Here is a 103,394-nt window from a genome sequence, read left to right on the forward strand (position 1 = left end):
TACAGTGAAATTCTTTTTTTCACATATCCCAGCTAAGCTGGGGTCAGAGTGCAGGGTCAGCCATGATACGGCACCCCTGGAGCAGATAGGGTCAAGGGCCTTGCTCAAGGGCCCAACAGTGGCATCTTGGTGGTGCTGGGGCTTGAACCCCCAACCTTCTGATTAGTAACCCAGAGTCTTAACCGCTGAGCCACCACTGCCCCAAAACAGTATTTGGGGCAGTGGTTCACTCTCAGTATAACAATATAACAATACTGAGAGTGAAGGGGATATTTCCCATTGCTGTTCCATTGAATCAAACTGCAGAGATACAAAGGCAAAAACCCCAAAATATCCTTGTGAATAGCTGAATACCAATGCATTTCTCTTCTAGTGGACAAAGAAGGCCAAGCTACTCTATTATACAAAGTGCAATGATGTGTTGAGGGTTTGCAATTCAATATGAATCTTAAAGCACCGTGATACACAGCATCCAGAGAAGAAAGAAGATAAGATGGAGCAAACTGATACACAACATACCCATAATCAAGTACTGGTAAAAAAAAAAAAAAAGTAGCATAGACGAGTTTCTTTCTTACATTAAATGAAAATCAAAGCTTGTTTCTAAAATAAAACCCTAGCTTTATTTTCATTTTTTTCTTTGGCTGAGTAATGTGAGAACTAAAAGATAATGTAACGTCAATAGTAATGTCAAGATATTTGTACTCTTTCACTGACTCAATCACATTGCCTTTTAAGGACTGAAGAGAAGTGAGATTATTTACTATTTTCTTTGAACTTGAAAACAACGTTTGGTTTTATCAGCATTCAAAACAAGTTTTAAATTGTAAAGCCGTAACTCAATGAACTGGGTGTACGCATATTATGCCAGACATCAAAATTCCAAAACAAATTTGAAAGTCCAAATTATTATTATTATTATTATTATTATTATTTCAGAATTTCAAATGCATTACGATGGAGGCAAGAATTAAATACCACTGTAAAACTGTACATGTTAGAAGCAGTGTCGCAATAGAATAGATTAGATTGTTTGACATAAATGCAAGTGTGTAAGTAATAAGTGTGATCACAGAAATAAAGTTTAAAGAAATTACTTTTATTTGACATGTCTATATCTGTTTTAATGAACAAGGATTGCCAGAATCAAAATGTTCTCGAAATTCCCTCTAGATCACCTGTAATGAAATGTTTGTGTTCAACATGTTTTAAAAGCTGAAAACATACTGAAATGTGATCAGTATTGTGTTTATCATCTTAGTTTTCTAAATTCAGTAGCTATTGTTGTTCATTTTTGAACAAGTGTAAAAGTAATCGGTTGCAACAGCTATATTAAATATTATTGTCATTCTAATTTTACAAAGTTATCCAAGCATACAGAGATGCTTGGATTTGGATTTTAGTCCTTGACATGTCTAAAAGCTTTTTTTTTTTTACACTATAAATAGTGAATTAGGTTAAAAAGATAATACTTTGTTGAGTAAAACATTTTTAATGTATTTTGTCATTTTCTGAGACTAAGAAGAATCACTCAGTCAGGAAGTAATGTGTAAGGTTTGTGTGAAACGAGAACAACTAACGACATTGACATTAAACATATGCACAAAGACCCTAGTATAATCACAATGGAAGTTGATTTGGTCTTGCTGAAGTCAACAAGAGGTCTCCTGAAAATAGCATCTAATAACTGGACATAGTATGTTAGACAGATTCTTAAAACAACAGCTATTAGGAAGGATAACAAACAGTCAGACAAGATTGTTTACTTAATTAAAATTTGGCATGGCCAGAATGTTGAAGAAACATAAAAGTAATCCATATAACTTCAGTGGTTAAATCCATGTCTTCAGAAGTGATATGATAGGTGTGGGTGAGAAACAGATCAATATTTAAGTCATTTGTTACAAAAGAATCTTTAATTTATTTATTTTGTATTTATTTTTTTTGTATTTGTATTTGGCGATTCACATTCTTCATGCATATCACTACCTACTGGGCATGGAGGAGAATTTATAGTAAAAAATGACATATACTGATCTGTTTCTTACCCAGACCTATTACTTCTGAAGACATGGATTTAACCACTGGAGTCTTATGGATTTCTTTTATGCTGCTTTTATGTCTTTTTTGGAGCTTCAAAGTTCTGGCCACCATTCACTTGCATTGAATGAACCAACAGAGCTGAGATATTCTTCTAAAAATCTTTGTGTGTTCAGCAGAAGAAAGAAAGTTTTACACATCTGGGATTACATTAGGGTGAGTAAATGATGCGAGACTATTCATTTTGGGTGAACTACCCCTTTAAGTGTGTAAAAGAATGAAACCTATCCACAAATCATCATCACTCAAATTCAAGTGGTCTCTGTAAATCGAGGACAATGTCATTGCTATCTCAACATAGAACTATACCATTATGCTGTTTTGAGATTGACTTTATTTCCTGATTGTTTGGGGCCCCAGAGACCCCACTAATAATTATTGTAATTTCATAACTGATGTACTGTTTTCCCTTCAAATTATTTTAATATTTTCAAATGACTTAAAATGAAATTAAGCTTTCACTATCTGTTTTACCACAAGTAGGCATGCACTTTTTTAGAAAGATAACTGTTATCCAGGGCTGTTATGCTATTTGTGCATGGGGGCAATTTGACCCCATCAAGAAGAACACATTACCATAAATACAATAAACCAAATCTAAACTAAACTAAACAAAGTAAGCCGTGTACTGCTGGTGTGTAAATATGGAGATACTGTTGTAGCATATTCATGGTCAAACAAACCAACCAGAGAATCTTTGCATGTAAAAAGTTATAGCAGTCTTACCTGCAGTCTCTTAGAACAATGTAACATTTATCACGGAAGACTTTTGAAACATTTGGCGTTTTGTTTATAATCAGTTTTCATAAAATGTGCAGAAGATGAAGAATACGTGCACTGTAACATATGCTATTGTTACCTTGAGGTGCTTTCTACCTAATCTAACTCATAAAAATAGGTTTGTTGATGTTGTCAGGTCGATTGTTAAATGGTAGGCCTACCACTGATTTAAATAAAACCAGTTTATTTAGATGAAGCACACATCATAAAGCAATTTGTTTTCTTCTGTGTAGCTACCCTCAGTGTTGTGAGCTATTAAAAGGGGCTTGTGGCTACACACAGAGCATATAAGGGTTGCAGGGTTGCATTTGTTCAGTCGTACAGATGGAAATAAAGCGCAGTTGTTCCATAAATATCTGTACGGTTTCCAGTTCTTCCTGTGAAAGATGTAGGCAATCGCCCACATTCTCTGTTCACTTATTAACCATTTCTGGAATCCAGATTTCGGGAATGCAGATGTTGTTCTTTTGTGCGCTTCGTTTCCGCACTGTCATTATTTCCGTTTCCACTCCGTGCAAAGTTATTTCGATTTTCGAAGAGTAGCACTGTGGTCGCGGACAGCAGGAACCATCACTGTGAACTTTATTGGAAAATAAGTGTTTGACGAGCGCGATGGGGGACATCGAGGCTCCGGAGAGTAACCGATCACGGGAGGCTGGAGTTCGCTCTCTTCTCCCGAGTAAAGAGTTCATCTCCTCCCGAAAAGGACAGCTTCTGATCGGTGAAGTGGTATGCTATTCATATTTTATTATTTTAAAAACATCCATTTGAGCGCATTAGTCATAATAAGGCTATGCCTTCCATTTGCGGCATCTGCTAATTGTTTAATGTATTGTCTGATAGCTCTCTGCAGAGAATGGAGCCACTTAATATATATATATATATATATATCTACGACAGAAACGCACATTGCATTCATCCGATGTGTTGTATTTTTTTCCGTCGGATTCGAGTTTCTTTTTTTAATTTCCGATGTATTTTTCACTGATATTCTGTGTTCTGATTCAGTAATTGGCTATTTATTTGTGTGTTTTGAAAAGTTTCTGCTTCATTGTTGAATGAATGAGCGAGTGAACGAGCTGTTTTCTATATAGGTCAAACTCATCACTCTTTCCTCATTCAGCTTTATCAAGGTTTTTTTTTTTTTTTTTTTCTCTCCTCTCGAGTTTTATGAAGGCTGCAGTTGAGTCTTTAGAGGTTTAGATAGACCTATCATATAAGCAAAATAATTTGATGTGCAATGGGAGAGACATCTGTTCCTAATCTATGATAAATATATTTCAGAATATTTATTTTTTTCTACACATAACAGTTCTATTTTATATATACTATATATACATTAAGTGTAAATTATATATATATATATATATATAGATTACTATATTACTGCATTTCAATTTCATAACAAAATTCAATCAAATTGAATTGAGTAACCTTAAGGAAAGAAAAAACTTATTTTAAGAATTATTTATTTAATGTTGTAAAATATTAAACAGTTCAATTCAATGGAATTTGTTATGAAATTAAAATGCATAAATCTTTTAATTATTTTTGAACATACATAGTGGAATCCACCACACACACACACACACACACACACACACACACACACGAATGCTCTAGTATGTGATGTTTATATATACATTTATTTAAGCAATATCACACAAGCAAGAGTGCGATATGGCCCTACATCAGCACTGCTGTGATTCGACTGCAGGCCGAGTGCCGTAGGTAATCACAGCAGTGCTGATGTAGGGCCATATAGTATAGCACGATTGCGAGTGTGATATTGCTTATATACAACAGTTCAATGAACAAGTACATTTTTAATGTACTTGTTCATTGAACTGTTATATATAAGCAATATCACACAAGCAAGAGTGCGATATGACCCTACATCAGCACTGCTGTGATTACCTACGGCACTCGGCCTGCAGTCGAATCACAGCAGTGCTGATGTAGGGCCATATCGCACTCTTGCTTGTGTGATATTGCTTAAATATATATATACATATATATATACATATATATATATATATACATATATATATATATATATATATATATATATATATATATATATATATATATATACATATACACACACATACACATCGATCAGCCACGACATTAAAACAACCTGCCTAATATGGTGTAGGTCCCCCTTGTGCCGTCAAAACAGCACCAACCAGGGCCGGGTTAAGCCTCCCCGAGGCCCTGGGCTAGCTTATGAATATTAATTAGGCCACGTGATCTACAGCTCTACAAAGGTTAACGTCATATTAAACTAATTAAAATTCATGAGCCACGCCCCTAAACATTCGCTCATGACCCATAGAGTCGCAAACTACCAACATATAGTAGGCATATTTGATCATAGAAGACTCGCCAATGACACATATGTCGAAGCTTGTCCAATAAAGAACAAATAATAAACACAACAGCCCTTGAATGGCTCTTAGTAGGCTATGAATGTAACACAGACAGAAAAACATTTGTTTAGACTGCGGAATACATGTAGCCCACGCCAGTGAGGATAGATAAATTTACTATGCAGTCATATTAAAACTACTAAAACAGACAAGCAGAGATCTGTATAAAATTAAATGACACTCACCACGATCATCAAAACACCTAAAGTGTCCTCTTCATGGCGTTCTTGAAAGCAAGCCCTCAAATAAGTCTTTGAAACCCAAAAGGTGCAGGGGATTATCGTGCTCTGTTTACATTGTCATCATCGTAAAGTTCAGTCTGTTACAATTCACTGACGTCCTCAGCTGATTTTGATTAGGCTGATCTCCGAAAACAAACACTCTCCGGTTTAAGGATGAATTAAATTATAAGCGCTAAGGGTATGGAGCCAATTCAGACTGTTAATGCATATACATACATTTTTTTATAATGTGAACCAACATCCTAGTGTGATTTTTTTCTTATGTTAAAATAATGTCTCTTATTGCAGAGACAATTATAGCCTACAGTAAGTAAGCCATTTGTAGGTTGATTTCCCCCGAAGAATGTAAACATTGGCTCTGTAGCGCTTTCAAAAATGTGTTCCCTTAGTTTGAGTGACATTTCAACTTCTGGCTCAACCAATTGCGTGACTTTGGGGCGGGAGTACCTGTAATACGCTGTTCAGCTGTGAATTTACTCATTTTTGCAAACAATAGCAGAAAAAGTGTGGCAAGAGTGTTCAGAAAAACAATTTAGAAAGAAAAAATGTTTTTTTACAGAGTTTGGTGGCACCTGTGGTGCTGAAATTTCACAATTCATATTAAAATTAATATTTGACCTCGTGTACCCATGCAGTGGCAGGGCCCGGGCTGCAGCCCATGTTGCCCATTGGGTTAACGCGGACTTGGCGCCAACCTGCATCTCAGAATAGCATTCTGAGATGCTATTCTTCTCACCACAATTGTACAGAGCGGTTATCTAAGTTACCGTAGACTTTGTCAGTTCAAACCAGTCTGGCCATTCTCTGTTGACCTCTCTCATCAACAGGGTATTTCTGTCCACAGAACTGCCGCTCACTGGATGTTTTTTGTTTTTGGCACCATTCAGGCTAAATTCTAGAGACTGTTGTGTGTGAAAATCCCAGGAGATCAGCAATTACAGAAATACTTAAACCAGCCCATCTGGCTCCAACAATCATGCCACAGGCCAAATCACTGAGATCACATTTTTTCCCCATTCTGATGGTTGATGTGAATTTTAACTGAAGCTCCTGACCCGTATCTGCATGATTTTATGCACTGCTGCCACACGATTGGATGATTAGATAATCGCATGGATGATTGTTTGTACCAGATGGGCTGGATAAACCAATCCTCAGAGATAGGGAACATTGTCAGAGCAGAAGGAAGCAAGTTTTCTTCCAGGGTAACCTTGTAGGTCACTTTTTGTAGGTCACTTGATGTCATCCTACAGACATTGAAATGAGTTGGCGGTCATCCTGGTCAGTGGAGAGTCGTTTTTGCCCTTTGCCGGTCTGTAGCTTTGTTGTCCCCAATGTCTGCTGCTTGACCTTTTTCTTATGAACCGCCATCTTTGAAATTTTAAAGATGGAAGCAGCCTGACACTCACTGTATCCCTCTACCAGTAAAGCCAAAATTTAACCTTTCTTTTCCTCAATGAAATCATTTCAACTCTTTTGGCATGGTCAATAGTTATTTCTTTTATTCCAATTACTTATGGGGTACTACTAGCACTGTTTTTGCCATCCTGCTGTTTCTGTTGCAAGAGGATAGTGATGACCACAGCAGTGGTTTTTATACTTTTCCTCATTAAATAAGATATGGTTCAGGTGATCACCTAATCAGTACCTCGTTAAGTAGAATGATGTGTGCTTGTGTTGGAATTCAACAGACACTGGAATGGAATGGCTGCCATACATGTAGAGATGCTGATTTAAGAAAAATTTGAAGGGGTCTCTTAATCTTTTCCGTTATATACGGTTGTAAAGGTTCCAACAGGAAGGAAGCGGGAAGCGGGTTGGCAGTCCAGGTAAATCAGCTTTTATTCAAGCGTTCAGCTTCACAGACAAAGTATAGGCTTTTCAGCTTCATAAACAAAGAGCAGGATTTCAGATACAGCCGTGGATTTTCAGCTTCACGCAACTCTCTCTGCCTCACTGGCGTTCTCTGCGGCCTTTTCAAGCCCATCTCCATCGTCACTGTAACGAGAAACAGGTGTTACGCATCATTAATCACCAGGTGATGGTCCTTACCGCTTCCTCTCTCCCCAGTGACAGACACACGACCACATCCCGCTCCACAACAGTATATATATATATATATATATATATACATGCATACATACACACACACACACTGGAATGCTGTAGTATGTGATATGTGTCATACAAATTTAGCATTACTTTCTTCTGTTAGCTTTAGACTACTTACAGTATATGCCCTTGATAAACCTGAATAAGTTAATACCTAAGTGCACCTTTATTTAATGCTAATTGTTTTTTATAAAAAAAAATATTATCCTTGGTATGCCTGTGAAGTGGCATCTTATAAATCCAAACATTGATTTTTTTTTTTTTTTTTTTACAGAAAAAAATAAACATGGTACATTTCACTCAAAAGAGACAACTGATGAGTCATAACTAGCATTTCAAGGCCACAGTAGCTGAATATTGTAACAATCTTTATTATCAATGGCTGTTATCCATTGCAAAGTTTTAACATTTAGTCATTTAGCAGATGCTTTTAACCAAAACAACTTACAAATGAGAAACATAGCAAGCAATTTGTCATGCAAAGTTCAACAATATCTGCACAGTATTGCACTGCCAAGTTCTGAGAATAGCTGGAGTAGTATAGAAGCTAGCGCAGAAGAAAGAGACAGACAGTTGAAGATTTTGTTAAGGCACTCACCCTATTACAAATATAAAATATATATAAAATGAGTGAAATCAATATCCTCTTCTACCCTTTCTTTCTCAGGTGCTATCGTTTATCAGTTTTGTGTGTTTTGCTGCCTCAACAGCAGCTGCCTTTGTCACAGCTCCCTTCATTGAATTCTTAGCAGCCCTCTTCCTACTCTTTGCTTATTCTACGAAGTTCAACGAGAGATTCAAGGGCTTTCACTGGCCCCTCATGGTAAGTTAAGTGACCTACATAATGGGGGCTGTCTATGTTAGATCTTAAAGGTCATGTACACAATCTCCATGACATCAGATTATAACCTTGAATACAGTCCTGTCCTGCTTTCTAAATCTCCATGTCTGTTGTTTCATCAAGGACTTCCTGCGCTGTGTCAGTGCCTCCATCATCTTTTTCATAATCTCTATAATATCTGTGTCAAAGTATCCGGATGGAGCCTCCAAGGCTGCTGGGGTAGGCTTTCATCGGTCAAGTCTAAATCTCTCCCATCTCTCATCGTTCACCCATGACGTGTTATGTGTTTTATGTGATGTTTACACTGGTTTGTTTCTCTTTCCCTCTTTATTTCTCTCTTTTTCACTTCTTAGGTCTTTGGCTTCATTGCCACAATAATTTTTGCCCTGGATTTTTATTTCATCTTTAATGAACTGGCCAACTTTCTCAAAGGAGGTGATCCCAATGAACCACCCAATACACAAGGTATCTCACTGAAGGGCTCTTGCATATGCTGGATGATAAGTCTCTCAAAATATTCTCAATAGATATAGATTGCATGACATTGTAGCTTTCCACATCACTCTAAACCACCAAAACCATTAGTAAGACTAGTCACTGAAAGTCAAAGGGTGATATGATTTACAATCAAGTGAGGCTTTAACACTTCATAGAAATAATCATATACAGTTTAGCTTTTACTTTGGGTTTGTGAGCAAGCAGATTGAATTGTCTTGCATTGTCATATTGCTAGTGCTTCTAAACATTCACAGTGTAAAGCAGATTGTTTTCATGGGGAATTTCCCATCTAATACTTTTTTCCTTTTATCCTTCAAAGACTGCACTGCTTCCTTTCTCCTCCAGACTAACATATTCTTCTTCCCCACAGATGATGACTCAGACTCAGACTCTGACTAAAGCTGTGATTGTGTCCGAGACAGGATCTGGTATATGTGGCCTGATTTAAAAAAACAAAAAAAAACAACAGACTGTAATTTTTTTCTTCTTTCTCCAGCCCCCACAGCAGAAACTGAATTGTTCAATATGTTACATGTCACAGCAGTGTCAGAAATGAACTTTTAAGAGTCAATATTTCCCACCTGAATTTGATTTTCAGGGGCATTTCTACCTTTATACAGGCTAATAAAAAAATAAATAGAAATAGAAATAAATATAAAAATTAAATATATATAATTCAATTTATTTATTATGTTTCATGGACTAATTTGTATACCTAAGCCTAGAATAGAATATTAAGAAATATATCAGATGTTACAAATAAAGCACAAAAGAAATCATTAAGGGGCTTGGGCATTTTTGCCCTGAGCTACCGACCCTGTGTCTCAGAATATGAGCTATAGTGTTCATAGAAAAGTATATACTTTTAGGGATTGTGAATTTCCATGCAGTCTATGATATTTTTCCAAAGCTGTGAACAATTCCAGTGATGGAGCTTTACATCAGTCAGCTTGTTGTCTGTTGTTTTTTAAAGAAAGGGCAGAATTTTACCATTTATTATGTCTATGTGCTGCCTGTAAACAGCTTAAGCGTACTTATTGTATTGTTTACATATGTGTGATTGCTTTAAACAATTGAATGTGTTTATTTTTATGTGTAAGCCTTTTCTATATCTAGACTCTGGAGGTTTTTTTTGTGTTTTCTGAATTTAGAGTTGTATATTTCAAAATACATTCTCTTAAAACTGACACTGCATGACCTTGGTGATGATGCCTGGTACTAGGGATAATGTTTTTTATTTTATTTTTTTTTTAATGTTTTGCACCGAAAAAAACAAAACAAAAAAAAACAACAAAAAATGTTTACATCATGTAGTAAATAGCAGGTGGTTGGCTGGTCACAGCTGCCTGTCTCATTTCCACAGGTCTATAACTAAACTTATGTCTTGCCAAAGTACTGCAAAAAAAAAAAAAAAAAAAAAAAAGAAACATTTAAAAAAAACTTGTAGTGCCTAATTAGCAATATACTGTCATTACATGTGCACTGCCCTGCAACTGATCATGTATTAACATTTAAATGGGGGCTTCAGCAGTGCTTTAAGGCAGTGTCTCCTGCTTTCTTATATTCTCAGGCATGCTACGTTTATCCACATAAAATATATTCGAGTGTTGATATGAAGGATTGATAAGCTTCCAGGATTGTTTTGGAAACTGTCAGATTGCCACAACAATAAATATCTTTTGTACACCATGGTCTTAATGTTTATTTTTTAACAAATAATGACATTGTAATTTTGTAAATTCTGACATTATACAATGTCAGAATCAACATATAGTTTTTTTTATTTATTTTTTTTTATAGTGACAACATATATGGTGCATTTCCTTGAGTGAATCTAAATCTAAATGCAGTGGGTGCCAAAGCAGCAAGACTTTTGTCACTTATTCAACATGGTCTATCCAGATCCGTTTATTGGGAGGAAAAGATTGCCATCACAAATAATTAGCATTTTTCATGTCTACACACAACTCTATAAATACAAATATACAAATTTAGAGCACTGTTACAATGAAGTAAAACTTTGCTTTCTATAATAAAGGAAAAGTCAGCAAGAAACAAAACAGTCATCAATTGTAATCACACAGTACAAACTTTATCAAACTTTTGAGTCCCTTAAAATGTCAACAGTTCATTTTGAAATATATATATATATTATCAATGGTATACTTCAAATATCTAAAACTGAGTAATATGATTTGTAAGCTGAAAATACACAGTCCAAACCATATGGTCAAAATCAGGAATTAGTTTGATGCTAAAATCTTCTAGTGAGAAATTTAGCATCTATTGTCAAAGCACAGTTAAAGCTGTTACACATTATTAAAGCATAACACACAGTATTGCTGTCAATATCGGAAAAATGAACACTGTACCGCAGAGTCCTTCATTAAGACATAAATTATTCTTGTGATTCAACATCTTCAAACCCACACAGTCTTTCTAGAAAATTCCACATAATGTGATGAGTCCAGGGTTCAAAATTATTTCATTTCAATGTTGGTCTCATGCTAATAAGTAACAGTGACTTCAATTAAAAACTTGAGTAAGACACAAAGGTAGACTATGAATAATATGAGGAATGATTTTAATCAAAGTTACTTCAAGAATAAAACCATGTGCAATTGCACTAGACCATAAAATTGGTTCACTGATTTCTGATTAAAAATAAATGTTCTAAAACATCGTACTAGGGATCAGAATTTCACCCACTGACATTTTAATACAGGTATTCTGATAATGCTGACATGACATTTTGTCCAGTATTTTGAGCATTTGGACTAGTCTAGCCTCTATGACATAAGGCACACAATATTAACTAATGCAATCATATATCGCACACTTAGTACAGTCATTCCTTAAAATACAGTTTATAAATGTAAGTCATAAGAATTTATACAAACAGGGACCCTTCATTAAAGTAATTTCATATCATACACACAGCTGCTTAATAAATATACCTTCATCAAAACTCTATCCTTGGTTAAATCAACATATACAGATAACTGGACAGAGCTGGTGTACACAGTGGAGTATAGAAATCATTACAAACAAACACAAAGACACGAACAACAACAACCAATAGACTACACACACAGGATTTAGTCTCTGAAAATATCAAAAAATTTGTTGTATACAAAGATTAGTATCAAAATTTCAAACAAGTCATAAAACTCACACACTCCAGTCCTCCACACACATAAACACATACTGCCATCATGTCCTGTTTGAAAGCTGTTGCAGCGAGTTTTAATACAGGGTCACATTCCAGCGGTGAAATGTTATGTTTGGTACAGCGTAGCTACCAAAGCAGTGGTATTTAAAAAAACAAAACATTAAAATAAATACTGGTGCTCCCAGTGACCCCTTCTCTACAGAGAAAACTGCACAATCTAACGGCATTTTACTCAGATGTGTTTGATACAGGACGATCAAGGCAGAGAGAAAAACCTAATTGGTTGCTTACAAAACACTTTTCCATGAGAATAAAATACCATGAAATTGTCCAGAAAGAGAGGCCCACCAAATGCCATTCCATTTTAGTCAAAAATACGCAAAATCATTAAAAGAAAGGTTAAATCAGTCTATTAAAGGATTAGGTCACCCAAAAATAAAAATGCTCTCATCATCTACTCACTCTCATGCCATCCCACATGTGTATGACTTTCTTTCTTCTACAGTACACAAATTAAGATTTTTAGAAGAATACCTCAACTCTGTTGGTTCATTTAATGCAAGTGAATGGTGACTAGAACTTTGAAGCTACAAAAGCACAAAAAGGCAGCTTAAAAGTAATCCATACAACTCCAGTGTATTAATCCATGTCTTCAAAAGTGATATGATAGCGGTGGGTGAGAAACAGATCAATATTTAAAGTCCTTTTTTTACTATAATTCTCCACCAGCCCAACCAGTAGGTTGCGATACGCGCGAAGAATGTGAATCGCCAAAAAACAGAAGAAGAATGTGGATGTAAAAGTGAAATTGGAGATTTATAGTAAAAAAGGATATAAATAATGTTCTATTTCTCACCCACACCTAACATATCATTTCTGAATCCACTGTAGTCGTATGGATTACTTTTATACTGCCTTTATGTGCTTTTTGGAGCTTCAAAGTTCTGGCCACCATTCACTTGCATTGTATGAACCTACAGAGCTGAAATATTCTTCCTAAAATCTTTGTATTCAGCAGAAGAAAGTAAGTCATAAACATCTGGGATGGCATGAGGGTGAGTAAATGATTAGATAGTTTTTGGGTGAACTATTCTTTTAAGCATCAATTAATTTTCAATACTTAATTTCCACAAAAATCAGAACATACAGTTTATCTTTCACTGCTAAGATATGACACAGTAGTGTTCCTTTCAGGCTGGCAATGGAGTTAAACAGAAGTGTTTTCAAATGGTGGCTGAAAGGTTCTGTCCAACTTAGTGCAGACATTATTAAAACCAGCTGATCCTGGCTGGGACACAACATAAGACCACTCAGGCTCCCCACTGGGAGAAGTTTAGGAGCACTGTGGAGTGAATTTCTGTCATCCCTAAAGGCAAAGCCCTTAATTAAAGGAAATATACAGTATTTTAGTATTCAGTCAAATGATGATGGCCTGAGGCTTGAGATTCCACTCCACACAGAGTATAAGCATTTGTTTGTATGTACATAAATATCATAATTGGCCAGTCATCAGACTCCCACTATAAGGATGTGAAAGATCAAACTGTTAGAGGAATGTAGACTGTGTGGGTGGGGCTTGACCTGTCTCCGTTTTTATTGGTCCGACTGGCTTTTACTCTAGCTCACGGCTTTTACTCTAGCTCAGGCTGTGACTCCACCTCTCCTCGTGAGGCTGTACGGGCACGAATGTACTCATTGGTTGGCAGGGCTCCGTCACGCGAGTCCCCGAGACGCCACCTTCGCACAGCCAAATATGTGTTCAAACCATACACTCCCATCACAAGGAACCCAAATATCTGTGGACACACACACACAAAACAACAATTCAATTCATACTCAAAGAATGTTTACAGGTTTAACCCTCTAGTGCATTAATTATGAAAACTTAATTATGAAAAAAAAAATTTTTTTGATTCACTAATCTTGCATAAAATGGACCTCATTACAAAAATCAAAATCAAATTAGAAAAATTATAATTGTATAAAATATACATCTATATATAATTAATATATAATATTATATGTAATAATATTATACATAATTGTGTATATATATATATATATATATATATATATATATATATATACACACACACACACACACACACACACACACTGTATCTGTATATACATATATATATATATATATATATATATATATATATATATATATATATATAATCATATACAATCGAATATAATTGTCTTATTGTGAGTAACTTTTTACCTAAATTTAACTAAAATATACTAAAAAAATTAGACAGCTTGATAATGGATAATACATATATAGAGTGCATTCATATAGTATTCAGTCCACTTCATTTTTTCTTTTCACATTTTATGTTGCAGCCTTATGCTAAAATGCTTTAAATTATTATTATTTTTTCACATCAATCTACACTCCATACCCAATAATGACAAAGCAAAAACCAGATTTTTGATAATTTTGCAAATGTATTAAAAAGAAAAACACCAAAATATCACATTGACATAAGTATTCAGACCCTTTGCTATGACACTTAAAATTTAGCTCAGGTGTATCCCATTTCTCTGGATCATCTTTGAGATGTTTCTACACTTTGATTGGAGTCCACCTGTGGCAAATTCAATTGATTGGAAATGATTTGGAAAGGCACACACCTGTCTATATAAGGTCTGACAGCTGAAAATGCATATCAGAGTAAAAACCAGGCCATGACGTCAAAGGAACTGCCTGCAGAGCTCAGAGACAGGATTGTGTCGAGGCACAGATCTGGGGAAGGCTACAAAAATGTGTTGGTTGCACTGAAGGTTTCCAAGGGCACAGTGGCCTCATAATTCTTAAATGGAAGAAGTTTGAAACAATCAGGACTCTTCCTAGAGCTGGCTGCCCGGACAAACTGAGGAATCGGCAGAGAAGGGCCTTGGTAAGAGAGGTGACAGAGAACTCGATAGTCACTCTGGTTGAGCTACAGGGATCATGTGCGGAGATGGGAGAAACTTGCTGAAGGACAACCATCACTGCAACACTCCACCGATCTGGGCTTTATGGCAGAGTGGCCAAACAGAAGCCTCTCCTCAGTGCAAGACACAAAAAAGCACCTAAAGGACTCTCAGACTGTAGGAAACAAGATTCTCTGGTCTGATGACAGGAAGATTGAACTATTTGGCCTCAATTCCAAGCGACATATCTGGAAGAAACCAGGCACCGCTCATCACCAGTGCAATACCATCCCAAAAGTGAAGCATGGTGGTGGTAGCATCATGCTGTTGTGGTGTTTTTCAGCAGCAGGGACTGGGGGACTGGTCAGGGTTGAAGGAAAGCTGAACACAGCAAAATACAGAGATATCCTTAATGAAAGCCTGGTCCAGAGCACTAAGGACCTCAGATTGGGCTGAAGGTTCACCATCCAACAGGACAATGACCCTAAGCACACAACCAAGACAACGCAAGAGTGGCTTAGGGACAACTCTGTGAATGTCCTTGAGTGCCCCAGCCAGAGTCCGGACTTGAACCCAATCGAACATCTCTGGAGAGATCTGAAAATGTCTGCTCACTGATGGTCCCCATCCAACCTGACAAAGCTTGAGAGGATCTGCAGAGAAGAATGTCAGAAAATCCTCAAATCCAGGTGTGCAAAGCTTGTCGCATCATACCCAAAAAGACTTGAGGCTGTAATCGCTGCCAAAGGTGCTTCAACTAAGTACTGAGTTAAGGGTCTAAATACTTATGTCAATGTGATATTTCAGTTTTTTCTTTTTAATAAATTTGCAAAGTTATAAAGAATCTGGATTTTGTTTTGTCATTATGTGTTATGGAGTGTAGATTGATGTGAAGAAAAATTTAAAAAAGCAATTTAAAGCATTTTAGCATAAGGCTGCAACATAACAAAATATGAAGGGGTCTGAATACTTTATGAATATATATATATATATAGGGACATATATACTGTATATACATGAATGACAGCTGTGATATTATCAACAGTGGCTGCATGGGTGACATCACTGGACAGGTGAGCTGTACACATTTCGATGTTGCACAATGTTGCTTCTAGGCAACCAACACATTTAAGCAATTCCTCATAACATACAAATAATACATAAAACATTTAATGTTTTAAGTTTACACACTAACAAAATTATGCTTTTTATGGGTGTAAAATCAATTAAAATAGATTTTCTAAGGGCAGTTTCCAGAGTAAAAATGTGCAGCCGTCACACAGTGCACAATGCCAGAAAAGGATATTACAATGACCACCAGGACATATTTTGACCAAGAAAAAGTTCATCCCTTCATTATTAAAATTTGTATTGCCATCCTACATGCACCATATGCTTGCAAAGTCAAGAAAATGGGTGGAATAGAGAGTTAACCTATGAATGTACTGTGTCTTTAAGATATGAATGTCATTTTTTCTTTACAGTATTAATGTTATGTAAGGGGTAGTGTACTGTCAGCAAGTCATTATTGCAAAATAAATATCTTGTATCATCCTAATGGGGTTTAATTTGTGATAAATGTAGCGGCTACTTACCAAAAAAATAAATACATGTATATGAAACAATTATTTGACTTTCACTTACTTTACTGTATAAGAAAAAAGAGATCAACATGAAATAGAAGACAAGTGAAGAGGCATAAACTAGCACAGTATATTAAACTGGTTGCCAGGGGAAATGGTGAAATATACATTTGAAATGTCATTATACTGTATAAAAATATTTGACTGCAGAATGCCGCAATAGACCAACAAGAATCAAGTATTCCAAAGAGCCATGTAAAAGTGATTGTTATATACAGTGTATATATATATATATATATATATATATATATATATATATAGATAGATAGATAGATAGATAGATAGATATAGAGAGAGAGAGAGAGAGAGATTTCATTAAAGATACTATATTTCTAAATCATTTGATCATGTTTATGGGAACTGACTAAATTAAGCCAAAATGGCTGGTAACAGCAAATAGTCTCTCTCTCTGTCAGGCTGTATGAGCTGAAGGAATTTTGCAGTGCCCTGTGGTTCTGAAAAATCCCAGGGTGTTAAAGTGGTTTCCCACTGAGAACATCTGTATCATAAAACACACAAACACAGCTCAAATCCCCAGCTTTTAACTTCCAGAGTGTTGGTGGAAATTATGCTGATCTCAGGTAATTTTTGAAATGTCTCTAATGGTTAAGGTTAGGATTTAGCAAAGAGAACCTGATCCTGAATCAGCATAAAGAATGGGCCACCTACAACAAACCTTTTCACAGCCACAAGCAGGACTGGGAGGGTTACTTTTGTGTATTCCACTACAGATTACAGAATACATGCTGTAAAATGTATTTGTAACATATTCCGTTAGATTACTCAAGGTCAGTAACGTATTCTAAATACTTTGGATTACTTCTGCAGCACTGGTAGATTTTTTCAATTGTTTTGACAATAAAACTCTGCCAGTACAGTAAGACAAAATACACGTTAAAAATACATTCTCTGAAAAACCTAAATATCTTATGCAGTGTTGTTTCTAAAACAAAGTAAATCTAACTGATCTTGTTTTAAGGATTTTTAGATATTTTTACAGGAAAACAATAAAAAAATTATTATCAAGAATAAGATTTTTGCCCAAATATCAAAGGTCTTACTAGAAAAAAAATTATTATGATCCAACGTGAATTTTCTTGATAAAAAAATATGATCGTGCCTGGTAACATGCATGTAAAATGGCTAGAAATAGCATTTTAGCTTAGCGTAAAGCTGAAAATTTACACAAGGTATTTTCTATTTCTTCTGCTCCAAACTTACTTCAAACTTACTTCTCTGTCTGCTCGTATGACTGTAACACATCATTAGAAAGTGTTTCACTGCTGCTCAAATGCACTTTGGATCACATCATTTATATGTATAAATGTTTTCCATCTGAAAGGACTAAATATTAAACGAAACAAATGACAATAAAATGCAAAGTAATCTCTTCAGTAATCAAAATACTCTTTGAATGTAACTGTATTCTAATTACCAATGATTTAAATTGTAACTGTAGTGGAATACAGTTACTTATATTTTGTATTTTAAAAACATAATCCCGTTACATGTATTCCGTTACTCCCCAACCCTGGCCACAAGAACTAAGCAGGTTGGCTCAAAACAGACAAACTTAATGGAAAGTTATGTGGGTGTGAAATGTTTTTGGCGGCTCCAGTTACACACTAACATGCTCAAATGAGCAAAGCAGCAATGCACTGACACATATTCAAAGTCCTGAGGTAAAAGAAAAGCAGAAGAAAACAAGACAGATAGAGGCAAAGAGAGAGGTGGGATGGAATAAAGGCCGATTTATACTTCTGTGTCGAACCTACGCTGTGGGGTACACGTACTGTAGCTAAGGCATTTGCGGTGCAGCATTCACCGTAGCCTGACATGTACCTATCCAAAAATGTAACCAGGCCACAACAGCTCTAATTGGACCGCTTTGTAACCACAGACCCCAGGATGATGGGGGATGGCTAGCCACTATGCGAAGCCTACGACGTGGAGTTGGCGCAGAAGTATAAATCGGCCTCAAGAGAACAAAATGTAATCAATGCTTTCTGAGTGACAACACAAAAGGAATGAAGACTAAAAGAAACTTAAAAAGCAAGCTTTTCAATTTTGTGGAAAGCCTACATTTTTAGTCCATGTCTGTTAGCTTTATATGCAAGTGCAGGGGCAGTGCTAGGGTCAGTGTATATTCAGGGCTTAGCCCAGAGTATATGTATGGGGCCATCCTTTGATGAAATATCAGAATATAAAAAGATAAAAGTTTAAATGTTACATTTGTGAGCTGTAATTTATAAATCCTGAACCTTAAACTGAAAGGTCCAACTAACTTTTGTCTCGGCCTCAGATACTGTATGCTCAAAGACCAGAAATTGTGTGCTTTTAAAACTATGTACTAAAAACAACTCTATTTTGTCCCTTTTACTTTCCGTAATTCAACACACATTGTGTACAATTAACAGTTTAATAGCCTTTTACTGATTCGTCAGGTGGTATTTTAGAAGATAAAGAAGGTTGGCAAAAACGCAAACGTCCTAACTCGTGACTTAAAGTTTGCAAATTTCTCGAGCACATCTGTATATATTACTCTTTGTTTTCAGGGATAAATATCAAAATATTTGGTACTTACTGCATCTGAATGAACCAACTCAACACAATTTCCCATATCTCACCAAGACAGGCATTTCGACCATTCACACACAGCCGCAATCGCGAGTCACGGGCGCTCTTCTTGCATGTGCGCACATAAACAGCAGCTGCCTACAAGACAGTGCATGGGTACCGAATTGAGTTAGAGTAGTATTTGGTGTCAATTTTTTTTTGAGGGGGGCACCAAGGTCAGCCACCGCTACCACTATTCCCCCAACCCAGAATAAATTACATACAAAAGTATCACTTTTTTAATATAACAATTAAACTTGCAGTTGTTTAGTTGTTGTGGAGTGCATATCTGACATCTTCAGGCAGTTTTACATAATTTTTAGCCATCTTGCCACCTCTTTTGTGCAGCCACTTTCCATGCACGACATGAGAGGAGGTGCAAAAGGTGGCAGCACAAATGCTATGATGCCCACAACTGCTTCATCTCAACAGAGAGTGAAAACATGTTTCCTATCTCTGAATGATAAGATAATAAGGAGCTGCTTTCTTTAAACATGAAGAAAAAAGTGTGTAAAGACAGCAAAAAACCTGTCAAATGTATGCACCAAAGTAAATGAACAGAGACTGATCAAACAAAAAACATAAACATAATCTATATTACACTATTCAAAAAAAAAGGTTGACTGTTCCACAGAGATCACACATAATGGGCAAATGTTAACTGCACTGAAGTTGATGCAATTCATTCGTTTTAATTACCATAACACCACGCTTTCCCATGCTGCTCGACCTTCCTCGTGAATGCGATCTTCACGGGAGTCATGGGACGCTACGCATAGAACATGTGTGACTCGATTAGATTTGGACTGACAAAAATTAGACATGTGAATTAAGATTTCTGCCACAGACATTATTTTGTACATGCAATAATCATTTAACTGAATTATTGAAGGGACAAAAAAGTTCCTGGAAGTTCAAATAATCAATTCAAAATCCTTTTGGCTCAAAAATCCAAGGTCCCCCTCAGTCTTAATGAGCATGACACCTCTGCATACATTACTTAATATTAAAATATTACATTTTAGTATCAACTTGTTATGAAGCTCTGGTACTTTTGACATCACTACATGATGATAAAAACATTCGGTGCTTTACTGAAAACATTCGTGGCTAAAGCCCCGGTAGCCCACTCTTAGCGCTGCCTATGTGCTAGTGCACTCCTTACAAATTTACCTAGCAAAAATGAACCTTTAAGCTGCTTTTTCACTGCATCTGACAAATGACAGACGATACAACGGAAGTCAGTCATTTCCAATGGAGAGTCGGAAGGGGGCTGAGTGGGGTTCCGACCATCTCTGGATGTGACATTTTCAGATCTGATTTGAGCTTTGGCTGTATTAAAATATTTCAACTCATGTGATTAGACCATAGGCGACCGCCCGACCGGATGTCAAATATTCGTGCAAAACTATCAGCGCAAAGTGAGAAATACAGTATCAATGTATTTTGACCTAAACTTTATACTAAACACCAGCTACTTCTGAATTTTGCACAATTGATTTTTTTTTTTTTTTTATAAACACAGAAGTCAGAAATGATTGTTTATGTTGCAAATATATCACCAAAAAGCTTTCTTATTACAGTAATTGTGTGATTAAATGTGTACATGTGTCATTTATTTCTGCACATGCAAAATCTACATATTTAAAATCGCATCTATGAATTTCTGCTTCCCATTTGCTGAATTATGTTTATTATTGTTTCTGTTAACTATCATACTATTAACTATAAAAACAGTACTAATAATAAATAATACTATTAATAATAAATACTGAGTAAATAATAATAATGTATTTTTTATTATTTATTTATTTTTTATCAGCTTTAGCTGATACACCAACATTCTTTTTCAATATGAAATACATTAACACAGGTAAAAATGCACTCATCAAGCCAATGCATGGGGGCTTTATCACACTCTCTCTCTAGGAACTATACTGTTACTCCATTTCAGTCACAAGAGGGCAGTAGATCCCTGGCAGATTAAGTCCCACTTAAAATACTTCAGAAATGACTAAACATTTGAAAGTGACTACAACCACAACTGAATATTAGCCAGAATTCATTAAATAAATAGCTGAGTAAGGGGATAGATACCACAGCTGCAATCTCTGCTCCAGTTTTATGGTTGAAAGCTGCCAAAACCACTGAAGCCAGAAAGAAGAATAAGGTGCTGGTGGCAGTGTTGATTAGATCCTGCAAGAGAGAAAAAGAGAGAATGTGATTAACATGTTGTACACCAGCTGTTATGTCTGCAACGAATTGCTGATCTTTAAAAACATACAAGATACTGAGTTCACAGGGGCGGATCTACCAAGGTGGTATCGGGTGGCAACCGCCACCCTTAAAAAAAGCATTGCCATCCCATCTGATATCCCAACATTTAGTATACTTATGTATAAAATCTACTATGTATACTATGATGATGACATAATGTACAGGAAGAGTTTATTCATGTCGAACTGCTTCAACTCTAACCAAATGCATAAATGACTACAGCGGGCCGATCGCGTGATTGATTTTGTCAGCGGCCAATCGCGTACTTGCTACAGGACTGTGCACAGTGTTTGGGTTTTCGTCGTTTGCATTTTTTTTGGGCTTGGATTTCCTCAACCACAACAATAATGACAACAGGGACAGTTACATGAAAAAACAGAGGTAAAAGGTGAATTTCTCAGTTGTTTTCAAGTCTTCACTGAATACTTTTTTTAGATAGGCATCGGTTATTGGTGGAGACAGTTGGTTGGGACATGTCATCACCACTTCTTCTATAGCTTTCATCAGGTATGTGTCTATGATCTCCAGTTCTAGAGCAAGAGTTTCTATTTTATCTGTATGTGTTTTGAGTGGTGATCCGGCACTGGAATGTGTTATTTTGAAAGTTATTATGAGTGTTCACGCTCTACTCACTTTGCTTTTCCGCAACTTGCACTCCTTTCCAGTGGAATTGCTAAGCAAAATGCTATCAAATTAAATACATCCACTGACGTATAGATGCAATCGTTGGTTTAGACAAATAAAGAGCTATATATTAGTACCCAGAACCGCTTAAACTAGAGGCAAAAAATTTACCACTAGACTAGACCAATCAACTTATGTTCTTAATTACAGTACTGATCTATGTATTTATGTACTAACTATCAAAATCCCAACACTGATAGTGGCCTGTAGATATGAAGATATTGATAAAAAAATTGAGTGCTTGAATTGGTAATCAAAAATTACTATTTATCAAAATAGATCATTTAAAATATTTTTTTACTGTGCATAACATGATTATTATTAATGAGTTTTGCCACCTTGCACTCATGTTGTATGTGTATGCACATCACTCACACATTTAACAAAATAAAACAATTCGGCCTGTATAAGGTAACATTTAATCCAATCTTGCCCTCAACTTAAAATAGGGTTTACACCCCTGCTCTACATAACATGTCTTTATTAATCACCATAATTTGTACCTCTTTATGCCCTGTGATTGTGCTTTTCCCAGTCCCTACCCCAATGATGCTTAATAAGTGTGATCTATTCATTGACTTTAGATTGCTGGTTCTATATGTGGAGCTAAAGAACATTTAGAATTTGTTGATGTGTTTAACAGACAATGTCTTGGTGCTCTGGAGATATATATTTTGTTATATGTTTTATTGTTATGTAAAAATACAAACATAAAAAATCTAATATATATATATATATATATATATATACACTATATTGCCAAAAGTATTCGCTCATCTGCCTTTAGACGCATATGAACTTAAGTGACATCCCATTCTTAATCCATAGGGTTTAATATGACGTCGGCCCACCCTTTGCAGCTATAACAGCTTCAACTCTTCTGGGAAGGCTTTCCACAAGGTTTAGGAGTGTGTTTATGGGAATTTTTGACCATTCTTCCAGAAGCGCATTTGTGAGGTCAGACACTGATGTTGGATGAGAAGGCCTGGCTCGCAGTCTTCGCTCTAATTCATCCCAAAGGTGCTCTATCGGGTTGAGGTCAGGACTCTGTGCAGGCCAGTCAAGTTCTTCCACACCAAACTCGCTCATCCATGTCTTTATGGACCTTGCTTTGTGCACTGGTGCGCAGTCATGTTGGAACAGGAAGGGGCCATCCCCAAACTGTTCCCACAAAGTTGGGAGCATGGAATTGTCCAAACGCTCTTGGTATGCTGAAGCATTCAGAGTTCCTTTCACTGGAACTAAGGGGCCAAGCCCAGCTCCTGAAAAACAACCCCACACCATAATCCCCCTCCACCAAACTTCACAGTTGGCACAATGCAGTCAGACAAGTACTGTTCTCCTGGCAACCGCCAAACTCAGACTCGTCCATCAGATTGCCAGATGGAGAAGCGTGATTCATCACTCCAGAGAACGTGTCTCCACTGCTCTAGAGTCCAGTGGTGGCGTGCTTTACACCACTGCATCCGACGCTTTGCATTGCACTTGGTGATGTATGGCTTGGATGCAGCTGCTCGGCCATGGAAACCCATTCCATGAAGCTCTCTACGCACTGTTCTTGAGCTAATCTGAAGGCCACATGAACTTTGGAAGTCTGTAGCTATTGACTGATATCGACCTCTGCGCACTCTGCGCCTCAGCATCCGCTGACCACGCTCTGTCATTTTACGTGGCCTACCACTTCGTGGCTGAGTTGCTGTCATTCCCAATCGCTTCCACTTTGTTATAATACCACTGACAGTTGACTGTGGAATATTTAGTAGCGAGGAAATTTCACGACTGGATTTGTTGCACAGGTGGCATCCTATCACAGTACCACGATGGAATTCACTGAGCTCCTGAGAGCAGCCCATTCTTTCACAAATGTTTGTAGAAGCAGTCTGCATGCCTAGGTGCTTCATTTTATACACCTGTGGCCATGGAAGTGATTGGAACACCTGAATCCAATTATTTGGATGGGTGAGCGAATACTTTTGGCAATATTGTGTATATATATATATATATATATATATATATATATATGTTAGAAAATCAGTAGCAAAATGGTTACTATGTGGTTCCTCTATCTATGGAAATGCAATTGTTTCACAAATTCATGGATATGTGTAATTTGATAGTGATTTCAACAAATAAACTATCAGCTACTTGTTGCCACGAAGCTTGGTATCTTTAATCCTTTAAAACTATGCATAGGTGCTTGCTTTGTTGTTGTCACCCCTCATAGTCTTCATGCCACCCATTTGCCACCCCATAAAAAAAAAAACAACAACTTTCTTTTAGATCCGGCCCTTGGAGCTTAGCTCATGTAATAAAACTAAAATGAATAGAATTAGGTCTTTAAAAAAACATATTTAAATATGACATATTTAAAAAAAATAAAAAAATAAACTAAAATAAATTTCTAAGAATTTAGAATCACATGGTACTTCGGACTACAATAAGACAAGACTGGAATGACCAATGAGTCCAAACAGAAATTCTGAAAGTAAGGTGTGGTCATGTTGTCATTGTGCCGAGTGCAGTAATCCAGTTTTACAGGCAGGGGGAAGCCAAATACACCAACAATTCACTACCTTCAAACAGTGGACTCCAAAACACCAAACTCAGTGACATGTAGGCAACTTAACTAAGCACATTTTGCAACATTTAAAAAGTTTGTTAGGTTTGAAATTCTAAAACAACAGATATAGTGTTAAAAATGAAGACAAAAAGTATTTGGATAACTTCTGGTTGTCATGTGATGAACTACACATGTGGTTACTCTGCTAGAGCACCTGTGTGAACTTGAGGGGAACCAAGTTCATACAACTATTTAAAAAATTGTTTGCTGATGCCACCTGGTTTGATATTTTGTTATATATGCAATGACATTAATATATTTATTAAGCATGGCTTAAGTATGCTGTTTGGTGCCGCTGTTTATAGTGTAACTCATTCTATAGACATTATTATTCATTTACACAGATGCCAAGTAAAGTTTGGACACTGTTAAAGGTATGGGACTCTATTTTCCATTTGTGTTTATTGCTTTTATACTTTAAACTCTGTGAAGTTGTTTTAAAAAAAGTGAAAAAATGAATATGGTCATAATGGTAATACTTTCACAAATCAGGGTTAAAGCTTTCAGGAGAGAGCGAGGTTGAGAGGAACCAGTTGGAGAATGCTGACACAAGGCCAAAGCCTCCTCTGTGCACACCTCCAGCCGACCTGAGTGCTTAGAATCTGGTATAAACGTGCATTTTGTCTGAGCCATCGCACTGCGGGGGATGAAATGTAACAAGCCTTTCAAAGCACATCACAAAGTAAACCTCACTGGCTGGCACCTCAAATTTCACATCACAGGCTAACACAGCACGAACTGCTGCCTTTGATGTTGCCAAGTGAATACAGACTGCTTTCTGCTCTCAGCTCTAGAAAGAGTAAAACATGTTGTACATAAAAGTATGTAGCTCGTGGGCAGTAGGGGCATCTTTATTTTGCTAATGAGGATGCATTAAAGGAAAAATTCACCCAAAAATGAAAATTGTCATCATTTGCTCACCCTCATGTCATTCCAACCATTTAATTTTTTTGCTTTCAAGGAACACAAAAGGAGAAATTTTGAAGAATGTACTGCTCCATGCAATTATAAGGAATTGGAACTAAAACTTTCAAACTACAAAAAGGATGCATAAGCACCATAAAGGCTCCAATATACTCACAGCAAAGTTCTTCTTCGTTCTTCGCACAGAGCTAGAGAGAAGGTCGAAACAGCAACGCTATACTGTTTGCGAACATTCGGACACTGAAATTGAAATATGAAGCGCACACTGTCCTGTCAACAGACTACATGTAAAACATTAACAAATGTGACATTAAAATGAGACTTTTATGTGTTATCAGTTACTACACGCCTTATTCAATGATTAGAATTCACACAAGATCAGTAAAAGAAGCTGTTTTAACCACTCGAGGATGATTTGTAGTAATATATACAGCATATGCAGTAGATAATGTGCAATTTGTCATTTTTACATTCTACATTCATGGTGCTAATGCTAATGCTAACCCACTATACGTGGCCATAATATGCACAAGTTACCATCTGTTACTGTATTTTAGTGTTATTTTTTAAGATGAATATAATTCGGTTTCACTAGAGGTATATTAGTGCCTTAAAGGTATCATAGATCCACCTTAAAAATAATCCTTAAGATTTTGTGCCACTGCAGCCTATATTCCAAGTGCTCCAAGTGTTAAACTTAATTTCCAGTGTGTTTCTCATGCAAAGCTATCGTAAGATTTCAGAAGACTTGGAATATAGCACAAAAGTGGTATGAACTATTTTTATTTTATTAATTTTGAGGTAATTTTTATGGTAATTTATTTGAAGCTTGAAAGTTAAGTCTCCATACGTTGTAACTGAATGGAAAATAATGACCAGTAAATTCTTTAAAATGTATCCTTTCATCAAAGAAAGTCATATAGGATAAGGACATGAGGGTGGGTAAATCATTTTTGGTGAACCATTCCTTTAATGTGATGTTGTCGATATCCATCAAAGGAACAGTTCACCCAAAAATGAAAATTCTCTCATCATTTACTCACCTTCAAGTCATCCCAGATGTGTTTGACTTTCTTTCTTCTGCAGAACAGAAACGAAGATTTTTGGAAGAATATTTCAGCTCTGCTGGTCCATTCAATGCAAGTGAATGGTGACCAAAACTTTGAAGCTCCAAAAAGGAGATAAAGTCAGCATAATGGTACGCCATAAGACTCCAGTGGATAATCAATTTCTTTTGAAACGATCCAGTTGGTTTTGAGTGAGAACAGACCAAATGTAACTCCTTTTTCACTGTACATCTTAGCATTGCAGTCTCTAAGCACAGTCATGATTTCAAGCTCGATTACACTTCCTTGTGCTCGATGTATGCACAGATAGTGGTAGATGGCGCTATAGGAATTGTAATCAAGCTTGAAATCATGAACGCCAAGGAGACTGCTGTCAAACTTTACATTGAAAAAGGAGTTATATTTTGGTCTTTTCTCACCCAAAACCAACTGGATCACTTCAGAGGTCATTGATTAAACCACTGGAGTTTGATGAATTATGTTTATGCTGACTTGATCTGCTTTTTGAAGCTTCAAAGTTCTGGACACAATTCACTTGCATTGTATGGACCTACAGAGCTGAGATATTTTTTTTATAAAAATCTTTGTTAGTGTTCTGCCGAAGAAAGAAAGTCATACACATCTTAGATGGCATGAGGGTGAGTAAATGATGAGAGAATTTTCATTTTTGGGTGAACTAACACTTTAAATAAGGTAACAGCCAGATTTCCCACACTGTACAAAATTAAAGTCTCACTTTCACTCTCCTTATCCACAAAAACTTAAATAAATACACACTCAGCGAGGAGAGAATGGATAAAGCTGGGTGGCTTGTCAATGTGCAGCCAATAAGCACTCCAGCGTGACTTAGGCATGGCCACCCATGTGACAGAATGCATGATAGGAGAGATTGGCCACACTGTCTCGCATGACACTCTCATGCTTTTACTCACACTCAAGCAAAACCATGCCCATCTTAAACACAGTATTGAGCACAAAGCAATATGCGATGAATATTAATAATCACAATAGCCTTATTTAATACAAAGTTTATATGCACGCAGTGTAGGTAAGAAGAAAATGCATGCAAACAAGAGGAGAGTCATGAGTGCCCTTGAAATGCACTCTCAGGAATGCGTGTGTTTTGGCGGGCTGTGTTTAGAAAAAGCAAACTGGGAACCATGGTGTTCACCCTGGGTTCAGATCTCCAAAATACTTAGCCACTGTGGCCCTCCATACTTTTTATGAGAGATTCAAGATCAGATCTACTGTAATGCTTCTGTTCTTCTGACATACATCTAACTTAGGGCTGTTGATTTAACATGTTAATTCAATACGATTAATTATATAAAAAATAATGCGTAAAAAATGTAATTAACGCAATAAATCATGTCTATGGACCGTAATAAGGAATATTCCTACCATCGGAGCAATTCAAGCTTTAAGATGCTCAAAAATCTGTTTTGCAGCAAAATTGCCACACACTTTTCAGAAATGTGACTGGTCTTCATTCTGGTAACATTGTGTCTGTTTCTCTACATTGTGTACACAGGTCACAGAATTCTAGCATGTACTAAATTGATTGCAGTATTTATGTTCTATGTATGGGGTTCTGAGACCCCAAACATAAAAAATTTGACATTTAAAGAGTTTTATCAAGTTGAACTTTTATATATTATCAGTTCTCGTAAGATTGAGAAAAGTTATGAAGTATCGACCAGGTTGATTTAAAGTATTTTTCAGTGTATTGTTCAATATATTAAAATGGCCTTGGGGTCTCTCAGACCCCAAAAATAATGTGTGGGTTAAGCTACACTTGTGCAACATCACCTGCAGGATATGTCTTTAAATTAGGATTTGCATTTTCTAAGGCCATTGGTGTATGTTAATGAGGTGCAGAACAGTTACCTGCGGTCCATTCAACATGCTGTCAAAAAGTTATTACACACATGTGGTGTATTCATGGAGAGACAATCTGCCAATGTGAAACATGTATACATAAATGCATATGTGTCTAAGAGAGAGAAAGAGATGGAAGAAAGAGAATTAGGTAGGGTCTCGACAGAGATAGAACTCGCTTCTGTGGTGTATATGCTCTGCGCCAAATATTCGCAGTGGTGCGTTTATACTGAGTTACACACTGCTTTAGGCAACAGGAGGCCAATAGATTTTGGAAATGTGCAAGAAAAAAGAAAAAGAAAGACTGCTTCCATTCCAAGTTTACTGGGCAAAAACAAAACTTAATCCTGAATGTTCAGCAGTATCTCTTTATCTGCCTGTGGCAAGATTTTGAGCTTCATATAAAGTTGCTAAAAAGCCTTTCCTCGCTGATACTGTATACATGTTTGTGTGTGTGTTGAGAGCATATCACACTCTGTATGTACTAAATGTGGGACAGGGAATAAGAGGTTGATTGGGCTTCATTACAGCATAAACTCTGATTTCATCTTTAATAAAATGTAATTTAAGGGGTCAAATCCCACCAGGTAACAAAATATGAATAAACACCCCTAAAAGGCAATTGAGGATTAGATATTAAAAAACCATTAGTCATGTGCATCTTGGTCATTTTGACTACTCAACATAAGTACTCAACATAAATCAACTGAACTTTTAAGACGTGTATAGGCCTATAGTTACAGCTAGTTTATAGCAAGTTGAAAGTTTTACGCTTTTTAAGCTTATGCATTTTAACACCCTGTGTTCCCTTCTGCCTTTTTTTAAAATCAAGAACAGTCCTGTGTGTACATACTCTAATCCACTCCACACAGTGTTAAATGCTTCCTGCAAGGCACCAATTACACTTTTGTCATCCCCCTTTGGGTTTTGGCCAAAATGACAACAAATGTCAAAATTAAAAATGAGGCCCCATTTTGCCATTTTTGTGTATAGTATTTGTGTATAGTATTATTTTAAACTTTGATCAATATGAAACATTCTGAAGTTTAAAAAGAACGTCCCACAACATGATCTCATTGTGGTCACTTAAAAGAACGCCAAGTTCTAGCTCATAACTTGCAAAGCAACAGCACATAACTTGACTCAAGGATTAAAAATGACTACTACACATGCAGGTGAAATGCTTCAAGTGGTTATGAGTAAATCTGAGGAACTAAATCTTGTAATCCTGTAATTGCCTCACACACATACAGACATTTGCACAGGACTTTAACTGATAATATTGTAGAATATGAGAAAAAGCAAGAGAAACAAACTTATTAAATCTACAAAGTCTCCATGATGATAACGCCACTAATTTGTAATTTTTAACAAGTTTAATAAATCCAGACTTCCAAATTACATTTGTGCATCTCCAACCCTCTCATACATGTCCTCTGGCTCATGTTCAGTCATATCACATAATCACAGGTTCACTGCATGACTTCTCTGAAATGCCATTCTATTAAAGCATGCAATTTAAAACCAATCAATTTCCCCATTACCTATTTTTTTTTTTTTTTTTAATAACTATCCCCTCATTTTGAACAAATGTTTTTATAACTGGTTGTTTTCAAGACCTATGAAGGCCATGACCATGTTTTTTTTTTTTTTTTTTTGAGAATGTGTGTGTTTGTGGTTAAACAGACAGTGTCAACTGGCAGAGGTTTGTGAATGGGTACAATGGTGCCAGCTTACCACTGTGAGCTGAATGTACTCATTCTACTGATTTATCACGTTCAATGATGTCAGTCACCATGCCAGCCCCCTTTGAGCCAGTCACAGAATCACACCATGAAAGCATTCTGCGGTAATAGGGTGCTACACAATAAACTAACCTTCCCACACAACTACCCCTCTGGAACCAACTAGCAACATCACAGAGTTGACAAAAGAGCTCAGAACTACCAGCTAGCTTTGTGTATATGCTCAAAATTAAACCACTTCAGCAGACATCAACAGATTTTGCTCAAAACCCAGAACTACTGAACATGAGCAGCCACATTTCTGCTCTTCATAGGCAGAAGTTTAATTGGTGCTGAGTTTGAGAGAGCTTTATCTCAAAGCACAAAATAAAAAACCTTCTTCTGGGACAAAGGCCAAAATTACAGGGCCAAACTCATGAGAGCGTAATTTCAGCAACAAAAAGTGCAGATCACTTTTAGAGCTCTATTATGTGAAAGTTCCTTAAGCGCAGCAGTGAAGTTAGTAAAGCCAGAGATATAAATACAAAAGGGAAGGACAGGAGAGCCAGGCTGTTACAGAACGGCCGTCCCAGCGCATCCAACAAATGAGAGGCCTGGGGCTGATGGGGTCCGTCTGGCAGGAGATGGTGCTAATTCCAAAACCTCAGCCCCACCACAGCTGAAATGATCCTAGAGATCATAGTTCTTCTAATGAGCCATGGCAACACTAACAAAACCCCAACCCTTCGGTATTCACAATAAACACACAAACATTTGCAAACATACACACTCACATGCATCAACTGCATGTCCCCTAAACCCTTTTAAACATCTTGGCGATAAACCAAGACATGTTGACAGTCCATGAAGTCATTAACCTCTTCTTCACAACACATGCAAAAACTCAGTCGGAGACATTGCCTCGCAATTGCACACGTCATGGAGATTTCTAATCCTGTTCCCCCCCTTCTTCTCTCCACCATTTCCTGTCATTTCTCCACTATCCCTATAAGTGGCAAAAGAGCCAAAAGAAAACAAAATCAACAAAGGATTTCGACAGAACCAAGGCTCTGTCTTCAAAGGTACCTTAAGGGGATCGTTCACCCAAAAATATACTCATTCCAGTTGTTCTAAACCTGTACAAAAGGAGATGCTAGGTGGAATGATAGCCTCAGTCACCTTTCACTTGCCTTGAATGATGAAAGAAAGTTAATGGTGACATTAACAAGGCTAACATTTTGCATAAATATAAGAGTAGTTACTTTAACACTTTTGAAAAACAAGTTTGCAAATAAGTGTCCCACTGTGTCCATCTCCTTTTGGGTGGGTAAATAAAATATTAAAGGAAAGAGAGAAGCTCAAACTTAAAGCCAGTTCTCTGCAGAAAATGGTAGAGGCACTTCCTCGATGTCTGTGTGAGGTAAAGTACATATTCTTGCGTATACCATAACGCAATGCTAGTTATCATTGAATGTGGGTCGCTGCTACTACTAACAATCTTTTACTTTGCTTGGTATGTGCATAGCTCTGGAAATAAAACTCTGACAGCCTTTTCCATCATAAGCTCTGTAATAGACCCACTACACTGAGGTCCAATTATGCTGTGCTTTGTGTGTGAGTCAGTGTGTGTGTGTGTGTGTGTGTGTGTGTGTGTGTGTGTGTGTGTATATATATATATATATAGGCAGGGAGACAAAGGGAATCATGCCTTATTAATTTTTCAGTGAATCAGTAAATTCATCTCCCAAGAGAGGCCACTCATGTTTGCTAGAATTGGGTTTAATGAGAGCTGTGAGCATACGAGCTCCCATTCTGAGGAATACAAACCTTGTGTGCATGGCCTCGACAGTGCTAAACACAGCAGAGCAGCTTATTTTTCTACAATATCATGGCAACGGCAAAGCCCTTCATTTTGTAGGCAGCTGATCATCAGTGACAGCAGATCAAATAACTTTCGCTTTCTCATGGTTTATCATCACTTGCCCTTATTGAAATATGATGCCATCACAAATTGGATTGAGTGTAAAATAGTCAATCACAGTCACAAACTGTTTCCATAGCATTAGGGTGACTAGATTTTTTAAGTTTCAAACCAGGACACATGGGTCAGGATGGATGGATGGATGGATGTCATATTACATATATAATATTGATATGACTTGCCGGTGATTGAGACTTCAATTCAACATCTAATTTTAGTGCATGTACTATATAAAAAGTGCAGTGTGTCTGTCTTAGCTGTCTAAATGTGAACTGCAATGTCCGATTTACCTTTGTTGAAACACACAACCATTTACAGAATTGGAAAAAATAACATTGACAGTGACAGCAAAACAACTTGTTACATTTTCAAGTGTCGTGCAATGAAATGGATCTGTTTTTTTCGAATTGCAACTGAAAACACATTTTCATTTCGGCATTTCTAACTTGTGCTGGCTGACAGGACAAAAGAGGGCAACAACGAGCTGCAAGCCCATGAAGTATTCGTAATGGCACCCAGATACATTGAAAGCTGATTTGCTGAAAGACTAGACTGAAGTATTGTCAAATCAACATGCAATAGCAAAGAAACAGATATCCTTCATTGCAAATGATACCAGATATAGCTAGATGGACCTTGAGGATATTTTAATGCAAAGAAAAAAAATCAGTGAGCCTAACAGCTGAAACTGGGACATACTTCAATTTTTTAGAGAATTGTCAGGACACATCTCATGAAACTGTAACTGTCCCGGATAAACCGGGACATCTGGTCACCCTACATAGCATAGACTTTCTTTCAGTTCTCAGATGAATACTTAAACGCTCCATGTTAGAAAATGTCAGAAATTTCAATCCAGTAGATAACGACATAGATATTTAAATTAAACAGAAGTCAATTATGTTTCAGTCTGTTTCTAATGCAAGATATGGTATGGCTTTTTAGAAGACTAGGAATATAGTCTTTGTGTTTTTTGTCCTTTTGGAGCTTGACAGTCAGTCTGGGTCACCCGTTTCTTTCATTGTATGGAAAAGATCTGCCTGGACATTCTACAAAACATCTCTTTTTATGTTCCATACAGGACATTTATGTTCATACAGGTTTCGAAATGGGGGAATTAATCCTTTAAAAGGCTAACATTGTGAAGGATATTGCTACTTTGTGTGGAAAACACAATCAGTGAGTCAATAAGAATGACATACTGTTAGACTCCAGTTGACATGCGGCACTTTGGTGTGCAGGTTCAGACTGAAGATGAGGAGCAAGACGCCTGTAACGACGAAGGCACTGCAGCTGACAAACTCAAAGAGGTAGATGCCGGCACAGGGCGAGCACGACATTATGGTCTCGATGCAGATGAAAGAGATGAGAGCCAGCACCTGCAGCAGAGAGACAAATAAACAAAGCAACAGATAATCAGATCAAGCATTGATCCCAGCGGTAGACAACATGCTTTGTTTTATAAAGCGAAAATTCAAAGGTAGATCTAAAGACAATGCCTGATGTTTGCATAAAAGGTAGACGAACTCATAGAGTCTGATTAAAGATAACAATATACAATATGCTCCTTTATAAAGAGCAGTCAAAAAACCACAAGTTTCAAAAGTAGCTGGGTTTCCATCCAACTATTTTTATGCATATTTGAAATTGCGCATAAGAAATCCTGAACGGTAATGCTTGATATGCGAATAAACTTTCTAAATCTGCATAAAATTTAATGCGCTAGGAGGACATGGATTTGCTAGAGTTTCGCATAAGTTAAAATTCATATTAAGGTGATGGTAACAGTTTATTCACAAAACGATGATGTGTTTTGACCATTCGTGAGTGTGTTATGAGCGTGCGACAGCTTGATGTGACTGGCCCAATGAAAGATAAGACCTTGGCACACAATTCTTTGAATATAGCCCTTGTCATTTGGCAGTGTTTAACCCACAGCTGGTTGATAAAGTTGGTCCTCACAATCTGCCAGAACAGTTTTAAGAGCGGGTGCTCCCAGGTATGCGGAAACTGGTTGCAAGTGGGTATCGCAGCCATTTCAGCCCCATTATATCAAATATTAAGAATTTTTAGAAATTCGCTTAAAATATGCTAAACATTTCTATGGAAACCCAGCTAGTGTATTTAAAGGTTTAAATGACTCTACATTTAGGAGGTTTTGTAATGCATTTTCCTTATGGTCATAACAGAGCCTTGTGGAGTATGTTGAACCCTGTTGAAGTCGCAGAGGGTTCACCAATGTTTTCCCGCCACCTTCATCTGTAGACCACAGCATGGGAAGAATTTTGAGGTTAACGTGCTATTTAGGTGTAATGCCGCCTTGACTCTCCAGCACAAAACCTCAGACAGATTACAGGTTGGCAAACAGGGGAGACAGAACCACTGCCACGAAACATTCCAACATCCAGACGGGGGCCATTTCCAGCTGGCCCAGAGCGGATGCTGTCATACAGCAGACACTAAATAAAGTGTTCAGCACATCTAGGAATGAAAGCACAATCAGGAAACCTCCATCTGAAATTAATGATTTCTGTGATGATAAAAACTGGAAGTAGGCTTGCTAATGGAATGACAGTGATAGTCTGCCAACAAATTCATCAAGATGGTGAATTATATAAGCAAAACAAGAGTTCATTGGTGGATCTCTCTATCATTCCCATTGGTTACTGAGTTTTTAGTCCCCCTCTTCCCATAGCAGCATCCTACCATGTCAGGAGACACTGGACATGCTCAATTAAATTGCCTAGTCCCCATATAGAGAAATGTCCCAAGTACACTTGATATGGACTTGTGGTCTCAAGGCCTTCACCATATGCATGCATGTCTGTGATGTAAACAAGACCACTGGGTGTCCGTGATGTAAACAAGACCATTGGGTGTTCCATTTGTTATTTATGGTTCAAAAGGGTGCTCAAGCATGCCCCCTAGGTGGCTCCAATGTGCCCTTTAGTGAAGCCTGAATTGGATTGGACTTTGCAGCAGTCTTTAACTGCACAGTCCATGCCCCTCTATGTCACCAAAGGGTGGACTCAGAGGAGGACTGCAAAGGCTGAGGGGACCATTTGTGACAGGGCCAAACTGTCTGAACAATATTACTGCATTAAAAGTTATTGTTGATTTTGGACATTCACACTAACTTGACACACTATGCTATTCCTAGATGTGGGTTGGCGCTGTTTTGGCAGCACGAGGGGGGACCTTCACAATATTAGGCAGATGGTTTTAATGTTATGGCTGATCGGTGTGTACGTATATATATATATATAACATACATACATACATACACTCGCGGCCAAAAGTTTGGAATAATGTACAGATTTTGCTCTTATGGAAAGAAATTGGTAATTTTATTCCCCAAAGTGGCATGCAACTGATCACAATGTATAGTCAGGACATTAATAATGTGAAAACTTACTATTACAATTTGAAAAAACTACTTCAAAAATTCTCATCAAAAAATCCTCCACGTGCAGCAATGACAGCTTTGCAGATCCTTGGCATTCTAGCTGTCATTTTGTCCAGATACTCAGGTGACATTTCACCCCACGCTTCCTGTAGCATTTGCCATAGATGTGGCTGTCTTGTCGGGCACTTCTCACTCACCTTACAGTCTAGCTGATCCCACAAATGCTCAATGGGGTTAAGATCCATAACACTCTTTTCCAATTATCTGTTGTCCAATGTCTTTGCCCACTCTAACCCTTTCTTTTTGTTTTTCTTTCCAAAAGTGGCTTTTTCTTTGCAATTATTCCAATAAGGCCTGCACCCCCGAGTCTTCTCTTTACTGTTGTACATGAAACTGGTGTTGAGCGGGTAGAATTCAATGAAGCTGTCAGCTGAGGACATGTGAGGCGTCTATTTCTCAAACTAGAGACTCCGATGTACTTATCCTCTTGTTTAGTTGTAAATCTGGTCTTCCACATCTCTTTCTGTCCTTGTTAGAGCCAGTTGTCCTTTGTCTTTGAAGACTGTGGTTTACATCTTAGTATGAAATCCTCAGTTTTTTGGCAATTTCAAACATTGAATAGCCTTCATTCCTCAAAACAATGATTGACTGACGAGTTTCTAGAGAAAGCTGTTTCTTTTTTGCCATTTTTGACCTAATATTGACCTTAAGACATGCCAGTCTATTGCATACTGTGGCAACTCAAAAACAAACACAAAGACAATGTTAAGCTTCATTTAACGAACCAAATAGCTTTCAACTGTGTTTGATATAATAAGTGATTTTCTAGTACCAAATTAGCAATTTAGCATGATTACTCAAGGATAAGGTGTTGGAGTGATGGTGCTGTTTTTTACATCAGTAATGTCCTGACTATACTCTGTGATCAGTTGAATGCCACTTTGGTGAATTAAAGTACCAATTTCCTTCCGAAACAGCAAAATCTGTACATTATTCCAAACTTTTGGCCGCCAGAGTAAGTCAGGATGATGTCTTTGGCTGCAGCATTGCATCTCGTTGTTGTTCCAGTGTCTCGCAAATTATATAGGCTGTTATAACATAGTCTGTAACAAAAAGTAAAAAACAATGGCATAATCAAAATATAATGCCTCATATTTTGTCATTATGTGAACACTCGCTGGCCAACTCGATGAAAGAATATTCAGAAAGCACCTCTCTCTGCTCTTCCTTCAGGTTACCTTAATTATCTAAATAGGCACCACCGTTTATTTCATTGTGGCTGGCGAAACCGTCTATTTTCAAACCGTGGTTGGCTTGACAGGAGACGCAATAACTACTTAATTTTTAAGAGTTTAATAGTTAAGTTGAAAATAGTTTAGAAGACCCTGCATTCTGTTCCATTCAGCTGAGCTCCATCTAGCTGTTTGAAAGGAAGAACTCACCTGGTGTGTGTGTGTGCACTTTTACAGAGTGTTAAGCACCATCTCTACCCCGGAGAGAAAGTCACGGTGCGCTGTGTTGGAGTTTGTTGCTGTGATGATTCAGATGGTACTGCCAAACATCAAGTCCCCATAGCACTAGATTGCTTCTAAAATGTATTTACACTTCAATTTAACTTTCACAGGTTGTACATCAGATACATTTCATCTGCAAGCTAAACAGGCTTTATTAGTAAGGGGTTGGCCTCATGTAGCCTAAGCTTGTTACCCTACTGATAATTTCTTTCTTACTAAAACACACAAAGCCATCTTTATCTAATCTGGTTTATTTGCATTAACCGCATTAGAGAAATGTGGAGCAAAGATAAATGACAGCTCATGTCATCTTGCTTCCTGTCACAGTTCCAGCAAAGCCACTATCACTTCAGTTTACTGTGATCCCCTCCTAATATCATAAAGAAGAACAAAGACATGTATTTGGAGATGAGGTCACTGATCTTAATAATCACAGCACAGCCCATGGTCCACAAGCAGCAGGTGTCAGCTGCAAAGACAACCCATGCTGGGTGAGATTTTAAGTAGAGATTAAAATCTCTACTTAAAATCCCCCCCCACAACTGAGACATTAGGCAATCAGCAAGGTCCTTGTTGTAATGGCCACATGGAGTCAAATCTCCAGTTTGTACAGACGCCATCTGTTGTGCCCAGAAAATTTATTGAGGAGGGCTTGGTCTGACAGCTCGCATTGTGTTCCAAGCACTCCTCCTTGAACGGAAATGAGCCTTCCAGCTCCCATCCAACAGTCTTTTCCTCGCCTGAAGGGAATTGCGCTGGTTTCTTACGCAAAATTAAAACCACTATTCCAAAGCTCCTTAACCTTGAAGATGTTTGGAGACAAGCACTCTCCACATTACATTAGTTTTGCGAGAGTGGCTGGAGAGAATGCATTTACAGATGTACATGTGTGAAAAGCATCTGGTAAGTCCATCAAGCTCCCTACATTGCAGAGAGAGTTCTTCCAATAACATTTAACTTTCCTATATAAAATATATCCTGAAAAACTCTATCCTTCAAGGTAAACTGACACATTTATGTTGCATCCATAATATTACACTTAACTAACATGTCTGAATCAGAAAACTATAAGCTGGCATCACCAAAATCTTGTGGCAAATGCTACGTTCATGTTGTGTCAGAATTACTGTAATTACGAGGTGGCAACTCTGAGATTCTACTTTGAGCTGTTCCGTTATTTACGGAAGAACATTTATAAGGCTAAAACGGCTTTGTTATTGATAACAGCAAAATATTTATCACTACATTAATTCAACTCTATACATGTTCTTGCAAAATGCAATTACTAGTTCTACAAAGACATGAATGTTTTTACAAGTCGGAATCTCGGAATTATAGTAATTCTGACATGACGTGAATGCACCATAAAGCCCCATTCAAAACATGACATTAAGTCGCTAGTGGGCGTTCCTTCAGCTGTCGCTCTGACATTAATGGTGGACTGCACAACTGGCCATAGCTTTAGAAAATCTGATCTCAGATGAGATTTACTGCCGGTAAAACTAAGATATTGTTCTAATTTGACAAGGAATCTGTTCTCTTGCTTCTAAAAGTAAACATTCTGCATGTGTTTTATATAACCTGCAGCAGTGCTCGTTGCATCATATCATTAACAAGATGATCAAAATATGAATCAAACTCACACAGAATGCCGACAATATCCAACACGGTTTTCCACCCATCAATGTTTAATTATATCCATGCATTAGTTTACAGACAAATGATACAGAACAGTAAATCCCTAACAATATTATAACTTCTCTGTCTTGTCTGCACTCGACACCAGTATGTCACAGGAGACAGATGACGTAACCTCCACCAAAGTCTTTTTAGCAAGTCAGTTCACTTTATCTAAAAGGTGACTGGCTCTTTTACCTGTAAGACGGGACTTCCTTTCTACATCCGTTGACCACTGGGCATTCCAATTTCTTCCATTCATTTTAATAGAAGTGATCCATCTCTGATACTGTAAGTAGTCTCTGCCTCCACTGCCTTTTCTCCCATAGGTAGTCACTCCTGAATGTCGCTCATAATTTGCATAAATTTAAACTTAATTTTGCTACGTTTATTCCTCTCATTCATCCTGGAACGGCGTTTTCTCCACTGAAAATGGAGCGTTCCGAAAACACTCACCATAACCACATACTTTGGAAAATGATGACGTTAGGAAATTGAAAACTCAAACAAGTTTTCAACTCAAAACAGATTAGTTTGGATGAGGCCTTAATTTCTCAGAACTTGCACAGGACAACAGCTTTTGCCCTTCAGGGAAGAAATTATAGGGTCTTCTAGTCAAACTGGTTAAGCAAAGGAAGCTGTATAAAAACACAGAAACATAAGGGTGCAGCGATGGTATTTGTGTAGCTCCTAACAAAAGACATTTCAAGGTGTTCAGTTTAATGGAAAAAACTATGAATGTAAACTTTTGCAAATGATCTGATTAAAATACACTTTTGTGTATGTCTCAACCTCACATTCATTATTACCCTAGTAATTTCACCAGACAGACCACAACAGAAGGTTTAATGGAAAACCCAAATGGAATGACTACGATTGAAGAAGGTGAACGGATCCAGTCTAATAGATCATTTTTTTTACAAACGTTAGAATGGGATGATCATTTTATATGAACGGTTTAGCCATGAAAACGGCATCTGTATGTGGACAACATTATCTTCACAAGGATTAAACAGTCAAAAGGACTCCTCCTTATTCCACAGGGGCCTTAGGTAAATCATTGGTTAATGTAGTGGTTCCCAAACCTTTCCTGGAGGCCCCCCAACACTACACATTTTGGATATCTCCCTAATCAAACACACCAGATTCAACTCATCAGCTTGTTAGTGGAGACTCTAACCTGAATTGGGTGTGTCAGAAAAGGGAGATATACAAAACGTGCAGTGTTGGGGGGCCTCCAGGAACAGGGTTGGGAACCACTGGGCTAATGCATGGAGAAACAGCCATGGTTGAATATCCTTGGCAAGCTGACAGCAGGAAACATGCAGCCATGTGAAAAGTCCTGTGCTACAGATCAGTTTGCTCTCTTTTCCTTAAAAATAATTCCAATTACCACTCAACTTTGTTAACAGGACACAATGGGGACATATCCAGTACACAGGGCACTGAGGATACACCACCAAAATGTGGTAATGTGAGACAACAGAGGACCTATAAAAGGAACTAAAATCTAACCAGCTAGATTCAGCCATTTCAGGCATTTATTATACAGTTAATATATTACATATCTGTTAAACTTTGATGAGGTACAGAATGACTTATCACAAGATTTTGAGCAGCAGCTCTAAACATCCCAAGAGATATCACTGGAACGTTGCAATTTAAAAGCAATGTGGAAACTTTCTGTATCATATCCTGTGTAGTTTTTTTCAATCTTATATTTTACTCACTAACTTGCCCATTTGAAAATTGCTGAAATACTAAACGGTCCACACCAACTCTCTTCCCATGTCTACCCAAGCAAAGAAAGAGCTCATAGTTCATGCAAGGTTTGACCTTCAGTAGGCACTATGAGAAGTAAACATTTCAGGTTTGTGATAAAACAAACTATAGAGGTCCATTCTTAACCTATCATTTCTGTCTCTGATAACCCTGTGGAAGACTTTGACTTTTTAGCTGATATGTGACCAGCTGCAGTCTTTCTCAAAACAGTCAAAACTGATATTAAGGTTGACAAACAGCCCATTAATATTTCCCTGCCAGCAAATTGACTCCCTATGAAAATGCAGTGACTGGCTTCACATAAGACACTACAGTGTTATCTTCATAAAGACAAAACTGTTGCATGTAATTGTGTCTATTATCTTAGCTATTGTGTGTGCTTTCATGCATCATCACAAAATGAATCGGATTAAAATGAGGCTGTGCAGTCATTTGTCTCAAGAAGCACATGAAGACATAAAAACCTAAATAACTCATTAAGCAATCTTTGAGCAGACATGCTGTCTTCTGTAGTTGGCACACAGGCTGTTTTCTTTGGCACTGTGCTCAAGCCCTTGTTTTACCTAATGACTTCCTTTAGTTTCACTCATTTTTCCCCATTGTGCATGCAGTTTCTTAACAGTGCATCACCATCAGGTCTCAGTCTGAGATGCTTTTCTTTTGCTGAGCAAGCAGACACCTCTTAAATGAGTTTCTGTGTTCTGTTTGACCATAGTGACTCCACAGGTTTTAGGGTTTTGCTGATATTACATCATGAAGACATAAAAGTGCAATCAGACCATCTTCTGAAAGTTAATTCAGCCAGACTTCAGGCAGTATTTCCTCAGTCAATGATGCATTCCAGACATTTTGACGCCTACATCGGCACATACCCAACAGGAAATATTTGGATTTCAAATACAAAAAAAAAAAAAAAAAAAAAGGAAATCTGCCCTACGCACACTGATCCAATTTAATATTAAAGAAAAAACTGAGAAATAAAGAACAGACTCACATTGCTAACTTCACATATGACTGCTGCCAATTTGCTTTACAGTATGGATACTGTAAACCTTTCTTGGGTCAAAAAATGAGTTTGCCCTACTCACACTTCTGCAATTTATCAGAGAAAAGAATATAAAACAAGGTGAATATATAAATGAATCAAAGAAAGAAAGGTACACTTTGTATGATATATACATATATATGTACTGTAATATACAGTATATACAGTATATATATATATATATATATATATATATATATATATATATATATATATATATATATACACACACACACAGGGTTGGGAGGGTTACTTTTGAAATGTATTCTACTACAAATTACAGAATACATGCTGTAAAATGTAATTTGTAACATATTTCGTTAGATTACTCAAGGTCAGTAACATATTCTAAATACTTTGGATTACTTCTGCAGCACTGGTAGATTTTTTCAATTGTTTTGACAATAAAACTCTGCCAGTACAGTAAGACAAAATACACATGTTAAAAATACATTCTCTGAAAAACCTAAATATCTTATGCAGTGTTGTTTCTAAAACAAGATTAATCAAACTGATCTTGTTTTAAGGATTTTTAGATATTTTTACAGGAAAACAATACAAAAATTGTTATCAAGAATATGATTTTTGCCCTAATATCAAAGGTCTTACTAGAAAAAAAAAGAATTTTCTTGATAAAAATATGATCGTGCCTGGTAACATGCATGTAAAATGGCTAGAAATAGCATTTTAGTTGAGCGTAAAGCTGACAATTTACACAAGGTTTATTTCTATTTTTTCTGCTCCAAACTTACTTCAAACTTACTTCTCTGTCTGCTCGTATGACTGTAACACATCATTAGAAAGTGTTTCACTGCTGCTCAAATGCACTTTGGATCACATCATTTATATGTATAAATGTTTTCCATCTGAAAGGACTAAATATTAAATGAAACAAATGACAATAAAATGCAAAGTAATCTCTTCAGTAATCAAAATACTCTTTGAATGTAACTGTATTCTAATTACCAATGATTTAAACTGTAATTGTAGTGGAATACAGTTACTTATATTTTGTATTTTAAATACGTAATCCCGTTACATGTATTCCGTTACTCCCTAACCCTGTGTGTATATATATATATATATATATATATATATATATATATATATATATATATATATATATATATATATATAAATAAATTAATGATGATACTGATGGACTGATCTGTAAACCTTTCTTTCGTCATGAGTTTGCCCTACACTAATCATCGAAGGTGAATATCTCAATGAAATATGTAGAAACAGCATGAACAGCATGAAAGAAAGAAAGATTATAAAAACAGTACTTTTTTAAATAAATGATAACCCTGTTGATGAAGACATCTGCTGTCCTGCTCAGACTGTCACCTTGCTAAATTCAGACATGACTACAGCAAATTTGCTTTACTACAGTATAGATACTGTAATCATTTATTGTGTAATAACTAGTAGTGTATTCTAGGGCATACGCAGGCATACGCCGTATGCCCACCTATCTTCCTTAGGATTTTGTGTATGTTCACCTAAAATAAGTGACAATACGTATGGCCGCCAGAACAACGACCAGGCTTTTGACCTAGAACTTTTGCAATCTACTAACGCAGTGCCGCAGCACCATTGAGTGAATTGTTTTTTTGTTTTTTTTTAAGTGTACAAAGATTCTCTCTAAATGCGCACATAGCTGTGGGAGGCAGGAGAGCACCTGATGGCACAGGCAAGGCAGACAGTCTGGTCAGAGCCATAGCCTAGTCATGACATGTAGTATTGATGCATTGCGGGTGACCTGAGTTCGAGTCCCAGCTTGTGAGATCTTATCCTATTCCCATTCTTCTCCTTCTCATTTCCTGTCACCTCTCTAATTTCCCTATCCCATTAAAGCCAAAAGACCATAAAAATAATCTAAAAAGAAAGACAGTCTGACTAAACTGATCCACCAATCAGAATGTTCATTTCAGATGCAATTGGATATTTGCTAACCAGTCATACTTTCCATTTTAATCAGGGTCGGGACATTTCCAGCATCTAATGCTGATGCAAAAGCATCCCTGGAGTAATCATAACTAGCGTTGTAAATGTATTTCCCTGCTAAATGTAAATACATATATATACCAATCAGCCACAACATTAAAACCACCTGCCTAAATATTGTGTAGGTCCCCCTCATGCTGCCAAAACAGCGCCAACCCGCATCTGCTATTCTTCTCACCACAATTGTACAGAGTGGATATCCGAGTTACCATAGACTTTGTCAGTTCAAACCAGTCTGGCCATTCTCTGTTGACCTCTCTCATCAACAAGGCATTTCCGTCCACAGAACTGCCGTTCACTTAATGTTTTTTGTTTTTGGCATCATTCGGAGTAAATTCTAGAGACTGTTGTGTGCGAAAATCCTAGGAGATCAGCAGTTACAGAAACACTCAAACCAGCCCATCTAGCACCAACAATCATGCCACGGTCCAAATCACTGAGATCACATTTTTCCCCATTCTGATGGTTGATGTGAACATTAACAGAAGCTCCTGACCCGTATCTGAATGATTTTATGCACTGCACTGCTGCCACACAATTGGCTTATTAGATAATCGCATTGATGATTGCTGGTGCTAGATGGGCTGGTCTGAGTATTTCTGTAACTTCTGGGGGTGGGGTCCACACCTCTTCAGACACAGGAAAGGAGAAACACTGTGACGATTTGAACTTACCACTTCGATAACTTTTAAAATACCGAATTGAGATCTGACATAGTCCGGGTCACACCTGACACCTCTGAAGACGTTTCTGGAGTGCACGGGCTCGGTGGTCGGCTGATACGGACTGTTAGCCCCTGAAATCATCGAAGTGTTCGAGGCCTCGCCATCAAAGCCCTCTGTCTCCTCGTTATTCCTCATGCTGAACTCCCAACACTTTTATCCTCACGTCCCGCCCCGATATGAGAGCAGATTTCGGGGGGTAAAATGAGCAGCGATCTGCTGGTTTTCTAGCCAGGTAGAAAACGACACTCGTCACAACGATTCAACAACGAACAACCCTCGTTACAAAACGATCAGCATTAACACAGCAATGAACACAAGTCGTGTGTAAGACCTACAGATCCCGAGTCCAAAGACAATTCAGACTATATCCTCCTCTCCGTGATCTCAAATCCCATTCCTCCCTTTGTGCTGTACTCGTATATGAACAGAGCTGAACGAGCCCGAATGATCATGCTTTTTCTCAAGGCATTGTCCATATTTCACCGTTTCAGGACGGGGATGCAGAATGTTATGTTGCAGAGTTGCGAGTCTCCGCCCTCCAAACTACATTCCTCTGAGGAAAGAGGGTTTGACAGAAAGTCTTGTCGACTGATGTCAGAGAAACAAAGGCACAAAATCAAATAAAGACCTCATAAAAGTGAAGCCTGATGTTCTTATCCTCTCTAGTGGAAGTGAAGAAGATATGTTTCATCAAATGCGAGACGACACACAGCAGTTTAGTGCGTGGGCGCGTTTCAAACTCTAGCGAGCTGCCTACATAGACAGCAATTCGTGTCGTCAGCTGACTGGGAAGGCGCCTATGAAGCCCCAAAATGCGGTCGGTGCAGGAAACTCGCTACGCTTTGAAACACTTTTTTTTTTTTTTTTGCTGTGTGTGTCGCAGGTTTGGCAGTGACGAACTACACAGGTGTGAGCAGCTTTGTTGAGGTCGATGGGTTTCTAACTGAATTTAACTGACAAGACCTTGACTATAGAAAGATTGTATTGAAACATTATCTTTGAAACTGTCTAGGTTTTCATTAACCAGTTTGAGGTTGCATACAGCTCTATTCTCATTCGAAATTTGTATTTTTTCCTTCTATGATCTGTTACTAATAAATTAATAAAAACATATAATTTTAAAGCTTAGTTTAACTCTAGGTTAGTTTAAGTCTTTAGTGACCCAGGACCTCATTCCACCCCCTGTACATCTTCAGTTTAATTTTTGAAGTTTTAACCCAAACCACTTAGTGTTTCTCAACCTTTCTGTTATGAATAGTGTAAAACAATTGAAATAATCTAAAACTGCAATATATATATATATATATATATATATATATATATATATATATATATATATATATATATAATAATTGCTAGTATACTAAGTGTATAGGGTCATTAGAGACCCTGTGTATTGTCACTTTTTTGCGCTTCAATATAACATATTTTTATGATTGTCATATCTGTATTCATCATACAAATTTATTATCATAGGATATCTATTTCTTAATTTATTACAAGACAAATGAGTACTATCTGTGCAACAATGGTGAATTATCAGTATCCCATATGTGTGTACACATATTATACATGTTATTTGTTATTAAAAAGGTGCTGCTAATATTTCAGTAATTGGCTTGATTTACATTTGATATTGCTATTTAATGAAGAAACAACATGGAATTAAACTATAGCAAGTGTAACACATGAGATTTGGCTACTGTCATTTGGGAGTACTTCTGAAATTATGTTGAGCGTCTATTTAGACTCAAAAAGTGCCTGAGAAAATATATGTGTACAGTAGCATGTTTGCTTATGTGTTATGTGTAGCTATTTTTGTTTGACAGCTAGTTGCGTCTTATGAAATTTCAACGTGAAAGTAATGAATCCTGTTCTGTATTTGTTGCATCATCTCTTTGATATATGAAAATAAAACATAAAAATATATCAGAATATATTATGTTCTATTATTTTCTAATTGTCTTGAAAATACTTTGACATTTTTACACTATCTGGGCATTTTGTTGATTCATTTGTGATAGATATACATGCTGGTCGGATCTCTAAAGACCTGAGTATGTAATAGTGTTTGGTGAAATCTCCATGCATTTAAGGGTTCACCTGATGTAGCAAATATTGTGTCTACCCTTAATTAAATAATAATAATAATGATTCAAACAAAATCAGATTTGTCATAGTTTTCTTTTAAAGCATAACCTGGGTTAGAGGCTGCAAATTAACTATTAGTCTATGTACAGGCCACCTGCTGCATGAAACTGTATACAATTCTGTACTGCCCCTGTCAAATAAACAAGAAAATAAATAATATTGAATATATCCATGTAATATTTATGATAAAATATTGCAATATTATATGTATATTTATGTAATATTTATAACTACTATCATTATGTTATTATTCAACATAACACACATTTTCATATCTGCCTTCAAGAGTGGATGTAGATACTACCCTCTACTGACATGGTTCTTAAAACCATACAAACATTCAATTACTTAGGCATCACTGTAAGTCATGTTTCAAATGATAAGTGCCAATGGATATGATGACTACCTAAAACTTTCTCCAATAATGCAATGATGTAATAATTTCTGTGCAACTTCGAAAATGAACCCAAACAGCAGGCAAACAACTACAAGAAGTAACTGTGGTCTGGATTTGTATTTTTATTGAAGCAAGGACTGAAAAAAAGACATTTCCTTATCTTTGTTTGCATTAAAAGCAAGATTCCACATGGCCGCATACTGCATCAGGTTAAAGCCATACAATCAGACTTTTTGTATAGCACAATAACACAGACCTTTGTGTGTATAGAAAGGTCTTCAGTTCCTGTATAGAAAATTGTGGAAGCCAGAGCTTTTTCTCAACATTTTCTTACTTACAGCGGTAAGTGCATTTCATAAGGATTAAACTGTACAGCACAGATCGGTCAACTTCCATCTTAGTCTGAATGCAATACATACAAAATGTGTTCATTACATAACTGCAATCATCCTCAATTGAGGGGAAAAGTTATTGAAGCTGAAGCCAAGAAAATGTTTCTTTTGGTGGCCACCCTTAGACCTTCTTTTATCTGTTGTGAAGTCTCCTTTGGGAAAACAGATGTGTTCTGAATTAGGAAGCTTTTTTCAAGTACTTCAGGCATTTCAGCAGCAGCTTGTTAGTTTTTCAATTTCTTAACGATTTTGTGAACATTTGCATCAAGCTACTATTAAAATCAGTAACCGTCAAATTTGTGGGGAACTAAACCAAAATGTTTGAAATAGGTGAGAAATGAGTGGTTTTTGACAATTTAACATTTCACTTCCAGTAAAACAGTTGAAACGCCATGAGATAACTATTAGCCCCAAACTGAGTCTCTTGGGTGGAAACAAAGGGCTATGTTCACAGGAATGTGTCAGTGAGATTTAGACAGTGAGATTTCAGTCACATGGCAAGTTCAAAGAATGCAATGAAATACTTAAGTGCATTTCAGATTATATTAGGCTGTTTTGAAAGCAGGCAGAATGTTATATGTGCTCAAACGTTTTAGCCCATGAGATTCTTACACAATCTGAATGGAGGAAAAATCTTAACCACTAAAATAAGAGGTATAATGCAGATTTAATATTGTGCTTAAATATTAGCAAATCCTTTAGCCCTGCCCATCATACAATGGAAACGGTAACGCAATATTATGTAGAATAAAATTTCATTTAATTCGAGTTCCTTATCTCTAGTTTGGTATGAGTTTTTGCTTTTCATCTTTCGAACACAATTTCATGCAAAACAACAGTAAACTCTACACATCTTGAGGTCTACTCCCTTGAAGAGCTTAAAAAAAAGACAAAGACTTAAACTCTAGTGGAATATTCCAACATAGAACATAGACCACCACAGTAAGCAGAGGATCTGTTTTGGAATGATGGCTTCTCCAGGCTCAGCCAAGAACAGCCACCTGGGAGGAATTTAGGGCAGCTCGACATAAACATAACGTGGATTCTACATCTTTGGTTCAAGATTCCAATTATCTGCGTTTTCCTTTTTCATCTGAAAATGTTGATCATTTAAAAGCCACTTTAGCTGCTCCGTTTACTTTTTCTCCATACAAGATTTAAAAAAAAAAATGTTTTATCCAGGTTAAAAACCTTAAGAAATCAAAACCATTACACCATGCTTCTGGATGAATGGTCAAGTTCAGAATCTCACTAACCAATGAATTTCATGTTTTCACAAAAAGATGCAAACAAACAATATGCTTTAAACAGGAAATTTGATAGGTTACAGTATTATTAAGTGAAAGAAAATGTTGAGAAATGTCAGAGTATTTGTAAGCTCACTGTGAAGACAGACAAGGCTGTATGGACTCAGACCAATCCTGAGCGAAGAGACAGAATGATGACAGTGAACACTACACTGAAGGCAAAGTCACCAGTGGGCACTGAGGCAGGGCACACAAAACAAACATATGGCAGAAGCCACCAACAAGAGCATCTACACTGCGCAGAAACCAGGAATGTTTTACATGAATAGCTATACAGTATATAGTTTGTACTACAACAAAACCGAGAGGGGGATTGACTTAAATTATTCAGAATGACATGCAGTCTGTCAGTTGGCCACATGAGAATGGTGCTAGTGGTTTAGGCCACAATTTTTATCTGGGAGGTGGGACGTAATGTCCCACAAAGATGCTAAACACGTTTTATGTGGAAATTTTTAACATTGACAAAAAGGCAAGCTCCCATTGGCAGCAAAATAAAGATTTAGGCCACTGATACAAGCAAAATAAGTAGTTTTAGCAAAATCAATGACCACAGACAATTACAGTGTATATAAAAAACAAAAAACAAATAAATTATATGAATCTGAAAAAAAAAAAAAAAAAGGAACTATTAACTGTTGAAGCTACAGTGCAATTCCTCTTTTGGAGACAAGCACCTCCACTATGACAAACAGTATACTGTGCCAGGCACTTGGGAGTTATGCTAGGAAAGATGCCCTGCCCCTCTCCTCCAAAAACAACCATGCTCAGCCTGTTACTCATCGATGCTTGTTTCATCTGAAATAGTTCGTCATAAATTGATAAAATAATTAAATTTTATACAAAATCAAAGCTCATATAGCAAATATTTTGTGCATATTTACATAATTCAAAGAGGCGGTGAGGCAAGATCGATCACTCTTGCATGCTGAAGGCCAATAGGTATTTTGTCATTAGTGTCATGACTTCAGTGATCTTAACCATGTTAAGTGAATAAACTTAACGTCTCACTGATAAAATACAGAAAGAAAATAAAAGCTTGATTCGCTTTCTTTTTTTATAAATACATCAGCATAAATGCAAGTGTTTTTACACACTATATACTTTTTGCAAGTATATAAATATTTTAAATGAATATATTTAGGCTTTTAGCAGTTTAAAGTGTTTCTGTGCTTGTCGGGAGGAGGGGAATGGTAAACGTGGTTTAAAAAGGTTCCCCAAGCTAAGCAAGGCCCCATACTTCAGAGGTTCTACTGCCTCCTGAGGAGAGAGCACCCATTACCTGCCATGCCTCACCACAAATTACTGACCACAAAAAACAACAAATGCAAGAAGGGCTTCGGAAATGAAAACCAAAAAAAAAGCAGCCAAATCTCTTAAAATATCTACCTCTCTTCCCCCACAACATCAGAGCCTATACATTTGATAGAATCCTAACACTTTAAACCTTGGTTTGTTTGCTGATTGACACACAAGATGGGGGGAATTTTGGTCATGAATAGCTCATTTTCTCCTTTATGTTGGTACATGTGTTGATTTCCAGAGTGAACAATGCCGTTGGCGCGCTCATGCCTCGTTCTCTGTCACTGGGGTATTGTCGGCCGTTACCATGGAATCAGGTTTACGAGTCATTCGGTCTAGTTCCGCCTGGACGTCAGTCAAACCCGGCTTCTGCCCTTGGAAGAAAAAAAAAAAGAAAAAAACAAGAGTAATCTCCTGTAGTTTCTGTGCTGTTATGTATAAAAATAACACAGGGCAGTTATGTGGGAACCAGCTTGTGGATGAATGCCGCATGCTGGTATGCTCACAAATGTAGCATGCTGTGGGGCTGCACACATGCAAAATGCATTGGGAAATAAAATGAAAGAAAAACTGAATAAAAACTGCATGCTGTTCTTAATTGAAGCACAATGTCACAGCAATGAGTTCATGTGTTTTATTAGGGCCTCATGTTAAAAACAGTCAGAAAAAACAAAGCAATGTGAAAAATGAGATAAAAACTGCTATTGGTATGACTTGGACTTCACATGATATTAGGTTGGGAAAAACCAGTGAGAATGAGGTATCACAATCCACGGTGGTGTCACTCGCAAAGGCTTTTCAGCCTGTTCCTCATTGCTACTCTCTCTGGCTCTACAGGTAAAACTCCAAAAAACAGCATTGTCCAGAGGTAACAAAAAACAACAACAAAAAACAACATTACAATAGAAGATGCCTCATGGAGAAATGTCAGGCTAACTTAAAATCAAAAAATTAATTTGAAGTTTGAAACTTGATAAAAGAAAATAAAGCCCATTTTTGGACAAATACAAATTGTTTGCATCATAATTCTCATGATCACACTTAGAAACATTTTATTTATTTAATTGAATTAAAGTTTTTGTAAGAGACACCTTTTCATGGGGTTGAGACTGGCAAAGGACAAATTTACCTGTTTTCTTGGCAGAGCCTTGCACCCCTGTTCCTGGTGTCCCGGGACTGTTAGGCACACCTGTCTTTTTACTCAGGAGACTGTTGAAGAAGTTGGCCAGTACTCCCTCATTTGCTGCTGCTCCTATAAACACACACAGAATAGTATAATGACCTTGGGTGGCTGAGGAGGGAATTCAGGCAATGAGGAGATCCAACCCACTTTCATTTACTCTGTGGGGAATTAAATAGAAACACATCTAGAATTAGAATTACCATCATGATGACATTGGAAGGGCTAACTATGGTTCCTTGGCTTTGGTTACACATTTTCAAATGACTGCACTAACTAAAGGGGTATTTACACTTGGCTGCTTCATGTATTTTTATTGATAAGATTGCTAAATGGATATAAATCCAATTTTAAATAGCAGTGCTGTATGCATATTTATGATTTATTTGCATGATTTGTTATATATTACTTAATTCCAAGAGACTTTGCATTGTGTCTGTGGTGTATTTTTTCCTCAGGGCTTGTTGTATGTAGGCAAGATAAGTCCATGCACAGCATGTCTGCTTGGAGTTCATTTACAACAGTTCATTTTATGATCGGACAGCTATCCGATCAGTAAAAACACATGAATTAAAAATACCACCAGAAATGTAATACCATAGAGAGAGGAAAAGTTCAAGATTTCAATTAAAATTGGTTTAATGAAGCAATAAAATCCACTCCTGCTGGTAAGAGGCATGCTGTCCAGCTGAGCTAAATAATGGAAAGAATTGTCAGTTTGCCCACACCAACTGAAACGTGCGGGAATCCATTGTTTAGGAAATTATTCCAACAGTCCCCTCAGGAGGGCAGCGTTTTAAAGAGGTTAGAAAAACAGGAGAACCAGCAAAATGAGACTGCGCATAAGAAGAGAGGGAGACACAATCATAAATATGTGATTCATTCAACCCTGGTGAATACAGAAGAATGGGATCACAAAGTTTTACTTAGGTTCTGATTCAAGTTGTGCATGTAATCTTGCAAGGTAAGATGTGTTACCTTTCATGTTGGGGTCTGGTTTCTTCACCGCAGTCATGGGTGAGACGCTGGCCACATTAGTGGGACCTGTTCGGCCTGCAGGCCGGGGTGAGCCAGATGCAGTCCGGGCAGGAGACTCCTATCCACAAGAACCACAAAAAATGAATGGTCAGGAAAATACAAAAGCAATTCAAGATTTAGTAGCTTTATATTCCACTGTATAAAATCATCACCAAAGATTCATTTTAAGGCAATGCTAAAATCACATTATCTGGGTTAAACTGTCTAGAATTAGCACAATCACACATAATTCTCAAAGCAGCATAACAGAGTAACACTTTTTTACAAATGTGTGAGATGTACCGTTTCTATAGTCACACTTACCGTTCCTCTTGTTGGTGTGGCCGGCTGCTTGGCTAACAATGACTGTAATAAGGAAAGAGCTGGCATGAGAACCAAAATATATATAATTCTAAACTCTAACTACTTTTTTAACTTAATTGTTGGTCTAAGTAAACATTAATCAGACGTTTCTGGTGTCTTTGGTCACTGCTTTTTTTCAGTGCCATGTTTTTAAATTAAGTAGTTGAGCTTGAAAAATGGTTCAAGAGACCCCTGCATTCTTTTTCTTTCTGTTGCAGTACGTGTAGCTGTTTTTCAAATCAAGAACGCATCCTGTATGAACAGCTCCTAACACCTTCATAAGAAGCATTTGAATTATTTTCTTTCAAATAATGTTTTATTCAAAAAATAAAAAATAATTCATAAGTGATGCCAGGTTTAAATTTTAAACGTATGCAAATTTGTATTACACACAACCAGGCTACGTTCACACAGTCAGTGTCTGGGATTGACAACCGTATTTTAGTGATGTGAAGTCCTATTCTTTTCCCCGAATCGGTTCGTTTCAATGAACTGGTTTAAAAAAAAACGATTCACCAGTTAATTTACGTCATCACGTAATGACGTCACTATATATAATGCTAATACGCCGGCGCCGTAGAATACACGCACAAACACATTCAATAAAGCCATATGTAAGGGCATATTGCGGACTATAACATTTTATTTAATTAAGTTATAATAATAAGGGTGTTTATTGTCATCAGTGTTTCATTCAGTGATCTTACAATACATCCTACATTAAAGTTTTGCACCTAAAGCACCCATTACTGACACTGATATACAAACATGGATGTTCTACAAGTTTAAAGCATAAAAAGTGATGAAACTAGTCTTAATCAACTCACTCTTTTTTTTTACAGAAACCATGATCCAGCTCATCAGAACTTCAGATATAATCTGCATGCACAATACTCAATAGTAAAATCTGTTTACATCTCTCGACCGAAACGTTTCGCCCCCTCATTCAAGTCCTCAGTTCACACATGCTCATCAGCTGCTCACTGATCAGCAGTTCTCAGTATTATATCCGAAAGAGGCTATTCTCAGTTCAGTGTACTGGTAAACTGCTGTGATCGACTCAATGTACTGCTGGCATGAGAACGGCTGTCCTCGGATCAGTGTACTGTTGACTCGAGAACGGCCGTCCTCGGATCAGTGTACTGTTGGCTCGAGAAAGGCTGTCCTCGGATCAGTGTACTGTTGACTCAAGAGCTGCTGTCCTCGGATCAGTGTACTGTTGACTCGAGAACGGCTGTCCTCGGATCAGTGTACTGTTGACTCGAGAACGGCTGTCCTCGGATCAGTGTACTGTTGACTCGAGAACGGCTGTCCTCGGATCAGTGTACTGTTGACTCGAGAACTGCTGCAAACTACTCAATGTACTGTTGACTCAAGAGCTGTAGACTGGATCATCTTCATACGTTGATAAAACAGTAATACAATCAAGTCATAAACATATTTCCAGTATGTTTATTTGTTACACTCTCTGTTATTCAGCAAAATACACCTGAAACATACATTTCGCCCCTTAAATCACACACATGCTCAATATCAGCAGATCATCGGTTCTCAGTATGTCAGACACCTCCAAAAGAGGCGACTCGAGAACTGTTTGCGACCCGAGCGTTCAGTCTGATTTGAACTAATTGGAGTGGTTCATTGCAAAAAAGATTTGGCAAAAGCAGATATAACCAGTTCTAGGATCATATTACTCCCGGTTATCGGCTCATTTCGATTCAGAGTGTCGGCCACATCCGAGACAGGTTAAGAGAGTAACTTGTTCGATCAGTGTTGACTCGAGATGTGAACTGTTCCAACCGATTCAGTCCGATTTGGTGAACTAGTTCAACTCATTCACTAAAAGAACCGGTTGAAAAGAACGATTCCTTCACGAGCTGGACATCACTACCATATTTACTTAGAGGTGTGAGTCTTGAAATGTCCCGTTCATACAAAAGCTTATAGTAGCAGTTTGAATACTGACTATATGAATGACCAACCGAAGTCACAACCATATTCTAACAGCTGTAACCATAGTGACAGTGACTTAAGTAAATATAAAAGATGGCGATGTCCATAACATCAGCATGTCTCATCACAATTGACGCTGCATTATTAAATAAACAAGTCCAGTTGAGGCACGAGTTCATCTATTCTAACAGATCATAATTAACCGACAGCAGCTTTGAATGCTTTTTAACCATGTGCAGAGCGCAGCTTTTGTGTCACGCAGCTCGTGCCCATGAGCAGCCGGTGGAAAACAGCGGCAGAATCTTCGGATGACAAATAGCAAATATCTCCGTCTCCGTGAGTTAACGAAACCCCACATGAAACACATGAGACACACACGTGTACAGTGCAGCGTGTCATATTAAATGACGTGACTAACAACTAGTTGTCCAGTACGGTTCAGTTCACACAGCACAGGTTTGCAGAGAATGCGGTTGTGAGACCTGAAAATTTGCGGGTTTCAGTTTGGTTACAGAATGCGGTTGTCACTCTCGTAAATAACTGAACTGTGCGTGAACGTAGCCGTTTTAAAAGGGATCATTCACCCAAAAATTTAAATTATCTCTATTTACTCACCCTCATGATATCCCAGGTGTATATGACTTTCTTTCTTCACCAGAACACATTAGAAGAAAAACAGAAAAATATCTTAGCTCAGTAGGTCCTTAAAATGGACTCTTTTGAAGGTCCAACGTCATTGATACGACTCCAGCGGTTAATGTCTTCTAAAGCAATACGATTGCTTTTGGTGCGAAAAAGATAACTATTTAAGTACTTTTTTAAACTCTAAATCATGCTTCCGGTAATAAGCAGTACACAAGTGTGACGTAATCGCATTGGCATTTCAAACACATGAGAACTGACGCAAGTGCATCACAGCCGGAAGAGCAGTGCTGTTTTGAGATTACATCTGTATCAATGTCAACACAAATACGTCACACGAGAGACCGCTTGGACTCCACCCTCTCGTGAACCTTACCCTCACAGATTATAGTTAAAAATTACTCAAATATTTATCTTTTTTCACACCAAAAGTGATCATATCATTTTAGAAGACAATAATTTAACCGCTGAAATCGATGACGTTTATGCTGACTGTCTGTGATTTTTGGAGCTTGGAGTTAAAAAATTTACTTGCATTTTAAGGACCTACTGAGCAAAGATATTTTTGTATTTTTCTTCAAATGTGTTCTGGTGAAGAAAGAAAGTCATACACACCTGGGATATCATGAGGGTGAGTAAATAATGAGAGAACTTTCATTTTTGGGTGAACAAACCCTTTAAGCACTCAAAACTGGACTGACAACCATATTCTGCTGCTGTGTGAACAAGCCCTATAGTTATCTACACAATATACAGCATTTAAAAACTGTTACTGCAATTGAGCGACCAAGATCACGGTGTGTGAAATGGCATACATAGTGTATGCCATTTCACACACAGTGATCTCCTTGCCAACACAAAAAAAACGATGTGCTTGGTGAAAACAAGGTCCTGTATTTGGTCGCTCAATTGCAGTAACGGTTTTTAAATGCAGTCTAATACTGCATTTGTAATCCAAATAAAGCCTGTTCTAAATATCATTCCCACCCATAAACCTTTCAAAATTGAGCCGTTCAAGATATCTGACAAGTGCAAACTGATCTTGCAAGACCTTTGTTTTCTAAAGCCCATTCAGAATGAATTAACTCCAAATGACCAAAGATTATGGATGTAAAGTCGCTGTGTATCCCACTCTTGTTCAGTCAATGAAAACACTGAGTGGGCTCCTGATTGGTCAGACAACTTAGAGATGCAAAACAGTAGCAGATCTGGAACCAAGATGATATGTAAACAAGTCTAATGTTTTCTTATTACCTGTAGACAATCTAATAAGGAACAGTGGGAAATCTCTGTGGGGGTTATATGTCTACGTCAGAGAAAAGATCACATGATTGCTGGAGGTTCGTCAGGATTGAGCAAGGAAACCCGATCCTATATCTGCAGCAAAATTTCTAAAACTGTGTGCCAGTGTGTGAAATGTTTTCTCTTGCCATCCACACCTACCTGCTGCTTCATGAGGAAGACCTGCTCATCCTCTGCACTGATTTCCTTGTCATGCACCAACTTCAGAGACAAAAAAATTGGACAAGAAATGTTGACAATACACAAGAGAATTATAATGAAATTCCCATTCCTAGGTACCAGTCACACCATCATCTCACCTTTCGTATAGGAGGTTTCATGATGAAGTCCTCAAAGGGATCTTCAGGTCTAACCGTTGTGAAGTTTTCATGCAAGATGGCAATTTTCTTGTCGTTATCCCATCCGGATGGACTACAAAGAGGTATAAAAAAATATTCAAAAGAGGCAACAGACAGATTCATCTACAGAGAATGATAGCAAATTTCATTTGACTTGTATATAACAGCATGAAAATATAATAAACAACACTTTTTAAGTGAAATGTAGGGGATTTTGGAGATCTCACATGAAGACAGCATCCTTCTCCACCACCAAGGCAGGCGTGGTGAAGTGGAAGTCATATATTTTGTGCACCATGTATTTGTATAGAAGGTCCAGGTTTTTCTCCTCTTTGACAGAGGTGTAAATCAAGCCGGCTCCATCTGTGCGATTTGATTAAGGAAGTGTACAGTATCACAGAGAGTAACATTACAACACCACCAATGTTTGCCAGAGATGAGCAGGATACATTTTAGGCAGAACCGTCGGATGTACGACTGAATGAAGTCAAAATGCTCCTCTTTGTAGTCATGCTCCTTCTCCAATACACTGACAGCATCACACTGAGAGACAGAGACAGGGAATAAACATCTTTTTCAGAAAATAGATAATATAGCATCCAAGTCGTATGGACTTTTATAGTGCTTTTATGCTGCTTCATTTTTGGACAGCCCCAGTACCCCATTATGTATACCCCAAGCAGGTTATCTGTGCAGAGTAAACATTGTGCAAAATATCTCAAGAAAGCCACAGGTTGGCAACAACATGAGGGTTAAGAAAATGGCAGAATTTTTATTTTGGGGATATAAACGATCCCTTTAACCTCACTTAACCTCTACAATATTGTTTGCTTTTGAAAGACATAAATACAGAAACACTACCCTTAAATCACACCCAGACAATAAACACCTGCTTGATGGGAACATGACAGAATGACTCAGGTTGTGGCTCATTGCCAACCATAATGGTTTTGGCAGGAAGAGGAGGTGCCGGCTAGGCAGCTTAATCCAGCAGGCTGCCATGACATATAAATATCTTAAGCGGATCGGTCTTGGCCACTGCAACTGCAAACTCATCTCTGATCATCACAGGCACAGCTGACCTTCATCACAGTCAGTCTACTGAACCACAGGAAATACTCTCACTTAATGCTGAATTAATTCCGGCCATAAACACTTAAACAACAGTTAGAGATGGCATTATAAAGTGATGGAATAAGGCCAAACTTACTATATTGGGGATTTTAGGGGCTAAACCCCTAATTCTTTTTTGCTAGATTTTTGCTGCACTTTTGTTCTTACATTGAACATTTTAAATCTACTTGGCTACAATGGCTATTTTGTTGAAATTATGGTTCCTCAACAGGGTTCCCAATTTTTTCAAGGCACAATTTTCCAGGACATTTCCAGGACATTTTATGTGCCACATGGTTTTAATATTTAAACAAACACACACAAGAGGTAATTAAAATTGTGGTTATTGGAGGGTTATTTTTTCAAAATCCTGTATTCTACAGTTGGTGTCTAACCAAATGAATCTGTTAAAACGTTAATCAAATGAAAATAGAAATCTTTTAATTAATTCAATTTTTTAAACATACAGTGGTGGCCAAAAATATTGGCACCCTTGGTAAATATGAGCAAAGGCTGCTGTGAAACAAATCTGCATTGCTTTTAGTTTTTTTGGGCGCCATCCACCGCAGTAACCACGCTCAACTTACCACGCGCCCCACCGAGAACTAACCACATTATAGCGACCATGAGGAGGTTACCCCATGTGACTCTACCCTCCCTAACAACCGGGCCAATTCGGTTGCTTAGGAGACCTGGCTGGAGTCACTCAGCACACCCTGGGATTTGAACTAGCGAACTCCAGGGGTGATAGCCAGCGTCTTTACCACTGAGCTATCCAGGCCCCCCACAAATCTGCATTGTTTATCCTTTTGATCTTTCATTCAAAAAATTCACAAAAATCTAACCTTTAATTGAAGTAAAACAATTGAAAGAGGAGAAATATCAAATTATTAAATAAATATTTTCCTCCAAAACACATTGGCTACAGTTAATGCCAGCCCTAGAAATTATATTATTATATAGTAAAATATATCTGAAAAATATTCCCATTCATATTTTACATTTTTAGTGCACCTGGGTGACTAGGAATATGAAAGTGTTCAGCCATGACTTCCTGTTTCACAGGGGTATAAATATGAGGTAACACACAGGCCAAATTCCCTTAACCATCAATCACAGTGGGTTAGACTAAAGAATATAGTTCTGATGTGTGGCAAAAGGTTGTTGAGCTTCACAAAATAGGAAGTGGCTAATAGAAAAGAGCCAAAGCATTGAAAATGCCAATTTCCACCATCAGGGCAATAATTAACAAGTTCCAATCAACTGGAGATCTTAAGAATCGGCCTGAAAAAGGACATGTGTCTATATTGTCTCCAAGCACAGTGAGGAGGATGGTTCAAGTGGCCAAAGAATCTCCAAGGATCACAGCTGGAGAATTGCAGAAATTAGTTGGGTCTCGGGGTCAGAAAGTCTATAAAAAAAAAAAATCAGATATCACCTACATCACCACAAGTTGTTTGGGAACGTTTCAAGAAAGAAAGCCTCTGCTCTCATCCAACAACAAATTCAAGCATCTTCAGTTTGCCAGACACTACTGGAACTTCAAATGTGACTGGGTTCTATGGTCAAATGAAACAAAAACAAACAAAAAAAAAAAAAGAGCTTTTTGGCAGCAAACAACAGAGAAGGGTTTGGTGCACACAGAGATGAAGAAGTACCCAATGCCCACGGTTAAATGTGGTGCTGTATCTTTAATGTTGTGGGGCTGTTCTTCTGCCAGAGGTCCTGGACATCTTGTTCAGATACATGGCATCACAGACTCTATCAAATACCAACAGATAAAAAAAATCTAAACCTGGCTGCCTCTGCCAGAAAGCTTACAATGGGCCCTGGTTGGATCTTCCAGCAGGGCAATGATCCAAAACAAACATCAAAATCAACACAAAAATGGTTCCCTGACCACAAATTCAAGATTTTACCATGGCTATCCCAGTCCTCTGACCTGACCCCATAGAAAATTTGTGGGGTGAACTGAAGAGGAGAGTCCACCAACACGGACCTCTGAATTTGAAGGATCTGCAAATCATAGGCCCCTACATGCAGTAGTGCACTGAAAAATTCAAGGTTTCCAGGATGTGTGGGAACCCTGCTCAAACAAATGCATAAATATAAAGATGTATATCAAATATCGTCAAAAGGCTGAAAAACATTGATATGTATTTTTTTAGCTGTACTGCCCAGCCCTACTTCTGCATATAATTATGGTTGCAATTTCTGCTTTCATGTAAACTGGAACTGGTTTCTGAAATTCAGTCAGGCTCTATTCCATTCTATCCTAGGGTGAGGTTGTTTGTTCTGTTATAAATGTCAGGAGGCAAAGTGATCAAAGACAAGCTAACATATAGGCCTAACTCTCAGACCTAAACTGTCTTATTTAAAAATGGGTTGCTTTTCATGCACCAGGAGCTGGAGGTAGGCTAACAATAGAAGAGATTACTGAGTTTGTTCTGATCTAAGAGAGCATGTGAGGGAGACATGGTGAGCCTGCAGCTCTGGACCTGGAGGCAAATGAGACTCCATAAAGAGAGCTTTTTACTTGGTTAAAGATGCTCAATGCCACATCACCCGATCTACCACTGAGGAAAACAACTCTAAATACAGTTTCTCTTCTGGTTTTCAAAATTATAAACAGATCCACACTTACACATACACACACATTTATACACAAAGAACATCAAGCCTATTTCAATAACATGACAAATATCAGAAAACTCTGCGTCTTACATCTAACTTCCGAACACCATGACCTTACTCTGGTTAAAAGTTCTGTTTAAAAACTAATTTCTTACTTGTTTACTTGAAATTCATCACCTATTGGATAAATAATCTGGTTTTCTAACATATTTCTATGAGAGGGAGGACATAATTTTTCATCTACCTTCGTGCAAACTATTAGCACTGGAATGCCCAGGTTGTGTGCGAGGACGTTGTCTCCCAGGGGCAGCAGCACACTCTCATCTTCTCCTCCAACTGGTGGGACTCGTCTCTGTGGTGAGCCTGGTGTGGCTTCTTCTGGTTCTACATACTCCTGGAAGGCCTTAACCACTGCAGAGAGGAATGAGAGATGGACATGGTCCAAAATTAGCTCTTAACCTTTCAGTGGCAAGTTTTATGAGAAAATTTACTGGTCAAAAACCGACAAAGAGATCATTTGATGAAACGCCACCAATCACAAAAAAATTAAAATAAATGATTTTGCTCCTCAGATATTCATTTTCGTGTCACAATTCCAGGAATGTCTTGCCACCGTTTTTTTTTTCTTTTAACAACAGTAAAAGTTGGCCAGGTGTCAAACTATTGCTCTTACAATGCAATTTAAACAATGCAACATTCTGCAACTAATAAAAAAACTACCAGCCAACTGGCGGGTACAACACAGACAATTTTTACTTGCGTTTTGGCAAGCTTTTATTTTGCACACTGGAGGCAGCTAACATTGAGCCACAGTTGCCAACAGAGAGCTGCCCTTACTAGTTTATTAAAGCCTGAAAATTGGCCGGACCATCAAAACTCATGCATAAGTTTGCACAAAGGCTACAATATTACTATAGTAAAACCATGGTTAATTGCATCAAAACCATCATTTCTGAAAAAGACTAAAAATTAAAAACATGGTTACTACAGTCATGATTAGGAATGTTACTGATTACTCGAAAATCTATTATTTGTCGTTAATAATTTGATCGATTAAGCTTATCGATCGTCGATTAATTCATTTCAGGACAAACGCTTTCAGAAATCATGCCAGCAGATGTTCATAAGGCTAAATAGTCACCCGCCGCTAGAGGGCGCTTGCGCACTGCATGTCACATCTTATCCAAGTCAGAATAAGAGCCACACAGCCGCACAGATCAGAGATGAAGCGTGCTCAATGTAAAGTGTTGGAGTGTTTCTCTATAAATGAACATTAATGTTTTCAGGTACTGCACAATGTTTCATTTTAAAGTACAACATGACAACAAGCACTGTTGTTCTCCTTGTTTCATCCCAACCTACAATTACGTCAGTGATCGCCGGGAAAGCACAAAGGCACATTCAGCTGACATCTCACCCTCACCTTGCCAAATGGTATGTTAAGTAATGTGTTTGCACAGCGTGTTATGATTTGACTTAGATTCAAATAAAAAATAAGTCCAAAACCGAAGTCCGAAACATCCCACGATCCACAACGTGAAATTTTAATGAACTCAAATATGTACACCGAATCAGCCACAACATTAAAACCACCTGCCTAATATTGTGTAGGTCCCCCTCATGCTGCCAAAAGAGCGCCAACCTGCATCTCAGAACAGCATTCTGAGATGCTAATCTTCTCACCACAATTGTACGGAGCGGTTATCTGAGGTAACCATCCATGCTGATGGTTGATGTGAACATTAATTGAAGCTCCTGTCCCGTGTCTGCATGATTTTATGCACTGCACTGCTGCCACAAGATTGGCTGATTAGATAACTGCATGGATGATTGTTGGTGTTAGATGGGCTGGTTTGAGTATTTCTGTAACTGCTGATCTCCTGGGATATTCACGCACAACAGTCTCTAGAATTTACTTAGAATGGTGCCAAAAACAAAAAACATCCAGTGAGCGGCAGTTCTGCGGATGGAAACAGAGAATGGCCAGACTGGTTTGAACTGACGAAGTCTATGGTAACTCGGATATCCACTCTGTACAATTGTGGTGAGAAGAATAGCAGATGCGGGTTGGCGCTGTTTTGGCGGCACAAGGGGGACCTACACAATATTAGGCAGGTGGTTTTAATGTTGTGGCTGATCGGTGTATACAAGTGATATATCTTGTATTCAAGTTATTTTAACAGTAGCCTAATTCATTAACAGTAATTAAACTCACAAATTTATACTAAATAGCCTAAATGTATTAAAAACACTGAACTAAGAATACTTTAAGAGGAAAATGCCAATACTTGCATTCCTTAAGTGTATTAATTTAAATTATGTTTAAACAATAGACTACATGCACATATTATTTGGAGACCTCCACATGCGTTTTGCGATATCAACGTTAACGATTAATCGATTACTTGATTGTTAATTTCCGAGATGACAGATTATGAAAATGTCTGAGAATTGACATCCACATCATGGTTACAAGAGTTACTTTAGGATAACCATGGTTAAATTCAGTTAGGGTATAACCCTACCTCTAATCAAAGGAGCGATACAATTTAGACATGACAGATGCCAGCCGCGGAAGAAAGCCATCACCCCTCTCACGTCTTGGACTAGGAATGGAAAGTGTGTGACTGACAGACCCCGCCCCTTACCAGAATCAAACCCTTCTCGGAACCCAATGACCGTCGACACTACAAGGAAATCAACCTTAATGTTATTTCACGTTGTTTTACAGTTTCACTACGTACTGTTATTTTACAGTACGCACAGTTTCTCTTAATTATATGCAAATATCACGTTTAGAGCAAAATTCTGAGGTACTTTTGTGCAGTACCTGTAACTGAGCTTCTAATGTGCATGCTTCTCATATCTGTGTCTCTGCAAGTTGATATCAGACACACTGAAGAAAGTTGTAAAGTTCTTGTACATGTTCATGAATTTGCTATTTAAAATATTCAGAACCTACAGTTTAAACTTGTTTTATTAGGCAGTACTCCGCTGCTGTGGCACCACGAGCCCAATGTCTGAAAGTATTTGAAGTGGACAAATCTCAAAACAGATTGGACCCCTTCACAGCTGTCTTTCATGTCGTCCCATTTCAAATGGACCACCCAAAATGCATCATAACAAAAATTCAATCACAAACTTGCACAGTTTATTCATGATAATGTCAGCAAACATGAAAGACTTGCACCCATTTTAGCACTTATTTGCAAAAATAAGAAAAACAGCTGAAAATAATAAAGACAGTGAGTTTTACTGCAGTCTTTCGGCGTGATCATTCAGTTTTTATTTTATTTTCGAATTATTTTTTGTCTCCTGCTTCCCAATACCTTTCTCTCCTCTTGCGCTCTCTTTATATTTCGTTGGCTGTGGCTCATTGTCAGTCTCTAGCTCGTCGCAACAGTGCGCATGCACCTGATGACAAGACGTCTAGATATGAAGCTGCTTTGAAATCTGTCATAGTGACTGCAACTAGTCTTGGCATGTCACAGGAGTGCGCCCACTACCAACCATTGGTCGTGAGACCTGACATTTCTCGTCCCAGACCAGTCGTTGACTAAAAACATCAGAGAAGATGAGCTTGAGTCATGTAGTGTGCACTAGGCTTTAGATTCAGGAGGTGCTATGAGGGGGAAGGCGAGGAACTTCCTCAGGAACCTTAAGAATGCAGCGCCAGATGACCCAGAAAGCCAAGCAAGCTATTCATTTTTTTGAACGTACTGTTAAAGAAACACAACTCCAGTTCTGCTTAAATTATCCCAGCTGCCTTCAAGTGACAGGTTTAACACATAATCTGACTACAATTTCTCATTAACCATGTGATTACTCATGAATCTCTCTCTTAATTGGTTCTATTACACATGATTAATGTCTTCTGAAACAAAACACTAGGTGTAAGAAATAGAACAATATTTGAAAGTTTTTTACTAAAAATTCACGAGGATCAAATACATGCTGAAACGTGTGAAATATGAAGAAATACAGAAGAGCAGTGGTGTTTACAACAGAGGAGCATAGAAACTCATACGCAGATGCCTCATTCGGTGGGTTTGGATACTTCAACTGCGGTGCCTTCTTGGAACGGTCAACAAGGAGAGCTGTTTGAATCGGTTTGAATGCAAGTGAGTAAGTGGAGCAGATGCCTCAGAACAAGCTCCTTGCTCAGAACACTGCATAAACTGCTTTTGTGTGGAAACTAGGGATGCACTGAAATTTCGGCAGCTGAAAATTTGACCAAAAATGCTATTTTCGGTTTTCGGCTGAAAGAGAAAAAAGCCAAAAATCTTGACCAAAAATTTGGACAAAAACTGTTACTTTAAAATCAATTAACAGAGACACTAACGACAATGAAGAAAATGCAGCACTTTATGTGAAAAGATGTAAACAGCAGCTAATGTTTAAATATATATTGATTGCCAAAAGATCGTGCTTATAATTGAGACGTACATCGTGGCAACATGGCTGATGGACAGATACAAGAAAAACTATTAGAAAAGGAAGGTATGCTTTTGTCATTTGTTGTGTATTCATAAGTACTTTATTAGCACTCTGTATGGTAAATATTTGCTTATGTTAGGCAAAAGACAGTTGTTATATAAGTATAAGATAGATAGACAAACAGACAGACAGACAATTATTCCAATAAAAATATAATATAATGTGTATTATACACACACACACACACACACACACACACACACACACACACACACACACACACACTACCGGTCAAAAGTTTTAAAACACTTATTCTTTATTATAATTTTTTTTCACATTTTAGAATAATAGTAAAGTCATTAAAACTATGGAATAACAAATGGAACTATGGGAATTATGAAGAAAGCCATCACCCCTCTCACGTCTTGGACTAGGAATGGAAAGTGTGTGACTGACAGACCCCGCCCCTTACCAGAATCAAACCCTTCTCGGAACCCAATGACCGTCGACACTGCAAGGAAATCAACCTTAATGTTATTTCACATGTTGTTTTACAGTTTCACTACATACTGTTATTTTACAGTACGCACAGTTTCTCTTAATTATATGCAAATATCACGTTTAGAGCAAAATTCTGAGGTATTTTTGTGCAATTTCAAAAATGTTTTTTTTTTATTTTATTTTTTATTAAATTTTAGATTTATAATGAAATAAATTAATATGGTGGCACAATTATATTTTTGTCTACAAAACTAATTTCAAACATTTAAGCACATGCCTTCAGATCAAAAGATTATTAAGATCATGGGAAACATTTCGGTCAAGAGTTTCAAAACTTTTGACCGGTAGTGTATAAATATATAAAAAGCATTTTCAGTTTTTGGTTTCAGTTTTCAGCCCAGTGTCTTCAGAATTTTTTGGTTTCGGCCAAAAAACAATTCATTTCAATGCATCACTAGTGGAAGCAGTATTGTGGTCCATAGGAACACAGGGCTCAATGCTAAGGATTTTTTCTACTGGCCCAGTTGGGCCAGTGCTTCAGATTTTTACTGGCCCTGCCAAAATTTTCACTGGCCCCAACACAAAAATGACAAATAGCTGTTTTTACCATCATGGCTTTAAAAAATGTCCAAAGATAAATATTTTTTACATATCTTATGTTTTTAATACAATGCCCCCCAGGGGCCTGGATAGCTCAGCGAGTAAAGATGCTGACTACCACACCTGGAGTCGCGAGTTCGAATCGAGGGCGTGCTGAGTGACTCCAGCCAGCCAAATTGGCCCGGTTGCTAGGGAGGGGAGTGTCACATGGGGTAACCTCCTTGTGGTCACTATAATGTGGTTCGCTCTCGGTGGGGCACGTGGCGAGTTGTACCTGGATGCCATGGAGAATAGTGTGGGCCTCCACACACACTATGTATCCACGGTAACGCGCTCGACAAGCCACGTGATAAAATGCACGGACTGATGGTCTCAGACACGGAGGCAACTGAGATTCGTCCTCCGCTACCCAGATTGAAGCGAGTCACTAGACCACCAAATTGGGGAGAAAAAAGGAAGAAAAAAATAAAAAATACAAAGTCCCCCAAAATTGAATCACATTTATAATTTGCAAGATATGATTTATGCCTTATGTAATCCCATATATGTGCTTTACAGATATAAATTCATAAATACATCATATTAACCTCAGCCGTCCTGCCATATACACGTGTTCTTAAGCCAAGAGTTCTGTGGAGGAGATGATGGGTTTTCGGTCACACGTTTAGTCATGCTGTCATGCAACTTTTACCCATGTGTAGGGTTTTCACAAGAAGGATCAAAGATTATTCACTGAGTTAAAGATTTGATTATTGGCTGAGAGAACAGACTTGCTATTAAATTGGTTGTGATGTGTAATATACAGTAGGTAGATATTAGGCCTAATCTGTGAATTAACAATGTGTATATAACATGAAATCAGGCAACCCAAAGAAGACTGATATACAAAGAACATAAACAAAAATACCTGTATGGTCCAGAAATGACACATGTAACAGGTGTTTTATGAGGATGATATGAAGTAGACTGTTTCAAATATTCATCTTCACCCTGCAGCTGAACAGCTCTGATAATAATAGCCTAATAGCCATAGTGATCTTACTTCTTTTCATATCAAACTCCATTATCATGTCGAATTAATGTTTACGTTTTGAAACATTGCCTAATTAAATGTATACTTATATTTTCGATACTGAGCAGCTTGTGATTTCCATATACGTGTATAACTGGGGTTTAACAAAGTTTATTACGTCTCATTCGTTGGTGCTTCATCTCTAAAGGCGAATTAATGAGAGAAAATATGTTTGTTTTTTTACAGTGGGAATAAAACTAGTGCTCTGTCCCTTTACGAGAGCACATGCAGGTTAAACAGTCTACGCTGCACGGAGAGAGATGATGATGAGACATATGCACGGAGAGACATGGATTTTCAGTCCTATAGAAAGAAACTGTTGATTTCTTGTGTTCCAATGTGTGGATTACTACTTTTCACCAACATGTAACGAAAAATGTGGGGATTTCGCACACTGTGAACACGGAATGTGCGGGTATACTTAGTGTTGCACGAGATGTTAAATCCCACTACAAAATTCATTAAGTGGGATTTTTACCTGCTATTTTCTACACATTGTTAATTGCTGCTGCTAAGACACTTGGAAAAGAGTGAGGACAGTGCTAGGAGAGTGCGCTCAGTGTCTGTACGATCTTGTGCGTGCACACGACTGTGCATTTGTGCGTCTTTGCGAGATAAATATCCTCGCGCTCGCTCCTCGGTTAGAAGACTTCGTTCGCTCTGTGTAATTTTTGTGCTCTCTCACTTGTTGTTTTCTTGCACTAATGTTATAAATGCAGCACTGGCCCGGTCGGGCAAGTGACAGTTCTAGCAACTGGCCGAATCTTTCTCACACTGGCCCAGGGCCATCAGGCAGTCCTTATTGTCGAGCGCTGGGAACAGCTGCTAATGAGGTATCTACATATGAATATGTATGAAGAGCAGACTTTTGCGCTTGCGTAACATAAGAGGAAGTTTGAACTCCACCATCGTCAACGAGCTAGCCGGAAGCGAACATTTTTAGTAAAAAAAAAGTTTTAAATATTGATCTATTACTTACACACCTAGCGTTTAGCTTTAGAAGACATTAATTAATCCACTGGAGCTGAATGGATTACTTTTATGATGGCTATATGTGGGGCAGTGGTGGCTCAGCAGTTAAGGCTCTGGGTTACTGACCAGAAGGTCAGGGATTCAAGCCGCAACACCGCCAAGATGCCACTGTTGGGCCCTTGACCCCATCTGCTCCAGGGGCGCCGTATCATGGCTGACCCTGCACTCTGACCCCAGCTTAGCTGGGATATGTGAAAAAAAGTATTTCACTGTATATATGCAAAAATGTATAATGTGTGACAAAAATAAAGGATTCTATGTGCTTTTTGGAGCTTTGAAAATTTGGCACCCATTCGCTTGCATTTTATGGACCTACGGAGGTGAAATATTCTTCCAAAAATCTTTGTTTGTGTTCTGCTGAAGAAAGACAGTCAAACACATTTGGGATGGCATGAGGGTGAGTAAACGATGAGAGAATTTTCATTTTTGGGTGAACTGTTCCTTTAATATGATTGTAATAAAAAATAATTTTTTTAAATGTGGACCATGTTGCTCCCTGGATGCCTGAAACTAACGGAAATGTAAGTATTTAGATTGCTAAAAACAAAACAAAAAAACAATCACAAATGCATAAAACCCAGTAGTCAAGCGAGACGGCTGGACACGTGCAATACTAACAACTGTAGCACACATCTTATCTCTGGTAGGTGAATGACATTTTTGCCAACTAACAGTTTGATAGGTAGGTGGAGTTCAGCTAGTTAACCCTTTCATACGTACTGTCACACATATGTGATGGTTAATAACTGAGCCCCGCAGAGTAGGGTCACATATATGTGTTTCTGCAACAGCCAGTTACGTTACAAGCTGCCAGATTCAAATTGGCTTTCACGCCGACACAGGCTGCACTGGTCAAGCGTATGTTATTTATATTTGCTCAAACAGTTACTCATGCAGTCTTTTAAACCACAGAATAAGTATATTTTATATACATACATCAAACTCATCACCAAAGTACCATGATTAAAAGTTTACAGCTCTTATACGCACAGTGAATACATCAATTATACATAGTGAATACATTCGTTAAACAAACAGCTAATCAAAGAGTCTTTAAGCACATATGTTTATTTTATGTAACAAACAGCCTAAATGTCAAAGTACCACGATAACAGTTCACAGCTTGTATATGCACAGCCATCATATCTAAACGCGATCTTCCCATGCATGCAGCCACGTGCTGATTAGGTGCAGATGCAGTTTTCATTCACAAAAACAGCAACTCAAACAGTCTTTTCAGGAATATAATGTTTGTTTTCTGAAACAGAGAGCCAAACCATCAAAAAAGCATCACAATAACAGTTTAAAACTTGTATATTCACAGTGAAAACATGCTTATCGAGTGTGATGATCCGATACAAGCAGCCAAGTTTGTTTACATAAGCGCTCGTCTCTCTCACACACACACACACACACAAAATGTCTGAGATGTCAGACATTTGCATAGGCAAACCGGACCGCTGATATTATTTGTTCATTTGTTTTTTTACAGCTATAAACATGAAATAAATAAAACAAAAACAGTACAGCAGACATAACCCATTTGTTCACATCTTTACTAAGATATATATATATATATATATATATATATATATATATATATATATATATATATATATATATATATATATATATATATATATACAGTATTTTTTTATGACAAGAAATCAAATATTGAAATAAAATTTAAAAAAAATGCTCGTCTACACTCTACCCCCCTCTACCGGCTGTGCAGTGTTACGTGCAAAAATAACTCATTCCAGGGGGCACTGCAGAGGAATTTATACCCTACTCATGAAAAGGTTAAGTCACAGTGTTTCTTTACGTGCTCTAAATGTGACTATAGATCGCTCCCATTATAATGAATGAACATGCACAATTCATTTGCAACGCATTTAGTCATTTAGCAGACACTTTCAACCAAAGCAACTAACAAAAGAGGAACATAAGTATTTTGTCACACAAAAGTCAACAATATCTGCAGTATCGCACTGCCAGATCTCAGAGTAGCTGAAGTAGCATAGAAGCCAAGCAGAAGAGACAAAGAAAGTTTTTTTAGAATTAAAAAGAAAAACCCCTTATCTTGTCTGCAAGTCACATGCTGTCAGCATTAACAGCTTCACTGATTATAATACGAGTGATCCAATATTCCCAACCTTATCGCTGAGGAAATAATTATGAGCATCTAAACTACAATACACTTTCACCACCTCTATCGCGTAGATGCACTCAGTATCAACAACATGTCTAGATAAGTCACTTCAAGAAAACATTTGATGTTCTTCAAGAAAATGTGTTGAGTCTTATTTGAAGGATTGAGTAATGACACCTCATTGTTTATTTTCAGTTTTTGCACATATCTTTTTGGTTCTGTATTAGCTAGACTCTAAAAGTACACGCTAGTCATTTTATTTTGACAGTTCTGGGTTATACAAATGCAGAGACTGGAAATGTTTCAGCACCAGACATGTGCTGAAGCGTTCTAATTCCTTTGTTATGGTTTACATCCTTGAAATGGTCTATATACATGTTAACTGGACCACAATTAACCTTGGCGCTATGCACATACTCCGAAAGATAGAGGTGATAGGTGACATGATGTACTTAACATTTCCTCAGCAGACGTCCTTCCTTCAAATACTCAATTACGCATTATCATGTACTGTATACTTGGACAAACAGATGAAGACAGACGCTCTATCACTGCACATATAAACGTACTGACTGTGAAACGGTGTGATGAATTTACCCTGTAGCCTCCACCAACATTCTTGGTCAAAATGAACTGATTCTGTCTGCAATAACCTCAATCTAATGAAGAGGAGCACAGCTTTACAATCACTTTCTCTTGTCGACTTTGACCAGCTTCCTCAAACAAGGGTGGGGACGGTACATATCCAGTGTGCATCTGCAAGTATGAATCATGTTAAGTTGCCATGAATCAATGGCTACAAAATATTTAACACCAATACTGTGCCATTTCTATATTCAAGAGAGCATGACCCATACCTAGCACAGGAAAGGGTTGCCAAAGTGCTTTTAGACTTCTCTACATTTAAAGCAAATGTTCAAGCAGTGTGTTAGCTGACTAAGAGCTGTAAAAGGATATGTTTTATCACAGTGGCTTGCGAAGGGCTGCTCAGTTAAACTGTTTTGGTTCCTACTTGAGTGTTGCGCTCATGTCCAACACAGAGCAGAGCTCCAGAATGCGACCAAAAATAATTTATTGCGACTATGATTTAAAATCTAGTCACCATTGGCGACAGTCGGGTTGTGTGCGTTCATATGCGGTTTCATCAGATATCATGTTGTGTGTTATTGAATACATCTTTAGAGCACCAGTGTATCTCGCGCCGCTTTTCACCCGTTCTGTTTCTGATGAGCTCGCTGCACCACACGCAACAACAACAAACCCAGCGCGAGTGTGTCGTGGCCAAATGATTCCTTTGAATCAGATCTTTTTCATAAATCACCCGAAAAGAACTGAGGATTTGAACTCTGGAGCTCAGGTTAGCAGTTTGAATCAGATTCACTTTCTCAACTAATCATCTGTCAGTGAGTTCACAACTGGGAGTGCAGACATTTCAAAGTAAGAGTCCCATGTGTATTTCAGGCTTCTTTATAATTAAAAGTCCTGTATTGTGTCCCACTTTTTTTCTTCTGGTAATTATTGATTGGGATTGGAGTAGCACAATAATCTGCATCTGAGATTTCATTCAATTTGCACTCTTGTAGTCTCTGTGTCTGGGCCATCCGGTAACAGTAAAAGACTAAGGTGATCAACCTTATTCACTCTAGTGCCATCTTTTATTTTTTTTTATGGGAATGACAACGAAGCTGTGAGGGATAGACTTACAGTCTCTTCAATGGCACGTATGGTGTAAAGCTGTATAAAGCTCCTAGATCACATCTGATTTTCCACAACTCATGTTGTCTGGAGTTCTTTGTATACACAATGTCTTGGACAGATATTTTATCAATGTTTTGTCCACGGAATGATCGAAAGAAACTTTAAATTGCAGTACAGCCCATTGAAGAGATGGTAAGTCTATCCCTCACAGCCTCGTTGTCATCCTCCCAAAGATGGCACTAGAATGAATAAGGTCATGGTCTTGTTGTAAAACTAATATATATATATAATATAATATTATATTATATTATATATATGAGATATATATATATATGAGATCAAGCTTTTGACACTTAGAACAATTGAGGGACTTGTTCACAACTATTACACAAGGTGCAAACATTCATTGATGCTCAAGAAGACAACAAACTACTAAATGCATACTATATGTAATTATCTGTAATGTAGATTGTGAAGAGCAGTATTAAATAAATAAAAATATTTGACCTCTTATATTTGTATAAATTATGAAAGGAGTGTGAACATTTGAGACAAAAGGGAATGCAAACTTATCTTCTCAACTATATACTGTATACTGTTTATTAGACCTCAGACTAATGAGTTATCAACTGTCTTCCTTTTCTTCTGCTTTCTATCTTGTTTCTGAACAACAATCTAAATCGAGCAATTCTGTGATTGGGTGACTAAAAACAGCCTTTTGGCTCCTTAATGTTACAGTTTAGGAGCCAATGGCTCCGAAGTAATTTTTTTAGTCTGGAGCCCTGCAGAGCCACAAGCCGAATGTCAGGAATGTCTGACTGAGCAAACCATGATGGAATGCCTTGTAAGAGAGCTTGAACTCTCTTTCCCACTACAGTGATGACATCACCGACTCCAGTCATATGGGAAAAGAGATGCATGGCTGCAGTTGCCTCATAAGTTGATTTCAGTTGTGCTTAAGGAAGCACTGGCCTTGTTTCTGGGTGGGTCTGTTTTTTAGAATACTGAGGGCAGCTTGGAGAATCTTAGTATGTCAGTCCGTTTGGGCACTAACTCAACAAACCAACATTTGCATGGTATTAGTGGATAATCATGCATTTAATCATAAAAAAAAAATAAAGTCCTAGATTCCATACACAAACAACTAAACAACAGCAGTGAGCAAATGACGAACAGGGTGGACAGGTCAAAAACTATAGATAATGATATCATCACACCTTCACTGAATCCTGTTTAAGCCTATATAATCTATACAATTATTAGGAGTCTGATCACCATTTTGTTGGTTACATTGGGACATGCAGAGCTACTATTGATCTTAAACAGCTGTTCAGATACATTCTAAAACCAGTAGGCTTGATATTTCATATGCAAGCGAAAACAAAATACCATCCTCAAGCCACTTCCCCTTTCTGCTCTCACAGCTCTGTTTATATGGCACAAGCACAGTCATCCTCAGAAATAGCCTCTCACTTTATGTCTAAGCACTCTGCATCTCATTTCAAGACATCACTACAAAGACATTTAGAATCATCTCAAACACTAAAGAAGCTTTAAAGGAATATTCCGGGTTCAATACAAGTTAAGCTCAATAGACAGCATTTGTGGCGTAATGTTGATTACCACAAAAATGTATTCCTCCTTTCCTTTAAAAGAAAAAAAGCAAAAATCAAAGTTACAGTAAGGCACTACAATTGAAGTGAATGTGGCCAATTATTTTGAAGGTTTAAAGGCAGAAATTTGAAGCTTATAATTGTATAAAAGCATTTGCATTAATTCTTCTGTTAAAACTTGTGTATTATTTTTAGTCGTTTTAGGGTTTTAGGATTTGTTGACATTAAATCATCATGGCAACGAAGCTGTAAAATTGGCTAGCCTATAACTTTACACAGAAAAGGGTAAGTAAGTACAGGTTGACCGATAGTGGATTTTACCAATACTGATAACTAAGTTGGGCAGTACCTGCCAATAACCGATTAATCAACCGATAGTTTTTAAAATTGATACTGAATGAAAAAATAACACTCAAAGTAAAATAGTGCTGAACTTTATAACAAAAATAAACAGTACTGACTGAAACATGGAAATATATTGTACATTTTTAAATGAAATAAATATATAAATATTAATATATATGAACTAATATTCGAATATTAAAGTAAGCTGATTTTTAAACTGATGTTGATTCCTTAGTCCACAAGAGGACGCAATAAATACATAAACCATTCAGCACCGTTATATTATTACATAGAACATTTCAAAAAAGAGCATTCCATTTTCAACTAATGTGCATAAAATAAATACTGTAAATAAAAAGTGCATCAAGAGATCCCCGAATTTTCCACTTCTTAATAAGTGATTGAACAGTACTGACTGGCATTTTCAAGGCTTTAGATATCTTTTTATATGCTTTTCCATCTTTATAATGTTCTATTACCTTGTTACACAGGTCTTTTGACAGTTCTTTTCTGCTCCCCACGGCTCAGTATCTAGCCTGCTCAGTGCATCCACATGAGAGCTAATAATCTCATTGACTATTTATACACAGACACTAACTGCAATGTAAAAAGCCACAGGTGTGGGAAATTAACCTTTAATTGCCATTTAAACCTGTGTGTGTCACCTTGTGTGTCTGTAACAAGGCCAAACATTCAAGGGTATGTAAACTTTTGATCAGGGCCATTTGGGAGATTTCTGTTATCATTATGATTTAAGAAGGAGCCAAACAACTATGTGATAATAAATGGCTTCCTATGATCACTATCCTTAAATAAAAGACTGCATGATCAGTCATATTTTCAAAGTCAATGCCAAAATTTCACAATTTCTGCCAGGGTATGCAAACTTTTGAGCACAACTGTTTATATATATATATATATATATATATATATATATATATATATATATATATGTTAAAAAAAAGTGTAAATGTAAAATTGGCCAAAACTAAAGCTGACCAAAAAGAGAGACATATTTTAAGTATTTAGGAATATTTTGATATTTAAAACATTATTTTTCACGTCATTCATACGTTTTTAAAGGAGACCTATTATGCCCCTTTTTACAAGATGTAATATAAGTCTCAGGTGTCCCCAGAATGTGTCTGTGAAGTTTCAGCTCAAAATACCGCACGGATAATTTATTATACCATGTTGTAAATGCCTCTTTTTGGGTGGAATCAAAAACACGCTGTTTTCGTGTGTCTCTTTAAATGCAAATGAGCTGCTGCTCCCCGCCCCCTTTCCGGAAGAGGGCTGTGCCTTTACAGCTCGTGTTTCTGATACTATAGCAACAACAAATCAGAACCAATATGACTGACACCGTAAATACCGGAGTTCAGCCTTATATGTATGAGCAACCTTAAACCTCAAACCTTATTCTTCTCACTGTAGCTGCTCCAGCGCGGAAAAAAATGGCGGACTGTGTGTCGATCACTCAGGGGAGGATCTATGTTAATAGGGTGGAGTCCGTCACCAGTCATGGGCGTGGCCTGCTATAAAGTGTCGTCACTTTAGAGAGGATACGAAAACCAGTCATTTTGAGATACTGTTTTAGATTAATAGAAATATAAGAAAGGAGTGGGTGGACTTTTTACATTGTAGGGTGGTTGTGTACACACACTGCCGACTCACATTTATGTTCAAACACCATGTAAAAGTGAATTTTGCATAATAGGTCCCCTTTAAAGCTTTAAAAGGAAATCATAGCTTATTCCTATTTTATTATTTGATTTTTATATTTGAAGTTAAATATGTAAAAATGACTTCATAAGGTGTGTGAAGCACACATGCAGAAAAAAGCACACCTTAAAATGATATGACAATGAATCGTCACCGCCCTAAAACAGCAAATTAATCATCATAATCGCAATTATTTGTTTGACAATTAATAGTCAGCCAAATTTAATAATCGTGACAGCCCTAGTGATCGCTCAGATTCCAACAGCATGGATCTGACTGAAAGGTCATGCAAATTCAAAGGACAAAGTGTGCTTCATAAGCAGAGTGTCATTAAACCCAGCCTACAGGCAGCCCGATGTTCTTGTAACTCTCAATAAAAGTGGATTAGGACTCAGAGTAAACAAAAATCATTAAACAAAACAGAATTCTACTTAAAGCATATAAAGCAACATCAACATTCCCCACTATATCTACAAAAAACATATGGAGCCAACCAAAGCTTGACCTCCACACCTGCTCTTTAAGTGTGACAGAAGCAATGTTCCGCTTCCTCTTTGCATTATGAGGAATATCAAAGACCTCCACTCAACTGATTCATTTGTTGCGGTTATGAAATCATTTGAGCATTTAATGAGCATTGTGTACAAAGTATTAATCAAAACCCACCAGAAGAGAAACAGAATTCCTTTACAGTCAGAGACAAATAGCAAACCATACCACCAACATCTGTCTGACATGGTAAAGCATTTACCAGTTTTCTACTGGCTGAGTAAATATCCTTCAACCACTACTAAAAGATTATTGGACAACACATGAAAGAGTTCTAAGGAAGAGGCTATGCACATGCTACGACATACATTAACATAGAAATGTTACTTATTGCCATTGTCCTATAGCGTTTACATTGCCACATCCTTTTTCAATAATTGATCCCAAAAACACTCACTCGTCTGCTCCATCTCTCTCATTTCCTCAGGTGGGATCTTCAGTTTGTCCACGTGCTCCCGCAGGACACTGGCCCACTTCTGCAGCGACTCCATGATGGTCCAAGGCCGTGACATGTCCACCACAAAAACAGCCAGAACGTCCTTCAGCGACTCAGTGGTCACTGCAAACTTCAGCAAGCCTTTGTGGTACAGGTCTCCATCAAGGATCCACACGTTGCAGCGGGTCAAATCTGGAAGAGTGTTATTTCATTGTAATTTTTTTTTCTTTAAATAAAAATAAATTGTGAGCATTTTTTGCAAACTATCATATATTTTACTATCGACCTGTTATTATTACTCTGTAATTAAAGAAGTATGATAAGTCAAAGGTATTTCCCAAATATGCCAAATTATAGTGCATGCAAGTGCATCTGTTTCTTTTTTGAATGAAAAAACGTCAGGTTTTAAATTTGTAAGATTAATTGTGTCCTAAGGATCATTCAAAATTCACAGCTGGTCACAAACTGAGAAAAAACAAGTCAGGTTAGGAATAAAGAGCTCTCTGTCCCGCTTCATTATCATCATCTTTCTCTCACTTTGGCAGCACTTACCATCTCTGTCTTCATCCTGGACATTCAGGTACAAGTATTCCAGCCCTCTACCTTTCTTATTGTGCTCTGCTCCTTGGAGTTTTGCCATGAGTGTCGTCTTTCCTGATCCATCCTCCCCTATAAAAATATCACTAGAAATCACATTACTAAAATTTCATGACATAGGCTACATGTGCACCAAATAACAACTGATTTCAGCTTCATGATCTTGCTGAACTTAATACCAGCTTTGTACACCATATTCAAAGATATTATTGAAGTTTGCACATGCTCTCTTTACCAGTCAAACACATACTACTTTTGAGAAGCTGTGAATTCAGATTGTGAACAAAATTTAGCAATAAGCACATACCAAAAACTAATATATTTTTCCCAGATGGCAATTTAGAGCTTGAACGTGTTGAAACTTCGCTGAGAATTGAAGACCTGAAAAATGACAAACATAAAAATGATCACTTTGCATCAGTAGGTAAAGTCTTTGATATGTCAGTAGTTGGATGTTTACTTTTGACAAGTGACAACCTGCAGATACCAGTAACTAGGCTAGGTGATACAATATCACCTGAACATCCCAGAGAGAGATAGAGACAGTTGTCAAAATTAAGCTCGTAAACAAGTAATGCGTGTCCGTTAGATAGCATCAGAAACAGATATCAAAAGTCAGCTTTGTGACACTTCCAATAAAACAAATCACAATCCATAAATATACTGTACAGTGTCAAAGATGCAAAGCCCCATCCGAGATGACTTTTAAGACTCAGAAGTTCTCAAAAGTATGACCAATGCGCCTGACAAGACAACATTATCTCAGGCATGCTACACCCTGACACTTCGAAAGCTTTCTTAAATATTTATCTGGTTGTTAAACGCTAAATTACCCCGACCCAGTCTGTGTTTTTAAGTTTATGTGAAGTGTTTGGGGCTCATCCGGGACCGGCGTCTGAACCGGGCAGCACCTGGCTGATGACAAAGCAGCACATCACACTGTCAAATAAACTCACTCCCTGCTAAATCAGGCGCTCTTCTGGACACTTTGAAGGTGCGAGCGTACCAGAGGTTTTGTCCTTCATCATCCTCGTTGCTGTTATCCATAGTGTCGCCCGTCCCGACTGCGCCCAGTAGCTTCTTCTCTAAAACGGGAGCCATCTTGAATGGAGAGCCACAAAGGAAGGTGCACACTGAGCGCCTGAGGACCTCACATGAGCCGTACAGCGAACTACCAATCCTACTACGGCGAAGGCATAGCTTATGAATATTAATTACATGACGCGACATTCACCCAGTAAAGGCAGACGTTGGGACGCGGGCGCATGGATTGATTCATGAATATTGATTAGACACATGACAGGATGCCCCAGAAAAGTCACGAAGCAAAGTCAAATGAATATTCATGAAGTAAGGTATTTTTATTTATTTTTATTTTTTTATTTTTTTTTATGAAGAAAGCTTTCAGCATAGTACGATTCATAATTCGCGAACCGCTCCCTTAAAAAAAAGAAAAGCAGAAAGAAAACTTAACAAAGACACAAGGGAGATTAACATGCCACTGAACACTTCCTAAGACCACACTAATTAGAATTACGTTGTTTAATTAAAATTATGTGTAGAACGCAAAAAAATGTTTTTATTTTTTTTTAATTTATTTTTTTTATATAATATTTGCCCCACTCTTTGTTATTACGATCAGGCGTTTGAAAAGGCATCACAATCCGCGTTGGCTTGAATGATGTCATTTCAGACTTTGCCGCGCGATAACAACTGTCAGTGCGTCTGACACGCGGGCTGAACTGAGGTCAGCTGTCTGGTTTCCATTGACGTGGTGAAGCTCGGAATGTGACGAGAGGACACTGATCCACACTCAGCTTCAAATGAACAAGGCACAGACTACGGTTTTCTGAACCGGTCGCGCCCTGAATTGGAAATCCTCTTCTAACATTTTTATTTTTATTTTTAACAGCAATGAAATATACAGAATAGTGTATGGTGTAGCGAGAACGAGAAACTCGTTGTGAAAAATTATCAACGTCCTTAATCGGAACTTCTGGAGAGAAGAGACAGAAATAATGCACTGATGACATCTGCCGGTGGAAAGATCTCTTGGATTAGCTTTTATGCGTTCAAGTGTAGTTGACATAAAATACTTTTGGGAAGTTGACATGTTCTGCGATGTGACATGCTATATTATGTCTAAAACAAATTGAAAGGAATAGTTCAACGAAAACTGAAAATTATCACGTAATTTACGCACACTCATGCCTAGATGTGAGTGACACTTTCTTCTGCGAGACACAAACAGATTTTTAGAAGAATGTTTCAGTTCTGTTGGTCTATACAATGCAAGTGAATGGTGGCCTAGAACTTTGAAGCTCAAAAAAGCATATAAAGGCAGCATAAAAGTAATCCATAAGACTCCAAATGTTTTCTATGTCTTCAGAAGCGATATGCCCAGTAGGTGGTGATATACATATATATATATATTGATCTGTTTCTCACCCACACTTATCATATCACTTCAGAAGATATTAATTTAACCACTGGAGTCTTATGGATTGCTTTTATTCTGCATTTATGTGCTTTTTGGAGCTTTAAAGTTCTAGGCCACCATTCACTTGCATTGTATGGACCAACAGAGTTGAAATATTCTTCTAAAAATCTTTGTTTGTGTTCTGCAGAAGAGAGAAAGTCATACACATTTGGTATGGCATGAGGGTGAGTAAATGATGAGAGAATTTTCATTTTTGGATGAACTATTCCTTTAAACAGCATTTAGAAAATTATTTTATCATTCTTATTTATGCAGCTTTTGGGACTTTTCCTTTTATGAAAAAAAAAAAAATAATAATCCTCACACTGCAGGACCATTTAAAATGAACCAGTGAAGGCAAAAATTTTATCAAAACTCATAAAAACCTTAAAAGAAACAGTGACCAGTTACAGGCCGTAAGATATTCACTTTCCCTTCTACATTCATATAAATCATAGTAATATAAAATGAACCTAAAATCTTCATGTTGATTACAAAAGAAATACCAATGGACATGTTGTGTCAACTACCCACCAAACCATGATGTCTAAAACCAGTTATGCAAACATTCAATGAAGAGACTAGTAGCAACTTAAAGTAACAATAGACAAAACACTGGAACAATCATTAAAACAATTAAAAAAAAAAAAAAAAAAAGAAAACACATAACAAATGGATGTGTGCTTATAAGTGCTGAGATCACTGAAGATAATGGTGGTCCCTGTGGTGGAACCAACTCAATCAGGCCCAATTGGAGTGAGAGACAACAGCTGATGCACTGCCACAATTATGACAAGAGGCTTTTCCCTCAGGCTGCTCCATATGGCTGGGCAGGCCAGAGCTCTGAATTTGTGGTTTACTGGCAAGAGTGAAGGGGTAAGGCTGGGATCTCCTGGGAGAATTAGCATGCCAAAAACCTGAGTCGTGCATACAGGCCTGTAACTTGACTGTCTCCCTTTTATTCCTTAGCCATGAAACCCCTGCTGGCAAGATAACAGAAAACGTTATTTTTCTGATATGAGAAAGGTGGTTGTTTTAATAACTGGAAAGGAATAAAGTTTTAGGCCAACAACCTTTTCTGATGTAAGGGTTAAGCCTAAAGTGAGCTCCTCTCATTACGGTGATGGAGTTTATTTCTAAACGTAGATCTTTAAAATTAAAAATTTAAACTCAGTTCTGTCTGCACCTCATTTAGGTTAGGTTTTAGGTAGGATATGTTTATATTACCTTTCATAAAGCTGTCATTTGTAGTTGTGCGACAAAAATTAATGACTGTTTTTAAATGTTCTTTTTGTCATCTTGTCAGTCATCAACATTTACCTCCTCATCATGCTGTTCAGAGGACTTTGAGTTAAATGCAGACAAGAGCAGGCCATTGATGATGACGCACCATCATTGTTCTGCCACTAGAGGCTACTGTCTTTTAGACCATTTAGACTAGAGTGAACACTCTTTTGTTGTTGTTGTTGTTGTTGTTGTTGTTGTTGTTTGCAGGAGACATATGATTAATGGCATGTGCTTTGTTTGCCAAACATTCTATAGGGCACAAAGCTCACAGATCATAAACCTTTCAGCACATGTAGTCTGGGAACTTGGTAACCTTGAACTCTGCCCAGAATAGCTGGGCATTTTAACAAATTACCAACATTCCCACTGTGCGTCCAAAATGGAAACATTATGTGCACTTTTTATGCTTGAGTTTGAATCACCAACACCGTCAAGAATCAAAACGTTTATTCCATTTTTGACATGAGAGTAGGAGCACTCATATTATACTAAGAGTCTGAAAGAGGTAAAAACCTTCTAGTGTATTTTCTGCATTACATTGTTTGATTTCTCATCTTGACGCTGTAAAACATGCAGAACTACAGAGAGGAAACTATTTTCTCATGACCATGTTTCATCGCATTCCATGTGTCTAGCAGCGATGATAGGGCGGCAGTGGTTCATTCCTCCACTCTGTGTGATTTAATCATGAGCCTGTGATGAAGAACGGAAGAAAAAAACATATTATTGGCTTGTCTACATAAGGACTGAGTTATAATTATTGACACAACTGGCCTTCTTTGCCCTAGGCTGAGTTTCACAAGATGCATCATGGACTGTCTCTCATCCTACTCTTCACCTTATTGTAATAGCAGGTCTAATATTCTGTATTTTTCTATTTTTTTATATCTCTCATAATGATGTCTAATCACTTATTGTAGCAACATTGTGCAACCCAACAAGTTGGCATTCAGTGACTACCTTTCTGTTACAATGCATTTTTAATAATGGCTGTTTGGCACATAAGATACAACAGTGGCCAATGTTATCAGTAGAGCACTGACAGAGCGCTAGAATGTGGAATGATGAATAGCCTAATAATAGTTGGGTTTGAAGACTTCGATGAAGTCTTCATCTTCTTGATGATACGCTTCTTTTTTTTTAATGTATATTTTGAATTTTCATATATTACATACCTCTAGAGCTCATATATGTAACAATCAAAATGTCACTGAACATTTGCCAGTACTATCCTATTAACACCAAGCAGCCAAATAACACAAGGGTGCCATGGCATGTGTCAGGCCACTTTAAGTGGAAAGCAATATTAGTGATGGCCTTGTGGCCTAACTTCACTACCGTTTGGAGCAGTGTGTGGCACATACTGTATTGAGTAATTAGAAACAGTATTCTGGAGATTTAGAAAATAATTGACCCTGGTTTAAAGGTGTAGGCAATATTACATGATCCGAAATACCAAAACGTCTTTCACATTCATTAAGCAGTGGTTACATAGTTGTTCTTCTTTTACCCAAATAACAACCAATAACAGGGTCTGTGCTTGGAAGTCTTTACACTGTTTAAACAAAACTGTACATTCTTGAGGCAACCAAATTTAAGGGCCCTGCTTATCACTTTCTCGTCTTCCTCCTCTCCTTCAGACATGGGAAGGAGCGAAGGAGAAATGCATGTTAAAACCAGACAGGTGGAAAAGGCAAATTCACCAACTTTCAAGTCAAAGGAATACGGTTGCTATAGTAATCATTTCAAAAAGTGAAAGAAAAACCCATTATAAAGTCCATCTAATCTAGCAAAATATGCACCCAACGTGAGGGGAAAGGGAAGGGAGGAGGAGGAGGAGGAGAGGGAGGGTATATGGATTGTGGGCAGTGAGCAGGAGAGTCTGTGATATCGACAGATGTCCCCCAAACCGTTGGTTTAACAGGAGGGGTGAACAGAGAAAAAAACGCCCAGTCGCAGAGTGGACCTCGAGGAGTGAGTAGAGTAGGATTGGGTGCAGCTGGATCACATTCACTACTGGAGAGAAGAAAGTGCAGCCAACGCACCCGAGTTCACAGCAGCAGAGAACCAGGTTAGCAAAAAGTCGACCGGATTTTATTGTGACTTTTCGAATACCGGGGGAAATTGCACTAACCGAACAAAGCGTTTTATTGGGACCCGGTCGAAGGAGATCTTGTTCAACGCAGACTGGATGAGCCGTCCTTTGTTCTCGTTATTTTCATCTGTCACTCATGTCAACTAAAAAATGTACAAGAAAAGCATCCCATATGCATTTTATTCAATAACTAAACGTGAAAAATATTGTATAGGCCTAGCTGTTTTCTAACAATGTGTGAATGACACTTTAGTAATATCACATTTAATGTTGTTCAGACGTAACGATACCGTTGTAAGACATGACTTTCTGAATATTCTTGTGAATACTCTTCTGAATATATTTGGGATGACAAAGACTTATCAGTAAGTTATGCCATTTTACATTTATTTATTAATACTTTTTGATGAAGCTGTGCGTTACAGGTAGGTTAGCCCTTGTATTTCGTTCTTTCTTCACGGTTGTCTTTCTATGGGCTTTCAGGTTTTTTTAAGGAAATTGAAAGCATTTATTTGCACTAGCCTATTATGAAATGCTCTTTCAGGCGTTTCGAGGAGCTGGTCGATAAGAACAGAGCGATCATAGTGGGGGGTGTGGGGGTGGGGTACATCAAATCACTCTCTCTCTCTCTCGAAATGTGTTTTAGTTCAAAATTTTATGCTATTTATTCTCTTTTCCACTAGACCACATAAATAAATCGACAAAACATAAATTACAGGTGTCATACGCACGAGGTTACAATCAGTGTTAACTTTTTCCGATAGTATTTGCGTTTTGCACACTCAGGGTAAATCAAATCTTGGCACAGTACCAGTATTCAGTATGTGCTATTGGTAATGATTAATCATTTATTCATTTAGGCTAATAGTTATTATATAGCGAAAATCACACTGCTTTAAACGGTATAGACCTTATATTCAGAATAGCGGCATATAACATTTTTGAGGGGAATGAAAAGGAGGCTGTGAGGGGTATTCGTACAATGGGTTGTACTGCTGTTTTAATTGGTGCTGCTCGTTCTGCTGACGAAATATAGAAAAACGTCTTTCAAAAAAATTAAGAAAAATAAAGAAATAATAATAATAATAATAATGATAAAAATCAGCAGACAATAAATAAATAAATAAATAAATAGGCTAAATATGGCGCTACTCTGAATTCTTGACTTGACGTTTCACCGGTCAACATGGACACTGTAATTAGGAGATTTTTTTTAATTTTTATTACATAGCCTATACGCAATTGAGTAATATTTACTGGAAATAACGGAGGCTGTTTAACGTATTGACAAAGAGCGCTGTAAGTGGCTGTAATGAAAACTGCTGGAGGTAAAAGTGCCTTCAGTAAGAGCAGACACAGGCAGTAAATTTGAGCAGTTCTGACTCATTTGCAGGTCGGACTGATGCATGACTGGGATTACAGTCTTGTATGCACCAGTGCAGCACTACGGACAGCTCCCATTGTAACCCCACCGTGCTGCAATTGTCAGATGTAATATCTGCATGCAGGTTTAAAAAATAACTAAATATCTAATCTGTGACGCTTCTGTGCTGCCTGAATTTTGAATGAAACATACATTTTTAAATCACCTCTCACAGTAGGCTCAGTAATTCCATATAAATTCCAATGTATTATAATGAAACATATCAACCTGTTATAGTAAGTAGGTCTCTTGTCAGACACTCTGTAAAACAAAATGTTGTAGAAGTTTACAAAGAATGGTCTAATGAATTGAGTTACATCCATCTGCTCTATTTTCCCACTTATATATATACGTGTGTGTGTGTGTGTGTGTGTGTGTGTGTGTGTGTGTGTGTGTGTGTCATTGTTGTCTGAGCTGCACTGGATTGCTCAGATAAATGCGGGTTCCCTTTATTGTGCCACTAGCTAGAGTCAATTGACAAAAGTAGGAAGCATGTCTCATACAGCTGCATGTTATCTAATCAGCCTTTCCCCTGAATCGCATCTTTACTTCACCAAGCTTAACTGGTTTACCGACCGAATACTTAACATGAAATATGCATTTTGTTTTAACAGAGACTAACAGAAACTAAACCACTGTTTCAAGATTGTTTTATTTGTAGTATACTGTACTTGTACACTGATTGCTAGAATGAGAGGTTAAAGACATAATACAATGCATTTGATAAGTCTCTTTTGAAATTGGAAGGATTTCAAGGGTTCAGAGGTTAAAAGTGTTGTAGTGTAGATAGTTTATTGGTCCTTCTGCTCCATTATATACAAGCAGTGTGTGCTGTTTTAACACTGTAGCAATGGGTTTTGCATAATCCTGAATGTTCACTTCCACCTAAGATTTCAGAGTGGTTCATGTAGGAGTCTGATAGAGAGTCTACAAGAACTAAGTGAAATTCCACCAAGTCACAGTTTGTCCTTAAGACACATCCTCCTCCTCAGAGTTTGGACTGTATTCAAAGTCCTTGGCAAAGATTGCTTTAGGATAGAAATGACTGACTTAGTGCCCTTCAGAAGGAGATACAGGGCAAGTCTGTGGACAGACTTGTGCAGTTGTACATTTTACAATTTCATATTCATAATGAAGTTCCAAAATGTTGTCCTTTTGCCAGTGGATGACTTTTAGACTAACCTGTGTACAAACATACTGAAATACACTATTGTTCATAACTGACATAAGATGTTCTTCCGTTCCCGCAGGACACATCATGGGAGGCAAGCTTAGCAAACGGAAGAAGGGATACGATGTCAGTGACCCTAAAGAGAAGAAAGAGGAGAGTCCTGTGGCGGCAGTTGACCCAGCTGAGAAGAAGGCAGAGGCACCTGTGACTGAGGCAGAGGCAGGGCCCCAAGAGGCTACAGTGAAAAGTGCTGCAGCGCCAGTGGTGGAGTCTGAAGCACCAGCTGAGCAGACTGCCTCTCTCTCAACAACACAGCCAGAAGTAAAGAAGGATGATGCTTCACCTGAAGAATCAGCAAAAGAGGCATCTACTGCTCCATCAGAGGAAACAGCAGCTGTTAAACAAGCAGATGTGCCAGAGTCACAAGCAGCAGAAATACCAGCATCTGCATCAGAAGCACCAGCCGCAGAGGTTCCAGCATCTGCATCGGTGGCACCAGTATCAGAGGTACCAGCAGCTACACCAGAGGCACCAGCAGCTGCACCTGAGCCATCAGCAGCCAAGGAACCAGCTGCTGTGCCAGAGGCACCAGTAACGGAGGAACCTGCTGCTGTACCTGAGGAACCAGCAGCTGTTCAAGAGCAACCTGTGGCAGAGAAACCTGCAGCTGCACCTGAGGAACCAGCTGCAGCGTCAGAGGCACCAGTGACAGAGGAACCTGCAGTTGCACCTAAGGAACAAGAGGCACCAGTAACAGAGAAACCTGCAGCTGCACTTGAGGATCCATCATCTGTGCCGGAGGCACCAGTGACAGAGGAACCTCTAGCCACACATGAAGAACTTGCAGCTGTGCCAGAGGCTTCAGTAGTGGAGAAACCTGTAACAATATCCGAGGAACCAGTAACTGTGCTGAAGGCACCAGTAGCAGAGCCTGAGGAACCAGCAGCTGCCCCAGAGGCAGAGGAATCTGCAGCTGCACCCGAGGAGCCAGCAGCTGTCCCAGTGGAGCCAGTATCTTCGCCAGTGGAACCTGGTACAGAGCAGGTAGTTGAGAAAGCTGTTGAGAAGTTTGCAAAAGCCAATGAAGTGTCCAGTGAAATGACAAAATCCACAGAAGCTATGCCAGAATCAGAGAGTATCACTGAGGCAGCAGCTCCAGAGCAAGTTGCTGAGGCTGCCCCAGTGCCTGAGCCTGATTCTGAGGCATTGAGTGTGGCAGAGGTAGAGGCAGCTGTGCCTTCCACACCAATCACAGAGCCTGAGTCTCAAACTGCTGCACCTCTTGAGGCCACATTAACACAAGCAACACCAGAGCCATCCCCAGAGCCAACCTTACCTGAACCTGCACCAGAGCAAAAGAGCATAGATAAGCCCGTCCCTGAGATCGTCATCTTAGAATCAACCTCATCCAATGAGATCTCCCCCGAGGAAACTGCACCGACTGTCACAGATCTCAAGCTGGATAATGGAGTGTGTGAGAGTGCTGGCCCAGTAGAGGAATCTGTGGTGGCTCCCCTTGAAGTAAATGGGGAATGCCACGACCAAGCACCAGAGGCAGTCCCCATGGACATCCCCATGCCTCTGGCTGAGGAATGTGTAAACGGTGTGAATGACAAAGAACCCCCTCAGGAGCAGAGTGACTGTGAACTGAAAAAGGATTTGAGTTTGGCTGCTGACATTCAAGTTCCAGCTCCGATTGGTGACATGGTAGAGGTGCCATAGTGAGTCAGGCTGTCGACTTAATCTGAGAAACAAACCTTAAATGTGAATCCCATATTGATGCAAACAAACAAAACAATCATCTGACAACATAGGCTTTCTGAAAATGAATATCAAAAATGCCTGTTGTGTTCTCTCAGGCAAGAGGAATTTTCTGGTTAACCAAAAAGAAATAAAACCACCCAAGAGCTAAGAGAAAGAATAAAATAGTGAGGGTGAAAGAAATGGGAGGGAGAGAGTGAGTGAGAGAGCGAGCAGTGTTGAAGTCTTTGTGCCCTGTGTCCTGCTGTCATTGGAGAGGGTGAGCTTGCAGGCCTGGTGAATATGTAAGCCAGAGAGATGATGATTACATATGAACAGAAAAAGGAATAAAAACAACTAGATGGCAGAACAGAAATACTGGACAGTAACAATGAAGTGAATGAATAATCTTTTGTGTGTGAGTCTGATGCATATTAAAATGGTTTACTGGATTAGCATTTAATAGTATTTAATGTAATTTAGACCACATGTCAATTCTGTCACCCTGTAGGCCTAATAAGGAGATTTGAAGATGAAGCATTTTAAACTTTTCATGATGGGAGAAACAGTGAGGAATGTTCATTATAACTTAATGGCTTGGCATAGAAAATAAAACACTATGTTGTACCTTAAACAAATGGTTCTTTCATTTTTGCACTTGTATTTTTCTGAATGTTGTGCTGAATGGGTATCCAAGTGTGGAAACTTGTGTAATATTCAAAAGATTATTTCAAATAAAGGTATGATCCCAATCTTGCTGGCTCATACATAGAGTAGATCCATTTTATTCTTATAAAATTTGTGCAGCATGTGCAATATTTTGCCACTGAATTAATATAGTAATAGAGTAGTAGTTAGTAAAGAACAGCTGCAACAGTTACTTTCAGACCCAGCCATTTTGTTTGGTAACGCTGAATGGCAGGTCACCATTCCAGTGATGTCCCAAGAGTCATTGACTTTGTAAATTTGTTTTGTGCAGCTGGGTCTCAGACACGGGTTGTTTTGAGCAACATGGCCATGCATGCAAATGTCTGTTCAGAGGCTAATCTCACCCCTCCATCTACAGCAGGGATGATGTAGTAGATCAGGGGAAGAGATTTATAGGCATTTGTTGCCTATGCAGTGGGGGAACAGGACTGAGAATGGTCTCTTGCTTGAAAGGAGGAGCTCTGATGCTGCATGGAGCGGGAAAGGGTGGCCATGACAAACGAGATAATATCTCCTCTAACTTCAGACATTTTTTTTTTTACATAGACACATACTCATACACTGTACATACTCTAAAATGCTCTGAGGCACAAAAGCCCCTATATAGAGAAAAGAGGGAGAAAGTCCTCAGGAATACACACACAAATGAAGAACATGGAACACGAAGAACTCACAGAACTCGAAAAATAAACACTGCAAACATGGCAGCCTCACCTACTCTAAAAGAGAAGAGGGTCTGTCTCACATAGGTGCTAATGTGCAGAAATTATTACAGTAGACTTTTGAAATGCTGTGTTGTGTTTGTTTGTTTGTTTGTATGATGGGAGTTCAGAGGCAAGCATGAGAAATGCATAACAAGAGAAGATGCTGGAAATATCTTAGGGTTCCCAAGTGCCTTCCGCCAGCACCATAATGAGCTCCTCCACATACCAAGCACGAATTCTTGTGTTTCTTAAAAACACACACACACAGGCATACAGATTTATGAAAGGAATGTTCTCTAAAGCTGAGGTGGGTGGGGGTCAGGAGGCGGGATGGGTGGATGAACTCACTGGCTTCAGTGTTTTTTAGAGTCACTGTTAAACTTGTCCTCTGTTTAACATTTGTCAAATGTGAAGGAATAGGAAGTGTTTAACGACACGTCCTGAAACATGTTAAACCCTATGGTTAAAGGGATAGTTCACTCCAAAAGTAGCTTACCCTCATGTTGTCCCAAGCCTCCATGAATTTCTTTCCTCCATGGAACACAAAATGAGATGTTAGACAGAAAGTAAGCCTCAGTCACCATTTACTTTCACTGTACGGAAAAAAAGATGTAAAGAAAGTGAATGGTGACTAAGGCTAACATTCTGCCAAACATCTCCTTTTGTGTTCCACAATAGAAAGAAAGTCATACGGGTTTGCAACATGAGGGTGAGTGAATGATGACCATTTGTTTTTCATTTTTGGGTGAACTATCCCTTTGAGACTTTGGTTATATAGACTTTATGTAGTGGCATTCCTTAGCTAAGTTTTTTTTGAAAAAGAAATGTCTGAAAAATGTTTTTCTATGTATGGTCTTACATGTGCTTTTACTCAAACCTCTGTTTATCATTAAAAATACATCACCAGTGTTTAAGTCTCTGGTTTGCAGGGCCTGCATTCATTGGTGGAGACAGATTTGAGAGGAGAGGTCCCAGAGTTAGGAATTTTTAACACAAGGTATCCAGTTTCCTCATCCCACTTTACTGTGCATGGGGAACGAAATTCCTTCAGTTCTCTCTCTCTCTCTCTCTCTCTCACTCCCTTCCTCCCTTATTCTATCTCTCTTTTCCTTAGCTTTCTTGCTCAACAGATGAAAGGCCCTGCTTGCATCTTGATTTAAAGACTCTCTACACAGTGCATACTTGTTCTGCTCCAGCTGCAGTGCTTGGATACACTAGCACTATGTGTTCTATACCGGAGTGTTGGCAAAAAACTGAAGATGCTTTCCTGTCCTTTTCTACATGTAAGGAATCTTTCATTTCTCCTCCTCTTAAAGGGATAATGCAACCAAAAATGATGTTCCAAACCTATATGACTTTCTTCTGTGGAACCCAAAAGGAGATGTTAGGCAGAATGTTATTTTACTCACCATTCACTTTCATTGCATCTTTTTCTATGCAATAAAAGTAAATGGTGACTGAGGCTATACTTTAATTCTGCCATCTCCTTTGTATTCCATGTCAAAATGTCATATGAACAGGGTTGGGAGGGTTACTTTTGAAATGTATTCCACTACAGATTACAGAATACATGCTGTAAAATGTAATTCGTAACGTATTCCGTTAGATTACTCAAGGTCAGTAATGTATTCTAAATACTTTGGATTACTTCTTCAGCACTGGTAGATTTTTTCACTTGTTTTGACTATAAAAACTCTGCCAGTACAGTAAAACAAAATACACATGTTAAAAATACATTCTCTGAAAAACCTAAATATCTTATGCAGTGTTGTTTCTAGGATTTCTAGGATAAGGATTTTTAGATATTTTTACAGGAAAACAATACAAAATTTATTATCAAGAATATGATTTTTGCCCTAATATCAAAGGTCCTAGAAAAAAGAAATTATGATCCAATGTGAATTTACTTGATAAAACAATATGATCGTGCCTGGTAACATATGCACGTAAAATGGCTACAAATAGCATTTTAGCTTAGCGTAAAGCTGACAATTTACACAAGGTTTATTTCTATTTCTTCTGCTCCAAACTTACTTCAAACTTACTTCTCTGTCTGCTCGTATGAATGTAACACATCATAAGAAAGTGTTTCACCGCTGTTCAAATGCACTTTGGATCGCATCATTTATATGTATAAATTTTTCCATCTGAAAGGACTAAATATTCGAATGTAACTGATATGAATGTAACTGTATTCTAAATACCAATTATTTAAATTGTAACTGTAGTGGAATACAGTTACTTATAGTTTGTGGTACTTTTATTCACCAAAGTGGCATTCAACTGATCACAATGTAAAGTCAGGACATTAATAACATGAAAAATTACAATTTGAAAAAAATGGTAAGAACTTCTTAAACTACTCCAAAGAGTTCTCATCAAAAAATCCTCCATGTGCAGCAATGACAGCTTTGCAGATCCTTGTCATTATAGCTGTCAGTTTGTCCAGATACTCAGGTGACATTTCACGCACCTTACAGTCTAACTGATTCCACAAAAGCTCAGTGGGGTTAAGATCCATAACACTCTTTTCCAATTATCTGTTGTCCAATGTCTGTGTTTCTTTGCCCACTCTAACATTTTCGTTTTGATTTTCTGTTTCAAAAGTGGCTTTTTCTTTGCAATTCTTCCCATAAGGCCTGCACCCCCGAGTCTTCTCTTTACTGTTGTACATGAAACTGGTGTTGAGCTGGTAGAATTCAATGAAGCTGTCAGCTGAGGACATGTGAGGCGTCTATTTCTCAAACTAGAGACTCCGATGTACTTATCCTCTTGTTTAGTTGTATATCTGGCCTTCCACATCTCTTTCTGTCCTTGTTAGAGCCAGTTGTCCTTTGTCTTTGAAGACTGTAGTCATCAATTTAGCATGATTACTCAAGGATAAGGTGTTGGAGTCAAAAACGACTTTTTGCAAATAGTGATGGTGCTGTTTTTTTTACATCAGTAATGTCCTGACTATACTTTGTGATCAGTTGAATGCCACTTTGGTGAATTAAAGTACCAATTTCCTTCTGAAACAGCAAAATCTGTACATTATTCCAAACTTTTGGCCGCCAGTGTGTGTGTGTGTGTGTGTGTGTGTGTGTGTGTGTGTGTGTATATATATATATATTTCCCCCCCCTTCTTTTTTTTCTGTGAATTGAAAGAATTTTGTGGACATGCAAGTAATTGTCTTGATTTAAGCTTGAGAAAAAGATGGAGAGAAAGAAAAGTATTCAAACTAAAAACTCTCTCATGGTTTCTTAGTTAATGAGTATCACTGACAACAAGAAGACCTGTTTGTTAATCCATACGTCAGCTTTGGTCCAAGTCACAACACTTTTACAGCAGTACATGCAGTAGTAGAAAAGGACAGATTGTCCTTGTATCACCCACAAATGTTCTTGAGAAGTGAACTAATTGACTTCTGCTTTCTAACACTGATTTCTATCATGAGGAGAGGCGAGTTCAAAAACTAAAGGAAAAAAAAATGCTGAAACACTCCAAGGGGGATTCCCATTGTTTTTACTATTCCCCTCTTATTCTCTCACTCCCTTTGTGATTCAGGGCCTGGCGATGCTCTGCCCATCTGTGCAGCTGCTCTATAAGGCTGTCATTATATACAACTCTGCAGAAGCCTTTCAGCCTGAGCTCAGTCATAGTTACAACAACCAGTATTGATCCATGAGTTAGCATAAGGGCCACTGAGAGGGCTGGGTCTGCATCTTTACCGTTTCTCCTCTATTGCTCTCCCTCTTTCTCCTCTGTTACTTCTCTCTTTTTCTCCTTCCCCCTGCCTATATAGATTGCACTTTCCCTCTGTCAGTTTTCTATTCAAGCTCAGCATCACACATTTGTAACAGACCCAGCTAAACGCACGTTTGAGATGTGTGGAAAGGGAAGACAGTGGAAGAGTGGGGGTTCTGTACAAGTGTGTGTGTATGTGTCTGTGAGCTGGTGACAGCTCAGCATGGAGCCTCTATTGGGGGAGATGTGTCTCTTTGTCGTGCCGCCCAACCCCCTTCCTCTCTTCCCTTCTCCCCAGCCATTAGGGAGAAAGAATTTTATACCCTGACACTTAATCATTCTAGACCATTAAATAGAGGCAGGAGAAAACCAGAAGCTGCGTGCTAAGCTCATTTTCCCCTGAACAGCAAAGTGATCCAGCCAAACTGATGCAAGTGGTGTTTGATTTTTTTTTTTTTTTTACACTTTTCTTTGCAGACATTACAGATGCTACAATCACTAGGTCAAGGACTTGGTGTAGTACATAAGGTTAAAGGGACAGTTCACTCAAAAATGAAAATTCTGTCATCATATTCTCACTCTAATGATACCCCAGGCGTTCTTTTTTTTTCTGTGGAACACAAAAAATGTCTGGCAGAACATTAGCTTCAGTCACGAATCACTGTCATTGCATCCCTTTTCCATAAACTGAAAGTGAATGGTGACTAGGGCTGTCAGTTCCTAACATTCTGCCAAACGCCTTTTGTGTTCAGAAGAAGAAAAGTCAAACCATTTTAGAACAACACGAGGGTGAGTAAATGATGACAGAACTTTTATTTTCTAGGCACAGATACATACAAAAAACATTACTCATAAACACACCTTCATGCAAAACTATTTGGCAAAGTCATAATAAGCACCTTTCCTCATGATTACAAGATTAGATCACCCAACATACTTGTTCCCTTTGCAGTCTAGTGAACAATGGCAGCGGGTATGTTAGCAGCTTGTATGTGTGTTTAAGATTAAATATTAAAACTACTATTGGTCACCTTGAGCAAAACACCAATGCAGGCCAGTTAGAAACACAGAGAGCTATTGAAATCTTGAATTCCTGTCCTTCCATGTAGAAAAAAGTCTGCTGGTCACCATGTATCTGAAACCATACAGTCTTTATGTAACCAAAGGGAAGTAGCACTGCTCACTCATCAGAACTACTTATGCTAAAATTAATAATAATAATAAAAAATAAAAACAACATTAAAAAATTAACATACACACTGACTTCTCAAAACTATCTTAATATACTGTGTTGCCGAGGATTAGATTAGAATGCATCCAGACAAAACAAATTAGCAATAATATTTGTATGATGATTCTAATAACATGTTTGCATATTTAGTTTATATTGAAATGTTCAGCCAAGATATAGTAATATGAAAAAAAGGAAGAAAAAAAAATGGAGAGAGAGAGTACATTTTGGTCTCTTTATGATCTACTTTTTACAAAACACTACTCTGACAGTATCATGATACAGTGATGGTAACTGATGTTAGTACTATGTTACTTTCATATGTACCATAGTACTGAATGAATGATTATCATATTGATACACCAAAATACTGTATTTAAATGGTACAGCAACATAGTTTCATGACAACTCGTAATAATTTGTACAAAATTCTGAAATCATATAATATCACAAGACTTGAATCGTACGAAAAGGTACAGCTTCATAGAGGCCAACCAATTTACCAACTACACAAACCATGGATAAAATTTTAGCTAGCCTCCTATCGAACACTTTATTTTAAGAAAAGATCAGTGAACAGTTTTGGTTTTATATATGCAATTAAAATGACTAATGTAATATATGTGTTACATATACAGGGGCAGTGGTAGCTCAGTGGTTAAGGCTCTGGGTTAATGATCATAAGGTTGGGGGTTCAAGCCCCAGCACCACCAAGATGCCACTGTTGGGCCCTTGAGTAAGGCCCTTGACCCTATCTGCTCCAGGGGTGCTGTATCATGGCTGACCCTGCACTCTGACCCCAGCCTAGGTGGGATATGCAAAAAGATGAATTTCACTGTGTATGTGCAAATGTGTGATAAATAAAGAAAACTATTAATTTATTATTGTATGTTTTCTTTTTTCTGTGTTACACAAAAGTTATTTTCCTGTTAAAATCATGGTTAGGTTTAAGGTTTGGGTAAGAGGTAGGAAAGGGTTAAACGTAGGAAAAATCGTGATAGCATTGTTCGTTGGTTAATTTATTCTTTTCTATGGAAGTAAAAGTTAACTCATAAGATTTCTCATGATTTCCCATCTCTAATTATTCCGTTTTGCCATGAGATCGAGTTGGGTACAGAGAGACTTTAAAAAATACCATTACTTATATCATGTCCAAACACAATGGAAGTACTAACATGGTACCATGTCTACAAAATAAACACAGCAGTACCATGATACTTTTTGTTACTTTTTTATTTGTGACAGAACTGCACATGTTGTAAAGTGACCACACTAATGTTTTTCTTTTGCCAAGTAAACATACTAATCTCAATATTTTGCATTAGCAGTTTGAATTTAGCCATGAAAAAAAAAAAAAAAAAAAACAATACAAAAACAAAACAGTAACATGAACATGTCCAGCAGCACTTCTATCCTACAAGAGATGACCTTGGCTTTTAGCAGCATGTGGGTGACACAGCTAAATCAGAGGCCTTGCTCACTTAAGACAGGGCTGCCAGAGAGCCTGTCGCACTGAATTATTAATCAATTCGATGACCGTTAGTGAGGACAGAGATAAGAAAGGAGGGGAGTTGTGTGTGTGTGTGCAAGAAGTGTGTGTTCGGGTGTGTTGGCAGATAAGAGTACATGTCTGTTTGCATTGTGTGTGTGAGTGGTGCAGTTATCTATTCTTCAGTGCTGCTTGCTGGAGGCACTGTATTATGGTCTGTCAGTTTTTTCAATTTCAGTTTTAAAGTACTTTATTAGCATGATTGCATTTACAAACAATATTGCCAAAGCATTAATACACAAAACAGATAATGACAAGACAAAATAATAATAATAAAACAGTAACAAATAACAATAAAAATAGAATTAATATAAGGTGCCAGGTAATGAATACAGTCAAATAAAAACTATAATAACAATATACACTATACAATATTAAATGAAATAAGCATTTAACAAGACATTATGAACATAAAAAATAAAAAAATACTGTGAACGAAGTACATTAAGGCAGTAATTTGTTTCTGAGGGTGTGCACTTCAAAAATGTATTTTGCTGCAACTGATACATGATTGTCCTCCCCCAGTAACACCAGCATTTGATCTGTTTCTGCTGAACTGGAAAACTGTGGCATGAGGTTTGAGAGTTTGTCAGAGTATTTCTCTCTCATCTCTATAAATTTCTCACAGTGAAGGAGAAAGTGTGTCTCTGTCTCGGCCTCACCGTTGTCAGAGTGAGCACAGACTCATTCTTCCTTTGGAAGTCATGTTTGTGTCTCCCTTTTTCAATGACCAGACTGTAATCACTGAGCCTGTATTTGGTGAGGATCAGTCTCGGTTTTGGATCTCTTATAGTGTGGAGATATTTTGCCAGATTATACTTTCTGTTTAGTGTCCAATAACATTCCAATTTGCCTTGGTTTTACTTTCATTTTCCCAATGGTCCAAGCATGAATTTTTGCTTTCTTTTATGATTTGGTTTATTCTGATTTGGTTTTGTTCAGTAGTGCTGGTCTGAAACTGGTTTTTGTTAGTTGTTAGAGGGTTTGTGAGTTTCAGAGCCAGTTGACAAAGGGGACTGGTTTTAGGCTTCAACTCTTGGGTTTTAAGGGCTTCATGTTGCAGTGTGTTAGGGGAACTTGAATTTAGGTGTGTCCATAATTTGAGGGAATGTTTTTCAATATGTATAATTAGGGGGTCTCTGCCTTGTTCAGCCCGGCATGCATTAGTAGGTGTTCTTCTCTTAACTTTTAGAATGTTTCTACAGAATTCTGCATGCACGGATTCTGTGGGGTGTTTGTCCCATCTAGAGTAATCTGCCAGACAGAGTGGACTCCAAACCTCACATCCATACAGAGCAATAGGCATAATAAAACTCGAAGATTTTACACCAAATTGTTACAGGAATGTCTGTTTGGGTAAATTTGCCCTTAATAGCATAGAATGCTCTTCTAGCTATCTCTTTTAGTGCATTCACTGCCAGACCAAAACCCCCTGAAGCACTGATTTTTAGACCGAGGTGGACATAGTGTAGGGTGTGTTCTATTGCAGTGTTTCCCAGAGTGAATGTGTATTTGGTTTCCTGTAATCTGGCTTTTTTCTGGATGATCATAATTGTAGTTTTTTTTTCTTTTCTTTTTTTAATTGACTGTCAGGGCCCAGTTCTGACAGTAGTTCTCCAGCAGGTCCAGGTGCTGCTATAGCCCTTGTGCAGTAGCTGACAGCAGCACCAGATCAGTTGCATAGAGAAGAAATGTAACTTCAGAATTATTTAGAGTCAGATCGGGTGTTGCAGATTGCTCCAGTAGCACTGCTAACTCATTAATGTAAAAGTTGAACAGAGTTGGACTCAAACTGCAGCCCTGTCTCACTCCACGCCCTTGAGTGAAGAATTCTGTTCTTTTATTGCCAATTTTAACTCCTCACCTGTTCATATACATAATACATAGATTTGATAGTGTCATATATTTTACCCCCAATGCCGGATTGTAGAATTTTATAATGTAGACCATCATGCCAAATGGAATCAAATGCTTTTTTTTAAATCAACAAAACATGCATACATTTTCCCTTTGCATTTTTGATAAAGGTGCTGGTTGACTATCATGTGTAGCTTGTGAATGTGGTTGGTGGGTTGGTAGGAATCCAATCTGACTCTTACTCAAGATATTGTGCTTGGTAAGGAAGGCCTGCATCCAGGCGTTCAGGATACAAAAGAAAGTCTTCCCCAGATCACTGTTCACACAAATACTTCGGTAGTTATTGGGGTCGAATTTGTCTCCATGGGTGTATTAAGGCCATACTCCAGGTATCAGGAAAGTAGCCAGTTTGCAGAACCAGACTGAACAGTTTTAACAAGGCCTCCTGCATTACGGCAGGGCTGTGCTTCAGCATTTCTGTTCTAATGTTGTCTAAGCCACCTGCCTTTCTGGGTTTTAGTTTCTTACATAAATCTGTCAATTCTTCTCTGCTAATCTGATAGTCTAAAGGGTTTTGGTTACTTTTTATTGTAGATTCCAATTGACTCATCTTATTTTGTTTGTTTTTCTGGTCAGGTGTGAGATTATCTGGAGAAATTTCTTTGAACAAGTTTTTAAAATAGCCTTTCCATAATTCTCCATTTTGTGTGGCTATGTCTTGGCTGTGTTGTTTATTCAGACTGTTCCATTTTTCCCAGAACGGATTATCATTAATTGAGTCTTCAATTTAATTAAGAATGTGGTTTAGATGTTGTTGCTTTTTGTGGCGTAGAATCCCTGAGTGCTTCACAATAATTTTGTCTGGTTTCAGCTTTGTGTGGCTTTCTGTGTTTTTGGTTGGAGAGCTGTCAGAGTAGTTTTCTTTTAATTGCACATTCTTTGTCAAACCAAATTTCATCTCCAGTTTTTAGTTTAGTTTTCTTGTTTGTACAGAGTAGGTTTGCTTTTGATTGACATAAAGAGTCCCCTCGGATCCTACCATTAAGCATATACAGATCCAGGCCTCAACAGAGACACACTAACTCCTTACTGTTTTTGTTGACGGTACTGTCCGGATTGTTCTGTGTTGTAGTGGTGGTGGTCAGATGTGCGTTGGCTTTCAGTATGTGGTTATTCCCATGGGTATCTATAATGTCCAATTCTGAACCTGTCCTTGCATTTAGGACCCCGCATAACATCACATTCCCCTGGGCCTGGAATCGGCTGGTTGGATTGTCCTTGTTGTACGGAGACTCTGATGGAGGTATTTAGGCTGCACAGATGTAAAAGTCCTTATCACAGTCTATGATGCCTTTTTTGAGTTTAAGCCAAATATGTGTTGAGTCTTTTTCATGATTGATAGGTTGTTTTTTAAAGTCTCTTTATACCAAATGATGATCTCTTTATACCAAAAGTGATGACAATGCAATATCCCTGTATCCTAAATGGCAGTGACTGTCCACATCTGATCTGCACCATGTTTCTTGCAGAATAATGATGTCCTGGTTATAAATGTTTTTCAGAAACTCTGTTTTTAAAGTCTTGGCCTCTAAGATTGTGGAGTAGAGGCCTTGAATATACAAAGAGCTTATAGTGAAAGAAGTCATTGTGAAATAAAGTGAGGTGTTTTGGTGGTCCAGATGGCTTACCCCAGTATTCTACAGATGAGATGTAGAAGATGTCTCACCTCTGTCTGAGGAGTCAGTGTGTATTTTGCCCTTCACAACGTCAACTTAAGTGAGCTGCTGTGAATGCGGGAAGGGCTGTGCTGCTCTATCAGTTGCCTCCTGCTGTTGTGTGTGAGGGTCAGTGTTTGTAGGTTGACTGGAGCTGGGCTGAGAGGTGTTTGGTTGGGCTTCAGTGTGTTGTGGTCTGGTTGGTTGCTCTCTTCTTACTGGAGTGTGTCTGGTTGGCCTCTCAGTGTGCCATTCTAATTTTTTTTTATAATAATAATAATTTTTCTTTATTTGTCACATTATACATTTGCACATATACAGTGAAATTCTTCTTTTTTTTTTTCACATATCCCAGCTAGGCTGGGGTCAGAGTGCAGGGTCAGCCATGATACGGCACCCCTGGAGCAGATAGGGTCAAGGGCCTTGCTCAAGGGCCCAACAGTGGCATCTTGGCAGTGCTGGGGCTTGAACCCCCAACCTTCTGATCAGTAACCCAGAGCCCTAACCGCTGAGCTACCACTGCCCATTCAGCCCTTTTGTTTGGCTTAGACACTGTCACACCTTCCACTTTGCACTTGGATTGGGTTGTTATTGAGCAGGTAGGCAGGCAGACCTAGGTTAAGTCTCACTTTGTTTGGTTTAATTTTATGTATTAAAATTTTTGCAATTTTTCAGTCTTTTAATGGTACACACTGCACACTGATACTATCAGATTGTCCATGTAGCTTCTCTGTTGACTGATGTTTGTTTCTGGTGTGGTCTGTGGAGTCCTTAAAATGCTGTGAGATTTTCAGAGTGTTCCAAAATTCCAAGTTTGTTTAAAAGCAATTTAAGTCCAAATGATACTGATGCAAACCAGTGTAAATATAATCCAATATGATCCAGAAATAAAATTCAGCAAAAATTATTAGTTTTTTTGTAAAATAGCAGGAGCTCCCCTTACGAAACAAAAATATATGTGAATATATTGGAAAATATAATGTGATATATTAAATAATACATTTTCATATACGGGAATCTTGTGCTTATATTTTTCAATATTCTGCAATATATGCATGAACCATGTATGGCTATATATTGATACATATAAAAATATATATAACAATAACAAGACAAAAACTGTACAACATTTATACATGTAATAGCTTTATTGAAACACTCAAATCATTTCTCTTTCATTAGTTAACACATGGGTTTACATACAGCATTAAATGTCTCAAAAATATATTCCCAATATGCCTACAAATGTCCCCAATTCTTTACAGATTCAGGCAAATGAAGACATAAATGTAAATTCAGTGACAGATTTGCTTTCCACATAGTATTTCAAACTGTTGGACAAAATCAACCACCATTTTTTTTTTTTTCACACATTAATACACACACACACACACACACACACACACACACACACTACTGGTCAAAAGTTTTGAAACACTTGCCCGAAATGTTTCTCATGATCTTAAAAATCTTTTGATCTGAAGGCGTATGCGTAAATGTTTGAAATTAGTTTTGTAGACAAAAAAATATAATTGTGCCACCAAATTAATTTATTTCATTATAAATCTAAAATCTAATTTAAAAAAAAAGTTTTTGAAATTGATGACTTGGACCAAATAATAAAGAAAAGCAGCCAATAAGTGCCCAGCATACAGATGGGAACTCCTTCAATACTGTTTAAAAAGCATCCCAGGGTGATACCTCAAGAAGTTGGTTGAGAAAATGTCAAGAGTACATGTCTGCAAATTCTAGGCAAAGGGTGACTACTTTGAAGATGCTAAAATATAACACAGTTTTGATTTATTTTGGATTTTGTTTAGTCACAACATTATTCCCATAATTCCATTTATGTTATTCCATAGTTTTAACGACTTTACTATTATTCTAAAATGTGAAGAAAAAAAAATTATAATAAAGTGTTTCAAAACTTTTGACCGGTAGTGTGTATATATAATACATATGGATATATATTACAGAATATATTTCTCTTAGATTTGTGTATATATATATATATATATATATATATATTTAACATACATGCTCCCATATATATGTTAAAATATAGTGCATATATGTTCAAATGTATATATTTACAATTATATAACTACATAAATATTCACATATATGGATATATATTACAGTATATATTTCCTCAGAATTGTGTACATATATTGCTCATACATATTCCCATATAAATGTGACTAAATGTACAACATATATGTTAAAATATATTTAAGCACACACTACCATTTTTTATAACATGCACATCTATATATTATGAAGTGTATTATTGAATATAAAATGACATACATTACAATATATAAGGACATATATTGTCATATATTTCCCAATATATGAAAAGCGTCAATTCCTTATGTATTACTCAGTATATTGTTATATATTAACACAATGTATTATTCTATATAATTATGAATATACTGAAAATTATTTAATATATTGAGCCTTAATATATAAGGAAATATATTTTCTTTGCGTAAGGGTCAGGAGTGCATCTCTCTCTCTTTCTCTCTCACAGCATGTCACTGGCCTCACATGCTAGGGGCAAATGTTGCAGGTGCAGTGTACAGAGTATGTGTGTACACAATGGGAAAGGCCTTTAGAACAGACCATTCCCTTAAACAAGCCAGCCATTTATGTGACCATGGCTCGTCTAAGCTATAAGGGCACAGTCACACACATGCTAACATGCTACACACAATCACATGCAGTCACTAAGTGATATTGATAAAGCTGTGATGTTACAGCTGTGCAGCACTATCAGTTTCCCCATCTCTCGCAAATGCCTGAGTGGAACAGAGAGCCCTCAGTCAGACTATGAGAACATCCTGCAAGCCACTTTGGCAATTCAACATTCCTATCAAATACTTCAAACAAGGCCTTTCGTCCAGTAGCCTAGTTGCTCAACAGGCAATACTGTGGTTCCTTATTCACAATAAATTGGAATTAGAATTTTTGTAAAATAATGTTAAATGTTAAAATACTTTCTCCTAACTCAGCTGAATGTGTATAAGTATACCAATCATTCATTAACTTCCCGAAGAGTGTAAACAGTGTATTTGTCTTTTTTGTTGTTGTTGATTTTTTTTTAGGGGTCCGACATGTCAACTTCTGGCTCAATCAATGAAATTAGTTAGTGGTGGGTCTGCCTGATTGGCTGAACAATGGAAGATGGTCGGAAGGGATGGTAGGAGTGCTTGGGAAACCTGTTTTTGGAAAACAATCTATTCATATTGCTCTGACCTTCCTTTAGGAATTTTTTCAACATCCCTAACACAATTCTTCTTCTTCCACCAAAACTTTACATTTAAATGTAACCATTTAGCAGACGTTCCCTTACAAAAAAAAAATCTAAAGTTCTGACAAACTTGCGGCAAATTTGCTGCAAACTTGCCGCAAATTTCCCTCTCATTATTTTCACATGCAAATGAGCATGCGATTCACCACAAATGCTTGCCAGAAGTTTGCAGCTCTTTGCCAGTAGGTGAACCTGTTTGCAGTAAGTGTGCAGCATGTTTGCCAGAACTCTCTATTTTTGTAAGGGCTTTTATCCCAAGCGACTTACAAATAAAAAAAAATAAAAATAAAAAAAAAGCAGCAAAAGCAAATAATCCTAAGAAGGCAATAACATGAGAAGTGTTGGAATGCAAAGTTTTAAATTGCTCAGAGAATTACAAGTCAGGAGGAAGGTGAGAGACAGTGGTGAAAAAATTTTAGATATTTATAAAAGAATGAAGAAAAAAGAAGACAGTCAGTGCATTAGTAGGATTGGGTCAAGTGCTCAAGAAAGGGACATGTCTTTAGATGTTTCTTTAAAGTAGTTAGAGAATCAGCTGCTCATGTGGAGTTCAGAGGGTTGTTCCACCAGCGAGGAATGGAGAAACTGAAAGTCATAGAAAGTGTTTTTTTACTCTCTGTGATGGTACCATGAGGCACTGCTCACCCAACGATCACAAGCTGTAGGGCACATAGACTTGAAGCAGTGAGTGTACTGTAGTTCTGTAGGGTGCAGAACCAGTGGCTGTTCTGTTTGCAAGCATCAATGTCTTGAACTTGATGTGAACAACCATTGGCAGCCATTGCAGTCTGATGAAGAGAGGCGTGACATGCACTCTCTTGGGCTTGTTGAAAACCAAAGGCGCCACGGCATTCTGGATCAACTGCATATGTTTG

The 103,394-nt window shown here is 37.7% G+C and overlaps 4 protein-coding genes across 5 annotated transcripts; 2 read left to right on the top strand and 2 right to left on the bottom strand.

Moving 5' to 3' along the window:
* The first annotated feature begins 3,175 nt into the window (after positions 1 to 3,175).
* On the top strand, positions 3,176 to 10,691 carry LOC127446261 (CKLF-like MARVEL transmembrane domain-containing protein 3). The gene is made up of 5 exons (XM_051707031.1): positions 3,176 to 3,609; positions 8,334 to 8,489; positions 8,631 to 8,726; positions 8,861 to 8,972; positions 9,376 to 10,691. Exons 1-5 carry the CDS (start codon positions 3,493 to 3,495, stop codon positions 9,402 to 9,404), a joined length of 510 nt encoding a protein of 169 aa, XP_051562991.1. The 5' UTR covers positions 3,176 to 3,492; the 3' UTR covers positions 9,405 to 10,691.
* Positions 10,681 to 45,792, bottom strand: LOC127446253 (CKLF-like MARVEL transmembrane domain-containing protein 4). Its single transcript, XM_051707017.1, has 4 exons — positions 44,622 to 45,792; positions 33,716 to 33,892; positions 21,456 to 21,554; positions 10,681 to 13,973 (listed from the first exon to the last, which is right to left on the bottom strand). The coding sequence occupies exons 1-4, from the start codon at positions 44,805 to 44,807 to the stop codon at positions 13,809 to 13,811; spliced, it is 627 nt and encodes a 208-aa protein (XP_051562977.1). The 5' UTR covers positions 44,808 to 45,792; the 3' UTR covers positions 10,681 to 13,808.
* Positions 45,793 to 47,318: 1,526 nt separating this feature from the next.
* On the bottom strand, positions 47,319 to 78,654 carry LOC127446141 (cytoplasmic dynein 1 light intermediate chain 2-like). Of its 2 annotated transcripts, none has more exons than XM_051706832.1 (13): positions 78,524 to 78,654; positions 77,825 to 77,898; positions 77,473 to 77,589; positions 76,882 to 77,112; positions 61,008 to 61,174; positions 57,466 to 57,559; positions 57,244 to 57,379; positions 56,978 to 57,089; positions 56,820 to 56,879; positions 52,743 to 52,784; positions 52,380 to 52,497; positions 51,351 to 51,473; positions 47,319 to 50,595 (listed from the first exon to the last, which is right to left on the bottom strand). In XM_051706832.1, the coding sequence occupies exons 1-13, from the start codon at positions 78,616 to 78,618 to the stop codon at positions 50,486 to 50,488; spliced, it is 1,479 nt and encodes a 492-aa protein (XP_051562792.1). In that variant the 5' UTR covers positions 78,619 to 78,654; the 3' UTR covers positions 47,319 to 50,485. The 2 variants fall into 2 exon arrangements, with proteins under 2 accessions (XP_051562792.1, XP_051562801.1); XM_051706841.1 differs by having other exon boundaries at positions 47,319 to 50,590; positions 78,524 to 78,624.
* Positions 78,655 to 83,169: 4,515 nt separating this feature from the next.
* LOC127446130 (calphotin-like) lies at positions 83,170 to 88,479 on the top strand. Its single transcript, XM_051706805.1, has 2 exons — positions 83,170 to 83,354; positions 86,052 to 88,479. Exon 2 carries the CDS (start codon positions 86,060 to 86,062, stop codon positions 87,692 to 87,694), a length of 1,635 nt encoding a protein of 544 aa, XP_051562765.1. The 5' UTR covers positions 83,170 to 83,354; positions 86,052 to 86,059; the 3' UTR covers positions 87,695 to 88,479.
* The last annotated feature ends 14,915 nt before the right edge of the window (positions 88,480 to 103,394 follow it).

This window comes from Myxocyprinus asiaticus, chromosome 1 (genome assembly GCF_019703515.2).
Source record: "Myxocyprinus asiaticus isolate MX2 ecotype Aquarium Trade chromosome 1, UBuf_Myxa_2, whole genome shotgun sequence".
NCBI lineage: Eukaryota > Metazoa > Chordata > Actinopteri > Cypriniformes > Catostomidae > Myxocyprinus > Myxocyprinus asiaticus.

Excerpts from the sequence above, each read along its gene's own strand:
- LOC127446261 (XM_051707031.1), top strand. The coding sequence starts at position 3,493 with ATGGGGGACATCGAGGCTCCGGAGAGTAACCGATCACGGGAGGCTGGA. Across the intron at positions 8,490-8,630 it reads GCTTTCACTGGCCCCTCATG|GACTTCCTGCGCTGTGTCAG; the intron begins GTAAGTTAAGTG and ends TGTTTCATCAAG. Across the intron at positions 8,973-9,375 it reads TGAACCACCCAATACACAAG|ATGATGACTCAGACTCAGAC; the intron begins GTATCTCACTGA and ends TCTTCCCCACAG.
- LOC127446130 (XM_051706805.1), top strand. The coding sequence starts at position 86,060 with ATGGGAGGCAAGCTTAGCAAACGGAAGAAGGGATACGATGTCAGTGAC.
- LOC127446141 (XM_051706832.1), bottom strand. The coding sequence starts at position 78,618 with ATGGCTCCCGTTTTAGAGAAGAAGCTACTGGGCGCAGTCGGGACGGGC. Across the intron at positions 77,113-77,472 it reads CCAGGATGAAGACAGAGATG|ATTTGACCCGCTGCAACGTG; the intron begins GTAAGTGCTGCC and ends ACACTCTTCCAG. Across the intron at positions 56,880-56,977 it reads TGAAACCTCCTATACGAAAG|TTGGTGCATGACAAGGAAAT; the intron begins GTGAGATGATGG and ends TTGTCTCTGAAG.
- LOC127446253 (XM_051707017.1), bottom strand. The coding sequence starts at position 44,807 with ATGAGGAATAACGAGGAGACAGAGGGCTTTGATGGCGAGGCCTCGAAC. Across the intron at positions 33,893-44,621 it reads TTTTAAAAGTTATCGAAGTG|GTGCTGGCTCTCATCTCTTT; the intron begins GTAAGTTCAAAT and ends TCTCTGCTGCAG. Across the intron at positions 13,974-21,455 it reads GAGCAGAGATTGCAGCTGTG|ATATTTGGGTTCCTTGTGAT; the intron begins GTATCTATCCCC and ends GTGTGTCCACAG.